The sequence below is a fragment of the Monodon monoceros genome, unplaced genomic scaffold, assembly GCF_005190385.1.
Source record: "Monodon monoceros isolate NGI ecotype Baffin Bay Population unplaced genomic scaffold, NGI_Narwhal_1 Super_Scaffold_15, whole genome shotgun sequence".
NCBI classification, from domain to species: domain Eukaryota; kingdom Metazoa; phylum Chordata; class Mammalia; order Artiodactyla; family Monodontidae; genus Monodon; species Monodon monoceros.
In genome coordinates, this window is record NW_021703771.1 from 72,706,263 (window position 1) to 72,844,099 (window position 137,837).

General features: G+C 41.2%; 2 protein-coding genes and 1 pseudogene across 7 annotated transcripts in view; 1 reads left to right on the forward strand and 2 right to left on the reverse strand.

Moving 5' to 3' along the window:
* The first annotated feature begins 320 nt into the window (after positions 1 to 320).
* Positions 321 to 84,989, forward strand: TAB2 (TGF-beta activated kinase 1 (MAP3K7) binding protein 2). Of its 3 annotated transcripts, none has more exons than XM_029223648.1 (7): positions 321 to 637; positions 46,265 to 46,455; positions 54,026 to 55,526; positions 71,569 to 71,729; positions 71,943 to 72,036; positions 73,292 to 73,372; positions 82,938 to 84,989. In XM_029223648.1, exons 2-7 carry the CDS (start codon positions 46,354 to 46,356, stop codon positions 83,078 to 83,080), a joined length of 2,082 nt encoding a protein of 693 aa, XP_029079481.1. In that variant the 5' UTR covers positions 321 to 637; positions 46,265 to 46,353; the 3' UTR covers positions 83,081 to 84,989. The 3 variants fall into 3 exon arrangements, with proteins under 3 accessions (XP_029079481.1, XP_029079482.1, XP_029079480.1); XM_029223647.1 differs by lacking the exon at positions 321 to 637 and adding an exon at positions 23,177 to 25,145; XM_029223649.1 differs by lacking the exons at positions 321 to 637; positions 71,943 to 72,036; positions 73,292 to 73,372 and adding an exon at positions 23,175 to 25,145.
* On the reverse strand, positions 41,235 to 42,065 carry LOC114895916 (annotated as a pseudogene).
* Positions 84,990 to 122,248: 37,259 nt separating the features above from the next.
* ZC3H12D (zinc finger CCCH-type containing 12D) overlaps positions 122,249 to 137,837 on the reverse strand; it is a 45,479-nt gene continuing 29,890 nt past the window's right edge. For all 4 annotated transcript variants that reach the window (XM_029223926.1, XM_029223925.1, XM_029223921.1 and 1 more), the window contains 4 exons: positions 134,124 to 134,263; positions 129,145 to 129,379; positions 126,062 to 126,168; positions 122,249 to 124,872 (listed from right to left, as the gene is read on the reverse strand). In XM_029223926.1, the coding sequence (XP_029079759.1) occupies positions 124,172 to 124,872; positions 126,062 to 126,168; positions 129,145 to 129,379; positions 134,124 to 134,263 (1,183 nt within the window). In that variant the 3' untranslated portion in view covers positions 122,249 to 124,171. The remainder of the gene's footprint in view (positions 124,873 to 126,061; positions 126,169 to 129,144; positions 129,380 to 134,123; positions 134,264 to 137,837) is intronic.

Below are 137,837 nucleotides of genomic sequence, written 5' to 3' on the forward strand. Positions count from 1 at the left end.
AAAGAGCATCTTCCGCGCCGCCGCCGCCGCCGCCGCCGCCGCCGCCGGCCGCTCCCCCGCCGCCCGACTGGGGGAGGCCTAGTCACAGCCGCCGCCTCAGCAGCGCCCACAGATCTCGCGGTGTTTGCCGGCGGCCGCGCCGCCATATTGTGTGACAGTATTTTGATTTGCACTGGACTGGCGGAGCCGCGGCGAGAGCGAGCGAGAGCTGGGGGGGTGGGGGGAGGGCAAGCAAGCGCGAGGGGGGTGGGGGCCGAAGGAGGTAGGGAGGCCGAGCGAGCTGGAGCCGAGGAGCGGGGAGAGGCGACGCCACCCAGCCATCGTTTTTGATCTGCAGCAGCCGCCGGCGAGGCGTCCCAGCCCGACCCCCTCCCCTCCCCCTCAGCCACGAGCAGCGGCGGCGGCGGCAGCCGGAGGGAGTTGGCGGCGGCGGCGGCCGATCGGAGGGGCTGAGCGGGGAGGGAGGGAGAGCTGAGGTGTCCCCCCTGCCGGGTGGAATCGGAGGCGGCGGCGGCGCTGGCGGCGGCTGTGGTGGTGGAGGCGGCGGCGGCGACGGTGGAGACGGCTGCCGTAGTGGGAGAGGCGGCGGCGGCGGCGGCGGCCGAGGAGGAGGAGGGGGAAGCGGCGGCGGCGAAGGGTAAGCGGACAGCGCTGCCGGGCCTCGGCGGGATCCCCAATCCCGGCTCTCCCCTCAGCTCCCCGCACCCCCCCTTCATCTGGAAGGGACTCTGCCGACTCGCGAGGCCCTTGCGGGGCGTCCGCTTCTTCCTCTCGCTCTTCCTCCCTCCGCCTCCTTCCTTCCCCAGTGGCGAGGCAGAGAGGGAGGCCCCCCAAGTCCTCCAGACCGGGCGGGGGTGGGGAGCATCGGGCCCGGCCTGGGCTCCCGGGAAGAAGTGTGTAGGGGGAGGGGGAGATTCATTGGAGTCGGGCGCCGGGGAGAGCCTCGGGTGGGGGAGGGTGCCGGGGGCGGGGAGGGCCCCTGCCTGCACGGGTGCCCCCGGCCCGCCCCTTTGGCATGTGTGAGATATGGGGGGGCTGGGCGGGGGGGGACGGAGATCTCCTCTGGGGGAGCCGTGGCCCGAGGAGGGATGACTTAGGGGCGAGGGTGTTGCGGGGAGAGATCGAGGGAGTTACGTGGAGGTCGAGGGGAGAGCGTCTTTCCTTTTCCGATGTGGGTTTTCTGCAGCCTTCTGGAAGTGGGGAGCCAGCCCCGGCTGTGAGTGTGTAGCCCTTAGATTTCAGAGTATAGTTCTAGCTTTCTGTCCTGTCAACCTCAAACCCTAAGATTGGGGTTGGGGCCGGGAGGCTGAAAGGGTCTGGGTATCGCTGAACAGGTGACAGGTGTATCTTCCCGTTGCTGATGCTGTAAGGCTGCTCGGGCTGGGTAGTATAGCAGAGTGGCGGAGCCCATGTGGCTTCGTATCTATGCGTTTGGCCATGTTTCATTCCATATATAGTATATTTGCGATGTTCGGTTTCCATTCTTCAAGTCAGCTTAATTGTCGTGGAGGAATTCTTCAAATGTTTCTGATAAGCTGGGTTTCCAGGAGAGTGGAGGGCATTTGCAGCTTCACGGGGGTTTCGCAGGAGTTCATGCGTTTCGGGGTCCCCAGTGCGAGGCTGTTTTGAGTGCCTCTCTTCATTGGAAAGTTCTTGAACACTAAGGTCGTATTTGAGGCAACAGTGAGGCAGTATACTTTTGCATCCATTTTGTCTGTTTTAGGTAAGTTTGTAAAGTGTCGAACTTTAGGGTCAGGTTGATTCGCATTTTATAAAAGGAATTCGTTTGTGCTTTAGCTCACTCTTAAAGAGTACGTTGCTCATTATGCAATTTCAGATTTGGCCGGGAATTTTGGTGGGCATGGAATACAATTTTGCTTTCAGTTTTTACACTACTGCTGCTTACCACACTCTTCATACAGTAGCAGAGTATTGACACCTTTTTAAAAGTATCTTTGAATTCCTTGGAACAATGAAGTCGTGATTGGTTTTAAACCCTGACAGTTTGAAACTTTAGATTTTGAAACCACTGCATTTTCTAATAAAGACAGACACGCTCTTCATCTTACTGTAAGCTTTGGCTGAGCACTTAAATTAGAAACAATGGGAAGAATTGTCAGATAAATGAGTTACAAATTAAAATAGGGCCAAGTTTAAAAAGGATTCAATAGCTTTGAAAAAACGTGTCTGGAAGGAATATATTGAATGATGGCACTATCAGTGTGTTAACAGGAAATAGAACAAAAATTCCAGTGATTCAGAACTTCTGTTGGGTTTTTTTTCCCCTTAAATCTAATCAGTTTCTAATAGAGGGTGCTTAAGATTTAAATCTTTAAAGGATCAACTGAAAGTTGAATGCGTTAATTAGATGAGTAAGTCGTCCACTGAATATACTCCGTTATTTCATTTTTCTCTTGGGCACGTGGAATACCTTTTCTGAGTTCAAAAGTATTCTCAGGGGACACTGATGAAATGCAAGTGGTTCAGCCCTCTTTAGTGAACTGTCGCATAGTAGAACCTGTGCCTCTGTAACTTGTTAAGAAGTGGGTAAATGATCAGTCTCATCTGATCCAAATTTCCTGAAAAATAAGTTTTAACTTAATCTGATTTGATTGAAATAACACCTATATTTGGTCCTCTCTTTACTGGAAAGAAGCGCTTGCCTTCAGCTAGTGATATTGTTTAAAACTTGCATACAGTTATTGCATCTAATGAAATCAGGAGGTTTTTAAACTCTGCAAAGTGGGCACAACTACTCAGATCCCCAGTTACGTTATTATTGAGAATTGCTTGTTTAGTATTAGTAACACATTATACTTGGGTAAGTGTCATAACATGATTAGTCTTGTGTCTTGACAGAAATAAAAATTTATTCTACTTCTGTAGTTTTCTCTGTAAGGAAAATTCTTTTCTCAAAATACTGTTGAGGATGAAATCTACATATGTATCTATGAACATATGGCATTTTGCAAAATGGGTGTGATGGGCACCACTTACATGAAACTTTGTGAGTTTTGTGCCAAAAAAGTCCCATGAGGAATGTGTGAATTTTCTGAAACAGCATTTATTTTAGTTGTATAAATTCATCAAGACTAAAAGTGTATTTTTTAATGGTTATCAATGTATTTAAAAGGCACTGTTTACCTTGCTATAGATGTTTTGAAAAAAAGTTCCTGATAATCTTTACAACATACAAAGTTTGTAAGTTAAACTGTAATTCAGAAAAGCTTCAATTTCATTATATCTCTACTTGGCCATGCTCCTGTGACCCAAGAGAGAACGGTAGTAGCACTTTTCCGTTGTTTCACTTATGTCATCTTTATTTGGTCCATCTAAGATTGGGACTCTATAAAATAGAAGGATTATGAGGAAATAACAGAGGCAAATGTGAAAATGGGGCAAAACAGTAATAAGGAGGAGAAGCTAGGGAATAAGATGCTAGTAGAGGATTAGATGAACAGTTTTAGGCAACTAGGAAAATGGAAATGTGGGTAGTGGTGGGTGCCAAGCACAGGAAGGTGATCATGCTGAACGATTCTAAGGAGGTTTCGGCTGAATCTTTCGGTAGACTCTCACAGTCTATATGTCATTTTATTTTAAGTCCTCTGTATTAAGATGGTAAGGATTTTGAGACTTGGAAATTGTATGAAATCTAAACGTATGCATGTTCATATTTATTTGCCTCTGGCTCATATTTCCAAAATACTTATAATATTTTAACATTTCATTTTTTTATGATTCTGACCCTAAAAATCAAGGACACTTACTTAATCAGAAAGCTAAAATCCCTGAGTAAGTACTCAGGGGTGGCCAGTACTGTACTTTGTTTGTTTGTTTGTTTGTTTTTGCGGTACGCGGGCCTCTCACTGTTGTGGCCTCTCCCGTTGCGGAGCACAGGCTCCGGACGCGCAGGCTCAGCGGCCATGGCTCACGGGCCCAGCCACTCCACGGCATGTGGGATCTTCCCGGACCGGGGCACGAACCCGCGTCCCCTGCATCGGCAGGCGGACTCAACCACTGCGCCACCAGGGAAGCCCAGTACTGTACTTTTTACATTCCCTTTAGTTAACTGCTAAACTCGCCTGTGATCTTGATAAGAGTCAGAGATTAAGAATGGCTGTCTTTTTCATTTTCTAAGTATTCCATCCCTCAAAACACAATGTTTGGTACTAAGTAGTATTTACTACTAGCCTTCTAGTGTTAAACTTATGCATTTTACTTAGACTTTTCACTTTGATTTTTATTGACTCATTTTACAAAGTATGCTTAGTTTCTAATTTCTTAATCCTCAGAAGGAATGGGCTACTGTTAAAAACACAGTAAGATGCGTCAGCTGAGAAGTTGATGTTTTAGAAGGAGATCCAAGTCAGAATTGCCACAAAGCAAAATTGTGAATATTAATATCAGTAAAAGATCTCTGTGAAAATTGATTAAAGTTTTGCCACTTAAAAGTGCTTTGTTCAAAATATGATTCATGTAGACCCCCGTATCTCCTGACAGTGCTTTATAAATGAGGCTTTGCTGAATGTATCTTTTTGATTTGCCTCAACATTTTTAATGTAAAACTTGAGCAAGAAATTCTGTTGGATTTCTGATAATCTGTTTCAGTTCAAAATTTGGTATCAAGGGAGTGGTAAATTTCTTTAGACCTTTAGTATCTTAACATTAACCTTTTTAGTGTTTCCTGCATAGTAAAAGAGAAACTAATATTTATTGAATACCTACTAAGTGCCAAGGTTTCTATCGTTTCACAGATATTTATTGAGCACAGGGCTCTTTGAGATATTGGAGATGGCAGCAGTGGATAACACAGACAAAATTTCTGTCCTCATATAGTTTACATTTTAGTAGTGGAAGATATAATAAATGAGTAAAATCAAGCGTGTCTGGGAGAAAAAAGTACTGTGGAGAAAAGTAAAACAGAACAGGAGGTTGGGGAACAGACATTGCATATTTGCTCTTTTAAAAACTGCATAGTGGATATTATCTTTGATTTCAAAAACAAAAACTTCCATACATAAATTTTTTCCTTTAAGAATATACTTCAAAACTAACACAACATTGTAAATCAACTATACTCCAATAAGAAACTTTTTTTAGAAATATACTTCATAACTTGGGAACAACATTATGTTTGTACTTCAGAGTTTTAGTTAATAGCGATTTCCTATTGTTAGTGCTTCAGAAAGCTGCTTTGTGGCTCAGTAGAAAATTTGGAGTCTGCTATCCTGGTTTGAATCCTGGTTTGCCACTTACTAGCTTTGTGATTTGGGGCCAACTACAATTTCTCAGCCTCTCTGAGCTTGTTTTCTTCTCTGTAAAATGAATAGAATATCTATAGGGTTGTTGTGATGCCAAATTATACATTTTGTGTAAATTATCTGATATATAGAAGGGGCTCAATAAACTGCAACTTTTTTGTCTGTTGCTTATCTGGAGTTCTGTTATAAAACAAAATAGCTGATGTTGGTAATCTTTCCAAGAAGCTTTCATAGCACTGTGGGGGACATTGTTTAATACACAGTTTATTTGAACAACTAAAGCACTCTTCTCTGATAGAATAAGGTTAATTAAAACTCACCTGTAATTTATGGTCACTAATACTTTCTGGAGCGTTTGCACATGTTATCTAGTCAATATGCTGTGAGGAGTAAACCTAGTCTTTATGATGAGGAAAAGTTGTGACATATCTTGATGAGTTGGATTTCAGCATTTTGACAAGTAGATAAAAATATCGTATAAGATCCCAGTTCATGGAAGTACTTGTGAAACATTTAGTACAGTTTATATATTCAATAAATGTTCGCTTTGTCATTAGTTATTATACCTTTATTGTGTGAAAAGGGGTAATTCAGAGAATTCACAAAGTATTAAGGAAAACTTTTATGAAGAGGAAGTAATGCAAATTGTGCATAAGTTTTTTGAAGAAAGAGTGGAATAGTCAAATTGCAATATTTGTTTTTCATTTTTAGCCTGGGAAATCACTAAACTGTCTCAAGGACAAACCGTGTCTTATTTTCCCTTCAGTCTTGACTTCACCATATCTTCAGTGCCTGGCCTGTACTTAAGGAGCTCAAGGATTACTGCGCGTTCAGTGCTGAATGGCTCTTAGTGATAGTTTTCCTGTGTATCACAACTCTTTTTGGTAGTAAGCACCTTCTGATTTTGAAAAGTGTTTGCACTGGACTTAAGTCTTTGAATCTCTAGTTTTAAGCACAGACTCAGATATCACACAAAATCTTCTGAATGCTATTTTTTTGAATCTAGCCAAAAGTTTGAAAAAACATCCTAGAAGTTAAAAGGAAGAAAAGAAAGAAATTATTTGCAGCTAAATTAGTATTTATTAACCTATTCCTATGAAGTTGTTGACATTAAAGTGAAAAAGTGAATAGAAATTTTTAAAAGCAGATTAGAAAAAATAATTCATGTATAATTATGTGCTCTTAACCATCCTTTAAAAGACAAGTTTGTCTTACCTCTTTAAGGCAATTTCAGTGAAACTGTACATTTATACTGACATTATGGATTAAATGGCTCAGTCACTTTCTTACATTGCTGTGATGTGGGGAATATTGGTGTTTTCACGGAAAAGGGAAAACGTCCCACCCCACCCTACCCTACTTTAACAGTAACCATTTTTCAGATGTTTGAATCTTAGTACCAGTAAGCTTTTTCCTGTTCTGTAGCAAGTTATTCTCTGCCTAATGAATAATAATTTTAACTTTCCTAAAACTGAAGACTTCCCTTAAGTTCTAAGATCTTTAGTCATTTATGCAAAATATTTCTTGGCTTTTAAAAAAATTCCCCTTGAAGATGTATAGAAACAAATTGCTTCATTTTTAAACTTGGTATGACACAATACTGTTTTAGAAATGAGATAAAAATATCTACAATTGGATATTTTTATACTCTTGTGGGTTTTTGTTTGTTTGTTTGTTTGTTTTGAACTGTAATAACCTACCACTGGAAAGGGATACTACTACAGGGTGTCAGCTTGAGTGGCTTCAGAAAGAAAGTCAGTCTGATTTATCCACAAACAGGTACAACATAGACCAGGGCATTTTAAGAATTTGTAGTATTTTAATTGCCTTGTTAAAGAAAGTGGCATTCTTGTTTCACCTAAGAAGAAAAACAAAAAACAGTCCTGGTACAAGCCTCAGAAGCCAAATAATAAAGTAGAGGTTGGAATGGTCCTGCAGAGAGAGACAGAGGAGAGAAGCAAGAGTAAAGAAGTGTTGAATTTAAAAGATTTTGGTGGAAATGTATGAATGCTGATTGTTTTTAATAAAATTATTCAAAAGAATTACTCTGTTAAAGAAAATTCGTGGTCTCTGCAACCAGCCCCTGCCCAAGCTTGCCAAAATAGTAAGTCAAAAGCAATGCCACATTCCGAGGTATAGTATAGAGATTAGTGCTACCATCAAAAACTTCAGAGTTTCTGGGGGTTGATTCTGACCATTTAACTTGTCTGTTTGGCTAGTGCAGAAGACAGGTTCTGGGAGAATAACAGATGACAGTGAATTATTGAGGGGAAAAAAGTGCACAAAAAGTAAATTTTCAGTTAGTAAATTCTTTTTATTCTTTGGTTTATTAACTATACTTTCATCTGAATTATTAAATAATACTCTTCTTTTGAGTTTTAATGTTTAAAGTTTTCCTCTAACATTTATATTAAGGAAAACTTATTTTGACCCATAATATCTTAATGTTAACCTTTTTAGTGTTAGCAAAATGGAGCACATCACAAGTTTGCTTCCTGTCGGTTTGCCAGTCAGGCAGGCCAGATACTGCTTGTTTCATTAGTATAGAGCCAATGGCAGTTCAGGGGAATGATTTTTCATTCCCGATCAATGGGAGGAAATACTTGCCAATACAAATGAAAACTTGAAATCTGCAATTTGACCTTGCTGAACACAGTTCTCACACCAGGCAAGTTTTGTTTATCAGAGAAATCAACAAAAACAATCATTCTGATATGAACTGGGAAAATAGGAGTAGAAGGGAGTTTACCTAGTTTTAATTCTCTCAGCTGCTGAAGAAAATACTACTTTTGAGTTTTAATTGGTCTCTGTTAACTTGTCAACTTGTCAACCTCCACCCTTTTAACTAAACATCTTAATTTTATCGTGTTGGGAATCTGTGACGTATGATAAGAAAAGACCTGGTCTTTAAAGTCAGATGAGCCCAAGTTCAATTGTGAGTTCTATTACTAACTATAGCTTTGTGGTCTTAGGCTAATCACTCAAACTCTTTGACTCTAGGACTTGTCTTTAGAAAAATACATAGGTATAATAATACCTACCTTGCATGGTAGTTTTAACTACATTATCTGTATTTCTTATGTTAGCTAGCTCTGTATTTATGTTACCTAGCACAGTACTTACCTGAATTTAGTAGACATCAATAAGTAGTAGTCAAAATGTCTGATATATCCTATGCTTTTTGAGGCAGATTTTCTTCCCTGTAACTTTCTTATATCAATATTAGCTTCTATTTAGCGAAGCTCAGTTTCAAAAAGTATTAATCTTTCAAACAGAACAAGGTGAATTATTTTTTCAAAGTAGACATATAGCTCAAATAATGGGAGGTAATCTTACATTTGGAATTTAGCTTTGTTAGGTTTTTCTTTCAGAATACCTGTTCAATTCATTTTCCCCAACAAGTAGAATAAAAGGGAAATAACTTCTATACTGTTTAATTTACTGCACCTCTTCAGACCAAGGGTGAAATAAACAAAACATCACCATTATTTTTTTAATTACAAAATAAACATGCAAATTATTAATTCTTTGTATTTTTCTTATCTGTTCCTGTGAAAAAGCCCACATTTTTAATTTGAAATTAGTTCACAACCCATGATTTAGGCTTTTTTATGAAAAGCATTAGAAAATTGGCATGGATCAGATTTTGAAAACACTGAAAATATATGAGCTTAAATATAATACTATAAAACATATACCACTTTATCTGTATAAGGTGACCTTTGTAATTTTTTTGTTTTAAATTGCTAGTTAATATTTTTTCAATTATTTTAATAGTATTCTGTGTCCATATTTCACATTCAAAAAAGATACAGTGCTGAATTTCCTGATGTTCATTACTGGGTTAACTGTGATTTTTTGCTTTGAGTTTTCCTAAAAGTTTTTTTATCTTAATTCATTGAGTGAACTGGTGATTGTTGTCGAATATTTTGCTGTACTAATTAGTATTAATTGCTATTTGTATAAGTAATATTTTAACCTACTAATAATACAGTTTGTATTATACAGTGATGCTTATACAAACATTTTCTGTTCATCAGCTTTTATTGGTGCTAAGTTATCACTAGAAAATAGTAACAGAGAAGATAGCAATATAGGCAAGAAAGTTTGCTTTTTAAAAGGGCTTCAGAACAGAGTGTTTCTTCCATTTTAACTCATTGAGCACAGATTGTGGTATAATTGCTTGGTTAATTTTTAAAAGACTGTTAGTGACCTGACAAACATGGGCGTCTACTCTTTGGAACTCAAGCAGATGCATGTAGGCATCACAGTTAAGTAGTTACTAGAACTGAAGAGAAAAAGTACTCAAGATATCTAAGGGACCATTGACAAACAAAAGTTGGTGAAAATACAGGTACTGTGTGTTTGCATTGAGAGTAACTTGCTGTTTACCTTGTGACTAGCATATACCTGAACTATACTTAACTAAGTACTGTTTGCTACTTTATGATGATTTTCTAAGGAAATGGAAAAATAAACATGTGGAAGTGGGGTTTCAAAAAATAAAAAATTTCCATTTCCACAAAGCCAATTCTGCTTTTTTACATATGAAAATGTATTGACATGTATTGGTTGGGCTTGACTTTTCTTTTTCTCTTTTGAGATTTTTCTAGCTGAGGTGGTGCTTGGGCCTGAGTGAGACATCCTCATTCTCTTCATGAGATTTTCCCCTCATGAACAACGGCATGAATTTACAGGATGACTGTTCAGAGCCGTTGCTGTAGCTCTGTGAATGGAACAAGAAGTACTCTTTTGAGGAAGGTAACTGGTTCATGGGAAAAGTGAACTGGTGATCTTAGCCAAACCAAGCTACGGAATCAGTACTTCAATTTCTATAGGGTATCACATGACCAAAAGAATAGAAAGAAACTCCATAGAGTTTGTTTCATATGGCTTCTATGATATACCTGTGCAAAATAGCTAACCCAAAAAATCTTGCCTGACTCATTCTTTCACCATGCCTCATCTCTACCTTCTTTATTGGTCAACCTAATTCACCTATCCAGTAGTTTTGAATTAGTTTTGAGTCCTGCTGTGTGCCAGGTATTTTGCTAGGTGATGGGATTGGAAAGATGACTAACATATTGTTCTTGCCCTCAAGGGACAGGTATACAAGCTATCAATAGTGTACTAACACTAGCAAATGCAGTGACAAGGTTAGACATAAAACACTTTCGGAATCTACAGGAGGGAGTGTCTGACTCAGTGAGGGAAGGAGGGATATATGAGGGAATTCTTCATAGGAAGGGTGACACAATCTGTTTGTGTCAGATAGGCAAGGAAGAGGAGGACAAGTTGGGAGAAGAGAGGCCATTGCAGTCAGAGAGAACAACATGCATAAAGGATGGAGGTAGCAAAGTCCACACCTATTCAATACTGTGAATAGTTCTACAGTGCATTAGGTACCAGTGGTGGGTTAATTGGAAGTGAGGTGGAAGATGAGAAGAAAGAGCATGAAAATACTTGTCTGCTCTGTAAAGTAGATTTGACTTCATCTCATAAATGATGGAATGTTTAAATTAACATTCTAGAAAGATTTCTCTGGCTGCAGTGTAGGGAATATTTAGAAAAGAGTGGGGGGGGGGGCAGGAGGTAGCCTTATAACCGTTTATTTGAGAATTGATAAAGACGTGCGTTAAGGCTGTAATTAGGGAGAAGAGCAGGTGATGAATTTGAGAAGAGAATACTGAGTGTGAAGTAAGTAAGTAATCACAAGTGCCCTGGCTTGAGTACCTGAGTGCATAGTATAATGCCTGCCATTCATCAACACAAGAGCATACCAGGGGCAGTAACAGGTGAGGAAGATGTTTGAGTTCTGTTTGTTGGTTTTAAGGTTCCTAGAGAGAGAGAAAGAGGAAGAAGACATCATTTTATTTGGGAGGCAACACGGAAGTCTTCTCTGATTAGATGACATTTGAGCAGGTGCCTGAGTGAAGTAATAAAGGGAAAGAGCTTTCTAAATAGAGAGGCAGAAGCATGCTTGCCATGTTCCAACAGCAAGAAGACCAGTGCAGTTGGAGTTAAGAGAGTGGGAGAAGAGTGGATGAGATCCTCTCATCTACTGATGTGCTTTCCATGTAGCTCTTTAGATCGTAGAAAGGATTTTAGTATTCAGGATGAGATTAGAAGCCACGGAAGGATTTTAAGACGTGAGCTATTTTCCTTTTTTTCCCCCTTTCACTCTTCAAGAATTGCTATAAAAATGGAATCATGTGTTGTGTTATATATTTTGAGATTGGCTTTTTTTCACTCAGCGTTATGCGCTTGAGATACATCCAAGTTGTTTCGTGTATCAGTAGTTCATTGCATTTTAATGCTAAGAAGTATACCATTGTATGGATGTACCACAATTGTTCAGCCATCGATTGAAGGAATTTTGTGTTTCCAGTTTGGGGCTCCAAAACTAAAGCTGCTGTGAACAGTTTTCCACAGGTTTTTATGTGAAAATACTTTTTCATCTCTCTAGGATAAATCCCCAGGAATACAGTGGCTGGGTTGTATGATAAATGTATGTTTAACTCTGTAAGAAACTGCCACTTTTCCAGAGTGGCTGAACTATTTTACATTCCCATCAGCAGTATATGAGAGATCTAATTTCTCTGCATCCTTGTCAGCATTTGGTATTGTCAGTATATTTTTTATTTTAGCCATTCTAATAGGTATGTAGTGACATCTCTTTGTGGCTTTAGTTTGCATTTCCCTAATAGCTAATGATGTTGAACGTATTTTCATGTGCTTGTTTGCTGTCTGTGTATCCTCTGTGGTGAAGTGTCTGTTCAAGTCTTTTGCTTATGTTCTGATGGGATTGTTTGTTTTCTTGTTGTTGAGTTTAGTGAGTTCTTTATATATTCTGGACACAAGCCCTTTGTCAAGTATGTGATTTGCAAATATCTTCTCCTGATCTGTGGCTTATCTTTTCATCCTCTTAATAGGGGCTTTTGCGGAGAAAAAAAAAATTTATGAAGTCTAATTTATCTTTTTTTCTTTTATGAATTGTGCCTTTTGTTGTCAAGTCTAATAAGAGCTCTTTGCTTAACCTTAGGTTTCCAAAGGTATTCTCCTATTTTCTTCTAAAAGTTTTCTAAAAAGCTTTACATCTTGCATATGTAGATCTATGATCCAGTTTTACATAACCTTCACATAAAGGTGTGAAGTTTAGATTGAAGTTCACTTTTTGTCTGTGGATTGTTCGGCTGTTCCAACACCACTTGTTAAAAAAAATTATCCTTCCTCCATTGAATTGCTTTTGCACCTTTGTCAAAAGTCAGATGGCTGTGCTTGTGAGCGTCTGTTTCTAGATTCTCTATTCTGATCCACTGATCTTAGTGTTTATCTCTGTACTACTACCACACTGTCTTGATAACTGTAGCTGTATGGTAAGTCTTAAAACCAGGTAGTAAAATTTCCCTAACTTAATTCTTCTTTTTCAGAATTGTTTTAACTATTGCATTTCCTTTCCATGGAAAATTTAGAATCTATAAAAAAATCATGCTGGGATTTTGGTAGGAATTGCATTAAACCCTTAGATCAATTTGGGGAAAATTGACATTTTTATTTTGTTAAGTCTTTCAAGCCATAAACACAGTTTATCTCTCCTTACAGTTAGGTTGCCTGATTTCTTTCATCTGCATTTTGTAGCTTCCAACACACAAATTCTATACATGTTTTGCTAGGTTTATAACTAGATACATTTTTTTTTTTTTGGAGCAGTTGTAAATGATACTGTGTTTTAAATTTTGGTTTCCAGTTGTTTATTGCTAGTTTATAGCAATATGGTTGATTTCTGTGAGTTCACCCTTTATCCTGAGACATTGCTAAACTAATAAATTCTAGTAGTTTTTTTGTGGAGACTGTGGGTTTTCTAATGTGTCTATGAATAGAGACAGTTTTATTTCTTCCTTTCCAATCTGGATGCCTTTTATTTCCTCTTCTTGCCTTACTGCTCTGGTTGGTACTTCCAATACTGTGTTTAGTAGGCGTGGTGACATCAGACAAGCTAGTCTTATTCGTGATCTTAAGGGAAAGCATGAAGTCTGTCACCATTAAGTACATGTTAGCTGTAGGTTTTTTGTAGGTGCCTGTCTCTTCCTAGTTTAAGAATCACTTGATATGACCATACGGTTTTTCTTCTTTAAACTGTTAACTGAAGGTAACTTTCCTTGTTAAAGATTCACTGTGGCAGCTCTTTGTGGAATAAACTATAAGAGCAGGGCAAAGACGTCAACAGGGAAGCCATATTGGAAATTACTGCAGTTATCCAAATGAGAGCTGATGGTGGCTTAGACCAGAGTAACAACAGGAAAGAATGTGAAGAGATCAGATTTTGGATATATTACAAACCCTGGGTGGGCAGAAATTGCTGATGAATTGGATCTGAGGCATAAAAGAGAAGTCAAGGATGACTCCAAGATTTTTGGCCTAAGCAGTTGGAAGTATGGAGTCGTTGTTGGCTGAGTTGGGGAAGACAGTGAAGTAACAAGTTTGGGCTGGGCAATCAAGAGATTTTGGTTTTTTTTTTTTTTGGATGTGTTAACTTTGAAAGGCCTACTAGACACTTGACTGGACCTATCAAGTAGGTAATTTGATATGCAAATGGAATTCAAGCAAGAAATTCAGGCTAGAAATAGAAATTAGAGAGTCATCAGTTGAGTTGATATTTGAGAAATTATAGTGATAGTTATTAAAAATTATACCTGTAACCTTTTTCTTTTTACTGTGCCATTGTTTAAGGCTTATTAGCAAAAAGCAAGACTCTCCTAGCATGTGAAGAACTTTGTGAAAATTTTGATTGGTTCTGTTTATCAACACTGTTGTTTATCTCACATTGAGTGCACCAGAAATTATGTGGTTGGGAGACAAATTTGGGGGATATATATTTATTGTAATGTGTATTTAATCATGCTTATTTGATAAGTAGATGGCTATAATAGTAGTATAGACACATGTGCTTTACTAATTTTCAGAGCTTTGTCCTAAATCTTTGTAAATGAAGTAGCTTTATGCATATTGTGAAAAGGGTTTGACACTATTATTAAGTGACTGAAAGGCTTTCTGTGGCAACATTTCTTTTGTAGATAAAACAGATAGCCAAAGAGACAGGTCAAAAACAAAAATTTAAAATAGGAATGCAAAATAGCTAGCAAGGAGAGACTTAGATTTCTGACTTAGAGCCAGAATTAAATTGGTAAAGGGAAAGGGTAAGCCTCAGTTTACAGACTTGGTAAAAAGATCTTCTGAATTCCATTCAGGTATGTTTTCTTCATATTAAGGTATTCTGGAAAATACTTTCTTAAGTGGCATGATATTTTCTGTTGTAACTGATTAATGCTTTTTCTTATTTATAATTTAAATATCTCAGGACTTTTTTTCCCCTATCACAGGATTTACCATATTTTATTATAATATTCTGTTTATTTTTCAGTTTCTCCCACTAAATAAGTTTTTACAGCATCAGTACAATGCCTTGACATTTAAGCTCTATGTAAATATTTGTGAATGAATGAGTGAACACATATACTACTAAAGTTTAAAACTAGATTTGCTTGCTTTTAAAAGTAAGTGAGTTTTTGAGATTCCAGAGTATAGGTTATGGTCAAATGTCTTTTCTGGGGCTCCCTTGGTGGCGCAGTGGTTGAGAGTTTGCCTGCCGATGCAGGGGACACGGGTTCGTGCCCCGGTCCGGGAAGATCCCACATGCCGCAGAGTGGCTGGGCCAGTGAGCCGTGGCCGCTGAGCCTGCGTGTCCGGGGCCTGTGCTCCGCAATGGGAGAGGCCACAACAGTGAGAGGCCCACGTACCGCAAAGAAAAAAAAAAGTCTTTTCTGAATAGTACCCTGATGCTTTCAAACAAATATTACACTCCTGAAGAATGCACCCAAACATAGCAACATTACTAACCCAAGGTCAGTGAAGCACACATTTTGCCATTTGTTATTTGTTCTTTTTTCCTAGTGGTAGTGGATTTATGCGAAATCATCTAAAGTTGGCCCAGACTTCTTGTACGGAATGGAGCACACATGGCAAATAGTAGGCTGGGCTTAGAGTTTAGATCATAGTAGTATCTCATAGGAAATTTCCTATACACATTTTAAAAGAAAGTAACTTTCATCTGCCTTTAGGAGGACTAGGTCCTCCCTATTTCCAGGTAGATGGTAGGGGAATAAGCCTCTTTTCTCTTCAGTTAAAAACATTTTTATTTACCTTTCCTCTTTGAGCTTTACAAGACAAAAATACCCTGAGCCATTACTGTTCCAATTCAGATTTAAGCCCCAAGAGAAGAGTTATTTTTGAAAGCCATAGTATTTTATTTCCAGATCCCTAGTGTGTTTGTATGTGTATGTTTACGTACGTGTATGTATGTATATAGCTGTATATACATGTATATATTGTGCTAGTCAATGACATATTAATGAAATTAATAGGAAAAATGGCTTTCCTCTGGTATTGTTGACACCAACATAGTAAGAATGTAAATTGTTTGGTGCTCTGTTTTAGGCATTGTGGGGAATAAGGCTGGGGCCAGAGGGGGGCGGGGCGCTATATAAAATAATCCTTATTTTCTCTGGGAGAGAACAATGTGTAGTCAGCTGAGTCTGATACAGAGGTACCTACTTCTCATGATTATTGAGAGCATTAAATGAGTGAATGCATTATAAATCATTTGGCCCAGTGCTTAGCACATACATAAATGCTTAATAAATGTTAACTATTCATTGTTACAAAATTATTATAAAAATAATAAACTTTATTGTTATTCCTTTTTTCATTTGGCTTTCTTGATCCCATTCTTTCCTGCATTTTATCTAACTTTTCTGACTCCTTTGTTGTAAGTTCTTGGTCTTTAAGTCTCCTCTCTTCCTGCCCAACCTCTTTTCCATTATTGCCTTGGTCAATGTCATCACCTTCTACCAAAACTCAGTACAGTCTAATTCTACAAAATCTTTTACCTCTCTTGGGGAGGAAAGTGACATGATCCAGCTATGTTTAGGAGCTAGAAAGCTTGTTACCACTGTGAACTATAGCTTAGAACGGCCTAAGAGTGGAATGAGCCATCAGATAAGAGATTATTGTGTTACTTTCATTATCCAGGTAAAAGATACCTGAACCAGGAGGTTGTGGGACTAGAAAAGGGGATTAATGCAAGAAACATTTGTGGGAGTAATCAGTAGAACTTTGCCAGTGATTGTATATGGTGAGGAAAAGAATTGAAGACCCTGAGATTTCTAACTACAGAATCAGTGCTCTATTATTAGTAATTAACATATAGCTATATTATTGCGTGGGAGGCAGTGGGTTGAGTTTTGGATAAGATGAATTAAGGTTACTAGCATGGCACTGTCAGACTATTTATTTGTTCCAGTCCCACCCACTTATCCTTCCCCCTCACTCACTCACTCACTCAGTCTCTGAATTCCATTGCTATTAGTCTAAGAACTTTCCTTTAAGAAAAGTAATTTCTATTTGGTCATAAACAGCACTAGAGATTGAAATGTGTGGAGAGCAGTTCCTTGTTTCCTACCCGCATTCACATTATCCTCCTCTTTTGGGCTCTTCCCTCCGATGAAAAAGATTACTTAGAATAATATTTACCACCATGACTGCTATCACCCACCCAACTTCTGTGATATTGGTATTTAAGTTTTTATATTTCTATATAAAGTAAATGAGGCAACTTGGCAGAGCTCTTTGAAGAAGAATAAAACTTCATGAAGTGTTTGTGATTAAAATATTAATCAGTGAGTAGAGTAATACCTCATTCATCTAGTATCATTAGGCAATAAATATTCTACAGACAATTGAAACTTATCCCCAAATCTATTTCTTTATAGATTTTATGTATAGAGATTTTAATGTTATATTTATATACTATGTAGATTATATATATTTTTTAATAGCTCCAAATCTTTTTCTTTATAATGTTTTATATGATTTACTGCCTTCTGAGAACATTTCTCCACCCCAACTTTACCTATTCTGAAAGACAGAAACAGCTTTTTGTTCCAGAGCCTCATAATGAGAATCAGGAACCCCAGGTTCTAGTCCAAGGCCTAACAGTAAATTCTTGTGTGAGTTTTTGTTTTTCATTGTTTTGGGTTTTTTGTTTTTTGTTTTTTTACCATTGAATCAGTGGAATCTGGAATTGTGCCTGGCATGTAGTAGATGCTTAGCAAATATTTTTTGAATGAATCATTGTTTTATACCTACTTTAGCACTCCGTTCCTGATTTATTACTTGGAATTCATTACTGCCAGGTAAATAAGTTTCTGAGTTTTTAATATAATATGACTATCTAAGTTCTGATTGAGGTGAATTATTAATACTAAGCTTAATTTATGAGTCTGTTCTTGCTGCTTAGTGGAATTTTCAGTCCTCTTGATGTATTTTCTGGTACTTAAACTTCCCAAAGAAATTGTCTTCTGATACTTGGTTTATTGAGAATAGTTTCTTTATTGAATACATTCGATGTGCCTATATTATATGTGCAGTGTCCTGTATACAAGCATGTCACCCATGTCCTCAGGGATCTTACACCTTGGATGAAGAGACACGGAAGTGGAACTCGAAGAAAATAATTACATGTTGGGTCATGAAGCATTGACTCACAGGTACATTAGGAGTTCTAGGAATAGAGAGATCCATGTGAGCTGAAGAAGTAGAAAAAGAATTCGAAAAGGAGATGCAACATGAATTGCTTTTCAAGAGATAGTTAAGATTTTGATAAGCATCCAGGTGGAGAAATGATATCCTAAGCTAGAGCAGTAACATAGTCAGGAATGAAAGCAGGGTTGAACATGTTCAGACAAAACCTGACTGAAGTTCTCTGACTGTGGGGACTAGTGGGAAATAAAAGTAGGTGGATTTAATAGAGTTTAATTCTAGACTCCATAACCCTGAAGAGCATCTGAGGAGAGAATTTAAAGGAGTCCCTGAAAAAAAAAATCTGTATATTTTTACCAACGAATAACCTGTAACTGAAATTTAATATTTCCTTCCATTATGATTTTAAACAGTAAAGCACAGTAGTATTAGCAGTACCTGTGACTTTATTACTAATAGAAAAAAAGCACAGATATTTTCATATTACTTTACTGTTGTGGCTGTCTCTGAGTACAGTTTATGTAGATTACTACTTCAAAATTATAGTTGTTATTAGACCCCTGCTGGATTTTATTGTGTTGAGTGTTAATAAAGAAGCAAATATATCATAAATATGGGTTCTAAAGAACACTTGATTACTGTGCTTTTCAGTATAATTGATTTTCTTTGTGATCATTTATTTTACTCATTAAAAATCATTCTTTTTAAAAAATAATTAGCTATATTTCAGTAAAACTGGCCTTTACTGAAAAGCCGGGGTTGGCCAGGGGGGTGTCCATGATACCAGTCCTAGTGGAACCAAACTGGAGAAGGCCTTGAAAACCACACTGAGGAATTTTAGTTGAAGTGATAAATAGGGGAGTGGCCTAGTATATTTTTCATTTGTTTGTGTTGTTTTAATTACAGAATAAATATGTCAATTTAGAAATTTTTAAAACTTCATTAAGTTTGAAAAAAAAGAGAACCTCTTCTTAGCTTACAGTTATAGATAAGGTAACAAAAATTCATCTATAATCCCACAATCACCATCTTTACCCCCTTATTATGTATCTGTTCCAGTTTATTAAGTTCTTGTGCAAAGCAGTGAAGTATTTTAAGTGGTTATATAGGAGCCTTTCTTAATCTGCTTGATGGGTCAGATGGGAAGAACTTAATGGCAGGGAGGTAAACTATGGGTCTGGTCGTTTAGAAATTGGATGATTGGGATAGTGTGGTAGCAGTAGTTGTGGAGTAGAATTGGCAATTGTGGTGTTTGGAAAGAAGAACCTATAGGACTCGGTGGTAAATATGGAGGCTGAAATGCATGGAGTGGTGTAAGGGGAAGTATCAAAAAGAAAGTTAAAAATAGGGTGCCTAAATTAGGATTCTTGGAACAATATTGTACAGGTCCATGATAACTTTTCTGAAACCCTGGGGCCAGCTATGTTTTGGAATTCATAATTTTTTGAATTTTAGAAAGGTAACGTGTATATATTGTATACTATGTAACATGCCCAGCAAGGTTTGAGGCATCACCCAGTAGTTAAACACTAGTATCTCTGCAGTGAAAAATGGAAATGTTTACAGTAAGTGGCTAAATAAAGCCTGTAAGTAGCTTCATGTCAGTTCAAAGCAGATTTTTGCCACTACCAGATGAGTTTTGACATGAAGCTTCATAAAAAATCTTTTCAGAACTTTTTAGATTTCAGAACTGTGGAAGTGATTGTGAACTGTACTGACTGTAATATCCAGTGAGGAGAGTCTCAGGAGTTGTGTTTTGAGGAATGTTAGTTATTAAATGGATGAAATTTGAAGCAGTTGAGAAAGGTAAAGGAAGGCAAGAGAAAAGTTAAGGTAATTCCAGTTTTCAGGCTAACAAGAAAATTGCTATTTCTGATAAAAATGGGAAGTTCAAGAGGGGAAGCTAGTTTGGGGAAGAGTTTAAGTTTAAACTTAAGCACAATTAAGAGGAAAAAAAATCTTCCTGCTTCAAATGAGATTCCCTTTTATTTCTCATGCATTCTGTATCATGGGTAAATGAGCTTAAAAGTTTAGAAGTGTTGGAGTAGAAAATTTCCTTTTAAAATGAGCTGTTAATTTTCAGAGCCTATAGACTCTGATGTTGAGATATTAAAGTACTTCTAGCTTGGGAGTTGTTGGAAAGGTATTCCTAGATAACAAAGGGTTGTGGCCCTGCTCACTAGAACAAAACTTGGGCAGTAGACCAAAAGGAGAAGAGTGAGGTACTGGTCCTCTAACAGGATGCTTGTCTGTATGGCTGAATCATTAATACGGCCATATTTAAATCATATGAATATATTCAGAAGTAGTAATTGGTGGAGAAGCAGTGGTAGCTGACACGTTTTCAGTACTTAATACATGTACCAGGCACTGTTCTAAGTGGTGTTCAGAAAACAGTCTAGTGGTATCTGTTCCTGCCTTGTAGACTAGGTCATGATTATCAACCTAGGTAGGAAGCATTAGGCTAGGTAGTGGTGTGATTTTGATTCCCAGTTCACTCTAAAAATCTGGAAGATAGATAATTAATGCACGAATATATAGAATTGAGTAGGTTTTAACTTTATTGCCATTCCATGATTTTTTTTAAAAAATTACTTTGATAAATGGACTCATACATTAGTATTGTCATATTAGAAATATGGACAAGTATCTTTAACAAAAATGAAACAGGGGCCAGTAATTTCTCTTGAAATTTTAGTTGCTTTCTATTTACTGTATATGTATATATTTGTTTTATGATTCATAAGTTTAAAAAGGCAAATTTTGCTTAAACTTTTATTCAAATTCTGCTACTGACTTGTGTGAGTTGAACTTTACATTTTTCTTCTGTTAAATAAAGATGTTGGACTTAATAATCTCTAAGATCCTTTCAACATCAAATTCTATGATTCTGAATGCTTACGTTTCATCAAGTAGAACAGGAAGCTTAAACTACAATTTAAAGGAGCTTCTCCCTAGATGATGCTGTAACTGTAGATGAGATGCCAGAGCAAGAAGTGAGAGAATAAATGTCATAGTTTTTACTTATACATCCTTTTGACAAACATTAAGAAGTACCAAAATAAGGAACCTAGGACGCTAGAAGAATATGCAATATTGACCAGAAAAGTTTTAAAGAAGAGAATGATCAGTAAGTATTCAAGTTAGTAATTAATCAATCAAGTTAATAAAATATAGAGGAGGGAACCCTGGACCTGGAGTTAGAAAGCCACAAATACATCTCTGGCCCTAACTCTGCTGCTTATTGGAGTTTTGATAATCAGTAAATTGATGTATTTTTCTGAACCTTGCAAATGAGAGTAATAATTACCTAGCCTTACTGGGTGGTTTTTCATGAGCATCAAATGATATGGTGAATTAAAAGTGCCTAGTAAAACTTAAAATATTCTATGGGAACTTCCCTGGTGGCACAGTGGTTAAGAATCTGTCTGCCAGTGCACAGGACACGGGTTCAATCCCTGGTCCGGGAAGATCCCACATGCCATAGAGCAGCTAAACCCGTGCGCCACAACTACTGAGCCTGCGCTCTAGAGCCCGCGAGCCACAACTACTGAGCCCGTGTGCCACAGCTCCTGAAGCCCGTGCGCCTAGAGCCCGTGCTCCACAACAAGAGAAACCACTGCAATGGGAAGCCCACGCACCGCAACGAAGAGTAGCCGCAGCTCACCGCAGCTAGAGAAAGCTGGCGTGCAGCAGTGAAGACCCAACGCAGCCATAAATGAATAAATTTTTAAAGAATAAAATATTCTATGAATCTCCTTTAAAAAAACAAAATTTAACAGTACATTTGAAGATCGAATTGGATTTATTAAAAATATATGAAACAAGCCGCAAAGTTTTTGCAAAATGGTGGGTAAGGCTCCTGAAGAGGTTATTGGATTTGGTGATTTGAATAAAACTTATCAAGGGATAAAACTTGAAGGCAGATTAAAACAAATTTGAGACCATAGCATAACTACTCAGTAGAGAAGTTTGGCAAGGCACCCATGGTGAGAGAGAGATGTCCTAGCATAGCTTGTTTATTCTTTGCATTGCTATTGCAGTTTTTTGTATGCATGGTTGTGCTCCTTACTAGATTAGGAATAGAGGGCAGGAACTGCAGTTCATTCTCAGTTCCTTGAATAGAGTAGCAGTTTTAATAAACAGCTTTGTGAATAAATACTTGCTGAACAAGACTTAACTGATAAGGAAAGTTTTTGTGGTATAAATGTGTCCATGGATGTATGTTTAAGATGGTTAAGACTTAAACAGGTTGGTAGGTTGAAGTGAGAGATTGAAAAGAAAGGGTGTTGTGGAAATGTGAAAGAAAGGGATAGGATCTGGAGCCACAAATGAAAATGCTGGTCTTAGCTGATATGAGACTCTTTCCTGCAAAAAGCACTAGATAATTAGCTGTGTATATCAGAATATAGAGAAGAAAAGTTAAGCTTCCTGGTTCTTTTTATAAAGCCACGTAACGTAAAATATGAACATAAAAGATTGCACATCAGTCTCACAAAAGTTGGTGCAAAAAATGCTTAATAAAACTGTCAAATGGAATCTAGCATTACATTAACAGAATAATACTATAACTGAGTAATATTCACTCTAGGAATGTAATGATAAATCAAATTAAGTCATATTAGTAGGTCACGAGGGCTATGAATATCTTGATGGATATCAAAAAAAAGAAATCAACATTTATTTCTAATAAGAATGCTTAGTGAAACAAGAACGAATGAACATAGCCAAGATTTTATATATCTCAGACCGGAAGCCAGCATTTTGTTACTAGAAATGGTAAAATACTAGAATTCCTATTTTAGTATTTAGTGAAATACTAAATTCCTTTTTAAAAGTCATGAATCAAAAAAGGTCTGGCCAGCATTACTGTTACATAATAACATTGTCTTGGGAATGCTGGCCAATATAATTAGACCAAAAAACAAAATAGAAGGTGTAATTATTGAAAGGGAGGAGGCACATTTATTTGTAGATGACATTTTATATCTGGAAAATCCAAAAGAATCAACTGAAACATTATTTGAGTAATGAAATTTCAATATGATAGTAGTTATAAAGTAAAAACAAAAATTAATGGTTTGTCTATAAAAGTGTTTTTCTTGATGTCTTTAAACTGAAAGTCTATCCATATGGGTTAATGAATAGGAATCCTCATTTTTAAATACTTTTTTTTTTTTTTGCCTTCTGGCAAAATTTAGTTTAATCTTATCATCTCTAAGTAAATTGCAATCTCCTTTGAGTAAGACTCTTTCTTTCCATGTTAACTTTAAAAAACTATTTGAAATAAAGTTGTAGCAGTGAATACATTTCGAGTAACTTTAAGGAAATTTTTTTTTTCTTTTTCTTTTTAAAATTCCTTGTGGCCTGCGATAATGCTCTATTACTTGGTAATGCCAGGGAAGGTGTAATCTGATCTTTGAACCATATTTGGTAAATAATAATTTTGTGTGGAACCCACTGTTCTATCAGTAAGAGGAAAATTATTGCTCAAATGTAAGGCTTTTCTTTGCCCTTAAAGCATTTCCTGACTTAAAGACCTAGTTAGATCATATATTGATTCCTTTTGTTTTTTAAAAGGCACTGTATCCCAGATCTATAACCTTTTAACCTGTTGACAAACATATTTTTTCCTTTACTTGGAGGAGGAAGAATTACATGTCTACTTACTTGTTTACCACTAATTCTCTTTATATCCTAAATGTAAATTGTTATATTTTTATTTATCATCAATTCTCAGAACTGAGCCTTCTTACGTTTGCTTTGTTCTGAAATCAGTGTTGATGAATCAGTTATATCTCTTAGGATGTGACACAGTTGAGTTATTTAAACCTAAAGCTTGTTACACAGCTGTTGCTTTAGCATTTATTAAAATGAAAGCTTAAGTATACTCATATGTTTAGAACAAAAAAATAACGTTCCATTATGCAGAAAAATGTATTGAATACCTACTGTGTGCCAGGTCATTAGGTGCTAATTCTCATGACAATCCAGTGAGGTGGGGGATGGTATCCCATTTAATAGACCGGAAACTTCTGCAGAGTTTTAGTTTATACTGGAACCAGATTTGAACCTAGATCTTTCTCCACCTGAATATTTTCACCTGCAACATGCCATCACAGAAGGTGGAAAATTGACATTTTTCTTAAAAACTACTTTCATTTTATTTTGCTTTGTTGTGTTTCTAGTTACTAGAAATGCAGGGAGTTAAGTTCTTTGAATCCTTGTCTTCACTACTTTTTTGTCCTGTTACAGTTCTCACAATCTGCCATCATTTGACAGCAGCAGAGGGTTCAGTTTATTTTGACTGCTGTGGGATTGATTCGTTTCTTAGAGAGAGACTCCTAAGGGTATCAGCTCACCAAACATAAGGACATCATTTCCAGGCCCTAGTAATCTAATTAGTACAACAGTCTAACATTTTTAATAGCCTACCATTTCTGTAACCTTTGTAGTTGCAAGTTTTGCGTGTGTGTGTTTTTTTAAATAATGTGGACCTAACCAAAAAAAAAAAAAAAATCATTGAATCTGTTTTGGTAATGGAAAAAAGAATTTCCAGTGTGGTTAAGAACCACATCTTATGAGCTGTTCTTTGCCTCCCTCTTTAAGAATTACAAAGTATTTTTAAAAATTGGAACTTGAAATTCAGTTCATTGCTTGGATATATATAAAGCATTTCTTAAGAAACCTCTGACGATTGTAGGAAATTAGGGGAACAATTAGAAGATGATTGGAAATAAGATAGCAAAAGAGAAAACTGACCTGAAAATGAGGACTTTACAATTCCAGTTTTACCAATGAAAGTGAGTTTATTGTTGTTTTTCTCGTTCTTTTATACTCTGTGGTCCCATATTGGACAGTCTATTGCTAAAAGCCAATAGAGATTTCATAAAGGCTACTGTTTTAGTTTCTAGAATTAGGAGTTCAGAGTGGAGTTGTGTAGATTAAGACAATGACTGAACTAATGCAAATAGCATCTTCTGGTAACTTGTAATTTAAGAGATTCTTTTCCACTTAAGAATATTTCATGTGAGAGACATTGGGGACTACCTCACTGCTATTAGATCTCAATGTTATCTGGTCACGTTTCTTGTTCTGCCTACCTCTAGTTTACTCTAGTTTCTCTTCTGCTTTCAAGGCTCCAGACCCAGTTCCTGGACCTGCCCTGGAAAAGAAGTATCCAGTAGAGATGAGCTCACTGCAGTTACTTAATTAAAAATTTGTAAGCTGCAAAAATGGCAATGGGCCAATCAAGAACAGCTACCATTTGAATTTTTCTATTTCCAGGTATGCTAAAGTCCATGGTACCAGCCAAGCTTAGCCATGTAACTGCCTTACTATGAAATCTATAATAACCAACACTTTACTTTGAAAACTTGTGGTCATCTTGCTTTAAAGTTTGGTAACATCCCTAACACCTAGATAACATGCAGCTAGTATTGACTTTAATGTACCTTTGCCTGAATATTTCTAATTTAACTTGTTTGCTAGTAGTAGCAAACTAATGCAAAAACCATTTAAGAAAAATAAATTTGACATGCTGTTGAGTTAAGCCCTGTAAATCTCCAAAAAGTACTCTGGTCTTCATTGAAAAGTAAACAGTAACAACAAAACTGTCTTCCTTTAAGAGGTTCACATATGGTACAAGTAGTTTAGAGAATTAAATGAAACCAGTTCTCTGTCCTGAGATCCTCAACTGTTCTGCCCTACGAATGCCTTCACATAAAGAGTTAATATGGCTTTTAAAAATTGGAAGAAGATTCCTGGATAGAATCAAGTAACGTATTATGTAATACTTTCGCCTGAAGAATTTAATTATATTTTAAATGTAAGTATATAACTAGTATTTGCTATGTTTTTACTTGATTGCTCAAAAGAAACCAAAGTCATTAGTAGTTGGAATGTCGTGAAATTTAACAACAAAACTAGAAACTAAGGTCTCTTGCTACCTTAGATTTTAACCGAGAAAAAACCACTTATGGTTAGAGGGCTGAGGTCACTTAGCTTTTAAGGACATTTACTGCTTTTACCAATTTGTATAGATTTAGAAATAATTAATGCATAAAAGGTGACTTTATTTACTAAATGGGTAGATGACCTTACACATCCTTTGATTTTAAAGTTCAATTCAGTTAGGTCAGAGATTACCCAAAATTGAACAGAGGAATTTTATATCCCAGTTGTGATTTTAAAAGATGATTCCAATATTCTAGCTTATGCTTTGTATTCCTTCCTCCAGTGTTAATGCGTAATGAATTTAATGTCAGCCAGTCTTGTCAGCATTAGGTCACTGATTATGTGCCACTTCATTTGTTTGGTATGGAAATAATTATATCTCACTGAGTGTTGAATTAGGACTGGAAAGAGTTACTACCAGAGTTACTATAGGGTCATTACCACTGGTAGGTGAATTGAAGGGGAAATTAGAGAGAATTGCTTCAGAATTTCAAGTTGTACTGGTTATCACTGGGGCTATGAGTAATGGTGAAAGTTTTCTACATTATTAAATGCAAATTATGTATAAAACACTGTGGTAGGCACAGTAGGGATGTAAAAATAAATAAAACTTGCTTTCAGTCAGTTTACAAACAAGTGATACAAAAAAAGTATCATAATAGAGGTGCAAGCAATGTACTTGAGAGTGCCAGAGAGAATCAACTTTGTAGAGAAGGTAATATTTCTACAGAACCTTGAAGAGTAGATAGAACTGTTTAGCGAGAGTGACAAGAGTACTCCTAAGTTATGGAAGTCAGAGTATATAATATATTCTGAAAATTGTGAGCACTCCAATGTGCCTACAGAATAGTAGGGTACAGAAGGAATATGATGGGTGATGGAGCTGCGTCACACATGCTTTCAAATGTCTGATGAAGGAGTTTGGATTTAGTTCAGTAGGTAATGAGAATCCATTGCAGGTTTCTTAGCATTGGCACACTTAAGTCAGTGAGGCTTTTGAAAAGCTGACTGCAGTACAGTAATTGATAAGGTTAGAGATTAGGCAGTAGGAACACCTATAAAGGACAACACTTATTGTTATGTGATTGGGCATTATGTGTGAAGAGTTTTACCTGCAGTTTCTCATTTAATCCTTACAGGAATATTGTAAGAAGTAATTGAAATAATACAGGTTAACAGCGTTCATCACAGAGCCCAACCTGTAGTGAGTGCTAAACCAGAGTGATTATGCTGTAGGTTCAGAGGCGAGTGCTCTTGTCCACCTTTATGTATGGACGTTTAAATCTCGTCTGTCAAGACTCCTGATGATTGAGCGTTGTTGCAGTTGCTAACTGTATCGGTAACAGTTTCAGCATTGATAACATAGGCTTTGAGTTATTTGAAAGTACATTGAGTTGTCTCAGTTCAGGTACTTGCAAATAATTCTTTCTATTCTGCTCTTACTCTCCTACCCACATATCAGAATACAAGTAGCGTTATGGGGAAATATGTAGGAAATAACTTTATAGGGAAAATATTCTGCTTTAAGCTCAATTGTTTATGCTTAATTATACAAGTAATACATGAATATATATCCTTATAAAAAATTCAGACATAACAGAGATGACTAAATCTCCTTGGTCCATCTTCCATCCATGTGTCCCTTTACCCAGCCGGCTCTCATTAGTGTGTATCCTTTCAGAGCATTTCCTGTGCGTTCATATAAAAATAATCTGTTTAAAAGTTTTTTTGTATCCTTTTTTTTTTTAACACAAAGGGTATCATTATACATGGGTTTTGCATCTTTTTTCATTCAGTAATGTCTTATAGGTCTTTGCATATAATTACTTGGATATCTTACTCCACTTAAAAAAAAAGTTGTATGATGTTCTTTAGCATTGCTATACAGTAATTTATTTATTCATTCCTCGATGGTCATTCAGGTTGTTCTTTTAGTAATATACACTCCAGTGACATCCTTATATGCTCCTCTTTAAACACATGTGTTTGTCCATAGGTTAGATACTTTATATTGTTATAGATAGAGCTCTGGTACTTAATGATCAGCAACAAATTTCATTTACAACTGATTGCGCTAGCACTGGGTAGTGACACCACAGTTGAGAACTGCTGGCCTAGAATACTGCTCTGCTACTGACTTAGTTGGAACTGTAGATATATCTCTTAATACGTCTTTCCATGATTCTCTTCAGTTAAAAAGAAAAAAAAATGGTTTACCCGTTGTCTTCTCTGCTTCACATGTGGGGAGGATGAAGTAAGATAGATAACAAATATATGCTATAAGAAGTCCAATATAAATCTGAATTCTACTAATTTATAATCTCAGAAGCAGGGACCATATTTTATTCACCTTTGCATGTTTAGCACACATTACCAGGCTTATAGTGGGCAGTGTTTGTGGAATGGATCCCAGATATCAAGGTGAACCAAAAAGTAGATCATATTTATCAGAAAGTTCCAGGACACTATAATTTTCTTAGATCTTTTACATTATCTAGAATCTGTACATTTTTCACTGAAAACTTTCCACCTTTTTAGCCGTATCTCACTTACCCTTCTACACTACAGCTATAATTCTTCAAATTTATTCTTTCGTGGTCTTTCCCGCAACACAAACAGTAGTCAGTGATATCCTGCAAGACTTTTATGATTCATCTGTAATGGCTAAGTTCAAGCACTACATTCTTTGTGAAGTTTCTCCTGCCTCTCCTTAATTCCTAAGTTTTAGGCACTTCCTCCTGATCTCCACTGCAGCTTATACACTGCTAAATGGCACAGAGTGAGTGTTGCTGAATGAATGCATGCCCACCTCTGGGACTTGGTGGAATGTCACAGAACCAGGCAGGGCTTGGAACTTCAGAGATAAATTATCTGAATCTGGAAAGTGAGAGGCATGTTGTTCTTGCTGACTTGTGGGATTCAGCACATATGGTGCAGAGGAAAGCAATTAAGATCATCTATGATATGCCTGTGCCTACCCTACTTCTTCAGCCTCTTCCTTTATCACACTTTTTTGCTGTTAGTCTCACTCCCTGCACTTCAACATTAACCAGCTTCTTGTGGTTTTCCAAACTTGCCATGCATTTAAAGTCTTTTCCCAGACAACTACTTATGTTTGAAATATTCTTTCCCTCTTGCCTGACAATCTAGCGAACACATTTTTATCTTCCAAGACGCAGCTTAGGTGTTGCCTTCTTTATTTTATTTTTTTTAATTATAATCTTGTGATCGTTTTGTTTTTCATGTCATCATTCTTTTTTTTGAATTTTATTTATTTTTTTATATAGCAGGTTCTTATTAGTTATCCATTTTATACATATAAGTGTATATATGTCAATCCCAATCTCCCAATTCATCCCACCACCACCATCCTCCCCACTACTTTCCCCCCTTGGTGTCCATACATTTGTTCTCTACATCTGTGTCTCTATTTCTGCCCTGCAAACCAGTTCATCTGTACCATATTTCTAGGTTCCACATATATGCATTAGTATGCGATTTTTTTTTCTCTTTCTGACTTACTTCACTCTGTATGACAGTCTCTAGGTCCATCCACGTCTCTACAAATGACCCAAAATAAAATATTACTTTTATGGCTGAGTAATATTCCATTGTATATATGCACCACATCTCCTTTATCCAGTTGTCAATGGGCATTTAGGTTGCTTCCATGTCCTGGCTATTGTAAATAGTGCTGCAGTGGACATAAGGGTGCAAGTGTCCTTCTGAATTATGGTTTTCTCTAGATATATGCCCAGTAGTGGGATTGCTGGGTCATATGGTAGTTCTGTTTTTAGTTTTTTAAGGAACCTCCATAGTGTTCTCCATAGTGGCTGTATCAATTTACATTCCCACCAACAGTGCAAGAGGGTTCCCTTTTCTCCACACCCTCTCCAGCATTTGTTGTTTCTAGATTTTCTGATGATGCCCATTCTAAGTGGTATGAGGTGATACCTCATTGTAGTTTTGATTTGCATTTCCCTAATAATTAGTGATGTTGAGCACCTTTTCATGTGCTTCTTGGCCGTCTGTATGTCTTCTTTGGAGAAATGTCTATTTAGGTCTTCTACCCATTTTTTGATTGGGTTGTTTTTTTTTTTTTAATATTAAGCTGCATGAGCCCTTTATATATTTTGGAGATTAACCCTTTGTCTGTTGATTCGTTTGCAAATATTTTCTCGCATTCTGAGGGTTGTCAGTTCGTCTTGTTTATGGTTTCCTTGGCTGTGCAAAAGCTTTTAAGTATCAATAGGTCCCATTTGTTTATTTTCGTTTTTATTTCCATTACTCTATGAGGTGGATCAAAAAAGATCTTGCTGTGATTTATGTCAAAGAGCCTTCTTCCTATGTTTTCCTCTAAGAGTTTTATAGTGTCCAGTCTTACATTTAGGTCTCTAATCCATTTTGAGTTTATTTTTGTGTATGGTGTTAGGGAGTGTTCTAATTTCGTTCTTTTACATGTAGCTGTCCAGTTTTCCCGGCACCACTTATTGAAGAGACTCTTTTCTCCATTGTATATCCTTGCCTCCTTTGTCATAGATTAGTTGACCAGAGGTGTGTGGGTTTATATCTGGGCTTTCTATCCTGCTCCATTGATCTGTGTTTCTGTTTTTGTGCCACTACCATATTGTCTTAATTACTGTAGCTTTGTAGTATAGTCTGAAGTCAGGGAGTCAGATTCCTCCAGCTCCATTTTTTTCCCTCAAGACTGCTTTGGCTGTTCGAGGTCTTTTGTGTCTCCATACAAATTTTAAGATTTTTTGTTCTAGTTCCGTAAAAAATGCCATTGGTAATTTGATAGGGATTGCATTGAATCTGTAGATTGCTTTAGGTAGTATAGTCATTTTCACAATGTTGGTTCTTCCAGTGCATGAACATGGTATATCTTTCCATCTGTTTGTATCATCTTTAATTTCTTTCAGCAGTCTTATAGTTTTCTTTTGTCTTTTGTCTCCTTAGGTAGGTTTATTCCTAGGTATTTTATTCTTTTTGTTGCAATAGTAAATGGGAGTGTTTCCTTAATTTCTCTTTAGGATTTTTCATCATTTGTATATAGGAATGCAAGAGACTTCTGTGCATTAATTTTGTATCCTGCAACTTTACCAAGACGTGATCTATCCTGGAGAATGTTCCTTGTGCACTTGAGAAGAAAGTGTAATCTGCTGGTTTTGGATGGAATGTCCTATAAATGTCAGTTAAATCTAGCTAGTCTATTGTGTCATCGAAATCTTGTGTTTCCTTATTAATTTTCTGTTTGGATGATCTGTCCATTGGTGTAAATGAGGTGTTAAAAGTCCCCCACTATTATTGTGTTACCGTTGATTTCCTTTTTCATAGCTCTTAGCAGTTGCCTTATGTATTGAGGTGCTCCTATGTTGGGTGCATATATATTTATAATTGTTATATCTTCTTTTTGGATTGATCCCTTGATCATTATGTATTGTCCTTTCTTGTCTCTTGTAACATTCTTTATTTTAAAGTCTATTTATCTGATACGAGTATTGCTACTCCAGCTTTCTTTTGATTTCCATTTGCATGGAATATCTTTTTCCATCCCCTCACTTTCAGTCTGTATATGTCCCTAGGTCTGAAGTGGTTCTCTTGTAGACAGCATATATATGGGTCTTGTTTTTGTATCCATTCAGCAAGCCTGTGTCTTTTGGTTGGAGCATTTAATCCATTCATGTTTAAGGTAATTATCGATATCTGTGTTCCTATTACCATTTTCTTAATTGTTAAGGGTTTGTTTTTGTAGGTCCTTTACTTCTCTTGTGTTTCCCACTTAGAGAAGTTCCTTTAGCATTTGTTGTAGAGCTGGTTTGGTGGCGCTGAATTCTCTTAGCTTTTGCTTGTCTGAAAAGCTTTTGATTTCTCCGTTGAATCTGAATGAGATCCTTGCTGAGTAGAGTAATCTTGGTTGTAGGTTCTTCCCTTTCATCACTTTAAATATATGATGCCACTCCCTTCTGGCTTGTGGAGTTTCTGCTGAGGAATCAGCTGTTAACTTTATGGGAGTTCCCTTGTATGTTATTTGTCATTTTTCCCTTGTTGCTTTCAATAATTTTTCTTTGTCTTTAATTTTTGTCAATTTGATTGCTACGTGTCTCGGTGTGTTTCTCCTTGGGTTTATCCTGCCTGGGACTCTCTGTGCTTCCTGGACTTGGGTGGCTATTTCCTTTCCCATGTTAGGGATGTTTTCAACTATAATCTCTTCAAATATTTTCTCAGGTCCTTTCTCTCTCTCTTCTCCTTCTGGGACCCCGATAATGTGAATGTTTTTGTGTTTAATGTTGTCCCAGAGGTCTCTTTGGCTGTCTTCATTTCTTTTCATTCTTTTTTCTTTATTCTGTTCCATGGCAGTGAATTCCACCATTCTGTCTTCCAGGTCACTTATCCGTTCTTCTGCCTCAGTTATTCTGCTATTGATTCCTTCTAGTGTATTTTCCATTTCAGTTATTGTATTGTTCATCTCTGTTTGTTTGTTCTTTAATTCTTCTAGGTCTTTGTTAAACATTTCTTGCATCTTCTCCATCTTTGCCTCCATTCTTTTTCCGAGGTCCTGGATCATCTTCACTATCATTATTCTGAATTCTTTTTCCGGAAGGTTGCCTATCTCCACTTCATTTAGTTGTCTTTCTGGGGTTTTATCTTGTTCCTTCATCTGGTACATAGCCCTCTGCCTTTTCATCTTGTCCATCTTTCTGTGAATGTGGTTTTTGTTCCACAGGCTGCAGGATTGTAGTTCTTGCTTCCGCTGTCTCGGTGTTGCCTTCTTTAATTAATCGTTTCCATAAACCCTCCACTTCCCTCAGAATTGATGGGTCCCTTCTTTGTTTCCCATGTATACTGCAGCACAACTCAGTTACAATTCAGTTATTATATTTACTTGTTGATGTATTGTCTTCCCCTACTACAATGTAAATTTCTTGAGTGGAGGCAACTGTGCTTTTATTAATTTTAATATTTTCAGCACCCATTATCATATAGAGTGACTAGTAGACACTCAACAAATGTTTATTGAGTAAGCAAAATATGTATACTATGTAGTACATATGCAAATATAATATATAACAATAATATATTAGAAAATGTGTCATTTCATAAATCAAAATATGAAGTAGATGATCACTTTCATATATTTTTGCAGTTCATATTTCTTATTATGGAAGTCTCTAGATTTATGGATAAGCATTGTATAATGAGATTTCTGGTTCTTTATTCAACTATATTATACAATTAAAAATATTGAGTATTCTCTAAGGGTATCTATAATTGTTTGAAGAATTGTGAAATAGATTTATATGTAATAAATCTGCTGAGATAGAAGTTTCTGTACAGTTTTGAGATTATTCTTGACCATCTAATATAAAATTCATTCCCCATAACTATAACAAGATTAATAGCCATCTCTTCAACAGTTTTGTAGTGTTAGATTTGAAAGACTGGCACATAACTTAACAAAAAACAAAATTATTTTAGAGAGTTGATTCAATTTAATATTGTTTCACTGTTTTAACCACTCATTTTAAATACACTATAATTTCTTTTGAAGATTCTGAATACTGTTATAGTAATGAAATCTTTCTTTTAAATGTTTTCCTTTGCACATAGATCCTTATGTACTTTCTCCATTAGCAGGCTTAGCAGTCTCATGATTCACCACAGTTGTCAATTACCAATCAAGTGTATGTATATGATTTTAAAATTACTGATTTAACTTTTTGTTAGTTATTAAAGGTTTTGGAGATCAAGAATAACTGTCCATTTATACTATGTCTAACTCATGAAGTTAACCATCACACTCTCAGTGCCATAACACACACACATACCTAGCATCTGGCCAGCAGTCTACACTGGGGATAAGTCAGTTAAGGGCCATGACAGTAGAAAGAAGATGGGCAAAGTTAGATGAGATGAACAGAAAAAACAGGGGTCAAGGAAGGGGTTGAAACTACACGGAGATGGTGAAACTTCTTATAACTTTCTCTGAATCTTCATCTTAAAATGCCATTCTAGATTAATATTTTAACCAAATTATTATAATTTTCACATGTCACTGAGACTGTTAGTTCATTCCAAATGTTTATGGTTGATGTAAGATGTAAGCTGGTTCTTTCAAGTGCTTTCATTTCTTTTTCTCCTCTTTTTTTCCCTTTTACCCATAAATAGGAGCTTATTATCATATCACATATTTATATCATGTTTTCTTTTAAAGATATTTGCATACAGGATGCATTATCCAAAAATTACATTAAAAGGGGCTCACACAGAAGTAACTTTGTTTCCATCTTAAAGCCCTAATGTATTGAAAGATAATAATGGGGTATGAATTGGAAAATACACACAAGGTAGTTATATAATATGTTTTGATGGATTATAACCATTCTGCCTTAGATTTATTGCACTTTTCTTGATCCTTAGAAAATGGTAGCACTCACCACAAAACCACAATACATAAATTGCCAAGTGTGGCTGACTTGCACATTCCTTTTAGAGGAACTTATAACTGGTAAGCCTTTTAACCATAAGAAACGGTCAACATTCAATGAACTTGAGGCAGTGTATTAAATGAGAAAATTGGGAAATTTTTTTTTAAGAGGAGGTAATGTGGATCATTATGTTACTTCAGGTATTAATATTTACTGTTTTTCTTTAGAAAATAAATTACTGTAGGCTTATAAAGTTGAGAAATACATTTTCTGGTAACATAATCCTTTGTTCCCTTTAAGCTTTTAACTAACACTAAATCTGAACATGATAGGTAACTTAAAGTAAGTAGCATTTAGGTGACTAACTTGGTGTGTTTCTGTTATTTTATTTTTGCAAATATCTATGTAAAATGATTCAGTATTACAGCTGTTTTATGCTAAAGTTTATGCTACAGGTGAATTGTACTTGTCCTGTTTTTAATTGTAGATGATGATAGTATTTGAATTTTAGATTTTTAATTGCCATAGCTATAACTCTTACATTTTAAATCTTAGGAAAATAACTTGATATTATAGAATTTGGGGGGCAGCGAGTTTGCTTTGCCTTAATAAAGATGTAATATCATGCTCCAAGAAATACAGTTCTAAAAATTTGCTGTTGAAGTTAATTTTGAGATTTTTCATATTCAATTAATGGCATTTGTAAATTCTTTTAAAGTTAATCAGATGTGAAGTGCATCAACGATTACCTACTTGGCATTTGATGAGATACTTACATACTACACCAATAATGAAAAAGGTATTTTAAATAGTGTATATAATTAGGAAGGTAATACTTTTTTTTTAAGTTTAATTCTGAAATCTTCATAGAGGCCAAAAAGTTTCAAAACTTGCTTTAACTTTATAAAAGTTATAGCTAACTCACTGCACAGTCTGATCCTGTCAGCCAGTCCACAGAGAGACACAAGTTAAAATTAGTAATAAGAAACTGTTAACATCATATTGACAACCAAATATGTAAGTTGAAACATTCTACCTTCCAATTAGACATCCTGGGGAATTGAGTAACCGTTGTTGAGGTCAGGGGCTTTGCAGTACAAACAGTTCTGTTAAAATTTGACATATGTGTTGCTAAAAAACACCATACTATGGAAAATAATACAGTCAAAAAATAAAAAACAAAACCCTACAAGACTTACGGGAAACATGGAATTGGGGTACAACACTCAAAATGTCATCAGTGAACATTTAAAAGATAGGAACCTTAAAAAACATAGTATAGTTTTACACATGTTAAGTGGCTAAGAAATATGTAAATACTTGTACAATAGTTATACAAATAAATATTGTATTTTGCTTTTAAACCCTCCTGAAGTTTGCCTTGTAAAAGAAGTTTCCACATAGTTGTGGAAGCTTGTTATTGTGAAGTGGTTGAAGAAGCGTTTTCTGAAATCACAAGGGAAGTTGAACACAAGTTGTGGATGGGTGTGACTGATTCCACGAAGATGCAGTGAGCTGAGGTAGCTGGCAGATGGTTGCCGTGTGTTCACATTCACATTCTGTGTATTCACATGAAGCTTGTTTCAGCTGAGTATGGTTTTCTGCATTCACCTAGTGTTTCTGACAGATAAAGTCACAGCAAAATTCATTTAGTGTTAAAATTGTTCCCTAACGTATCAATTGCATTGAAACAAATTTACAGTTTCAAAACAAGTATTACAGCAGCACTGACATAGCCGGGGGTAAGGCAGACACTTTGGTTTGGAGGGATAGCTACCATTTTTTATAGTAGTCTTTAATCTAGATGTATTCTGATCTGTATTTAGAGACTTATTGCAACAGTATTTTTTGAACATCTACTACTTGCCTTACACTTTCTAAGTGTTTAGGGTACAGCAGCAGTGAACAAGGTAGTCTCTCCACTTCGAAACTAACATTACTTGTGTAAAAATTTCTGTTTGTTGTCCAGGGTTAGTTTTAGGAGGTAAAATTGGATAGATGAATGGAAGAGGAAGTCTGGTAAAAGGAGTCTACTGGGCAGCAAGGCTTTTCTCTAACCTCTTAAATATATATACTTTTATAAGACAATTTCCTAGGGTTCTATCCAACTCAAGATTCCATTGTTTATAGAAAAAATTATCGTCTCTGGAAGTCACTATGGAAATCAGAGTTAAATTTTAGGATGGTATATATGGTTAAAGTGGAAAGACCTCCTTCTTGTCCGCAAGCTAAAGGAGAATCCTAATGCAGTTGAGAAGTGAATTTTAGTTTTATATATTTCATCCTATTTCTCTGTGATATTTCAACATGAACTGTATTTTTTCTGTTATAGTAATTAAATTTGTTCCAGCAAAACTCAACCATGTACAAACTGGGCAAAGATAAAATATGTATACCAGTTTACATAATAATACTAAACGGTTAGTGTTAACTCAAGATCTTCTATGATAAAGGCCACTGTACACTTGCAGCCTTCATTGGCCTTTCTCGTCTTCTCTTGTAGATACTCACCACCCCAAACTCCTTCTTCATAATTCCCTTTCCTCCTGTCCCTCCTTCTTTTAGCCAGACAGGTGACTGACTCATTGTCTCCAGAACCTGCCCAGTATTTGGTTGCCTTGCTTCATACTTTAACCTTCTTATTTAAGTACCCATGATTCAAGACCCTCCCACACCCTCCCTCAGCCCAGAGAGCCCTTTAAACACCTATAGCACAGTTTATATCACTTATCTGGCACTTATATGCAACCTAATATTTGGTTTTCAGGTAGCTTTATCTGAGTTACCTAATTAAAACAAATTATTTGTCCCATATACATGGGAAAGGAAGGCCTCAAAGGCTCAGTCAACTCCTTCAATATTCTGCAGCCTTGCTCCTTTGTACTTTGTGGAAATTCATGATATTTAGAATAAATAATTATTACTACTAGTGTTTGTTGTTTTTGCTACAGGCCAGGCAAGTGTAATACCATTAATTTTCACTGTGTTATCACTAATCCTGTAAATTCTTGGAGTTTCCTTCATTTTACAAGGAAGAAATGATAGTGTTAATGGCTACCATTTACATAAGCTATTTTATTTATTTGTTTGCTTGCTCTGTGTTCCTTTTTATTATCTTATGTGTATTACTCAAAATCATGTGAGGTAGCTACTCTGTCATCACCATTTTGTAGGTAAAGAAACTGAGACACAGAGGAGTTTAATGATTTGCCCAAGAAGATACTGCAAGTAAGTGACAGATTAAATTTCATAAATAAATGAGCACAAATTATAGAATCCTAGAATTTATACTTAACCAGCCATTTAATTGTCTCATCTTATTAAATGAAACAATGCCCACTAATGTAGAAATTGAGGGTGAAATATTTAGCAGTGTTATTTCTGTTTTTAACTATTAACATGTTCTTTCGCCAGAAAATTTTAGAAACAGATGGTTAGAGTATTGTTTCTTGAAATTCTACTGCTTAGGAAAGTTCTAAGCTTATCTGAGAGTTACATTTAATTTATTCATTGATTTCTTTTTTTAATAAGACTTTAATAATAAAGGCCAACACTTTGTCAAGTTTAAATTACATAAATCTAAGTAGTTTATATAAGATACATTACCAGTTACTCCTTTTTTATTTATCTTTTTATAAATTAATTAATTAATTTATGGCTGCATTGGGTCTTCGTTGCTGCACGCGGGCTTTCTCTAGTTGTGGTGAGCGGGGGCTACTCTTTGTTGTGGTGCACGGGCTTCTCACTGTGGTGGCTTCTCTCGTTGCAGAGCACAGGCTCTAGGCACACGGGTTTCAGTAGTTGTGGCATGCGGGCTCAGTAGTTGTGGCTCACAGGCTCTAGAGCACAGGCTCAGTAGTTGTGGCGCACAGGCTTAGTTGCTCCGTGGCACGTGGGATCTTTCTGGACCAGGGATCGAACCCATATACCCTGCATTGTCAGATGGATCCTTTTTTTTTTTTTTTTTTTTTTTTGCGGTACGCGGGCCTCTCACTGCCCTGGCCTCTCCCGTTGCGGAGCACAGGCTCCGGACACGCAGGCTCAGCGGCCATGGCTCACGGGCCTAGCTGCTCCGTGGCATGTGGGATCTTCCCGGACCGGGGCACGAACCCATGTCCCCTGCATCGGCAGATGGACTCTCAACCACTGTGCCACCAGGGAAGTCCACTCCTTTTTTCTTAAAAGTTAGATCTCTGGGAATTTTGCTTTCCTCCATCATTTATTTTGTATGGTACCTCCTGGCCAGGAGCAGTCAACTTTAATCTTTTACATATCTGTATAGTCATAGTTTGGGGGTTTTGTTTGTTTTTTAATCTCTTGTCAAGGTTTGTTTAAAAGTAATACATCTCATCTAAATCTATAATTTCAATAGTAGAATAGTAGTGTTTACCCCTATCCCCTCCCCTCTCATTTCTCCCCATTTCTCCTGGGGTTAGAATTGTGAGAGCTTTGCTGTTTTCTTGGACTTGATGGAAAGCCAGCTTTTGGTCACATATGGTTAATATTCTACAGTTTTTTCATTAACAACACACACACTTTTCTTCCCAAAATGCTAGTAGGGGAAGGACCTTGGCAATATAATCCACCCCTCATAATAGATTAAGTGTAGGCTAACAGTATTTACAGGAAAAAGTAATATAAATACTGAATATAGATTTAAGCAAAAAATTGTGAAATAAGTATTGGGCAGATGGACATTGGAGTGAAGAAGCATGGTTATATTATAGGATGGGAACTAAGTTATAAAGCTAACTCTTCATTTTCCACAATAGGAAATCCATAGAAAATGTATAAAATTGAAAAATCAAGAAATAGCCCTATAATCATCTTTGTAGGAATGTGGAGAAACAGCTCAGTGTTGACAGTGGAATATGGAATAGGATAAAAGTGGAGAGGCATGAGACAGGGAAATTGCTGGTTTCTTGGTAAACTTTGTAGTACTGTTTGGCTTTTAAAAAACTATGTACATGTTTTCTTCTTTAAATTTTTATTTAATTTTTCATTATAGGGTATATCCTTAAAATAGTTCCGGAACAAAAAATTAAGATATTTTAAAATCAATTTTTGTATATAATGTTTAGTGTTTGGGCTGGAAGGAATGTTGGCCTTCAGGGAAAAAATTAATAATGACTGTGTGATGTTTTATACATAATATAACCAAGAATATTTTTCTTTGACTGTTCTTAAATTATATGGTAGGATTGTCTCATCTATGCTCAGATTTTAATTAATGCCAGCACCATAGATGCCTCTCAAATGTTTGTCTGCAGCCTAGACCTCCCCTCTGAGCTCCAGGTCCATATATCCCAACTCCCTCTGTGATATCACTGTTTTGAGGTTTTAAAGGTACCCTAGACTCAGTATGTTCAAAACTAAACTTAGAATCTACCCCTTTGTTTCCTTGGACCTTTTCTGTTGTTCCCTAGTTTATAGATGGGACCACCATCTGAGCAAATAAGAAAGCAACCTTTATACCTCCTTCTTTACCCCAGTATCTAATCCATCTCAAAGTTCTATTAAATTTTACTTCCTAAATATCCCTGAAGATTTTCCTTCTGCTCACTGTCCATTGCTATCTCTGCAGTTACAAGCTATTAACTATTTCATGGTTACACTACAGCATTTTTCTAACTGGTCTTCTCATATATTCTTTTGCCCCTTTTCTCTGTACTATAGCCATTCTTCATACATACAGGTTTTCTTGATCATGTCACCTTTCCTGCCTCTGAGCTTAAATCTTTCAGTGGCTTCCCATTACCCTGAAGCTAAAACCTCCAAATTTTAATGGCCCAAAAGGCACTTCACGATGTGGCCCCTACCTTTCTCTTGCTGCTGCTCTTTATAGTTTTTCCTCATGTACTCCCTTCCAGTTTGTTTTTGAATGATGTGAAACGGATGAAAAAGATTACTGTGTCAGCAACAAGGTAGACTGAGATAGCAGGCAGCAGATCTGGTAGCAGGAGGCAGACAGAATATAAAATAGTGGACAAGTTAAAATAGTTACCTAAATTATGAGCTTGTTTTGATGTGCCTTTAATCCAGGAATGTCTGTGACCTGGAGAGCAAGGGTATAGACTCTAATACTTGTATCTCCAACATGGTATCTGCTGCATACTAGGCACTCCTTAAATTCGTGGGTTGTGGATGGTGATGATAGTCGAATTTTAAATATCCAGTTACCTCATAAATGCTCAAATTTTGATCAGACCTATAAGTCCTGTTGCTTTTCTTTATCGTTGTTTTTTAATCTGAAGACTGTGGTCTCTTCTTGTGAGTACCGTTAAACCATTATTTGTGTTATACTCTTACAGTCCTGGAAGAATTCACCATGGTAAACAGTAGTGAAAATGAAGACTTGATAATTATCATAACGTGAAGTCTGAGTGAGCCATTAACTGATACTTAGTACTCTGCACTGTCATAATATTGAGAGGTCAGAAATAAATTGCTTACATACTCTAAGAAAGGAAAGAATATGGCACATTTTGTAAATCTTTCCAGTATATTTACAGTTGGGTTTTGTAGTACTGTGTATACTCTGCTACTGTTTAGAATCCTTAAGAAATTATTCCTCCTAGATCATTTGAGCTGGTGGCAGGTTAGGTGCCAAAATTTTGCACCTACTGTTAGAAGCATACCTATAAAGTATGACTTCTTTATTTTCTCAGAAGAGCAGTCATTTTGCATCTTAACCACAGAAAATATATTTTTGTTTATTATTAGAAATAATTTTCCATATTAAGTTGTAAAGTATTTCTTGGTTTTCCTTTCGCAATTAAATAAATACCTGTTTGTTTCAGTAATGTGTTTAGTTGTAAAACTTATTCACTCACCCACAGAGGCTATATTTAAAAATAGTTATCTTGCCTTGTCCTTAAAGTTTACTTTTGCTGGATGCAGGATGTGGGTTCATTGTTTATTTTCCCTTTCAGCACTTAAATTTTGTCATTTCAGTATCTTCTGGACTCCACTGTTTTTGATAAGAAGTCGGCATTCATTTTAATTGTTGTTTCCCTATATTTCGTTTCTTCGGCTCCTTTCAAGATTTTTTTTTTTCTTTGGTTTTCAGCACTTCGACTGTTAGGCCTCTCTGTGGTTTTCTTTGGCTTTTCCTGTTGAGGGTTTGCTGATCTTCTTGATCAAGATCTTTTTGTTTGTTTGTTGTTTTTAAAACAGGCTCTGGCCAGTTTTATTATAGAAAAATTTTGCATGATTTACTTTTCACAAATCTGTTTTGGCATGCTTCTAATGATATCAGAATCACCTGGATCATTGATAGCCATTGTGCATATTCTTTGGTATTTCCCACACGCTGTGCCCAATTCAACATTATTGCCACTGTAGATGGATACCAGTTTTGGCCAACATGACATAATACTCTGTTTCAGTTTTCCTCTATCTGAGCAGTTGTAGGTGAGGATGACAGGTTTCACTTTGCCTTGTCTTATTTTCAGAGCCTGCATGTACCCCAGCATGTACTTTCCACTTTTCATAAGGAGTTGGAATCTTGAGTTGATCTGGAGTCTAGAGTTGATTGACTTAGGCAACTTTTTTGTCTTCTTTGTGACCACCACCTTCCTGCCTTAGGTGCAGGATGGCGCCCAACCAAGAGCAACCTCCAAGATGGCCGGGGAGCCAGTCAAGATCTTCTGGATGTGTAAATTTATATCATTTACTAACTTGGGGAAATTTTTAGCCACTGTTTCATTAAATACTTTTTTCTACCCCATTCTCCCTCCCCTTTTCTTCTGGATATCCACTTACAGGTATATTATATTAGAGTTATTGATTCTTTCTCACAGGTCCCTGAGGGTCTGTTCATCTCCCTACCTCAACCATTTTTTTTTTCCTCCTCTCTTCAGGTTAGAATGATTTCTATTGCTTTGTCTTCAAGTTCACTGACTCTTTCTTCTGTCACTTCTGATCTGTCGTTAAATCTAGCCGGTGAATTTTTTTATTTCAGACATTTTTCACTTCTTGAATTTGCATTTTTTAATAGTTTCTTTTTTTTTTTGGCTGAGAAATCCAAGTATATTTGCCTTTACATTCTTGAACATAGTTAAAATAGCTGCTATAAAATCCTTATGTGCTAATTCTAGCATCTGGGTCATCTTGGGCTTGGTCTCCCTTAGTTGCCTTTCTCTTGAGAATGGGTCAGTTTTTCCTGTTTCTTATGTGTAATAATTTTAGTTTATAACTTGGACATTATGAATGACACATTGTAGAGACTCTGGAGTCTATTGTGTTCCTCTAGTGGGTATTGATGTTTGGCTGGTGGTTTGCTTCCTTACTTGTTTGTTTCAGTAGGCAGTTAACTTGGCTCAACTCAAACTTCAAACTGAAATGTCAGTTCTGTTATTTTAGCCTTAGCCTGGCTGTTTGGAATCTCTCGCATATGTGTAGCTTGGGGATCAGAGATACATGCAGAATTTATACACAGAATTTGGTGCTTCTCTCCTTTCTGTGATTTACTGGCTAGATTTTCAGCTGTTGTGGTCATGCCACAACATGACCTACCCTTTGGTTAATTAAGTGAGTAAGACTATGGATTTACTTGTTTGGGTTTTAGCTGAGCAAACCAACTGAGGCCTGCTCTCTGGCTAAAAGCCACTTAAAAAATGGAAAATCACCCTGTGCTGTCCACTTCTTCTACGTACTGGCTTCCTTCACCTCCCCACCCCCAGCACCACCACTCCCCCTTTGCTGTTTCTGCCTTCAATCTCTTTATACGTTGTCTAGTTATAGAAGTTGCTCATGAGAGAATTCGTCCAGTAGGAGCTACTTAGGCATTACAGGAAGTGGAATCCCTAAAATACAGTTGTACGTTTGAACAGTTTTCTTGTTAGTGTACTTGATAGTCTTTATTAGAAAGCAAGCGTGATAAGAGTTTTTCAAAGAACTTTAGAAATTTCTGTATATGTTTTAACAATAGAATAAGTTGAAATTTATTTACATGATTCATCTACTTTTAAATAAGAAAGGTTGTCCTGAATTAGACTGAGAATTTATTTATTTGCCTCTCCCTCAAATTATGTATATAAATTTCCAATCTAGGTTATTTGAAATGCATTTTAGAAGCAAAAAATATGAAGAAACCATACAGTAAAACCTTTATTTCATCCAACAAATGTTACATCTTTGACTTAGATCCTGGGGATACAGCAGTGAACTTCAAAGTTCTTAATCCTGTGGAGCTAACGCTTTAGGGATAGGCAGGTGGGTAGGTAAGTATGTCAGATATTGATAAATGCTATGAAGTAAAAGCAAGGTATGAGGATGTGATAGGGAGGGAAGGGAAACAAGTGTGGCATTATTTTAGATAGAGAGATTGGTCAAGGAAGCAGTCTCTGAGGAAGTGACATTTGATCAGAGACGTTAATGAAGTAAGAGAGAAAGCCATGCAAGTATCTGAGTGAAAAGTGTTCCAGGCAGAAGGAGCAAGGAGTCTAAAAGCCCTAAGGGAGGAATGAGATTGGCTTCTCTTTGGAAAGTAACCAGTGTGAGGGAACTTAGTTTGGAACTGAGGGAATAAAGATGGTGGTAGGAGACAAAGCCCCGGGGGTGGTAGTTAGCCAGGGCCCTTGTTTAGGATTTTCCGCTGGGGAAATGATTGTTCTGATTTACTTTTCACAAAGATCACTCTGTTCAATAGAGTGGGAGGTGGGGGTAGAGCAAAGAGTTAAGGCAGGGAGGAGACCAGTTAGGAGACCTTCGCAGTAGTAGTCTAGGTGAACTATGATGGCAGCTTGGACAAGAGCAGTAATAGAGGTGGGGAGAAGTGGTCAGATTCAGAATATTCTTTTGCAGATAACAGCCAACCAAACTTTATAATGGATTAGATATGGCATGTGAGAAGGACCAACTGAATGACTGGTGGTACCATATATGGAGATGAAAGAGACTGGAAAGGGAAAGGTTTGGTTTGGATGGGGGAAAATTGAGAGTTCAATTTTGGACATAGTAAGTTTGAAGTGAATTTTAGATATCCAAAAGGATATGTGAGGCAGGCAGCTGGTTATATTAGTCTGGAACTCAAGGGAGAGAGAGCTCCCTTGCTGTTGGACATACAGATTTGCAAAGCCTCTCTTTAAAGTAGTGTGTTTGGATGAGATTACCTTGAAGAGGAATGTAGGTGTAATTGAAAAGAAACCCTAGATCTGAACTCCATAACTCACCAACATTTAGATGTTCCGAAAGGGAAGAGGATCTGACAAAGAAAACTGAGAAGGAGCTGCTAGTGGGTAGGAGGAAATCCAGAAGAGTATAAATCTCAGAGGCCAAGTGAAGAAATTGTTTAAAGAATGAGGGAGTGGTTGACTAGTTCATAAGCTACAGAGAGGTCTGGTGAGATGAGGACTGAGGAGTGACTGTTAAGTTTGACAACCTGAAGATCCAGGACAGCTTTGATAAGTGTAGTTTCAGTGGAGAAAAACTATGAAAACCTGACTGGGGAGGATTTAAAAGTGATAAGAGGAAGGAAATGAAGACAAAGTATAAACCACCCTTTCAAGGAGTTTAGCCCAAAAGAGGGAATGGGCAGATAAATGAGCTGATAGCTGGAGTGAAGTCAAGGAGGCTTTCTCAAGATGAGCAGTACTGTAGCCTGTTTATCGCCCTTTATTGTTATGTTTAAATATCTTTGCTAATTTCCAGTACTTTTCTTTTCTCTTGCAACCCATTGCTAGAAACACTACATTGAGTGCTAAAAATTGTGTGTGTGTGTCTGTGTGTGTGTGTTTTAGAAATAGATTTGAGAAATGTGTAATGCAGATAACTTGGTTTGGCAGTGCTTTTACCTATGAGATGTAACTAAGCTGAAGTCACACAGACAAAAGAATTAAGGAAAAATTAACCACATGATAATAAAAAGCTTGAGAGTCTTTACCAAACATGATATCTCAATGAGCTTTTATTGTGTTGAGGATTCGGGAGTCCTATCATAACTAAATTTACTCAAAAGTGTTTTAATATCTACTGTTATGCTGAAAACTGCCTACAAAGCACTAGGTGTGTAATAATGGGCAAAAGAGACCTAATTCCTATATTCATAGAGTTTACAGACTTGTATTTAAGCTTATGGAAAAGAGAAATGCTACAGATAAGAAATTTGTTTTAAAGAGATTGTCTTATTGTCAAATTTATACTAAAATGAAATGTATTTTAATTATTATGCAAATGGGATGATTTTAAATATTTTAATATGTTATTTAGGTTTAATATACTTTATACTATTTATATCCCAAAGAGGCTTTCAAGATTAAGCACGGTTTACATTAGGAATATTAGGAATATAAATAAGTTAGGTAATTCTCAACTTGGGCTATATGTTAGAATCACTCGGGGAGCTTTTAAATATCCACATGCTCATGCTGCTCCCAGCCAATTAAATCAGAACCTCTGGGGTTGGGGCCCAAGCATTAGCATTTTTAAAATACTAATTTTATAGAAACAGAGGGAATAAAATGCTGCTAAGCCCCTGAGAATGAATTGATTACACATTTAAAGATTAAGTATATCTGAAAATTAAGGCAAAATATCAAATGTTTTGATTTACAGATCAGTTTTAGACAAAGCAGGCAAAGCTATTTGTAGGACCAAACTTTTTCAGGATCCAAACTTTAAGAATTTTAAGTAGAATAAACAAGATTACTTACCTTAGACTGTCCTCTGATCATTAAGAAAAAAATCAGTAAAGTTACTCAGTTTTCCATTTTAAAAACAACCTTGACAGTTTCTTATTTGAATGCCTTTTAAAGCATACAAATACGTAGGAATTAGAATGCCATTATAAAGCATACAAATACATAGGAATTAGAACATTTTAAAGTTTGCCACCAGTAGTTATAAACTGAAAAGATAGTATAACTATATGGGAAGCATTATAGGACTAAATAATATTTTTATAGTTTATATTAAATGTTAGGTACTAAAGCACATACCCTTTTGTATTGAAATTTTAAATCCACAACAATATTCATTCTATAACAGTTCTCATTAAAGTTTTTTTTCTTTCTTTCACAGAAAATGCTTGGACAGAAGAGATGAGTACTGTTTCCACTAAGGCCTAGAATTGCCTACTGTACAAATAGTCCTGATCAGGCAATATACGAATGGCCCAAGGAAGCCACCAAATTGATTTTCAGGTTTTACATGACCTGCGACAAAAATTCCCTGAAGTACCTGAAGTTGTTGTATCCAGGTGCATGTTACAGGTCAGTGTTCAATGATTTCTGAATTTATTAATACAAACTTGGTATTTTTTTAAACACTGAAAGAAAACTCTTTTATCTTCTTTGGCATTAGTGTACTATGATGGAGAGATGAGCTTTGGTGTCTGATAGTCACGTGGCCTTTAGCAAGTTATTAGGCTCTCTGTACCCCATCTGTCATATGGATAATACCTACCTTGTAAAGTAGATGGGAGGATTAAATGAGATCTCAATATAAAGCATTGATACATGGTCCACACTTACTATGAGCTTGCTTCACTCCCCCCTTTCCCCATTTTGCCAGAACTTTTAAAAATTCCAGGTCTTCATACGAAAGTGAGGAAATCATTAAATAAGAAATCAGGAAACTTGGGATCTAATCCTAAATAGGCACCCTAAACATATTTGACAAGTAATATGCCTTCTTTTGTACTTTAGTTTTCTTATCTGTAAAATGAGGAAATTTGACTAGACAATGCCTGAAGTCCCAATGCTAAAGAAGAAAAATGTTTCTTTTTATATCTCTTAATTTAATCTGTAAGTTTTCCAATTAATACCACTATCTAGTAAATTTTTACATTTTTCTTAGTACGTACAATTTTAGAAATCCATAATTCTAAATAGTTAGTGATAGTGTACCTTCTCATTTGATTAAACTGGACACCTTTCTATCAAGAACTATTTTTCAGCTTGTTAAAATGGAGATATAAAAAAGTGATTTGGTTTCAGACATATTTATTCTTGATGAATGATTTTTAAAGTTTGAAATTATATGAAACTTTAAAGGCTCAATATCAGTACTTGATATCAAGTGACTACATTTTGTTCACACCCTATCATCTTTTATCTGTACATTTAATTGGTCTACCCACCTTTAGTCTAACCCAGCTTTGGTCGCTCCTATCTGTCCTCCTCACTTCTGCTAGAAATGTCTTTTTAAATGCAGGTTTTATCATATATTTACCTGTTTAAAAACCTCATGGTTGTTCCCCATACCCTTCAGAGTAAAGTTTATGTATCTTGACTAGGACATACTAGGTCTGTGATCTAAATCCTGCCTTCTTGTGCAGCATGATCTCTTACCCAGTCCTTCCTCCCTCACACCCTATGCTATAATCATCCTCAACTGATTGGAACTCTCCGAACACGTCTGGCTCTTTCTGTGGTATATTGTTTAAGAGCATATGTTTTGAGTTAATAATACTGTATTGTATATTTGAAATTTGCTAAGAGAACAGATCTTAAGTATGCTTACCGCCAAAAAAGAAAGAAGCCAGGGTGGGAGGGTTGGGGGAGGGATGGAGGAAGGAAGGAGAGAAGAGTTGACTATGTGAAGTGGTGGATGTGTTAATTGTAGTAACCATTGCACAATGTATATGTATATTAAATCATCACATTGTATACCTTTAAAAAACATCATGTACAACCAAAATATATACAATTTTTATTTATCAATCATACCTCAGTTAAAGCTAGGGGGAAATAAATTTAAAAATTTAAATAATAACAAATAGTATATATTTTCCTGATAAAGAGACTTGAGTTCAAGATTTGACAGTTATTAGCAGCAATTGAATTAACCTCTCTGACCCCCATTTTCCTCAGGGGTACAATGGGAATAAAGAAAGTTCACAGAGAGTTAAATGTGATAATGCAGGAAAGCAACTAGTAGGATACCTGATTCATAATGAGCAGTCAATAAATGTTAGCAACCAATACGAATAACAGTAATAATAGTGGAAGGCCCATAATGAATATTTGGTGAATGAATCAATAGTCCATATTTGTTGATATCGGATGTGCAGTGATATGAAAGAGGAAAAAAGGGTAATAAAAATGGAGTCAGAAGCTAAAGAAAGTATGGGAAGAAGCAGAGATAGTGAGGGGAAGGTATCTTCCCCTAGCACTCAGGTACCTCTTCCTAATTTTTCAAATAGCATTTTCTGATAAGACTATACTGAGAATGTTCAGTGAGTCATTGAAAACTACAAAAATATTATAGGTTCTTCAATAAGATTGTATAAGATTTGCTATTGAAAGAACTGTCCAGAACATGGAGGGGGTGGGGAGGGAGGGAGGAGAGAGAAACTCTTACAGTATGATCTTCAGGATATATTAAGTTAAAAAAAAATGTAGAGCAGTATATATAGATGTATGTAAATACATCTATAAATAAATATTCACATGTATGTATATCTGCCCCGTTTGCATAAGGAAATACTGGAAGGCTTAAAAACAAAGTTAATAAAAGATGGTTACCCATGGTGGGCAAGGAGGAACAGGCCAGATGGGAGTGAGACTTCTTAGCGTGTATCTTTTAATATTGTTTTGATCTTTGTAAATGAATTACCTAGTTTTTTAATAAATAAAATAAGTAAACATGTTTTCAACTTTACCGAAAAATAGAAAATAGATGATTTAGAATTTCTTTTGGGCCCCCAGTAGTATCAACTTTCACTGTGTTAATCTGGTTTTACAAAAACAAACCTCCGTATGGCATGCTTCCCAACACCCAACTCTCTTTAAATTGAGTTGCTAATCATTCGAATAATGTCCCTTTTAGCTGATACAACAAAAATGTGACAAGCAAGGAATGGGGAGGGCTCCTCTGGGGATACAACTAAGGTGTAAGTATTCCCAAATTTAGAGTTACTTTTAAACTGTAACGGCAAATAAGCTACCTCTAAATGCAGTATAAACACCTCTTATATGGTGACAGCCTTTCTTTTGAGAGCCACTCTCCCTTTCTCAGTCGGGTAGGCTGTCTTTTCTCTGGAGGGATCCTCCCTATAATATACTGGTTCAGAACTTTTCTAGATGAAAAAAAAAAGTATATAGAATATTGAAAATTAGTAGCTAAAGAATCATGTCACACTACCACTTTGTATACATGTTCTTAGGAGGAGAACAGAAATATCTATCCTCTGTTCTCTTCCTGACTTTGTTTACTGTTCAGCCCCCTCTTTTTGGAACTACTCACATCATTTCCTTGTGCTGTGGATTCTCTAAGATAGCTATGTTATCAGTGGATGTAATTCATATCTTTAAAATTTGGTGATTAAATCATAACTTAGAATAGTGTAAAAATATTGCATAGTTGACACTTTAATTTTTTTAACTGAAATTTTCACTAGTTTTTAATTCTTTTAATATGACAATTAAATCTGTAAGTTTAAAATTGCTATTTCTTGGGCTTCCCTGGTGGCGCAGTGGTTGAGAGTCCACCTGCTGATGCAGGGGACACAGGTTTGTGCCCCAGTCTGGGAAGATCCCACATGCCACAGAGCGTCTGGGCCCATGAGCCATGGCCGCTGAGCCTGCGCGTCTGGAGCCTGTGCTCCGCAACGGGAGAGGCCACAACAGTGAGAGGCCCGCGTACCGCAAAAAAAAAAAAAAAAAAATTGCTATTTCTTTTCAAAGTAATGTGTTGTGTTACTTACCATATCCTTAATTGAAGCCTTCTCAGGTGCCCTCCACCCATAATCCTTATTCATATTTCTATTAAAACACCTACCATTGTACATTATATTTATTTGCATACACATTAATCTCCTCCAGTGGACTGTGAGATCCTTAAGAGCAGCGATTATATTCCTTTCTACATCCTACTGGGATGCTCAGTAAATATCGGTTGAAAGAGTGAATGAATCAGAGTTTGAGAAGGATGATTATAGTGTATACTTTGATATTATCTGTAATGTCTCTGTGTAAGAAGCTTGGAGAAAAATGGAAGATGAACTGAAAATAATGATTCGGACTCTTTTGTGGTTTTGAAAAGAATGCAGATTTGTATATATACAAAAAAGCAGTGATTTTTCAACCTTTTAAAAACTCATCCCATCTCTTTTGATACACTTAAAGGGAGTCCTATGCAGTTTCCCACTAAAAGTAGCCAGGGCTTCTTTGAGAAACAGCTGGTCCCAGGTCTGGGATAAGATGTGTACAAGATGATCTTAGACATCTTGTCATATTAGAAAGCAAGGAAGCTATGAAAGACTAACGGGCTCATGTCATATGTACACAGGAGCCAACTTGGAGTCATTCCCACTAGGCTGAAGATAGGATATAATGACCACAATCAGTTGACACATATCAAAATGTTAAAGATACAGGAGTTTATAATGATACTGAAAATAAGTGTCACCTTTGGAAGTTGCTAGGGCACCAGTTCATTGTTCTAAAAGCCAGTAAAGAGAACTTATTTATCCTGCCTCTTCTGTGCAAAGAGTAAGTAAATAGTTAAAGAGATCAAGTTCTATGAGGAAGAATTGCAGCTAATACATGATAAAGGAATATTATATTTGGAATATCACCAATAGCACCATTTTGCAACCCCTAATGAGATAAAGTTTCTAAACAGTGATTATCATTGGCTGATAAAAATCATTAGCTGGCGCTTCCCTGGTGGTGCAGTAGTTGAGAGTCCGCCTGCCGATGCAGGGGACATGGGTTCGTGCCCCGGTCCGGGAGGATCCCACATGCCACAGAGTGGCTGGGCCTGTGAGCCATGGCCGCTGAGCCTGTGCGTCCGGAGCCTGTGCTCCGCAACGAGAGAGGACACAACAGTGAGAGGCCCGCATACCAGACACACACACACACGCACACAAAAAAAAAATCATTAGCTGGATCAAGCTGTGACAACATCAGAACCTACCAATCAGCCTTAAGATCACAAAAAGACAGGCAGATATATTATTGTGCCTCCTGTGTGATACACTATGAAATAAAGCACATACAGGGTCTTGCTAACAATTTGTACATGAACCTGCACACACCTCTAGTTGTACCTTCTAGTTCACAGTGAAATACAGAAAATATTGATACCACAGGGTGCAATCAGCTAATCCAGATGGGAAATCTGCTGGACAAATGATCATTTTTCAAAAAACAAATGGCTTAGAAAATTTGAGAAAGAGCGGAGGATTAATTATTATTATAAGAAATCTAAGAGGCATATCAACCAAATGAAATATGTGGACCTTGCTTAGATCCCGATTTAAACTAACTAAAAAGATACTTATGAGACAATCAAGGGACTTTAACACTCTTTGGATATTATACGATCTTAAGTGTTGATTATTTTAGGGTATGATAATGGCATTGTGGTTATGTTTTAAGATACATATTGAAGTATTTACAGATGGAAATTAAATAATGTCAGGCTTGATCTAGCTTGATGAAGGGAGCAGCTGGGGCATACACATTGGATGAAGAAAGAGTTGCCATATATTGATATTTTAAAAGATGGATGATGAATATAGGAGAGTTTGTCATATTTACTCTCTATTTTCATACATGTTTAAAATTTTCTAAAATAAAATGTTTAATAAAAAGTACGTTTCCTTTTATCCTATTGTAGCCTTGTAAAATCCCTGTAAGTTCTTTTATGTTTTGCTGATAAGAAACTAATGTCTGTAGAGAGTAAAAAACCTAAGGGCACGTGAGTTATGGCATAGCTGGGACTAGGACATATTAAATAATGAGAGATTATAAAGAATTGAAAGGATTTTTGAGAGCTCAAGAGAATTAGAGAAGAAGACTTTTTAAATGGGAGTATCAGCTTTTAAAAAGGAAGTGTGGGATCGGATTTAGTAGGGAATATACATTTTAATTTGGGAATGTCAGCAAAGGAGATGAGAAGAAGAGGTCTTTGTGAGCTTTGGCTTAGGAGGGAGAAGAATTTCCTAAGAATAGCAATAAACTTAGCTTGAAGCAAAAAGCACCAGTTAGGTTTGGCAAAAGATAAGGTCTAACTATGATAAGGAGTAATCAATTGATAAAGATTGTGATGAATTTTTAAATTTTCTTTGAAAAACTAGTATATATCAATTCAGAGTTATGTGTAGGATAAAAGGATTTTTATAGCATGAGAGATTTGAAGTGTTCGTTTGGGGAAGAAAAAAAGTCAAATGTTGCTCACTAATCTTTTCTTTTGTATTATCTGGTCAAACTGTGGACTACCATTTCTTAACAAGACTTCGAGATGCCTTTTAGTTCCATTTTCTCTAATAAGATTTTATCTCATGTCAAACCATCTGTAGACATTTTAACTTGGCTATATTCATCCTCTTTATGTCTAAAACTGTCCCCTTTCTGTCAGGCTCTTTGTCTTCCAGCTGTCTTTGAATTCTCTTTCTCCCTTATAGCCAAATTGTGTTGACTGTTTATTTGTAGTCTTTCATAATTTGTTTCCACCATCAGTCATTATTTCATATCTTCTAACCGATCTTCTTGCCAAAAAGTTTTCCTTTCCTCTTCATCTTAAGTATCAGTGGAGTTCTTTATCTTCCCCAAACATCCTTTGTGTCTTCACTTCTCTGTTAATGAATGTTCAGTGGCTCTCCCCATTGCCTGTATTAAAGCCCAAACTCTAATATAACTCATTTTTAACAAGCCCCAATTATTTAACCCCAATCTGCTTTCCTAACAATTTGTTCCACAAAATTTCCAATACAAACCTTTAACTCCAGCCAGATCTGCTCCAGTCACCTTGTTTAGAACATACTTTTCCTTACTATCACATTTATGTCTGTCTTTAGGCATGCCATTCCCTTCACCAGGAATGCCTTTTTTCCTATCCAAGTCCTACATACACTGTGAAACCCATGAGATTATACCTCCCTCATTAACACAGTCCTTTCTACGGTAGCCTACGGTATTAACTCTCTGTTGAACTTCAATACCACTTATTATTTGACATATATTCATGTTTTAATAATGTTACCTTTTCATAAATCCATGGTTTGTCTCCCTAATTGAGTTGCAAGCTCTTCTAGGGAAAAGTCTGGTTTTATACATCATTTGAGTCTTCCACAGTCTCAAACAGAATGATGTACATATCGTAGGTGTTCAGTAAATATTTTTATGGATAATTTATAAGTAGTGGTTAGTTTCTTTTGAGAATTCTTTAGAAACAGTCTAATTGTTTGTTTTGTTTTGTTTTTCATTTCTCTGGAGTAGAATTATATGATGCTATCTAAAGGCAAAGATGTGATCTCAGTTACTCTGGAGGCTACCTTGATCTTACATATGTATATGTATGTGGCTTGTTTGTTTTTAACACAAGAGGAAGCACATAAGGAATTGTAATGCCTTTGTTATGAATTTTAGAACTTTTTAATTTAAATACCACAAATAATAGTTTTTAAAAGGTCATTGGTTTAAAAGAATTACATAGCACATGAATATGCAAAATATTAATTATACAATATTATATGCTTAAGTTGAATGCTTATATTTTGTTCAAAATTCAAACTGCATTTTTAATTAAGTTGTAATTTTACTATATTTGCATGAATCCATTTTACTATAAAATAACTCCTAAAACAGAATACTGACTTGGTTCAGTTTTAGCTATTGCTAGTTAGAGAACTTTTCCATTACATTAGTAGTGAGGATTTTTAATTCAACTATTTGCATAAATACTAGTTCTTCTCAAGTAAAAGAGCTCAAATGTATCTGTTATCATTGTATTAACTAATCTCTTGTTAATCGTGTAATATTTAAGTAGTGATGAGAGTATGTGCATTGGCTTCTGGTTGTTAACACAAGCTGTTTTTATTTTGTCTTATAGAATAATAATAACCTGGATGCCTGCTGTGCAGTTCTCTCTCAGGAGAGTACAAGGTATCTTTACGGTGAAGGAGACTTGAATTTTTCGGATGATTCTGGAATTTCTGGTCTACGCAATCACATGACTTCTCTCAACTTGGACTTGCAGTCACAGAATGTTTACCACCATGGAAGAGAAGGAAATAGAATGAATGGAAGTAGGACTCTAACGCACAGCATTAGTGATGGACAACTTCAAGGTGGTCAGTCCAATAATGAACTATTTCAGCAGGAGCCACAGACAGCACCAGCTCAAGTTCCTCAAGGCTTTAATGTTTTTGGAATGTCCAGTACATCTGGTGCTTCAAATTCAGCACCACATCTTGGATTTCACTTAGGCAGCAAAGGAACATCTAACCTTTCTCAACAAACTCCAAGATTTAATCCCATTATGGTAACTTTAGCCCCAAATATCCAGACTGGTCGTAATACTCCTACATCTTTGCACATACATGGTGTACCTCCACCTGTACTTAACAGTCCGCAGGGAAATTCTATCTATATTAGGCCCTACATTACAACTCCTAGTGGTACAACTCGACAGACACAACAGCATTCTGGCTGGGTATCTCAGTTTAATCCCATGAACCCTCAACAAGTTTATCAACCTTCACAACCTGGTCCCTGGACTACATATCCTGCATCTAATCCTCTGCCACATACCTCAGCCCAGCAGCCAAATCAGCAAGGCCACCAGACCTCTCATGTCTACATGCCCATCAGTTCACCTACTACTCCACAACCACCAACAATTCATTCGTCTGGTAGCTCACAGTCTTCTGCCCATAGCCAATATAACATTCAGAATATTTCAACAGGACCTCGGAAAAACCAGATTGAAATCAAACTTGAACCCCCGCAAAGAAGCAGTTCTTCGAAACTGCGTTCTTCTGGACCTCGAACCTCCAGCAGTTCCTCTTCGGTCAACAGCCAGACCTTAAACAGAAATCAGCCCACTGTTTACATAGCTGCCAGTCCCCCAAATACCGATGAGGTGATGTCCCGTAGTCAACCTAAGGTCTATATTTCAGCTAATGCCACCACAGGAGATGAGCAGGTCATGCGGAATCAGCCCACTCTCTTCATATCCACAAACTCTGGAGCATCTGCTGCCTCCAGGAATATGTCCGGGCAAGTGAGCATGGGGCCTGCCTTTATTCATCACCACCCTCCCAAAAGCCGAGCAATAGGCAATAACTCTGCAACTTCTCCTCGAGTGGTGGTCACTCAACCCAATACAAAGTATACTTTCAAAATTACAGTTTCTCCCAATAAACCCCCTGCAGTTTCACCAGGGGTGGTGTCCCCTACCTTTGAACTTACAAATCTGCTGAACCATCCTGATCATTATGTAGAAACAGAGAATATTCAGCACCTCACGGACCCTGCTTTAGCACATGTGGATAGAATAAGTGAAGCACGGAAGTTGAGTATGGGATCTGATGATGCTGCCTACACACAAGGTAATAATAATATTGGCAATGGGATCATTTTCCATTCTGGGCTTAATCGGTGTACATTTGATTTCACTGTAGAAGTGGATATCACTATTATTTTATCTTTTAAATGTTGCCTGAAATAATACTATCTTAAGAACCTCTGAGAGTGTTCATATAAATTTTGAATATCAGTTTTATCTTATAACTTGAAGCTTGAATGGTAGCCTTATCAGATCTTCAGAATAATCAACTCTTGATTTGTCTGTTTTCTTAACGTTTATAAAACTTTCTTTTCAGTAACTCTGTCACCTGTAGTGATGCAGATTTTCCCTTTAAATTTTCTTCAAATAAAAATTCATAAAAACACATTTTAATAAGAGATTAGTGAACTAATATAGTAAATCTGCCTTCTTTGACCAGAAGAATTCTCTGTTCTTCATTTTTCTAATACAACATTACTTGTCTTATTTTATAACAAAGTTTAAATTGCTGTGAATTCTTGAATAACTCAAAGAGAAATTTGAATCCTGTTCCTGGTACTTATTTCTTTCAGTCTCCCTTAAACATCAGTTAGTGCAACCTTTCTCTTTGTTCGGAATTGTGAATGAGAACATTAGTTTTAAATCTGTCTCACTTGATTGTCCTTTTCTGGAACAGACTAGTTAATATTGGTGTAATACTAAATTATATTAATTCAATTAGAGATAATTTCTATCATATCACATTTTGTTTTGTTTTGTTTTGTTTTTGCGGTACGCGGGCCTCTCACTGTTGTGGCCTCTCCCGTTGCGGAGCACGGGCTCCGGACGCGCAGGCTCAGCGGCCATGGCTCACAGGCCCAGCCGCTCCGCGGCACGTGGGATCTTCCTGGACCGGGGCACGAACCCATGTCCCCTGCATCGGCAGGCGGACTCTCAACCGCTGCGCCACCAGGGAAGCCCATATCATATCACATTTTATCTGACCCCTTAAGTTATTTAATCTTCCGTAGGAAACTGTTAAATTCATTCAGATAAAAAAGGAGAGGATGTTTGTCTTGACTATTGACTCAGGTTTTGTAAATTAGCTGGAGTCCTTTAGAGTAAGGATGTATCTCAGTCATCCTTATATCGCCAATGAATTGTTCCAAGTATTATAGATTGGAAAATACTATATCACCCCCATGCAGCATGTAGCCTCCTACTACTATTAGTACCACTTGTCGTTTTTAGAATTTCTAAAAGTAGTGATTTTACTGCTGAGTTTCTTAGAGGAGCCTGATTGTTTTGGTTTATTTTATGTTTTAAACAATTATATTCTAGTGATTCACAACCCAAGCTAGGCTGTGGTGCTTTCAAATTCTGTAATCACCTACGAAGCTTTCAAAACATAAAAATGCCCAGATTCAGTCAACACTTGCTCAATTAGAGCTTCTTAATGGTGAAGCCTGGGTGCACGTATGCATGGGTGCGCATGTGTGTTTTAAAGCTCCATGGGTGATTCTGATTTCACTAGAAATTGTGCTGAGACTTTATTTTCCATATATCTGTGACTAAACTAGAACCATTTTTGTTTAGTTTTGGCAGTAAATTATTTTTAATATAACAGTATTTTTTTTCCACTGATACTTAATTCCTGTTCTTCCCTCAAAGTCCTTTCTTCTCCTCTCCTTCCAACAAAATAGTAGATTTCCTGTGTTTGGATAGTTACTGATTCTTAAATGGAGAGTAATTTTTTTCTTCCAGTTTTATTGATATACAATTGACATATAGCATTGTATAAGCTTAAGGTGTACAACCTAATAATTTGATTTACATATGTACATCATGAAATGATTACCACAGTAGGTTTACTGAACATCCATCATCTCATATAGATACAATATTAAAGAAATAGATTTTTTAAATATGTTTTCCTTCTGACTGAGAACTCTTAGGATTTATTCTCTTTTTTTTAATTTTTTTTTTAATATTTATTTTTTTGGCTGCATAGTGTCTTAGTTGCGGCACGCGAGATCTTTCTTTGTGGCACCTGGGCTCTTTGTTGCGGCGTGCAGGCTTCTCTCTAGTTGTGGCCGGCGGGCTTCAGACCGCACAGGCTTAGTAGTTATAGCAGGTGGGCTCAGTAGTTGTGGTGCGCAGGCTCCAGAGCGCGTGGGCTCTGTAGTTAAGGCACGTGGGCTTAGTGGCCCTACGGCATGTGTGATCCTAGTTCCCCGATCAGGGATCGAACCCACATCCCCTGCATTGTAAGGCGGATTCTTAACCACTGGAACACCAGGGAAGTCCCCCTTAGGATTTGTTCCTAACAGCTTTCATTTACAACGTACAACAGTGTTAATTATCTTTACTGTGTTGTGCATTACATCCCTAGTATTTATTTATCTTATAACTAGAAGTTTGTACCTTTTGACTGCTTTCATCTAATTCCGCCCCCCCCCCACCTCTGATAGCCACAAATCTGATGTCTCTTTGTTTGTTTTTGAAGTATAATTGACCTACAACACTGTATTAGTTCCTGGTACACATCATAGTGACTCAATATTTCTGTACATTTCAAAGTGATCACGATGATTAGTTGTCATCTGTCACCATACAAAAATATTACATAATTATTGACTGTATTCCCCATGCTGTACATTTTATGCTTGTGACTCAGAATTTCATAACCAAAAGTTTATACCTCTTAATCTCCCTCACCTGTGTCTCTCCTCCTCCCACCACCACCCCCAGAGAGTAATTTATTTTATGAAGATAACTTGATAAGGGGAATTTTTGCTTAAAGTAGATGTGAGATATTCGTATACTAACTGGAGTGTGAAAATAAAGTATTGCTTAGATGTGGTAACTCCAACTTCTCTCCCATTCTCTCTTGAGTCTTCTCTAGTCAGGATTTTTCCCACTGCAGTCAGCCACAACTGCTCCTGTCAAGGTCATCAGTGACAGCATCATTACTAAACCCAGTGGTCTTTCAGCCCTTGTCTTCCTTGATCTGTATCAGTAGCGTTTGCCGCTGTCAAGCACCTTCTTCTCTGTGAAACATTTTGTTCATTTGACTTACTATAGGATAATACACTAGGATTCCACCTCTCCTTTTATTCTTTGGTGGTTCTCCCTCATCTCTCTGACCTTTCACTTCTTTGTTCTTCTGCTTCTTTGTTCAAAGAAGTGAGATCAAAGCCTCAGAGTTCAATCCTTGGGCCTTCTCTCTTTTCTGTCCTTACCATTCCCTAGATGATCTCAGCCAGCCTCATAACTTTAAATATTATTCTATGCTAATAGCTCCCAACTTTGTAACTCTAACCTGGACTTATTTCCTGAATTTCAAGCAGTTTAATTAACTGCCTACTTAACATCTCCATTTGAATGTTTACTAGGCATCCCAAGTTTACTCTGTCTGAAACAGCTTCTGACATTGCCCCAGACTTACTCTTCCTATCTCCATTAATGGCAGCTTAATCAGGCCAGAAACTTCAGAAATACCACGGACTCCTTCCTTCTTTCATATTTCACATCTAATTTGACGATAAATCCCGTCAACTCTAACCTTCAAAGTATATCAAGAATTCTTTTTTCTTACCACCCCCGTTTATTGTCACCACTCTGACCTGAGCTACTGTCATCTCTTAGATGAATTATTGCAGTAGCCTACCTGCTTTCACCCTTGCCTACTTATGGTCTTGTTTTAACTCAGCATCCACTGGGATACAGTTTTAAAAACATAAGTCAGATCATATGACTCCTCTGCACATGATCACTACCTATTTCATTCAGCCATCCACTGCCTCCCCCCCATCTCTTTTCCTTTTACTTACCACCTCACTCACTCTGTTCCAGCCCTGCTGGCCTTCATGCTACTATTCTTTAAACATAGAAGGCATACCTTAGGGCCTTTGAACTTGCTATTCCCTCTGTCTGAAATTCTCTTCTCCCTGACTCCACAGTTAACTCCCTCACTCCCTTCAAGTCTTTACTCAGAAGTCTACCTTTTCAATGAGACTATCCCTGATCTCCCTATCTGAATCCACCCCCCAGCATTTCCTGTCTCTCCATCATTGCTTATATTTGCTCAACGGGGAAATGAATAATCTAATATTAAGATATATAACAGCTAATACCTGCTGAAAGCTTATAATGTGCTAGGCATTGTTCTGAAAGCCCATCTATTTCTCACAACCAACTATAAAATAGGCACTAGTAGTATTCCTGTTTTCAGTTTAAAATACTTAGGAACAGATAGGTTAAATACCTAGCCAAAGGACAAGTAGCAGCGTCAGGACTCTCACGTACGCAGTTAACAGAGCCCATGGCACTGTCTTTCCAGATTTTCAAAATAAACCCTCTGGAAAGATGCTTCAGGTTTATCTTGTACCTTCATATAACCCCTGGTGCACCACTGTAGGGGCTGTGTATGCCTCAGTTTGAGAAGCATGGAGCTAGAAGATCACTCAATAAAAATAAATAAAAACAGGCAGCTATCACAAAAGAAATCACAATATAGATAATATATAGATATAATTTGAAATAACTTGAAACAATAAAGTAATAACCTTGGCAGATGTAGGAAGCACCTTTTTATTTTTTCTTTTATTTTTGGCCGCGCTGCGTGGCATGCGGGATCTTAGTTTCCCGACCAGGGATCGAACCCACGCCCCCTGCCGTGGAAGCAGGGTCTTAACCACTGGACCACCAGGGAAGTCCCGGAAGACCTTATAAAGACACCTGAAGGTAAAAAAAGCTTTGCTAATGAATAAGGGCTCTGTTTTGAGAGCTCAAAGCCTACAAAAAAAAAAAACAGGTTTCCCCAGAATGGGCCACTCAAATTATTTCTCTTTACTGAACAACCTCCAGACAGCTATAACAACCATGATCACTTTCTTTAAGCATACCTACCTATGTAAGGAATTTCCTAACATCCGTATGGCTGTGTACCCTTGTGTTATCTGCATGTGCACACAGTACTGGGGTGGGTGCTGTTCTGCAACCTCTTATCTCATTTCCTTCTGTTTAGCGTGGAACTGGTGTTGACCAAGATTTCTGTATCATCCAGTGTCAAAATCTTGACCTAGTGTTTCATCGACTTGGTTCTAGTCAAATCAAAGGACTGTTCTTTCCAGCAAAATGCATCTCTTGCGATGTTAACTTATACATGTGTAGTGCTTTACAGTTTACACAGCACTAAATGAGGTGACCCAATGATACTGATCTTTAAGTAAGGATCTTTTCTGAACTTTAATTTGTGTGGTGTGGGTAATAAAGAGAAAAGAAATATCCCTGCCTCCTGCAGTGAAATTGATCTTTCTAAAGCTCCTGAATCATACTGTTTCAGAGTAGAAGAGCAAGTTAAGCCAGGTACTAGAATCATTGGAAAATATTCTTCTCAAATTGAGGCGAGAACGTGCCTAAATAAATGTGGTTAAACAAAACGCATTATTTTTCATTTATTTATCATTTAACATTTGAAATATAAATATACTACAATAAAAATTTCAAAAATGAGAATTTCTTTTTAAAGATCTATTGTTTCATACGCCCTCTGCTATAGAATGAAAAAAGAGGACAGTTAATGAAATTTCTTTCGGGACCCTGCTCATCTCAGCACCAAGTCTATCACCATCACCCCCTGTAAAGGAAGTAAATTATACTTTAGTCCTTAATCATTCACTGTCTTCTGAGACTTTCTGGTGTCCTCCCCCCATTCATAAAAGTTTGCTTTTTGTAACACTGGAAACTTCTGTAGGTGTGGAGAACAAATGCTCCATTCATTCAAACCAGTTTTCATGGTAGGGGATTGGGGGCAGTGGCCTGTGGTCTGTGTTTTGTTACAGTTGCCAGAGGCTCTTACCAAACTAACATTGCTGCCAAAAATGATTTCATCTTCTCCATTATCGCTACAGAAAGCATCTATGGCATTGATCTAGCTAAAGTAATAAGCATTTTTAATGATACTTTAATACTTTTTTTTCCAGTTATATTTATGGTCCCATTACATTGTCAAACAGCAGCTATGACTTTAACCCTAAAATAGAAATACAAATAAGAAAGTGTATGAGAGGAAATTAGCTTCTTGGACTTTCTCATTCCTTGTCTTTTTTTTTTTTTTTTTCTGTACGCGGGCCTCTCACTGTTGTGGCCTCTCCCGTTGCGGAGCACAGGCTCCGGACGCGCAGGCTCAGCGGCCATGGCTCACGGGCCCAGCCTCTCCGCGGCATGTGGGATCTTCCCGGACCGGGGCACGAACCCGTGTCCCCTGCGTCGGCAGGCGGGCTCTCAACCACTGCGCCACCAGGAAGCCCCTCCTTGTCATTTTTTTCAGCGGTACTTCCCTCCAAATCACTACACCTTTCTATTTAATGAGATTTAATAAAAATGCTAATCATGACAAAACTTGAGGGGGCTAGATATTCTTTTCAAAAGGAACTAGAAATTAATTTAAATTTTAAAATTTGCACTTTGACTCTGATTCACCTGCTGATTGGAAATGCCTTTTTTCGAACATTGACTCACTATGTTGACATTGAGGTCACATTAAATTAACTCAGTAGTTAAGCTTGACTTCAAACCACTTAAAGAATTTTTTTCCTTTCGAATCTGGCCTACTTCTCGTAGGTTCTTCCTGGTCTTAAGACTGCCTACCTTTTTAATTTGGAATAAATCTCAAGGCTGGAAGAGACTTGTTTCATCTAGAACTCTGCAACAAACGTTATCCAGTCCACTTACCCATCCAGCAGTTGGTCCTGCAGGACCCCTGTCAAGTGTAAACCCATTGTGTACTGCGTGCTTTCTGAGGGACAAAGTGCCTCCTAAGGCAGCACATTCCATTTCTGAAGAGTTCTGCCTACTAGCAAGTTATTTCCTATGTTAAACTGAATTTTCTACAAGTATTAATGAAAATAACATATCCATATGGTGAAAGAAATTTAACCCAAAAAAGGGAAGACACGATAAAAATGTCTCCTTTTGACCCCTGACCTGTCCCTTCCCCCAGCCATCCCACTGTTTAATTATCAGAGGTAATCTCCATTAGCAGTTCTTGATCCTCCTTCCCTTTATAATTACTCTCTCTCTCTGTCTCACACACTTTTTTTTAATGGGAATGCAATATATGTATATGGGTATACATAAATACATATATGTGGCATTATATAATATGTACATACTCTACAGTATGTATAACATAAACATACTCTTTGGGGATATATTATATACATTTTTTGTTTAACATCTTAAGATCATTTTATTTTAGCATGTACGAATATTTCATTCTTTTAATTTACTTTAAAAAAGTCTTAGTCATTATTTTAACATTTGTTGAGATAAAGTTCATCAGTCATTTACAGTGTACAAGTCAGTGATTTTTAGTATAGTCATATGTGTGTAACCATCACCACAACCAATATTAGAACATTTTCATCACTTCCAAAAGAAGCTCCGTACCCTTTATCTGTCACCTCCTATCCCATCACCTCCACCCTCAGCCCTAAGTAGTCACTAATCTACCTTCTGTCGCCGTAGACTTACATATTCTGGACATTTCCTATAAGAGGAACTACATAATATGCAGTCTTTTGTGACTAGCTTTTTTCACCTAGCATAATGTTTTAAAAGCTCATCCACCTTGTAACACGTGTTAGGACTTCATTCCTTTTTATGGCCCATTATGCCATTGTATAGATATACTGCATTTTGTTTATTCATTCATCAGTTCATGCACATTTAGGTGGTTTCCAGCTTTTGCCTATTGTGAATAATGCTGCTGTGAACATCTGTGTACAAGTTTTTGTGTGGACATATGTATACACATATGTGTAGGTATACACGTAAGAGTAGAATTGTTGGGTCCTGTGGTAGCTCTGTGTTTAGCCATTTGAGGAATGAACTGTTTTCCACAGTGGCTGCACCATTTTGCATTCCCACCAACAATGTGCGAGGGTTTTGATTTCTCCACATCCTTCACCACAGTTGCTTTTTTCATTGATTCTTGCCATCCTAGTGGCTGTAAAGTGGTATCTTATTGTGGTTTTGATTTACATTTCTCTGATGGCTAATGATGTCAAGGATCATTTCATGTACTCACTGGCCATTTGTATATTTTCTTTGGAGAAATGCCTGTTTATTTCCTTTGCCTATTCTTTAATTGGGTTATTTGTTTTTATTAGTGAGTTGTATGAGTTCTCTGTATATTCTAGATATAAGTCCCTTATATGATTTGCAACTGTTTTCTCCCATTCTGTGAGTTATCCTGTCACTTTGATAGTGTCCCTGAAGCACAAGTTTTTAATTTTGCTGAAGCCCAAGTTATCTTTTTCCTTTCATTATTTATATTTTTGCTGTCATATCTAAGAATCATTTGCCAAATCCAGGGTCATCAGGATTTACCCCTGTGTTTTCTCCTGAGAGTTTTATTGTTTTAGAGCTTAAATTTTGGTCTTTCATCTATTTTGAGTTAATTTCTGTGTAATGGCATTAGGGTCCAGTTTCATTCTTGTGCATGTGGCAGTCCAGATGTCCCGTCACCATTTGGGCTGTTGTGTTGTTGCTGCAAAGTTCTCTCCTGTACCATAGGTGGCCTTTTCTTTTTCTTTTCTATACTGGAGTAGAGTTGATTAACAATGTTGTGTTAGTTTCAGGTGCACAGCGAAGTGACTCAGCTATAGGTATACTTGTATCTACTCTTTTTCAAATTCTTTTCCTGTTTAGGTTGTTACAGAATATTGAACAGAGTTCCCTGTGCTATACAGTAGGTCCTTGTTGGTTCTCTATTTTAAATATAGCAGTCCAGCACCATTTGTTGAAAAGACTCTTCTTTTCCCATTGAATGGTCTTGGGACCTTTGTAGAAAATGAGTTGACTGTAAACACATGGGTTTATTTCTGGACTTTCAGGGTTTTTTTAATTATCTGTATGTCTATCCTTATGCCATTACTACACTGATTATTGTTACTTTGTAGTAAGTTTTGAAATTGGGGCAGGTAAATTCTACTTTGTTCTTTTTTTAGATTGGCTCTTTGAGGTCTCCTGCTATTCCATATATAATTTAGAATCAGCTTGTCACCTTCTACGAAGAAGTCAGCTAGGATTCTATAGGGATTACACCAAAACATTTTTCTAAATATACTTGATTTTTTTAAAAAATGCAAACAGACCAAAAAGGGTTTATGATGGAAAGTTCCCCTCCCCGGAGACAACCAGTAGCTGGTCACAAACAGTTCATTTTGTGTTCTTCTAGAAATTGAAATTGTATATGAAGCATATATATTTATACCTTTTTTTATACAAATGAAGCATAGTATTTTACTCTCCGTCTTTATCAGTGTTTTTGTTTTTATCTCTTTGAGAGTATTCCATGTCAGGCATTGCAGATCTGCTTCTTTTAAAAATGACTGCATAGGGCTTCCCTGGTGGCGCAGTGGTTGAGAGTCCGCCTGCCGATGCAGGGGACACGGGTTCGTGCCCCGGTCCAGGAAGATCCCACATGCCGCAGAGCGGCTGGGCCCGTGAGCCATGGCCGCTGAGCCTGTGCGGCCAGAGCCTGTGCTCCGCCACGGGAGAGGCCACAACAGTGAGGGGCCCGCGTACCGCAAAAAAAAAGAAGACTGCATAGTATTTTGTACCATGATCTCTAATCAGTCCTTTTTTGACAGATCTTAGGGTCTTGTTTTTACAAACTGCTGCAGTAAAAATTTTGTGCATACAAATTTTGCCCACACCCAAGTATGTTGGCAGAAGAGATTCCCAGGAGTGGAAAACTGCTGTGTCAAAGGACATGTGCATTTTTAATCTTGATAGATGTATCATTTAGGCTTGGTTATGCTGCTGTAAGAAACTGTGTCTGTAAACAACAAAGGTTTATTTCTAGTTCACTTGCCAATTAGATTAGCTGGTGGGCTCTTCTACATCATCCTCACTTAGGTACCCAGGTTAAGGGAAGCTCCATCTCTGTGCTTCCGTGATTGTTCAGGCAAGGCAAAGGACATACAGCAAATCAGCTCTGACTCCTTAAGCTTCTGCTCCGACACTTGTTACTCTTTAGAAAAAACAAGTCCACGTAGCCACCCCTAATTCAGAGAGAATGGAGAGGCGCCGTTCTACCACATACCTGGAAAGCAGAGAGGCAGAAATATTTGGTGAAGGACACTGATGACCGCCTCAGTGCATGTTGCCGATTTTAATTTTGAGACTCTCTCTAAAGAGATTCTACCAGTTTATACTCCTATATTTATACATGGGGAACATTTTTAGTAATATTTATAAGAATGTCCTTTTCTTCTTTCTTTCTCCCACCCATCACTATGTAGGTGATTGAAAAAAATACATCTTTGTCTGTCTGATAGGTAAAAATATATTGTTTTGGTGTTTTTAAATTTGCATCTTTGAATATGAGTGAGGTTGAGCATCTTTTCATGTATTAATTTTTAAACCATTTGTATTTCTTATTTTGTGAACTTGCTTGTTTTGTGCCTAGTCTGTTTTTTCTAATATGTTGTTACTTTTAACTTGGTCAATAAATTTTTTTGTTGTTTTATAAATTTTTTTATTTTTGTACATTCAAACTTTTTAATCTTTTTTTCCTCTGGCTTCTGTTTATGTTTAGAAAGCCCTTCTCCACTCCAAGATTTTGAGAGAAAAGAACAGAAATCTTGTGTGTATCTCCTCTTTAGTTATAGTGATACTCCTTGAAATCATATTGAACTGGCCTTATTTCTTTTTCATATGGCATCCCTTCAAAAACTTGAAAATAACTACCATATCCCCTTTTAAAGTATAAACCTTTCTAAGCTATAAACATTCCCAATTCCTATTATGGTTCATCCAGTTGTATTTCTTTGAGGCTCTTTAGGTGTCTGTAGGCCCCAGTTTTCTTTTTCTCTAAAACAAAGCTTTTAGACAGTATCTGTATCATAATGCTGTAAGAGTACATGCAGCATCTTAATTATATGCAAATAAATGACAACAAAGTTGTCTAGCAGGGGTCCCATACTCATCTATTATTAATACTAATATATAAGTAATTTAAATTTCTTAAAAATAATTACAGAGGTTAAGCATTATTTTCATGGTTTTGTTGTAAAATGTTGCCCAGATTACAGGCCCAGTTGCAACACTGTTGGAAGATTTGATTTCAAGCTGTCCTTAAAAGTGGCAAAATAGATTAAAACATCAGCATGCTTTATTTTAAAGAGTAATTGCCGTCTCTGAATCTTGTGACTCAATCACCAAATAAGTGATTGTAATTATACAGTGGTATATAAAACATCTAAATATCCCTGCTGTCCGCAGTTACAGTCCAGAGAAATCTTGATTTATTTTAGAAGGTGACATTGTGCCTTTTGGGGTACAATGACTTAGGCCACATGGTACCACACTTGGGCATTTAAAATTGCCCTGACAGACAAAAATTTTAAAGACAGTAGAAATAAGTGTCTTATGTTTCCAGTGATAAAGTTTATCTCCTTCACTCTCTCTCTTTTTTTTTAAATAAGCCTAAAATCTTTGTATCCATAAATGCCTGGTACGTTTTCCAATGGCAAAGGCATCTTTTTTTTAATATGCCCATCCAATTCTCTTATTTTTTTTTTAACTTCTGGAGAAATTAGATGTCATTTACATTTATAGAATGCCTAAAATTAATAAAGCTAGCGCTGTCTGAAACTTCAGGTGAGTTTTTCTATTTACAAATATAGTTGAGTAATTAATTGTCTCCATTGTTTATTGGAAGCTGGCCAAAGTTCGGTAAAGACTACGTTTTCCGAGATTGCTGTGTGAAATATCTAGTATGCCTATAGAAGCGGTTTTAAGAGCCTTAGTATGTATTTTAAGTAACTAATTGTCAGTTATTTTAACAACCACCAGGGGGCGTTGCATGCCTAAATTACCTTTATTCATTAAAATTTAATTTTGACTGAAAGATTTAAAACGTACTGAGTATTTTTTCTCTACCTGTTATTCCTCCTCCTTTTTTGTCTATTTAAAAGGACAAGGCAGATAGTTAAGTTTGGAAAACAGAAGAAATCGTTGTATGATTGAAATGTTAAATATAACCCTTATTTCCTTAGTAGAACTAGCATATAAAAGAGCCATCTTTCTGCAGTGTCAGCAACCTAAAAAAGTCTTGCCATATTTTAAAATTATTAAAATTTTGCTAAGTAAAGCATATTAGAAGTACACATTCAAGGAGACTTTAAAATAAATGTCCAATTTTTGTTTTAACAGTATTTCCTAGACATTTCTATTTCATTTTACTATCCATTAAAAGTCAAATTATTGTTATTTTACATTTAATAGGTATTTATCAAGTGCCTACAATTTTCAGGGTTAAAAATAGATACAAGATGGTACAAAAATGTTTACCCTCGAGGAGATTGCAGTTTAATTGAGAAATGTACTTTATCATGAAAAATCTAAAATGCTGAATTTTTCCAAGTGAAAAATGAAATGAACTCATCTAACAAAAAAAGATTCCCCTTTAGTGTGAAATGATTTATAAATACAAAGTAATAATATGTAAGCTCTTGACGTAGTTTATTCCCTTTGTTTCCTTCCTTCACACTTCACTCATGGTAGTAATTTACTTAATGCCCTTTGAACTAGTACAAAAAGTAATTTCAGTTCCATTACGATTTAAATAATTTAGGATTCCAGAATAGGGAAAATTAATGTGATTTGGCTGAATAATTAAAATATTATTACAATGCAAATATTACAAATGAAGCTGCAGCATAGTCTTTACCTGTGCCTTATTATGGTTTAACTACTTGTATATAATTGGATATTATTTTAATTTTATCAAGGTATACGTACTTGTGTGTGTGTGTATGTGTATATATATATATATATATATATATATATACACATACACACATATATTCTATGTATAACTACTCTATATAGACCACAGTAATGTATCTAGGTATAGGTCTTTTTTTTTTTAATTGTCCATTTTTCTACATTCATTGGACCTTCAGTTTGAAGGCTAGCGTCTCCCTTCAGACCAGGAAATCTCCTGATTTCCAGTTTCTTATTGCCTCTTTCCAGAACTTATTTTAATCAGCTATATAACGTCCTGGACCAATTTTCTATTTATTTCTCATTGTCATATTCTCAGTATATCCCACCTCCTTGTCCTTCTGTTTTGTAGTTGAGATTTCCTTAAATTTTCTTTCAGTCCATGTATGAAATGTTCATTTCAGCAGTAATGTTTTTAATTTCTAAGAGCTAGTTCTCCGATTCCTTTTTCATAGCAGATTGCTGTTTTATGGATGCTCATTGTCTGAACTCTCTTAATGGTGTTCATTAGAAGTTGAGTTCTCTCATCTCCCTATTCAGTTATATTCACTTAGTCTGGGTTTAGTCTTTCTCTTTATCTAGGTCTTTCACATGTCAGATGTTCCTCAAATGTGTGGTGATCCTTGGCTATTGCTTCATATTTGAGAATGAAGGACTATGAGGGCTAAAAGCCCTGGGTAAGCAAGTGAGACTCGTCACTTGGCAGACTTTGCTTTGTGAGGAATAAGTGAAGAGCCTTCTGCTGCAAGAGAACACTTCACTATCACCACCTAGCATTCTTTGTGTATGGGAACCAGCTTGAGAAATGTGTGTTTGAAGGAGCCTTAAGAATAAGCATACAGCTACCTGCCCTTCCACAGGATGGGGAGAGATCAGCTGTTCCATAAAGAGACATCCAATTAACCCCCTTTTCTGGCCCACTCCTCACTTCTGCCTTCTGTTGTTACCTTCATTCTCCAAAGTCTGGAGCCTCTTTAGGTTTCTGCAGGCAAGTTAGCTGCCTCTTTGCAGTACAGTACTTGTCTGTGAGACTGTAGCTTCCTCCTTCATAAACCTATGCCACTTCATCTACTTTCATTCTCCAGAAACTTGTTGAAATTTCTCGTCCATTTATTGCCTTCTTCCTATTTTTTATCATTGTTGGATTCTATCAGTTTTATTCCTCTGTCATTTTCGTGGGGTTTCAGGAGGCAGAAGATTATGTAAATGCAATGCTCAATCATCTTTAAATGGAAGTCCTCTCTAATATAATTGATTCTTCGTATTTAATTGTTATAACTCCTTACTTTGAGGTTCTCTCCCTGCCCTCGTGGTATGAATTTTGACCACTCAGAGTGTAATATAGTTTGGGTTTCAATTTCTTAGAAAATCTGTTCTTATCCCCTCTCCATATATAATATTAAATAATATAACAAATGTATATCTTATTTTCTAATTCAGCGCACATATGAATTATCACATATCATTAGAACCACTAAGTAAATGTGTTTTAGAAGAGTAGCCCCTGCTCGCAGCAACTAGAGAAAGCCTGTGCGCAGCAATGAAGACCCAGCGCAGCCAAAAATAAAATAAATAAATAAATGTATTTTTTTAAAGTTGTGGTTTTTTTTTTTTTTACATATTTAGGAAAAAACTTTTAGGGAGAAAATCTCCATTACTTTTAAGAAATACTGCTTTTAAGTAATCATTAATTTGAACAAATGTCTAATGCCACTTGAGACATGTTGGTAGGTAGTTAGGGTTTAGAAACGAAGGAAAGTGTATTACGTACTCCTCGTTCTCCTTTGCCTTGCCCTTCATTCCCACTTCGTGCCTCCGTCTTTCTCCTCTTATTATCCCACTCAAAAATTAACAGCCCACTCCTCATCTTTTTTAAGAGAATAAAATAAACCCTAATGCAGAATTCTTATATTTTGGAAATAGAGGGATAAAAGCGTGCAATTCAAATAAAATAAACCAAATTAATAAAAGCCTGACAGAACAAGCTTGGGGTAGGTATGGAGGTACAGAGACATGGTGAGTTTTCTACCAGGAACATGTGTACCTCCAAAAACACTGCCCTGTGTTCTTAGAATATATATTAAAATGGGAGAGAGGGTAGCAAGAATCAGTCATGGTTTTTAAAACTTGAAACATAATGCCCTAATGCTCTTTTCTTCCAATAAGTAAGAAAGAAGAATTACAGAGGAAATACCTGTGGATTATATTAGTGTCAAATTTTTGTTGGGAAAAATTATGTATTGTTTAAAGTTAATTTTAAAGTACTTGAGCCTAACTAGCCTCCCGCACCTCACACCCTAATTCTGATTCTAGAATACACTACCAGATTGAATGGCCTGAATGTATATAGCCTTTTCCTTATTTTTTAGATTCATGGAAATTTGAGTTTGATTGATGATGACTGTTTAGCATTAATCTAATCTGTTTAATCGACTTGACTTTTTCATTTTTAGAGGTTATTTATTGTATTTTCCCAAATCTGCCTGTTTTCTCATGGTAGAATCATCCCAAGCTGCCTTTTAATAGAAGTCTATTCAGGTATCTTCACTACCAGTCCAGTGTCCTAAGAAGTGAAGCTCACATTGTCCAGAGATGGCAGGAACATACACCAATTTTTATGGTTTAATAAGGTTTCCCAAGCAATTCATCATTCATGCGACAAGATTGATTGCTTATTTTCTTTCCTTATGAAGTCTTAGGAAAATATTTTCACAAAATGTAATTGCAATATAAGAAAATGTGTTTGATTTATCTGAATGGTATTGTTTTTAATTTGCAGTTTGAGGAATTTAATGTTAACATTCATATGAATTGAAATCAGTTTTATTTGTTGTATACATCAAAATGGATTTAACCTAACTCATGTTCCCTTCTAAAATATCTATAACATGTCTATATTAGGATACCTTATGTATAGTCCAAACATGTCAGACTTTTTGGAGTAGAGGGGCTTATCCTTTCAAGGGGTCAAATTTGAATTAAATAGTAAGTAGGTTAATTGACTCTACTAGACCTTTTGAGCGGTTATAGGCAAAAATGCTGTCATTGGCCATATTAAAACCTCCCCCCCCAAAAAAAATGAGTGACATTTGTATGCTTAAATGATTAAAATAATTTTCAAGTAAAAAATTTTGAAATTTTAAATGTTTAACTCACAATATTTTGTGTTATTGTTATCTTTGGGGTTCTTGGCAGCTTCTCGTTTGTCACAGAAGTAGTCATTTGTTTTGTTTTCCCAAGGCTGTTTAAAGGTTAATTGACTAACCTGGGTGGGTCCTCATATTTACTAATATGTATTGCAGCTCTTTTGGTACATCAGAAGGCCAGAATGGAACGACTTCAAAGAGAACTTGAGATTCAAAAGAAAAAGCTGGATAAACTAAAATCTGAGGTCAATGAAATGGAAAATAATCTAACTCGAAGGCGTCTGAAAAGATCAAATTCCATATCCCAAATACCTTCAGTAAGTCTCTTTCTCTAACTGTTGTGACTGCTATGCTTGAACATGAGAATAGGCAATCTGTCATAAGTATAAAAGCTTGATCTTGTTTTCTAGAAATGCTCTTAATTCATACTTCTTTCTCTGTCCTTACCTCCCCCTGCAAAATTTCACTCTTTCTTAGCTAATAACACAAGAGTTCAATGTAGATCCTTCTCACATGGAATTATTTTTCAGCTCGAAGAAATGCAGCAATTGAGAAGTTGTAATAGACAACTCCAGATTGACATTGACTGCTTAACCAAAGAAATTGATCTTTTTCAAGCCAGAGGTAAAGTTCAATGCATACTCAGCTGAAATTCATTTTTACCAACTCTTTTCCCATGGCTAAAACCAGACTTATCAATTGTGATCTTACTGTTTCAGATTTGACTTTGGAGCATATAGTGCTACTTGGATTTTTGTTTTCACTCACTCTCCACTCCCCCCCAAAGTTATGTATTTGGTTGAGGAGTAATTTGATACATTGTATAGCCTTCAAATCCCCTTTAGTCATGTGTTAAGGGAAGACAGTGATTAGTATGTCTGGCTGTATTGTCAAAAGTGTTGCTGTTATGTATTAGTATAATCTGGTACAATATTTAATGAGATTAAGATGTACGTACCTCATATACCTTTTTCCCTTTCAAGAATTATGCTTTTAAGAACATAATTTAAAAGGCATCGCCACCCTAATGGTACTTTCTTAATTGCTAAAATAGAGAAGAAAATAAAAATACGGCTTATATATTTTTAGGACAATGATAGTTTATTATACTTGAGCTATTCTTGACAAGCAATAACTGCTTATTGTAAAACAAAAAAATGTTTACAATTCAGTTCGATAGACAACTAAAAGGAATATTTATAACTTAAACCTAATTCTGAAGTTTAGAAATAATAGAAATATATAGAATGGAAAAGACAGGAAAGGGAAGAAGCCAAAAAACAAGCCCTTAATCATACTTCTTAGTATGTGCCAAAATCCATTAAACTGAAAGATGATTTGTTTTATTTTAGTAAGTAAGCTGTTTATCTTGAAACATTCATTGAAAATGCCATAATTTAACTTTGGAGAGAAAAAGGAAGTTAGTGCCAGTCTAGAAACTATAATTCTTGAACTTGTTCCTTTTGTTTAAAATCTGAAGCATTGTATTACATTACTACAAGGTTTTTATACTTACTTGAAGCCAAGCTATTTAATTGCTTAAGACCATGTTAAAATTGTATTTTAAATTGTTAAATTTTAAGTTTTCTTGTCACATAGAACAGGGGTCTAGTTCTAATTCTGTTACTGTCTTACTGGCATTAATTTGACTTCTTCCCCAATTTACCACTTAGACCTCTGTTATGGGTACTATATTATACCTATCTCAGCTGTTTTTGAAACCCTGACACGTAATTTGACATTAGAGGTGCAAAAAGTATTTATTTCTTCTATTTATACTGTGATATTTTTTAGAAAAAAAATATTTGGTTTTTTTTAACAATTTTTTTAATATTTTTGAGCTATAAGCATTGATATACTTACTTTTTATGTATTTCAGGACCACATTTTAATCCCAGCGCTATTCATAACTTTTATGACAATATTGGATTTGTAGGTCCTGTGCCACCAAAACCCAAAGGTTAGTGTGTCCAGTAAGCGTGAGAACTGTTGCATTTTGAAAAGCAAGGTTTTGGAAAACCTTCCACTCTAGAAGTGCTTCAAACTTCGGCATTCTTGGATGGATTCATTCGGAAGATATTTATTTTCACTTACATGCTGGGAATTGGAGGGGTGCAAAAATGTAATGTACTTAGCTCTTGAAAAGTAATATGCATGTCCTAAGGATTCATCATATACTCCCAAAATAGCAAATCTTGGCAAAAAAAAAAAGATCACCAGGTGCGGAAACTTGCATTCTTTGAAATTTTAGAGAAACATTAAGGAAGACACCTTAGGAAAGTTTATTTTTCATGAGTATTCTGTCCTATATAGTTTACGCATAGTTCTCTGTAATCAAAATACTCTGAATTTCAGACGAATGGTTTTTAAAAATAATTACCTATTATCATTTTTACATCACTGATATTCACAGACTGTATAGACACCAAACTAAGAAATGTCGGAACATTTGTGTGCGTTTTTTTACTCCAGGCATTAAAAAACATAAAATGGGAATAAGAAAGAAACAAGTATGTTACTAGTTTTTTAGTTTGTTACAAGAATTTTCATAGTCTCTTTCAGTATCCTTTGCTGTCCACTCGTTTTTGTTCAAGTATAATTTAGTTAGGCCTAGCTTTATCTTCATATTTTTTAATTTAAATGTCTTTAAACATCGTTAGCTGGAACGTAATGAACTCTTATTACAAAGGAGCAAAAGTGAGATTAGAGTATTTGGCATAGTACATGGGGAAGCCAGTGTTCAGACATTGGATGCTATTTGGATGTTAATTGAATATCGGGATAAAGAAAGCAGTGATATAGCCTAGCGTCCTAAAATAAGCAAAGTGGGTATTTTAGCCTCTAAATGAGTTGCCCTAATACACTCTTTTTTACTGTCTTTCAAAAACTAAAATTTTCATATAAAAGGATCCTGTTTTGTTTCAACATAATCCAGTACTTATGTGTTGAGGTTAGGAGGGAGGTGGAATATAGATGATATAAGATTTGTCTTGAGAGTTGTAGAAGCAGGATAAGTGCCTGAGGGTTTATTTCACCGTTCTCCCATGATAAAAAGTTCGAAAAGAAAAAGAAAAACTCCAGTACTTAAAAACCTTTGCACAAAAGATAGAAGCTTGTGTACTGACTACTTTGGGAGAAATAAAGAATCAGTCATTTTTGCCTTAAAGCTAAAATAGGAAGTTACTAGTTTCACTTATAGAGGTTTACTTAGTTCTTGAAATCAGTTCTGCTTCGCAATGCAGGGGTGTTTTTTGTTTGTTTTTTTAACATCTTTATTGGAGTATAATTGCTTTACAGTGGTGTGTTAGTTTCTGCTGTATAACAAAGTGAATCAGCTATATATATATACATACATCCCCATATCTCCTCCCTCTTGTGTCTCCCTCCCACCCTCCCTATCCCACCCCTCTAGGTGGTCACAAAGCACCGAGCTGAGCTCCCTGTGCTATGCAGCTGCTTCCCACTAGCTATCTGTTTTACATTTGGTAGCGTATATATGTCCATGCCACTCTCTCACTTTGCCCCAGCTTACCCTTTCACCTCTCCGTGCCCTCAAGTCCATTCTCTACGTCTGCGCATCTTTATATTCCTGTCCTGCCCCTAGGTTCTTCATAACCATTTTTCTTTTTTTTTTTAGATTCCATATATATGTGTTAGCATACGGTATTTGTTTTTCTCTTTCTGACTTAACTTCATTCTGTATGACAGTCTCTAGGTCCATCCACCTCACAACAAATAACCCAATTTCGTTTCTTTTTATGGCTGAATAATATTCCATTGTATATATGTGCCACATCTTTATCCATTCATCTGTCGATGAACACTTAAGTTGCTTCCATGTCCTGGCTATTGTAAATAGAGCTGCAGTGAACATTGTGGTACGTGACTCTTTTTGAATTACGGTTTTCTCAGGGTATATGCCCAGTAGTGGGATTGCTGGGTTGGGTGGTATGGTAGTTCTATTTTTAGTTTTTTGAGGAACCTCCATACTGTTCCCCATACTGGCTGTATCAATTTACATTCCCACCAACAGTGCAAGAGGGTTTCCTTTTCTCCACACCCTCTCCAGCGTTTATTGTCTGTCGATCTTGTGATGTTGGCCATTCCGACTGGTATGAGGTGATACCTCACTGTAGTTTTGATTTGCATTTCTCTAATGATTAGTGATGTTGAGCGTCCTTTCATGTGTTTGTTGGCAACCTGTATATCTTCTTTGAAGAAATGTCTATTTAGGTCTTCTACCCATTTTTGGATTGGGTTGTTTGTTTTTTTGATATTGAGCTGCATGAGCTGCTTGTATATTTTGGAGATTAATCCTTTGTCAGTTGCTTCATTTGCAAATATTTTCTCGCATTCTGAGGGTTGTCTTTTTGTCTTGTTTATGTTTTCCTTTGCTGTGCAAAAGCTTTTAAGTTTCATTAGGTCCCATTTGTTTATTTTTGGTTTTATTTCCATTTCTCTAGGAGGTGGGTCAAAACAGATCTTGCTGTGGTTTATGTCATGGAGCGTTCTGCCTGTGTTTTCTTCTAAGAGTTTTATAGTGTCTGGCCTTACATTTAGATCTTCAATCCATTTTGAGTTTATTTTTGTGTATGGTGTTCGGGAGTGTTCTAATTTCATTCTTTTACATGTAGCTGTCCAGTTTTCCCAGCACCACTTATTGAAGAGGCTCTCTTTTCTCCATTGTATATCCTTGCCTCCTTTATCAAAGATAAGGTGACCATAGGTGCGTGGGTTTATCTCTGGGCTTTCTATCCTGTTCCATTGATCTATATTTCTGTTTTTGTGCCAGTACCATACTTTCTTGTTTACTGTCGCTCTGTAGTATAGTCTGAAGTCAGGGAGCCTGATTCCTCCAGCTCGGTTTTTCTTTCTCAAGATTGCTTTGGCTATTTGGGGTCTTTTTTGTTTTCATACAAATTGTGAAATTTTTTGTTTTAGTTCTGTGAAAAACGCCATATGTAGTTTGATAGGGATTGCACTGAATCTGTAGACTGCTTTGGGTAGTATAGTCATTTTCACAGTGTTGATTCTTCCAGTCCAAGAACATGGTATAACTCTCCATCTGTTTGTATCATCTTTAGTTTCTTTCTTCAGTGTCTTAGATTTCTGCATACAGATCTTTTGTCTCCTTAGGTAGGTTTATTCCTAGGTATTTTATTCTTTTAATTGCAATGGTAAATGGGAGTGTTTCCTTAATTTCTCTTTCAGATTTTTCATCATTAGTGTACAGAAATGCCAGAGATTTCTGTGTGTTAATTTTGTATCCTGCTACTCTACCAAATTCATTGATTAGCTCTAGTATTTTTCTGATAGCATCTTTAGGATTCTCTATGCATAGTATCATGTCATCTTCAAACAATGACAATTTTACTTCTTCTTTTCCGATTTGGATTCCTTTTATTTCTTTTTCTTCTCTGATTGCTGTGGCTAAAACTTCCAAAACTATGTTGAATAATAGTGGTGAGAGTGGGCAACCTTGTCTTGTTCCTGATCTTAGTGGAAATGGTTTCAGTTTTTCACCATAGAGAATGATGTTGGCTGTGGGTTTGTCATATATGGCCTTTATTGTGTTGAGGTGAGTTCCCTCTCTCCCTACTTTCTGCAGGGTTTTTATCATAAATGGGTGTTGGATTTTGTCGAAAGCATTTTCTGCATCTATTGAGATGATCATATGGTTTTTCTCCTTTAATTTGTTAATATCGTTTATCACATTGATTGATTTGTGTATATTGAAGAATCCTTGCATTCCTGGGATTAACCCCACTTGATCATGGTGTATGATCCTTTTAATGTGCTGTTGGATTCTGTTTGCCAGTATTTTGTTGAGGATTTTTGCATCTATGCTCATCAGTTATACTGGCCTGTAGTTTTCCTATTTTTGTGGCATCTTTGTCTGGTTTTGGTAGCAGGGTGATGGTGGCCTCATGGAATGAGTTTGGGAGTGTTCCTCCCTCTGCTATATTTTGGAAGTGTTTGAGAAGGATAGGTGTTAGCTCTTCTCTAAATGTTTGATAGAATTCGCCTGTGAAGCCATCTGGTCCTGGGCTTTTGTTGGAAGATTTTTAATCATAGTCTCAATTTCAGTGCCTGTGATTGGTCTGTTTATATTTTCTGTTTCTTCCTGGTTCAGTCTTGGAAGGTTTTGCTTTCCTAAGAATTTGTCCATTTCTTCCAGGTTGTCCATTTTATTGGCATATAGTTGCTTGTAGTAATCTCTCATGCTCCTTTGTGTTTCTGCATTGTCAGTTATTACTTCTCCGTTTTCATTTCTAATTCTATTGATTTGAGTCTTCTCCTTTTTTTTCTTGATGAGTCTGGCTAATGGCTTATCAATTTTGTTTATCTTCTTAAAGAACCAGCTTTTAGTTTTATTGATCTTTGCTGTCGTTTCCTTCATTTCTTTTTCATTTATTTCTGATCTGATCTTTATGATTTCTTTCGTTCTACTAACTTTGGGGGGTTTTTGTTCTTTCTCTCATTGCTTTAGGTGTAAGTTTAGGTTCTTTATTTGAGATGTTTCTTGTTTCTGGAAGTAGCATTGCATTGCGATAAACTTCCCTCTGAGAACTGCTTTTGCTGCATCCCATAGGTTTTGGGTCATCATGTTTTCATTGTCATTTGTTCCTAGGTATTTTTTGGTTTCTTCTTTGATTTCTTCAGTGATCTCTTGGTTATTTAGTAGTGTATTGTTTAGCCTCCATGTGTTTGAATTTTTTACAGATTTTTTCCTGTAATTGATATCTAGTCTCATAGTGTTGAGGTCGGAAAAGATACTTGATACGATTTCAATTTTCTTAAATTCACCAAGGCTTGATTTGTGACCCAAGATATGATCTATCCTGGAGAATATTCCATGAGCACTTGCGAAGAAAGTGTAATCTGCTGTTTTTGGATGGAATGTCCTACAAATATCAATTAAGTCCATCTTGTTTAATGTATCATTTAAAGCTTGTGTTTCCTTGTTTATTTTCATTTTGGATCATCTGTCCATCGGTGAAAGTGAGGTGTTAAAGTCCCCGACTATGATTGTGTTACTGTCAATTTCCCCTTTTGTGGCTGTTAGCATTTGCCTTATATATTAAGGTGCTCCTATGTTGGGTGCGTGAATATTTACAATTGTTATATCTTCTTCTTGGATTGATCCCTTGATCATTATGTAGTCTCCGTCTTTGTCTTTTGTAATAGTCTTTATTTTAAAGTCTATTTTGTCTGATATGAGAATTGCTACTCCAGCTTTCTTTTGATTTCCATTTGCATGGAATATCTTTTTCCATCCCCTAATTTTCAGTCTGTATGTGTCCTTAGGTCTGAAATGGGTCTCTTGTAGACAGCATATATATGGGTCTTGTTTTTGTATCCATTCAGCCAGTCTGTGTCTTTTGGTTGGAGCATTTAATCCATTTACATTTAAGGTAGTTATCGATATGTATGTTCCTATTACCATTTTCTTAATTCTTCTGCGTTTGTTATTGTAAGTCTTTTCCTTCTCTTGTGTTTCCTGCCTAGAGAAGTTCCTTTAGCATTTGTTGTAGAGCTGGTTTGGTGGTGCTGAATTCTCTTAGCTTTTGCTTTATCTCTAAAGGTTTTAATTTCTCTGTGGAATCTGGGTGAGATCCTTGCTGGGTAGAGTAATCTTGGTTGTAGGTTTTCCCCTTTCATCAGTTTAAATATGTCCTGCCACTCCCTTCTGGCTTGCAGAGTTTCTGCTGAAAGAGCAGCTGTTATCCTTATGGGGATTCCCTTGTATGTTAATTGTTACTTCTCACTGCTGCTTTTAATATTTTTTCTTTGTTTTTAATTTTGATAGTTTGATTAATATGTGTCTTGGCGTGTTTTTCCTTGGATTATCCTGTATGGGACTGTCTGTGCTTCCTGGACTTGATTGACTATTTCCTTACCCATATTAGGGAAGTTTTCAACTATAATCTCTTCAGATATTTTCTCACTCCCTTCCTTTTTCTCTTCTGCTTCTGGGACCCCTATAATTCGAATGTTGGTGTGTTCAGTGTTGCCTCAGAGGTCTCTAAGACTTTCCTCAATTCTTTTCATTCTTTTTTCTTTATTCTGCTCTGAGGTAGTTATTTCCACTATTTTATCTTCCAGGTCACTTATCCGTTCTTCTGCCTCAGTTATTCTGCTATTGATTTCTTCTAGAGAATTTTAAATTTCATTTGTTGTGTTATATGTCATTGTTTGTTTCCTCTTTAGTTCTTCCAAGTCCTTGTTAAACGTTTCTTGTATTTTCTCCATTCTGTTTCCAAGATTTTGGATCACCTTTACTATCATTACTGTGAATTCTTTTTCAGGTAGACTGCCTATTTCCTCTTCATTTGTTTGGTCTGGTGTGTTTTTATGTTGCTCCTTCATCTGCTGTGTGTTTCTCTGTCTTGTCTTGCTTAATTTACTGTGTTTGGAGTCTCCTTTTCACAGGCTGCAGGTTTGTAGTCCCCATGTTTTTGGTGTCTGACCCCAGTGGCTAAGGTTGGTTCAGTGGGTTGTGCAGGCTTCCTGGTGGAGCAGACTGGTGCCTGTGTTCTGGTGGATGAGGCTGGATCTTGCCTTTCTGGTGGGCAGGACCACGTCCAGTTGTGTGTTTTGGGGTGTCTGTGACCTTACTATGATTTTAGGCAGCCTGTCTGCTAATGGGTGGGGTTGTGTTCCTGTCTTGCTAGTGGTTTGGCATAGGGTGCCCAGCACTGTGGTTTGCTGGGTGAAGCACTGAGTGGAGCTGAGTCTTAGTGTCGAGATGGAGGTCTCTGGGAGAGCTTTCGCTGTTTGATATTACGTGGGGCTGGGAGGCCTCTAGTGGTCCAGTGTCCTGAAATTGGCTCTCCCACCTCAGAGGCTCAGGCCTGACATCCGGCCAGAGCACCAAGACCCTGTCAGCACCCGATCTCGCTGCGGAAGACAGGGCTGGGCCTTGAGAGAGACAGAAGACGTGGAAGTGTGTGGGTGGCCTCTGCAGTCAGAAGTCCTGAGTTCCAGTGCTGACTTTCCTGCTAACGGGTCTTTAGCCTCTGTTTCCTTATCTGCTAGTGTTGGAGGGTCTCCTGCAGAGTCGGCGGTGGCTGTGGCTCACTATGGGGACAAGGACACTGGCAGCAGAAGTCCTGGGAAGTTCTCCTTGACGTGAGCCCTCCCAGAGTCTGCCATTAGCTCCACCAAAGAGCCCCATCCCATGACTCTTTTTGAATTATGATTTTCTCAGGGTATATGCCCAGAAGTGGGATTGCTGGGTCATATGGTAGTTCTAGTTTTAGTTTTTTAAGGAACCTCCATACTGTTCTCTGTAGTGGCTGTATCAGTTTACATTTCCACCAACAGACAATGCAGGGTTTTTTATGGGTTTTTGTTTGTTTGTTTGTTTGCTTTTGCGGTATGCGGGCCTCTCACCGTTGTGGCCTCTCCCGTTGCGGAGCACAGGCTCCGGATGCGCAGGCTCAGCGGCCATGGCTCATGGGCCTAGCCGCTCTGCGGCATGTGGGACCTTCCCGGACCGGGGCACGAACCCGTGTCCCCTGCATCGGCAGGCGGACTCTCAACCACTGCGCCACCAGGGAAGCCCAATGCAGGGTTTTTTAACAGCTAAAATGAAGTGTGGCAATCACAAGTCATCCTGTGCCACCTAATTTCCTCTTTTTTCAATTCTGGTGGTTACTTAGTTTCCAAATACCACTCATAAATAAGAGTCATAATTCTAAGTACCAAAACAGATCGTGCAGATGTAAGAAAACCATTGGAGATTTTTCCATTTAAAAAAAAATTTAGGTCCTCTATTGACACCTTAGATATTACTTAAATAATGAAGAAGATTCTGGCACTTAATAATAGATTGAAGTGTTAATATAGATTGAATAGCCTTCCTAAAAAACCTTTGTAGTTAAACAAAAAGGGAAGACAAGGTTTTACTGAAAATGTGCCAGGTAGGAATGTTTTCTAACCTCGGTGAGACCAAAATTCTAGTAAGTAGACCGGATTATCCCCAGATTAAAACAGTTATGCTATAAAATGTTTCCCAGGTATGGAGTGTGAAATAATTGTAGATGGTAAAAAGTCAAACTTTTTTTAACTGTATTTATTTTAATGTGTTTTAGAGGATAGTAATTAGTACTGTCAGACCCTTGATTTTTCAAATATTTTTACTTAGGTAAACCTTAAATAGATATTTGTTTTAAAGTTATTCAATTCAAAGAAAATTACTGTATAAATAGTACTTCCATGCTGCCCATGCATGTGCCAGAAATTGTGGTGATGCCTAAAAAATTCTGACCGATGCTTAAAGTGGGAGTTTTGCAATAAAGTGTTTAACGCCAAACAGTAAAGTGCTGCTAAAGGGGTACAAAGTACCAAACATAACTTAATGATTTTAAATTTGTTATAGAAACTTGATATTTTCATCTACTATATACAATAGTTTGTCTTTTAAAATAGCAGAAAAGGATTTAGTTATCAACTCCATGGAGCAGGTAGAATTTTCAAATTAATATACATTGCCTTAACATAGTTTGGAAACTACAAATTATAAACCTTGACTGGAGAGATCCAACAATGCATGCTCCTTTTACTTGAAACGTCTCCACAATAATTTGTAGGGATACTATTCTGAAATTATAAATGGTACCTCCCTCCCCCCAAAAAGTAGTTTCATAAACGTAATTTCATCTTAGATACAACCATGGAGGCATAGAATTATTCCTTATATTTAAGTTACCTCTGTACATTCAAACATTCTAGAACATTGGCCTCATAAAGCTGCAGTGACTTTATTTTATAGGTAAGAAAGATTAGATGTAGAGGTTACATGATTTATTATCTAAGATCACAGAGCAAAGAAATTAGGAGTTAGTAACAGAGCCAGGAGTAGAACTCCATTCTCACAACTCTTAATCTTTAATCTAATAGTCTTTCCAGTGTTCCATAATAAATATGATTTTAAAATAAAGTGAGAAATAAAGTCTGGTAAAATTTTATACTGATTTACTCCTCCAAGGTCTATTGTCGATATTTAGTTAAATAAATAAGATTTTAGAAATTAGTTCATCTTTATATTTTATTTGTGTTGTTCAGATAGAGAACATTTAACAAAAACTTCCATTCCTGGTAGAAAACAAAAATATAAATACTACTTCAGTGAGAAATGAAACTCAAACTTTAATCAGACATAAATGCACTAGCAGTATTACATTGTGGTTGGACACCTTTTCACCATATTAGGTGACATTATGGTAATCTTGGCTATTAGTTACCATATGAATTGACTTCCCTTTTCTCCTGCTATAAATTGGGGGAAATGATGCTCTTTTCCCCTTTGAGGAGATATTGAGGTGGTTATGTCATGTACATGTTGCTGTTCGCCAGCGGAGAAGTGCCAGCCTGATAGAGACAGGTTGTAAGGATCAAGCATGTGTGTCAGTTTCAGCTAGATGCTTCACTTGTTTAACAAGCTGTTTCATGCTGTGCAGTACAAATAGTGTTTAAAGTTGCCAGTAATTTATGACTTTGCGATTTTTGCTTCCTTACAGATCAAAGGTCCACCATCAAAACACCAAAGACTCAAGACACAGAAGATGATGAGGGGGCTCAGTGGAATTGTACTGCCTGTACTTTTTTGAACCATCCAGCCTTAATCCGTTGTGAACAGTGTGAGATGCCAAGGCATTTCTGAGCCAAGAGGCCCTATATCTTCCCTAAAACCACATCTGAAGTTCAAGAAACTAGTCTGTCATCAGGGGAAAAGTTTCACTGCTACATAGGATTTTGTCAAATTGAAGGTGTGACAAGATGGTGTTGTGCTAATGTTAAATGTCAGCCCACAGAGCTAATAATACCTCAGTCTAATGTCATGGGCAGTTGAAATTCATCACATGAAGGTAATCTGCTGAAAGACTTGGTTGCCCACTGCCTAACCATGTACAGTGTTACCAATAGCCCATTAAGGATAATTCTCAATATATTAATACCTAGGTGTTCCCAGTACCTTTTCCCCTCATGTCACTACTGAATTTTGACAGGAGGAAGGAATAGAACAATGGCTTTTTTTTTTTTAAAGCTTTCGGTGAAACACTACAAACATGAAGAAAAGGAACAAGGTTTAACTATTTAAAAACTGTTTGCTGCCATATAGTGCCAATGGATAGGGGAAGAACTTCACAAATCTGTGGTACTCTTGGCTTTGTCTTTGTCTTCCCTGAAAACGTCTCCACTCTGTGAAGCCAGCATCTAGGGTCTAAAGATGAAAAGAAAAGCAGCATGCATTGTCTGTACAAACATGGAGTGAGATATCCCAAAGCCTTTCCTACTGTACAGATCTCTCGAGTCTGCTTTAAGTGATTTCTTTTCTTCCTTATTATTTTCTTGTATTTCTATATGTATAGTGTAATAGTCTTTTGTTAACTAATTTTCTTTTTTCCTTTTAGTGATTAAGCACGATCATGTCCCTTTTTAAGCCTTACCTGAGAGAAGCAATGCCTTAAAATAAAAAAAGCATTAATGAAATGAAACTATGCACAAAATAACTTTCCTCTACTTATTCTGTACTTTGCCCTCATGAGTGCCGATGTTCTGTGAAGACATACAGATGCTGCACAGTGAATTGCAGAAAATATTACAAGACTTACGTCTATAGGTCACACTATATACTGACTTTAGCAGTGGGTAACACAACACAGTGTTTTATCTTCCACAGGGAAGCTTAAAACAAAAGATATTTTTAACCCACTGACAGCAACAAGGTTAAGCTTGCTTTATCAGCCTCGTGTCCCACAGAACTCTCACAAGAGATTACTATTGGGAAAGTACAGTTTCAAAACCAGCAACAGCAGCAGTACCTACAGCCCTTTTTTCGGAGAGAAGTTTAAATGCTTTACTGTTGGGGCAATCCGTTTCTAAACCTGACTTGGTGGCAGTATCATGTATATTTATAAAACAAGGCTAGTCATATTTAGGACAACTGAAGAAGAGCTGGAAAAAAGAAAAACAAGCAAACTTGAACACTGAAGCAACCTCAAGCATCTCTTTATTTTGATGATATATTTTTATAAGGAAAATAAATATTCAGATGATCAGAAGTGTATATAACTAAATGAAATCAAGAAAAAGAAATAACAGTATGCATTTTAAAAAACAATTATGGAATTATATATCAGTGCTTAGAATGGGGCTAAGGGAAGTGCTGAAACGTAGCAAAAGATAGGAGGTAATGTAGACTGTCACCCACTGTAAATGTTTGCAAATGAATATTTTTAAATAAACAGGATTATTACAGGTGATTCTATATGAATGTCAAAGCCTTAACTTCCAGGCTTTGCATCTTGTATATGGGAAGAACTATGACAATCCTAGTTAATTAGACAAACTCAAAGCCCTTACATTTGATGCGTTTTGTTTTAAAAATAGGCCTTGTTTTTCAGCTTCATCTGCAGTTCTATGTGAAGATTGATAAATCAGTTTTTACTTGTTTTATTAATAAAACGTAATTTGGATATCTTGAGTTGATGGTTTTGTGATTTAGCTGGGTAAAAACTATCTTTGTAACAGATAAGTTATTTATAAAAATTAAAACACTTCTATTCTAACGTGGATTTTGTGACTTGTTTTTAAAGTCTGTGGGACAGGAGCTAATTTATGCCCCAGCAGAACCTTTGATAGTTAATATAAACCAGAGAAAACTCACTCTCTAGAGTCTTCTCATGACATCATGGCATTCCACTGCATTTCTTGGATTATTTGTATCAATTTCCGCAGGCTTCTTTTTAACTAATGAATGAAAGCAATCATGTTTAAGCTAAGGCAGAAAAATGAATATTGCTTTTCTCAGAGTTTATTATAGCTTTTTCTTTTTTTTCTTTTGGGGTTTTTAAATGTGATTTCTTGGGCCATGTAGCCTGAGTAGTCATTGAGTTAACATTTGCTCTCGTATCATGTGTAAGTGCTGAGGATGGTGGTGCTTCTCTTGAAGAGAACCTTTACATTGAGTTTTCAAAAAATTATGACTCAGTTTTTCTGAGCTTGAAAAGAGCAGAGTGGCCCTTGCTGACCTTGTTATGACATAACTTACAGAAAGCTCTGCCTTGCCCTGACTGGTCTTTTAAACCTAGTAGGACATAAATATTCTTTGCCAGGGAATATGAGGTCTGGATATGTTGGTGGTCTGGAGACTACTTTCAGGAATTATTGCACTAAAATAGAATTGCAGGTACTAAGAGCCTCAGATGGAAAGATGGACTTCGTTTCTCATTGCTGATCATCCTTGGGTGCTGACATGCTTTATATTGAAAGGGGAGGTGGGCAGTTAGCGGTTCATGTAAACTGGACTTCTCAGGAAAACTTTTATTTTTAACAAAATGTTGGCCAGTATCTACTATATAACTAGTATGTTATACAAAGATGCATGTTGTATTGAGAATTTTTGTGGAAAAAATATAAAAATTTATTTTTCTTTTAAAAGTTCCATTTTTTTTAATGACAAGCAGGGCCAAACTACAGTGTAATATTAATTGACTTTATATTGGAGTATTGAAATTGTATATAAACTCATATCTATGATAGCTCAAAACTATATTAGCTATTTAACTTATATTTTAATCAAAGCATGTATAAATAGCAAGGTTAACTGACATTTCATCAGTTTCCTCTATCCCGGTTTAATGTTGATGGGAAATTATAGTGAACAATGATAAGTTTAAGTAAATGGTATGAGATATAATCGTCAGTCTGTGAGTAATTGAAGTTGACCGTGTTGCCTTAGAAAATAATATTAAATGGCACCAAACGCCATTCCAGATTTGATATCTGCGTGCCAGGTATTAGCATAGTTTCCTATATAATATTACAAAATGCTTATATTTCTCCGTGACAAGTGAACGTATTTTTTTTTGATTCTAGTTTTTAGAAACTATAACTGTATCCATTTTACTTGAAGATGAAATGACTTAGGGCTGCATTTTAATTTTTATTGTTTCCATCTGAAAATATAATTAGGCAACTGAGAGAAAAGTCTTCCTCTAAAGAAAGTACAATTTTGTAGCTTTATATTTGTTAAATTGGATTTCCCCCCCCCCCCAATATGTAGTAGGCTGTTTGGTGTTTTTTTGTTGTTGTTCTTGTTGTTTTTTAAGGGAGTGTAGTTAGTCATTAAAAATGCTTGGTAATGCATTGTCTTTGCAACTATAAATTTATTCCTGTATTACAATTTCAAAAATAGAATTGCCATGTTACAGTACAATAGTTCATTAATTTACCTAGTTATTTAAGAAGGTTATGAAAGCAGTTGCATTTTTAATACTGTGCCACCTTATTCCCCAGATACACCCCTCAAATCTTAAGAGTCAGGACAGTTGGGATCCAATTCGGGCATCTCCCTAGATTTACTCTGTAACCCTGGGATAGTCCTTTGCTTTTCTTTCCTTGCCTTGTTAAAGGAAGATAATTATATTAACGTTAAACCCTCCTCACAGAGGTGTTGAGGGGCTTAATGTGGAACTATCTGAGCCAACCTCTTTTCTCTCTAGGAACCGGATTATCCTAAAACTGGGTTATGTTTCTGTATGAATGGGTTTTGAGGCATTTTTCTCAACAGTATTAATGAACAGAATGGTAAGTTTACTATTTATTTCTCTGAATTGGTCTAGGGACATCTCAGTCGATCAGAATTTGGTATTTCAGTCACTGTAATTCTTTCCCTCTTTTAAAGTCAAAAGGTTGATTGCTTTGCAAAGGTTACAAAGCTGACCTGGAGATCAAGTGTGTTTATATTTCTCTTGCATGTCCAGCTCTCTAAAGAATGTACGTTTTATGATGGAGAATAGCAAATTATTTCTCTAGGAAAATAAACACTTTCTTCAAAGGACTTAGTCCAGTGTTTGCACATCTGCATATTTGTTTTAAGCCTAAAATTGACCCAAGGTCCACTTCATTCTAGCCTCTCTTTACAGATCCCCTTCTTTTACCTCTTTCTTCCCCCCCCCCCCTTCTGAGGGCAGAAATACATCCTTCCTCTGATCCCAACTGCATTCGGCCGTCCATATCTGCAGGTTCTACATCTTCGGATTTAAGCAACTGCAGATCAAAAATACTCAGGAAGGGACCTCCCTGGTGGTCCAGTGGTTAAGAATCCTCCTTCCAAAGCCACGGTTCGATCCCTGATCTGGGAACTAAGATCCCACATGCCGCAAGGCAACTAAGCCCACCCGCTGCAACTACTGAGCCCAGGCACTCTGGAGCCCGCGTGCCACAACTAGGGAGAAACCCACGCACCGCCATGAGCCCACGCACAGCAACGAAAGATCCCGCATGCCACAAGGAAGATCCTGTGTGCCGCAACTAAGACCCAACGCAGCCAAATAAATAAATAAATGTTGGGGAAAAAATACTCGGGGGGGAAAAAGATTCCAAAAACTTCCAAAAAGCAAAATTTGCATTTGCTGTGCACCAGCAGCTGTTTACATTGTATTAGGTATTCTAAGTAGTCTAGAGGTCATTTAAAGCATAGCAAATACTACACCTTTTTATACGAGGTACTTGAACAGCCTTGGATTTCGAATATCTTGGGGGCTGTCCTGGAACCAATCCCCCGTGAATACCAAAGGACGACTTGCATAGTAGAACCATTACAACTTACCAATCTACCTTCTAATAATGCTTATTGATCCTCATAGCATAGTGAATAAATACTGTGGTATCTTCAACGTGGCAGTGCTTTCCAGAGAGTTTACAAAGAAAAAAGTTGGGCTTCCCTGGTGGTGCAGTGGTTAAGAATCCGCCTGCCAATGCAGGAGACACGGGTTCGAGCCCTGGTCCAGGAAGATCCCACATGCCGCGGAACAACTAACCCCGTGACTGAGCCTGCGCTCTAGAGCCCGCGAGCTACAACTACTGAAGCCTGCGTGCCACAGCTACTGAAGCCTGCGCGCCTAGAGCCCGTGCTCCACAACAAGAGAAGCCACCGCAATGAGAAGCCTGCACACTACAACGAAGAGTAGCCCCTGCTCGTCGCAACCAGAGAAAAGCCCACGTGCAGCAACAAAGACCCAAAAGCAGCCAAAAATAAGTAAGTAAAATTTAAAAAAAAAAGAGGGCTTCCCTGGTGGCGCAGTGGTTGAGAGTCCGCCTGCCGATGCAGGGGATACGGGTACGTGCCCCGGTCCGGGAAGATCCCACATGCCGAGGAGCGGCTGGGCCCGTGAGCCATGGCCGCTGAGCCTGCGCGTCCGGAGCCTGTGCTCCGCAACTGGGGAGGCCACAGCAGTGGGTGGCCCGCGTACGCAAAAAAAGAAAAAAAAAGAAAAAAGCTCCCTCCCACCTGTGAAACCACCCATTAGTTCCTAGAAGGCTCAGTGCCTTTCGCACTGTGATCTAATTGGTTCTGCCTCTGGCTTCTTCCTCTTACCTTGCACCTGCAGCTAGATTAAAGAGAGAACATCATCTCCATGCTCTCTTCAGAAACCTCTACTGTTTCCCCATTGCTGACTGGGCTTAACTTGTACAATTCTGTCGTCTTTTCAGGATGGTTTGTTACTTTGCAACAGAATACTCTTCCAGCTAAATTGGCCTAATCACTTCCCTGAAGAGATCTTGCACGCCCCACATCACCCCAATGTACTTTTGTCCATCCCATTTCCCCTGTCTCTACTTAAGTTTAACCTTTCAAAGGTTAAACTTGGTGCAACCAAAACTTAACCAGGTCAAGGGTCAAGGTTGTGAGAACTTTCCAAACTGCACCTTCTCATGGCACTTGCTATATTTTCTGCCCACTTGTCATTCATTGCTACTTTGACCTCTCCATTTACATCCTGACAGGGCAGGTATTGTTACACACCCGCTTTGTGTCCTCATGCCCTTATGTACAGCAAGAAGTCAATAATTGGTGATGGTGGTAATGATTCTTGACGACCAAGTTAATTTCTAACATTTAATTCCAAGTTAATCGGTACAGCCATTTTGAACTTGATATGTATTTTCTCATAGGACCAATATCATAAGTGATAGGTTCCCAGGCCAGATCACTAATTAACTGGAATGCTTTGCATTTGAAATACTGAAATAAGGTGCAGTACTATTGGGGTAAGTAAATTAACAATGAAATTAAGTGAAAATGTTTCAAATCTCTTATGTGCGTTTCTGGAAGAGGGTGGAGAATTAGAGAGCTTTGTGGATATTCTGGAAAATTCAGAAATTTGACATTTGAAATTGAGTCTCCTGATTCTGTGACATCTGATTTCACTTTAGAGCTTTAATTTTGCCTTTTTCTTCGATAAAGACGTTTGCGTGGCTTGTTCTTAAACATAACAAGGATCAATTTTTTTTTTAATTCACAATTGAAGCAGAGAAGGACATGAGAGAATATTTTTCCTGAGAAAACTGGTCTAGAGAAGAGGAAAGAAAGAAGAAAGTGAAATGTGAAATAACTCCTCCCCTTTCCCAAGAAGGGGGTGGAAAGACAGGCTTCCGACTAAAGGAACAATAGCAGAGAGCAGGGACTAGGTGTATATTTGTGACTCAGGCATGTATAACCAAGACACTGCCTGTGTGTTGGGCACCATGAAACAAGGTTACATTTTAGTACACGAATTGGCTTGAAGTCATAATGACTATCTTTTGGGGTTTTAATAGAATTATTTCACAAACCCTTTCACTGAAGCGCCAGATTCAGTATCCCAGAGCATAATTACATTACTATCAAATGGTAAAAACACACAGCAAAGTTTTTTAAACTTGTCACTGTATTTCTTTATCAACCACAATCTTACTCTTTTCTACTGTTCACAACCATTAACGTACCATAGTTAAAGGCACTGACGGGCTTCCCTGGTGGCACAGTGGTTGAGAGTCCGCCTGCCAGTGCAGGGGACACGTGTTCGTGCCCCGGTCCGGGAAGATCTCACACGCCGCGCAGCGGCTGGGCCCGTGAGCCATGGCTGCTGAGCCTGCGCGTCTGGAGCCTGTGCTCCGCAACGGGAGGGGCCACAACAGTGAGAGTCCCGCATACTGCCAAAAAAAAAAAAAAAAGGCACTGACTTCACATTACATGAAACAAATGGCCTCCACATTCCAAGACAAATGAAACAAAGAATAAGCAGGACTCGCTGAAAACCTTCGGCCAACTGGCATTTTTTTCCTTTGAGCACATGTGCTCTGACATCTATGTTCGCTACGGTGCAGAAATCTTGAGACCTTGAGTCGTATGAAGCTTTCGTTTTTCAGGGCATTTTTACATAGTCATGAGTCCACAAGTAAAAGGATTTTGTTGCTATATTGAGTCATTGGGTTCTATTTTCTCAGGTTTCTACAAGGATACAGAGGAAAAAATGCCCTTCCGTTCTCAAAGAATACAGTTCAGTAACCCTTCAGCTTTCTTCTCTAGACAGAATAACGACCTTCCGTCTTTCCTCATACACTCTGTTTTCCTTTCCTAAGGCCCCAGCTTCCTCTACCACGCTTTATGAATTATAATTGGACATAGAACCTTTGGCATCTTTATTCGTTCAGAAAATGGGCTTAGGGCTTCCCTGGTGGTGCAGTGGTTAAGAATCTGCCTGCCAATGCAGGGGACACGGGTTCGAGCCCTGGTCCAGGAAGATGCCGTGGAGCAACTAAGCCTGTGCACCACAACTACTAAGCCTGCGCCCTACAGCCCGTGAGCCACAACTACTGAGCCCACGTGGCACAACTACTGAAGCCCACGCTCCTAGAGCCCGTGCTCCGCGACAAGAGAAACCACTGCAATGAGAAGCCCATGCACCACAACGAAGAGCAACCCCTGCTTGCTGCAACTAGAGGAAGCCCGCACACAGCGACGAAGACCCAATGCAGCCAAAACTTAATTAATTAATTAATAATTGATTGATTAAAATAAGAAAGAAAATGGGCTTAATGCTTGTTTTCTGGCACTTGTATGTCCTGTGCTTTTTGCTACACGTTTGGGGCATGTGGGAGGTTTCCTCCTGTGGCGTTTGTCACACAGCTCTCTGCCTATGCTCTTCAGGGTGATTTCATGGACTCAGTTGGCCTTAGAATTGTGCTACCCAGTTACTCGGTTTTTGCTTTTGTTACGTTTTGTTTTCTTAATCCATCAGTGCTTTTACTTCATGGCTACTGACTTCATGCTGTTGTGGGTTTTTTGTTTTGTTTTTTGGGGGGTTTTTTTTGGCTGTGCCACGTGCCCCAACCAAGGATTGAACCCAGGCCACTGCAGTGAAAGCACAGAGTCCTAACCACTTGACTGCCAGGGAATTCCCTATGCTGTTTTTATAGAACCTTTTTTTTTCTAATATTTTAGAGTATTTAAACTTTAATTTCTCTTTCAGTGTTAACCATCCATCCAAAATTCATCCTTTTCTACATACTGAACATTTTCTCAGTAGGTTTGTATGTGACTCACCAGGAGACGAGCAAAATGGGGTGGTGATTCTTAGCCTCAGGACCAACCATGACTCAGTCCTGATAACATCTTGGAACATCTCTACTCGGCATGTCCTCAGACTACACAGTTCACCTGAGAGCCCAAGACCACCTTTCCTGGCTTGATAATGAGATGCCCAGGAGATTATCTACCTCATATTCCACTTCCCTGTTTCTCTTTAAAAGGTAATCACGTTGATCTGACAAGGTTTGCTTCCTCAGCAGATGAATTGGGCACTGCGTAATTTTCAAAATATGATTAACACCTGCTTTTTACTACATTAGGCACTGTTCCAAACGCTTTACAAATATTAACTCATGCGATCCTCATAACAACCCAAAGAGGTAGAGGATAGGATATTCCCATTTACAAAAGAAGAAGTGAAGCAGAGAGGTTAAATAACTCTCCCAAGGTCACACAGCTAATAGGACCAAAATTAAAAACCGAGCAGTCTGACTCCAGTCATGCTTTTAACCACTACAGTGAGCTACCTTCAGGCTCTCCTGAGGGGCTTGCAGATGGATTTTTATTGCTATTTATTCCAAGGTAGCTATAGTAAGTGATCAGCTCTCAGTCTCTGAAATCTTCTTTCCAGGTGGAAAGTGCAGGCTTCTTACTCCTGCGAGTGAGGACAGGGTCTCTTGTTTTGTTCACCACTATATACCTGCTCCCCATGTGGGCCTGGCACATTGAGGTGCATAACAAATTTTAAGTTACCTGACAAATTTGGTGACCTAGTATAACTTTATTTTTCTATCAGTCTCCCCCAAATGCTTCTCAATATCACATTCCTCCCATGGGCCAAGCATTGTGTTAGATGACATGGCAGATACAGTCACCGCCTTAGAGCTTACAAAAGGGAAATCAGTACAGTCAATCCTTGTTATTCTTGGAATTCCATAAAATTTGTGAATTTGTCTACTCACTATAGTCATTCATGGACATGCACAGATCGATGAAAATTTTGAGTTTCCTGACACTCAGGCTCAGGTCAGACAGACAAGGTGAGGACCCTGCCTTTTTGTTTCAGCTCTCCGACTATAAACACCTGTCCTTTTTTTTTTGCGGTACGCGGGCCTCCCACTATTGTGGCCTCCCCCGTTGTGGAGCATAGGCTCCGGATGCGCAGGCTCAGCGGCCATGGCTCACGGGCCCAGCCGCTCCGCGGCATGTGGGATCTTCCCGGACCAGGGCACGAACACGTGTCCCCTGCACTGGCAGGCGGACTCTCAACCACTGCACCACCAGGGAAGCCCAACACCTGTTCTTTTTTATGGTCTATTTAGTGCCATAGTTTTTGCATTTTTGTGCTTTTTATTGGTGATTTTGCTGTTTACGATGACCCCCAAGCATAGTGCTGAAGTGCTGTCTAGTGTTCCTGAGTTCAGGAAGCCTAGGATGTGCCTAAGGAGAAGAGACGGTGTGTCAGGTAAGCCTCGTTCAGGTGTGAGTCATGGTGCTGCCAGGGAGGTCAGAGTCAGTGAGTCAAGAGTACCTATGAAACACACATGGAAACAAGGTCATGTATTGCTTGGTTGATGAAAACGTGGTGACCAGAGGCTCATGGGAACATAACCCTGTATTTCCCTAGGAATGGGAGTTTAGTATTCACTAATACAGTGTTTGTGGAGACTTTATAGGACACAACTACCATAAATAACAAGAATCGACTATAATTATAAGGCAAGTGCTGTACAGGGGGTACAAAGTTCAGTGATGGGAGAGATGACTTCTGATGGTTGAGTCAGAGACAACTTATGAAAGGGAGGCCTTTGAAATGGGACTCATGGTAGGCGGGAATCTGACAGAGGTGGGAAGACATTCCAGGTGTGGGAAACAGTGTGAGCCCCAGTGGAGTCTAGAAGCTACAGGGGCTGTGCAGAGATCTGCAGGGGACCTCGCTTGGCTGAAAGGTGAGGACAGGTTGGGAAGAAAAGACAGGAAAGGTAATTTGGACCATTCTGTGGAGGATGATTGAGAGCGTGCTTAATTTAATAAGGCAATAATGAGCCATGGAAGGTTTGGGGGTAACTTGCCCAAGGAAATGAAAACAGAAGTCCACATAGCAAGTTTACCCATTAGAGCCAAAAACTGTAAACAACCCACATGCCCATCAATAGGTGAAGGGATAAACAGATGCGGTCTATATATACACTGGAGCACTACTCAGGATTAAAAAGGGGCAAATACTGATACAACAACATAGACGAGTCTCACATGCATTCTGCTGAGTGAGAGAAGCCAGCCAGAGGAGCACATTCTGTATGATTTCATTATTGTGAAATTACAGAAACAGCAAAGCTAATCTCTAGTGACAGAAAACAGAGCAGTGGGATAGAATTCACTGAAAAGTGCACAAGGGAACCTTCGGGGTGATGGATGTGTTTACATCTTGATTGTGGCAAAGTTACGTGGGTGTATCCATTTGTCAAAACTCATTTAAAAATGGGGATTTTTGTATGAAAATTATACAATTTATGTGAGTGTACTTCATTGTATTAAAACAGTACGTATTAAAGTAATAAATTTATCTTAAAAGAAACTTTAGGGGAGGAAACATCTGTTTTAATACCTTGGGGGGAAAGCTGAAAGTTCTCACAAACACCCATGAGAAAGACAAATAAGGGGAAAAGCAGAAACACAAAACAAGTTGCCAGCTAGGTGCCCTCTCAGTAGTTATCAGCTATAAGGTGACCTTGTCACATCTGAAGTTAAAGACTCACAGACATCATCCTATGTGGGAATTTTAATTATCTATACTGTCACTAGCTTGTATCTTACTTACAACTACATAGTAGTAGAGTATATATGAATTCCTCTGAAAGCTATCACCACTGTCTATCAGATAACTCCTGGTCAGTTTTCTTCTCAAACCATTGACCGAATTAGTGCTAAGCAAGATGAGGTCAACCTGTGCTGAGGAGCCTCGCGTTGTCATCTGTTCCGGGGGGCTCAGCATGAGATCAGTGACGTGAGGACGCCGTGAAAGTGGCCGGGGGAACTCTGCCACATGTGCACCAAGATCAGAGCCGTCCTAGGACTTTGAGCCCTCAGGTCCTTCCAGAGGATCATTCTTTGTGAGGGAGGGAAGAGCTGCCTCGTCCTGGCGGTGCTCACTCCCATGCAGCCACCGCTGGATGTTGCATAAAGGGACACAGCATCAGCATCCCAAGGACGCAGCCTCTGGCCTTCTGGCAGCTTGAATTCTGCAGAACAAACAGATGCTCTTCAGGGAGCGACCCATGTTTAGCTTTCCCCATTCTGACTGCCTTTTTCTTAAACTATTTGTTTAATTCTAGTAATTCTCTTGTATATAAAATTAACATCTCTGGTTACACTCACTATGTAACATTTTATGCTGACAAATCCCGAACTGTCAGGTGCTTCTGCTTTCCAGAGTTAAACCTTGATTTAGAAATTTCATTTCTTTTTCATTCATTCAAAAAATGCAGTCCTACGTGCCAAGCACTCTTCTGGTTCTGGGGACACAGACTCGGCGTTACAGTTACCACTGTGCCCGCCTGTCCCCCGGGATCTCTCACAGCCCTGGACTGCCTCTCACGTGCCTTCTCTGTATGTTGCCCAGTTGCTTTGAGAGTGGTCTTGTCATATTTTGGTTTCAGGTTCTCCCATTAGTAGCATGTGCTCAAATTCAAGAGAATACATTTCTAGTAGTTTTGGGGGTTTGGGGGGTTTTTCTGTTTTGTTTTGTTCTGGCTGAGCCTCAGGGCATGCGGGATCTTAGTTCCCCAAGGAGGGATCGAACCCACGCCCCCTGCAGTGGAAGCAAGGAGTCTTAACCACTGGACACCAGGGAAGTCCCGAGAATACATTTCTAAATGAGAGCAACCATTTCTTTTACTGAAGAACGATTAAACTGTGATACTTTCCTGGCTTCTGCTTCTGTGATATAACGGAGAACCTCACTTGTCAAGACGTGTTGCAAAATGCTCCAAACATTAGCTGTTAGTCTCTTCAGAGCGGGTCTTGGTTGTCATATTGTTGGGGCGGGTGGAGAGGAAAACGGGCAAGTGAACAGCTCTGGGGTCACTGCTCCCGAAAGGCTGGAAAGTGTCGCTCTGACCGTGCACTCGTTTGTCTCTTCATGTGCGGTCTGCCCAGCAGCAGCTGACTTTAAGTTGGATGGATTCCTAAATCTCACATCGTTTTTTGTTCACTCCTCACGTCTTTAAATGTCTTCTTTAATAAGGAAGGGAGAGTGGACGGTATCTCAGAAAGATGATGCCCTTCCCCCCTAACCGCCGTGCTGGGGAGGACACAGCACACGTGTGGCTTCTCCCCTTGGGCTCCCCTTTCTCGCTTTCTGAGCACTTCGTGAGGACGTCTTCCATCAGCTGAGCCCTGTGTGGCACGGCTCCTAACTGCTGAGCAAACAGAATGCAAGTCAAGCAGAAGAAAAGCACGAATACACACAGAGACATAATTACACGGGAACGTTTTTAAGTTTAAAACATTGCTCACTCGGAAAAAACTTTAGAGAGAGGAGTTTAAGCTGTTTTCAGTTTTCCCTTCAGAAATATTTTCTGACAGGGCTGATATTTCCATAGTTCAAAAGAAACCTTTGGAGCAGAGGATTAAAGTTTTGATTAATCCCAAAAGACAGTACAAACGTGGTAGCAGCCTTCAAAAGCACCTATGATGCTGATCATAGGAAACGGATATCAAGCAGAGGAAGCAAAGACTCCACGGAGGGGTCTGGACGCGAGCAGAGCAGCCAGCATCCAGGACCTCGATGCTGTCACTTCCAACTCCATCTCAGAAGGGGCTGTTTGAAAATCCACGTGAAGCCGTCACCTCTACTGCCTGAGAACAAAGTCCTTCCCACAGTGGGCCTTCACCCACCGCCTGTGTTGGCCGGGTTAGGGCATTTATCCTTGAGTAAGTCCCATCCCTACCCCTCTTCACAAATCATTCACGGGAAAAACACAGCAGCCGCCACAACGTGAGCACAAGTTTAGTTCACGGCTCATCAAGAGAAACAGCAACAGAGCCAGGGGAGACAGGAGAGCCCCCAAGAGGGACTTCTACTCCGGCGGCCCCTCAATGCCTGGCTTCACGCTGTTCCCAATCCACACTGATTCCTTCAGCGATCTGGAGCAAATTAAAAAAAATTAAAACAATATGCTGCATTTTCATAGCTGATTTTGTTTTAAAGGCTGCCTTTTGTTCTAAACATTTTTAAACTTCTTTGTAGACCCTTAACCCCTTGAGAAATGTCCCAGCAGTAGAGCTTTTAAATCCAAAAAGCCTCCCTACGGGACTTTCCTGGTGGCGCAGTGGTTACGAATACGCCTGCCAGTGCAGGAGATACGGGTTCGGGCCCTGGTCCAGGAAGATCCCACATGCCGCGGAGCAACTGAGCCCGTGAACCACAACTACTGAGCCTGCACTCTAGAGCCCGTGCTCTGCAACAGGAGAAGCCGCAGCTCGCCGCGACTAGAGAAAAGCCCGCGTGCAACAACGAAGACCCAACGCAGCAAAAAATAAATTAATTAATTTTTTTAAAAGAGTTTTTTTAGGGCTTCCCTGGTGGCGCAGTGGTTGAGAGTCCGCCTGCCGATGCAGGGGACACGGGTTCGTGTCCCGGTCCGGGAAGATCCCACATGCCGCGGAGCGGCTGGGCCCGTGAGCCATGGCCGCTGAGCCTGCGCGTCCGGAGCCTGTGCTCCGCCACGGGAGAGGCCACAACAGTGAGAGGCCCGCGTACCGCAAAAAAAAAAAAGTTTTTTTAAAGAGCCTCTGTGAGTTCACACCCTCCAAGAAGCCGACCCGAGGCGAAGCGAGATTAGAGATGCACAAGAGATGGGGGCGGGGAGGGCGGCAGAGCTCGGCGTGGCCTGAGCCCTGGGAAGCGGGGAGGAAGGACTGGGCACACAGACTCGGGCCGCAGCACAGATCTAAGGAAGTTCCAGCCGGGGCGGTGGGGAGCCCTGAGCAGTGGCGGCCTGTCAGAAGCACCCATGCCTTCAGGTCCTGGTACCCGCTGGGCTCCGTCAGTGGCTGGAAACTGCCTCAGCGCAGATGCGCCGACGGATCCGCCGGGACAGCGGCTGGGGCCTCGGTCTCAGCGGGACGTCTGGGCAGCTCACGTTCACGGCTGTCGCAGTTCAGCCACGCGCCTCACGGACCTACTTTACCTCTTCACGTGGGTCTGGGGAGCAGCGCCCCCACAGTTTCCGTGGGCCTCTTGCTAAGGAGGGAGGCTGGTGGACACACTCCCGCTCCTGTCTCTGCAGTTGATCTGGGGCCACAATGGAGACTCACCCCCTCCCTCTTCCACTACCAGTTCCCAGTTCCCCTCAGCCTTCCCCTCAGCAGGTCTTTGGTGTGTCCCTGGTGTAACCCAAGCCTCCTGGCCTGAGGGCTCGGAGGCCCGGCAACCACAGGCTGCACAGCCCAGGGGCTGCCAGGGTCTACGAAGATCCACGCTGAGGCGGGAAGCAGGAGGTGACCACAGGGGTCACCCGGGCCCCACACACACTCCTCCCGGCCCCCAGGATCGTGATCGTGACCCCTCACGTGCTGGGCACTGGACACAAGGGCGAAGGTGCCACAGCAGTACTCGTAGTTCAGTGGGACTTGCTGTGCACTCTAGCAAGAATGCACCCCCTTCCTGGGCTGGGACCTGCAACCCTGCAGGGCCCAAAGTTGGGGAGGGAGAAGCACACAGTCCCCCAGTGGGTCATCGGTGCTCATGGTAAGCGGAACCACTTGTGTTCCACCACTTGTTTCCTAGCCCCATGGACTCTTACTGGGGACACAGTCCCACAACAGAGATTTCTGACTCCATGCCCGAACTGCTCTCCGAAGGGTGGCACCTCTCCTTTTCCGAACGTTACTGCTAAGCTGGGGCTGCAGCTGGGCTGTTAGCCACTTCAGTGCTCCACGAGGCCAGCGTTCCCGGCCGCTGCAGTGTGCAACATGACCAACAGATCTCATGATCGAGGACACGCTCCTGCACCTCGTTCACTGTGAAGAGCATCCCCTGGCCTCACAGTGTGCTGTGTGGGATTCTGTGCCCATGGGTAAGGCGTTCAGGAGGCCCCCAGATAGTAGTGCTGGCTGAAGCTCTGTGGGCAGGAAAGGCAAACCCACACCAAGAATAGGCATCTACTCTGATGAGGAAGAACTGAGCAGAACAGGGGGGGCCAAGTGTAGCTGACGTGCTCCCAAGAGGTTGGTGGTTGTCCTTTGAGGAAGACTACATATCAGGGGCTCAGCATTGGCCCTCAGGGGCCTGAAGTAGAGGGAGTGGACTTAGAGTCCACGTTAGGTATGTATTAATACGTAGCCTCCTTCATTGTCACCATGGCCGCTCCATTTGCGCACCCATCATGCCAGTTCCAGGGGGTCAATAACAAAGTTTGACCGATGTCAACTGGCTAAGTCATTTTGTCTACTTGGTTGTTCAGTGCCTTTTCCATAGTGATGCTTTCTGATGGACATAATGTATGATAACTTCTCATCTCATGCCCCGCCCTGTATGTCCATCACATGGTCTAACCCCAACCTCCTTGTCTCCCATCTTCCAATCCTTTTTATTTCAAGCCCCTGATCAGACATCCAGGCATTGGCCACTGCCCAGGGTGATGTATAGTCTCACCTTAGGCCGTTTCTCCTTCCACTTAAAGTGGGAGGCCACAGCTCACACTTCCACTCCTTGGGAAGATTTTCCCTCTCCACTGTCTTTCAAGGCACCCCTGAGTGTAGCTGTAATGCAGCCACCATATGTTTGCAGCTTGTACCCACATACTGATGAACCCATCCATTAACCAAGATTGGGTTTTTTCCTCCTGGTCATATAGGACCCCCCTTAAGGCCATAAGTGTGAGCTGGGGAAATGACACTGGTGATGGTGTGGGTTCCGGCTACCTGCTCATGCAGCCCACCTGTGCCATCTGGCCCTGCGTAGGCTTAATTCTGGATGGACCATTTCCACCTTACAATGGACTGATGGTGGGTCCATTCAACTTTATGACTTGATGAGTCATATGAAAGGACCCATAATGGACAGTCCTGCATGGTCACTTGGCACCCCATGATCAAGGCCCAGTAACATACCAGGAACTATTTCCCAAAAGAACTGGATAGCACGGCCTTGTTCCAAATTTCGAGGGTCTGTGCTGTGATCCTCCCGCTCGAGGGGTCTCCATAAGCTCTACCCTGCATCTTCTTTCACCACTGACACCTTCAACACCATGGGGTCTGATGGATACTATGGGGCAAGCAGCCTGGGCCGGCTACAAAACTGTTTCCTGCTCCCAACCCCACGCAAAGCTGACAAACTTTCATGTCACCGGGTATATGGGCTGGAGGTGTGGAATGTGTTGCTACTAGGAGCCAAAGAGGCCCATCAGGTACTGAGTTTTCTTCTCTGAGATGGACAATGCATTTGTCTTTTATTTTGAAGGAGACATCTGGGCATGCCCCTGACCACTGGACCTCTGAAAACATCACTGAAGTGGTTGGTCCCTAAATCTTCACAGGGTTTATCTCCCACCTCTAGTGAGCGTATGTCTTACCAAGGCCTCTGCTTCCTAGTCACCTCTTGCTCTTCTGTGTGATCAGCATATCATCAGTGTGACTGATGGGTCAGTGTGATGTTCCCTGGGCAGTTCAGGCAATCCAGCTCTCTTTGGACTAGATCGTGACAGAAGACAGGAGAGTTAACATAGCCCCGAGGCAAAACTGCAAATGAATTTGTTGTCCATCCAACATGAATGCACTGTTTCTCGTCTTCTTTTCTAATTGGAATAGAAAAGAATGCATTTGTCATAGCCTCCAAATGCCTGGGTATTGTCCTTTCTGTATACAGTCACCTGAGTAACCGGCCACAGGTCCCTCCAGGGAGAGGCTGGGGGATCATCACAGTACGCACTTGCCACGGTGTCACAGGGTCCTTCTTCCTAAGGACGTGGCCACTCATCAGTTAATGGGTTCCAGTCCTGAAAATAGACTCTGGTCCAGAAACTGAGGAAAGGATCATGACTTTATTGGGGTGAGTTCCCTGGGCTTTCCGCTCTTCCAGTCTTGCCTTTCTCTGGCTGTAGATGTTAAGCAGTGCCCCTGCTAGCTCCCCAGCTACTTGACCTCAAGGGTAACCATGCTCTAATGACCATCCCCGTGATTCTTGCTGGTCAAGCCCCCTCTCATCTTGCTGTAAAATCATTGTAGCCTCCAGTTCCTGGTAGCTAAGCATTGCCACCCAGCTTTACTACTTCATGGGGGTGGGAAAGGGATATTAACGAGCCCTGCTCTGTGCCATCCCTTTTACCATCAACCCTGGGCTGCAGCAGAAAGCCACCGCCGAACTTCCTGGTGATGCTGGGTCCCTCTCCCCCATGTGCTCCTGATGGCCCCGTCTGGAAACTCTTTGGGGGTCTTTGGCCTCACATAGGATAAGCTTTCGAGTGTGGCCATTCCCCTCAGTCTCTGTTCCTTCCTTCACCATCTGTTAGGGCAACTCAGGCCTTTTCACCTCACCCAGTGTTGGCTGCCACACTTCAGGCTTCTAACGGCCACCTCAGCAGGAGTCTGCCCCTCCTCTGGAGGCCTTGCCAGGGTGTTAAACCCCACATCTGATAAAGTGCCCCAAATCGATGCACTCCTGCTTATCCAATCTTATATTCTAGCCTCTTTGAGGAGGCCCCTCAAAATCCAATCCCAGACAGACTCCCCTGGCTCCTGCCCACACATGCTTGCTGATTCTCCCAATACCTCTGGAATATAATCATTTTCCTCCCTGATCAGGAACAGTCTATGTCCAACCAAACTATGCTGGAATTGAACCCGAGTTGTCAGCCTGGCGGCCAGGAGAGGAGATGAGGGCAGCTCCTGAGGGGACTCCTGCCACCCTGCAGGACCGTGGCCTCTGCAGTGTCTTTCCAGCACAGGGAAGGGCCATCTTACTGGGGAGGGGCCACTTCCACAAGCTCTGAGGGCTTGGGAGAGGGGGGAGCAGGGGGGTCTGCAGAGCCAACATCCTCAGAGGCATCCATCCAGATGCCCCCATCACATGCTCATGGGTCATGTTTTCCCAGCCAAGGCAAAGACCTTAGCAGCCTGACAGACCTGCCCTGACGGAGGATTTAAACATCTCTGAAGTTCTGAGTCTATCAGGTCCTCAATCCACTCTTCAGCTGTGTCAGTTCTACTGCAGGAGATAAAAGCCTCTTTACCAAGAGGCCTCACGCCCAGGCTTTAACTGCTCATTAAGGGCATAATAATAGTGATACGTATTTATTATCCCTCTGCGGGGCCTTAAGGCATCTTAGCAGTTACCAAAATCTCCACTCCTGTAGACATTGTTTTCCCATCTCACGTTGGAAGGATAATTTCCACCACCAGGACCTTTTTCTTGGAACGCCACTGATGAAATCTTTAGTGACGGGGCTGCCACGGAGTGTCAGGGGCCCACATACCACTCAGCACGGTGCCCTCCTCGCCCTGGGCAGTAAGCCAGCCAGTCCTCAGCCCCATCTCGTTTCCTGGGACCCCTCCCAGCACCACTTGTGTTGCTTCAGCTTCCCACTGAAGTGGATACCAAGATGGGTTAGATGTGTGAGCTGTGCTGGGGAAACACCAGGGTAAAGGAGAAAGGAGCGATGCAGACCTCACCGTGTGTGTGTGTGTGTGTGTGTGTGTGTGAGAGAGAGAGAGAGAGAGAGAGAGAGAGAGTAGGAAGGAGGTTGGAGTGAGGAAGGTGGAGAGCTCAGGCTGCAGGTGACTCTATGGCAGCTGCACCAGGCCAAGGGAGTGCTTGAAGGAATTTGCCCACCAAGGAGCTCAGATCCCTCAGCAAGGGGTCTGAGCGAGCGCTGCCCTGTGCCCCGCCCTGTGTCATTCGCTGGGGCAGCTCGTGGGAAAAGTGGCCTCAGCACAGACGCAGCGGGGGAATCCAGAGAGAAAAGCTGGGTCTGTCCGTCAGCCCAGCCGTCAGCCCGCAGAGAGAGCTCGGAGGGCTGCGTCCCCGCGGCTGTCACAGCAAAAGCCCCTCCCCCCACCGTGGGCGCCCAGGATGACAACTCCCAGGGAAGTCCCCACGGCTCCCGGCTCCCGGACGGGACCTCCTCCCGGCGAGCGGGGAGCAAGGCCATTCCCAAAGGAGCCGGCCGACTGCGGTAAGTCAGAGAAAGACAAGTGCCAGACAATCCCACTTAACGGGTGGAATCTGAAAAAGCCGAACTCAGAAACAGGGTAGAATGTGGTTGCCCAGCCGCGCAGGTGGGAAATGCGGAGATGTCGGTCGAAGGGCACAAACTTCCAGCTAATAAGACGGATACGTTCTGGGGCTCTATGCACAGCATGGTGACCGAAGCTTACAATACTGTGTTATATACCTGAAAGGTGCCAAAGGAGAAGATCCTAAATGTTCTCACCACACACACACACACACACACACACACACACACACACACACACACACAGTAAACAGGTGAGATGATGGGGGTGTTAATTAACCCTATTGTGGTACTCACTTCACAATACACTCAGATCGAATCATCACCTTGTGCACCTTAAACTTACACAATGTTATAGTTATCTCAGTAAACCTGGTCGGGGGGGAAACCTGAGCAGGTCAGCAAAGCCACACTTTTTCAGGCTCTCTTGGTCCAGTATTAATAATGCAGTACCACGCTTTGGGTTTTTTCTCTTAGGAAGGCTCAAGAGCACATGAGATTTAATTACACTCTGAGAAAGGCCTTCATTAGGCGGAAGGGAGTCCGGAGATGTTTAACCACACACAGTAGTGAGGGCCTCAGACAGCTCTGGTGCAAGCGTTCGTCATTGTATGCGTTTTTCTTTCTCTTTTCTTTTTTTTGTTTTTGGCCGTGCCTCATGGCTTGCGGGATCTTAGTTCCCCAACCAGGGATCAAACCCGGGCCCTCGGCAGTGAAAAGTGCAGAGTCCTAATCACTGGACCGCCAGGGAATTCTCTATATGCATTTTTAAATCTCATGACAGCTTGCATCCTTGATATATATAGAAACTGTATCTTATCCTCCCAAGTCTTACCCGTTTTTATCCAACAGGGGCTTGAGGAGATGGGGCAGACGTGGCAGGAGGTGAATGAGGGAAGGGAGAGTGGAAAGATCTAGCACCTGTGCATCCAGCATCTTGTCTTCACGACAATGAGACCACTGGGGTCCCGGGACCCAAGAGGCTGCTGGGAGCACGTTGATCAGGCTCACGGGGCTTCCCTGAAGGGACTCTGAAGCCCTACATTCTTCTGGGCTTGCAGAGTTTCAGGAGTTGGGAGAGGAGGTCGGCCACGAGTGGAGAAAACTGTGCCTCAGATGCCCTGAGGCAGGAGAGAGCCTGGCACATCTGAGGGACTAAGAAAAGTCCAGGCAGCTGGTGTCCAGAGAGATGAAGGGGCATGGCCGGAACGGAGGCCGCAGTGGGTGGTGCAGGTCTGAGGCCACCTTATGAGTCTTCGGCTTTGAGAAGCAGGGGGTTGTTAAACAGAGTGGATGCCTGGTCAGGGCTGCCTTTTCTAGAAGCTTTTGCTCTGGCAGCAAGTGCAGAGAATAGACTGGAGAGGGCAGGAGGCTCCTGTGGGGGCAAAGGTCATGAGCAGGCAACTCACAGACGAGGAAATGCACAAGGGAAGTGACACTAAGCCTCCCTTGTAAACAGGAAAGTGCAAATCAAAACCGCAGTACAATGTGATTCACACCCATCAAGTCAGCAGCAGTGGAGAAGCTGTCAGTACATTTTTGGTGAGAATGTAGGAAAACAAGCCCTCAAACCTTGCAAAAGGACAATTTAGCAGAATCTAATGAGGTTGCAGATGTGTTCTGTCAGCAATTCTACTTGTAGGGAGGTGCCCTGTGGACACCATCTGCATGTGAGAGAAGGTGAGTGTAAGAACATTTATTAAAACATGGTTTGTAATGCAAAAAGGGCGGGGCAGTAACTTAATGTCCACCAATACGGGAACAGATGTGTAAGTTCATACCGTGGAATCTATACAGCAATTAGAATGAACTGGAGCCACACGTGCTAACAGAGCTACATCTCAAAATATAATGTTAAGTGAAAAAACCAAGTTGCAGGCAGAAGGATTATGTGGCATTTGGTATCACTTATATAACACTTTAAATGCATCATACCCTGTATTTGCAGACTTATATGTATGTTGGAAGTATAAAAATAGAAGGGAGGCCACCAGCTGTAGAACACTGGTTACCCCTGGGGAGAGAAGATGGGTGACAGGATTTAGAGTCATAAAGAGAGTTTCAACTATATCTCGTATTCTCATTCTTTTAAAAATGTGATGCATTTAATGGCTAATGTTAGCATTTATTAAGTCTGAGTAGTAGGTTGCATAGTTGTATAACATAACTTTTTTTTTTTTTTATTCATTTATTTTTGGCTGCGTTGGGTCTTTGTTGCTGCACGCCAGCTTTCTCTAGTTGCAGCCAGCATGGGCTTCTCTTGTTGCAGAGCATGGGCTCTAGGCCCATGCTTCAGTAGTTGTGGAGTGCGGGCTCTGTAGCTCCGCAGCATGTGGGATCTTGCCGGACCATGTCTTGAGCCCGTGTCCCCTGCATTGGCAGGCGGATTCTCAACCACTGCGCCACCAGGGAAGTCCCAACATAACATTTTATATGTTGAAAATTCTTTAGGAAAGTTGGGGCGGGGGGAATGATTCAAGTAATCCAGGAGAAAATTCACAGGAACAATCACAGTGGAGATGAAGAGAGGGCAGGTAGGAAGCAGAATGGACTGGCTACGTGATAGTATAATGTGGAGAAGAAAGTGGGTCAAGGATGTCCCCCAGCCTCTGGCAGAGGCAGCCAGGTAGACAGTGGAGAGCACGGAAAGAGGCGGGTGTGCAGGGAGAGCAGATGGCTGAGCAGGGAACACAGATAAAGGGGATTTGGGGGGAGAGTCATGACATCAGATGTGAGTGTGCTGAGTCCCAGGCACCAGTGAGTCATCCAAATAGAGCTGTCAGGGGGCGGTTGAAGCCCAAGGTGTGTTCTAGGCTGGAAAGGCAGCTACGTGTCAGTGACGATCAAGCCCAGAGTAAGATTGCCAACAGAAGGGCTGTCGAGTGAGAAAAGGACAGTCTGACCGGTACACCTGCCCATCACGGTCAGGCAGAGGAGAAGGGGGGGTGGTGGTGGTAATGAAGTGCAGGGTCCCCTGCATTACTGATGACGGGGTAGATCTGCACGCCTTCTTGGAAAGCAGTTGGGCAATAGGCGTCAGAGACCTTAACCCATGTGTTACTTTGCTTGTGCCTCTAGTAATTCTACTTGGTATAAATTCTGGAATGGTGAAAGAGCTTCATGCCAAACATATTTATATGCATAATAGCAAAAGAGAGGAATAAATAATGTGCAATAAATTAAGTAAATTATAGTCTCTCCACTGCAAAAAATATGTAGTTCTAACAGATGATGTTTACAAAGTTTATAATAAGAGGAAGAAATGCTCATGTTACAATATTATAGGAAAGAACCAGGATTTTAAATTATATCTGGAGAATGATCTCAACTGTGCATCTGCAAACAAACAACAGCAACAGAAACTTATATATTAAAAGCGTATGAGAAGGAAATACACCAAAATGTTACGTGGTTGATTTGATTTTTTTTCCTCGTCATTTTTCTGTATCTCCTGTGTCTTCTCTAATGAATATGTATCTCCTTAACAGTGGAATACACATACACATTATTTTCCCAAGAAGAGTTGGTGTTAAGGAGTTGCACTCAACGTGTGGATGTCTGCATTGTCTGGTAAAGTGAGGTGGGGCACAATCCCCCTGCTTATGAGAAGGAACACGAAACAGAAGAACCTGCGGTGGTGGCTGCTCCGCTGTCATGTGACTTTTCACTGCATCATGGTTTGGGTTCAGCTGCCTTTTTATATTTCCCCAGGAAAAGCAATAGTCTTTATCGCATTTCCCGAAGAGCCCATTCAAGGGAATAGAACACAGGAGATAAACCCCGAGCAGCATCACAGATTGGCCAGCACCAGGCACGCAGCTGGACTTTGTGCAGGACAGCAGCCATGAGCCACGTGTGGCTATTTAAATTTATAATTAAATTAAGCAAATTAAGTAAAATTTAAAGTTCACCTCCTCAGTCACACTAGCCACATTTCAAATGCTCAATAGTCACACATGGGTGGTAACTACTCTCTTAGAGCAGAACATTTCCATGACCACAGAAACTTCTACTGGTCCACACTAATGGAGAAAATTAACGGGCTTTTCCCATATGCAAAGACAGCTCAACATCAATAAATTATCAAAGAAATGCACATTAACAGATGAAAGGGGAAAACTGAATCATCTCAGTAGATGCAAACAAAGTATTCAGGGAATTCAAGATTTATTCATACAAAAATAAATACACCAAGAAGAGACTATGGGAAAATGGAAAGAAAAAAGAATTCATTTATAATAATAATAAAGACCACAAGGTATCCAGGAATAATTTCAATAACATATGCACCCACACCTTTGCAGAGAAAATTGCAAATTATTACTAAAGGAAATAAAAGACAACCTAAATAAATCTAGATATATGCCATGTTCCTAAATGGAAAGATTCAGTATTATAAAGATGTCAATTCTCCATGAACTGATCTATACATCTATAAATTCAAAGCAATTCTAATAAAATTTCCAGTAAGGATTTTTGTGGGACTTGACAACCTGATCTGAACATTTATCCAGAACAATTAAGGACCAGAGATAGCTAAGACAGTCCTGAAGAAAAAAGAAAAAATGAGAAAAGAGACTTGCCCTACCATTTATTCATTCATTCATTCAACAAATACTTATTGAACACCTACTATGTGCTATAGCTTTAGATGCTGGGAATATGATAGTTAACAAAAAGGTCACTGATCCCTGCCCTTGTAGAGCTTAGTAACATTCCAAATGTCAAGGCTTGCTCTAAAGCTGTAATGATGGAGATGGTGTGTATGGGCACAGGCGCAGACAAACAGAATAGAGAGCCCAGAAACAGAAACTTGACATGGAATGTGGTTTGATAGAGGAAAAGGACATCCACATGGAGAAAAAAATTCCTCACCACATACAAAAACCAATTATAGGTGGATTAAAGACTTAAAGTGAAATGTAAATTTTTTTTAATTTTAGAAGAAAATGTAGAAAGATATTTTTTGACCTTGGGGTAGGGAAATATTTCTTATAAGATGTGGAAATGTTGATAAATTTGACTACATAAAAATTTACAACTTTTGTCCGACAGAAGTCCCTAGAGTTGAAATAAGCCACAGATTGGGAGAAGGTATTTCCAAAGCATGTAACTGAAAAAGAATAATTATCCAGTACATATAAGAGACTGCTACACATCAATAGGAAAAGACAGTACTTTAGAAGATGAGCAAAGAATATGAATAGGCAATTTACAGAAGAGGAAATGCAAAAAGCCAATAAACACCGAAAGATAGAAGTTAGGAAAATGCAAATTAAAACAACAAAATAACTACACAAATCTGATCGGCAAAGAAAGGAACAAAATTAAAGAAAATAATATGGCCAAAGAAGAAGTCTAAGGCTTCCCTGGTGATGCAGTGGTTAAAACTCTGCCTGCCAATTCAGGGAACATGGGTTCAAGCCCTGGTTCAGGAAGACCCCACATGCCGCGGAGCAACTGAGCCCGTGCACCACAACTACTGAGCCTGCGCTCTAGAGCCCACAAGCCACAACTACTGAGCCCACGCGCTGCAACTACTGAAGCCTGTGCACCTAGATCCCGTGCTCTGCAACAAGAGACGCCACCGCAATGAGAAGCCCATGCACTGCAACGAAGAGCAGCCCCCGCTCACCGCAACTAGAGAAAGCCTGCGTGCAGCAACGAAGACCCAATGCAGCCAAAAAGTATTTAATTAATTTAAAAAAAACAACACATGGTTTCATTAAAAAAAAAAAAAGTCTACACACCACTGGTAAGAGTGTAAATTGATTCAACCACACAAGGCACGATAAAGCAAAAGTTGAGAATTGAAATACACGTGCCCACGGCCTTTGCAATTCCACTCTTCGAGGGAGAAGCTGTCTTGCACGTGAGCACAAAGAGACCTGTGTAAGAATAATCATTGCACAGAAAGTAGTTAGTAGTTGCCTGGCTGGCCTGGGACTGGAAATTAATGGGGCCTTACTGGGATGATAGTGAAATGTTTGAAACCTGGATTGTGGAAATGGTTGCACAACTTGGTAAATTTACTAACAATCATTAAATTGTATACTTAAAGTGGATAAACTATATGGTATGCAAGTTACACTCGAATAAAGTTGTTTTAAAATTGTCATTCCAGCCTTATCTGCAATGAGTAAAAAATTGAAAACAGCCAATAATTTTACAAATTGATTGCTGTAGAGATTCACTTGAATACAATAAAGTGATCCAAGTAAATAAGCCAGAGCTACTTATATCGATATGAATAAACCTCCAAAATGAAAAATAATGGTTGAGGTAGTAAAAGCAACTTGCAAAACAATACACATAGCGCGAATGGTAACATTTACCTAAAAATTGAAAACACCCAGAACGATACTATATAATCTTTATGAGTACAATAAATACAGTGATGGCATAGAAATACACAGGAATGAAAAACACCAAATTCAAGACAGTATTGTCTCTGGAGAGCCAGCAATGGAGCTTCAACTGTATCAGCAATGTTTCATTTCTTTAAAACAAACACTGAAACAAACATGGCAAGATGTTACAGTTCAACTCAAATGTTTCTCATAATAGTCTCCGCAATTTTCTGTATATTCAAACTAGTTTACTATGAATTTAAAAATACAAGGTAAAAATATATTTTATTTGCCTTTCCTGATGTTCGTGATACCCACAGCTCTTACATCTTCCACAAACAAGGAGCTGTAACTGCCAGTGCGCAAGTGTGGTGAGCTTTACCTATATTCTGTAAACACCGTCCACTGTTTACTGGTTGCTGGCCTCAGGCCGGGCACTGCTAGATGGTTAAAGCTGGAGCACTGTCAAGCGCCTGGAGTCCAGGTCAATACAAGTTGTGTGCAACAGGGACACCTAATGGTCAGAGAAGGTACTTACCTGCGCTCTTGGGTCTGAAGGACTGGGTAGCAACAGGCCAACGCTACCAGCTGTATTTGGAGGCCTGTTCTTTCGGCAGCTAAGTAAAACAGAACGAAGGATTTCGGATTGGAGTGGATTACAGCTGGTCAGCTCCCTTCTCAGCCGAAGCAGATGAACATAAACTAATTCGGAGAATTTCGATTCGATTCGGAGAATTCTCGATTCGGAGAAATTCGATTCGGAGAATTTTCCTCTCCTTCCAAGAGCTGAGCCAAGTCGTAAGTCCTGAAGAAGCTTTCTACTGGCATCCCCGACAACACCAAGGCAGCGCCTGGAGCCCTTTGAAAATAATGTCTCAAACCCACATGTGAAGTGAGCTTTGAGGGGAAGAAATGTTTCTGTAGTTGGGTAGGAAAGACTGCATGGGGTAGGGACAGGTACTTTTATCCATTTCAAAGCAAGCTGGTTAGTGATGCTACATAAATGGGAAGTAGTTTTCAAAAATCATGGAGTGTCAGGGCCAGACAAGACCTTGGAGCTCATGTTGCCAACTCCCCACGGACACTGGACGTCTTGAAATGTCTGAGAATGTACACGTGACCAAGAACAGAAGTAACTCAATAACACTAGTATTTCTAGCACTACACCGAGGACCAGTGACGTGTGTGTTCCCCCAGACAATACACTCAGATGCGCCAGCCCGTCTCCTTCCACAGCTACTTATAAATCCTCTAAGTCTGCACAGTAACAGGCCACAGACAAAACTGACTCTGCTTATTTGCTTTGACATTGAAATAATCACCAGCCTGAACCTTTCAAAATTACTAAAAATCAACATCTTCATTGAAGGTCATTAAGTAATTAGTGCAGGGAGAGCGCTAAATTCATCAGTCTAATAAAGGTTCTCCAGAGAGACAGGACCAGTAGGAGAGAGAGAAAGGGAGAGAAAGAGAGAGAGACTTATTATACAGAATCAGCTCCCACGATTATGGAAGTAGACAAGCCCCAAGATCTGCAGGCTGAGTCGGCAAGCTGGAGACACACAAGAGCTGATGCGTTAGTCCCAGTCTGAGTTCACAGGCCTGAGGGGAGTAGCTCCTGTCCAGAGGCCAGTAAGTTTGAAACCCAGGAAGAGCCAATGTTTCAGTCAGAAGGCTGTCCAGCAGGAAGAACTAGGGGGAGGGTCAGCCTTTTCATTCTTTCTAGGCCTTCGCCTGATTAGATTAAACCCACCCTTACTGGGGAGGGCAATCTGCTTTACTCAGCCTCCAATTCAAATATTACTCTCATCCAGAAGCATCCTCACAGACCCACCCAGAATACTGTCTGACCAAACATCTGGGCACCCTGTGGCCCAGTCAAGTTGATACATAAATTAACCATCACAGTCAGTAAGAGTTAATCCCCTGGAGGATGAGGGTAGGAGCTGAGAGAGGCAAGTGCCCACTGCCCCACAGGTGCCCTGGCCAAGGGCCTGATTCCCTATGGCCCAGCTTCTTGTTGTTTTCTGTACCTGGAAAATGGGTTGCCAGGCTTGTATCAAAACCCTCCTCTTGGGCTTCCCTGGTGGCGCAGTGGTTGAGAGTCCGCCTGCCGATGCAGGGGACACGGGTTCGTGCCCCGGTCCGGGAAGATCCCACATGCTGCGGAGCGGCTGGGCCCGTGAGCCATGGCCGCTGAGCCTGCGCGTCTGGAGCCTGTGCTCCGCAACGGGAGAGGCCACAACAGTGAGAGGCCTGCATACTGCAAAAACAAAACAAAACAAAACAAAAACAAATAAACCCTCCTCTTTCCCTTCTCCAGGACACATTCCCGTCATTGTGGATATTGGAGCAGAGGAGGGTGAAAGCCAATTCTTGTAGCATTTCTGGAGTCTTTTTACCTGGAAGTTTGCCTCAGGGGTCATGGATTTGTGAGGAGCTGGGGTGACCAGCTGTCTGGTTTGCCCAGGACTGAAGAGTTTCCTGGGGATGTGGGGCTTTCAGTGCTAAAACTGGAGCAGTCCTGGGCAACCTGGATGACTATCACCCAAGGAGCCCTGCCTTGCCTGAGGGGTTTCAGGTGGCTCCAGGTTCTTTGTCTCCTTTGGTTTAGATACCTTGTCAACCCTGGACCCATAGAAGTGTCCAATGGTCTCGTGGTCAAGCGACTCAGAGAGGGGTCAGCTGCAACTTTGGACCCCAGATGTTTTCTTGGTGGTGCAGTAGTGATGGATGTTTTGTGGCTGCTTCAAGTCACTGCTTGATGTGCAGCCCTTGATACTGTGATGGGGCAAAGCCCTGCCCACAGCCCACAGCCAGGCTCAGGTTCTTGCTAGCGAAGTGCCCACTCCCGGATGGGCCCGGGCTGTGCCTGTCTCAGCTCCCAGACAGGCCGCCACCACTTGCTTATCTGGGAAGCATGGAGCAGTCGGTTCCTTGCAGATGCAACTTTAACAGGAGCCCTGAGATGTTAGAAGCAGAAGGGACCCAGGATCTCTTATAGCCAGATATTTCTATGTGGTCCCTCCCCCACTGAGAGATGCAGGAAGATTCGGGATGTTACTCAGACCAGCTTTCTTTCTTTTCCTTTTCTTTTCACTTTGTAACAGCTTTAATGAGGTATAATACACAGGCCATACAATTCACCCATTTAAAGTATACAACTCAAGGTTTTTATACATTCACAGAGCTGTACAACCAACACCATGATCTAATTTAGAACATTCTTATCATCCTAAAAAGAAAGCCCATACCCTTTAGTTATTATCCCCTTACTTCTCCCAACAGCACCCGTCCCCCAGCCCTGGGCAACCACTAATCTACTTTCCATCTCTATAGAAATATCTTTAGTTACATAACTCTTTCCTGTGTACTGAAAAACATGTAGCTAACATATCAACCCAGGACCTCACAGATACTGCTGCTTGGAAAATGCTAGATAAAAATGGGTAAGTGTACAGACACAAAAATAAACTCCAAATGGATCAAAGACCTAAATGTAAGACCGGATACTATAAAACTCTTACAGGAAAACATAGGCAGAACACTCTTTGACATAAATCGCAGCAATATCTTTTTCAATCCATCTCTCAGAGTAATGAAAATAAAAACAAAAATAATGGGGCTTCCCTGCTGGCTCAGTGGTTAAGAGTCTGCCTGCCAATGCAGGGGACATGGGTTCAAGCCCTGGTCCAGGAAGATCCCATATGCTGCAGAGCAACTAAGCCCGTGAGCCACAACTACTGAGCCTGTGCTCTAGAGCCCGCGAGCCACAACTACTGAACCCATGTACCACAACTACTGAAGTCCGGGCGCCTAGAGTTCATGCTCCACAACAAGAGAAGCCACCGCGATGAGAAGCCCGCTCACCGCAACAAAGAGTAGGCCCCGCTCACCGCAACTAGAGAAAGCCTGAGCAGCAATGAAGACCCAACGCAGCCAAAAATAAATAAATAAACAAACAAACAAAAATAAACCACTGGGACCGAATTAAACTCAAAAGCTTTTGCACAGCAAAGGAAACTGTAAACAAAACGAAAAGACAACCCACAGAATGGGAGAAAATATTTGCAAATGACGTGACTGACAAGGGATTAATCTCCAAAGTTTACAGACAGCTCATGCAGCTCAATATCAAAAAAAGAAAAAAAAATCAAAAAACGGGCAGAAGACCTAAACAAACATTTCTCCAAAGAAGACATACGGATGGCCAAGAAGCACATGAAAATACGCTCAACATCACTAATTATTAGAGAAATGCAAATCAAAGCTGCAATTAGATATCACCGCACACCAGTCAGAATGGCCATCATCAAAAAAATCCACAAACAGTAAATGCTAGAGAGGGTGTGGAGAAACTGGAACCCTCCTCCACTGTTGGTGGGAATGTAAATTGGACCAACCACTGTGAAGAACAGTATGGAAATTCCTTAAAAAAAACAAAAAATGAGCTAACCTATGATCCAGCAATTCCACTCTTGGCATATATCCAGAGAAAAGCATTGTTCGAAAGGATACATGCACCCCAATGTTCATTGCAGCTCTATTTGCAATAGCCAAGACATGGAAGCAACATAAATGTCCATTGACAGAGATATGGATAAAGAAGATGTGGCACATATATACAATGGAATGTTAGCCGTAAAAAGAATGAAATAATACCACTTGCAGCGACATGGATGGACCTGGAGATTATCATACTAAGTGAAGTAAGTCAGAAAGAGAAAGACAAATATCACGTGATATCTCTTATATGCAGAATCTAAAAAAAAAGAGAAAAGAAAAGACCAATACAAAAGAACTTATTTACAAAACAGAAACAGACTCAGACTTAGAGAATGAACTTGCAGTTACCAGGAGGGAAGCGGCAGGGTGTGGAGAGGGTATAGTATAGATTGGGAGGTCTGGATTGACATATCCACACTGCTATATTTAAAATAAAAAGCCTTTCCATGAAAAAGAAAGTATGAGAATAAAAAATAAGAGATTAAAAGAATGGGTAGGCCAATGTAAAATAGACAGCTAGTGGGAAGCAGCTGCATCGTACAGGGAGATCAGCTCGGTGCTTTGTGACCACCTAGAGGGGTGGGATAGGGAGGGTGGGAGGGAGACGCAGAGGGAGGGGATATGGGGCTATATGTGTACATATAGCTGATTCACTTTGTTATACAGCAGAAACTAACACAGCATTGTAAAGCAATTATACTCCAATAAGGATGTTAAAAAAAAAATGGGTAGGTGTAAAATCAAGTAAGGAGAAGTGCCAAGTAAACACTAGTACTGGTACTCTGGTGAACGGACAGAACTGAGAAGCTGGTATTTTCTCGTGCTTTCTCCTTTGCTGCTGTCACTTTCTCCCTTCCCTGCTCCTCCCATTTTCCAGCTGTTCCTGGAGCACTTATTTAAGAAGCTGCCTGTGCCCCACGTTCCTTGTCTTTCCACCAAATCTCCAGGGCATTTCAATGCCGGGCCTGAAATGAGAAGGGCTGCCACCTTCAGGAACTTCTCCCCCCCCCCTCCACTAAGGTGTCCACGAAGGGCCAGAGAAAAAGGCCCTGGACAGCAGAGCAGGGACTGGACGGGGGTCAGGAGAGCGGTCCAGCAGCCCAGCCACAAGGGGACCTACCTGGAGGAGTGGGCCCTGGGAACAGCCAGGACAGGGCCCTGTGCTCCACGGAAGGCCCGGCAGCCCTGCGGTCTCTCCACAGACCAGCCCCCACGTGCCCCTGAGCCTTAGATGGACCCACCTCATTCAATGGGGACACACAGGGCAGGGGCCCCTCCTGCTGGACTCTGTGCGGGACAGAGAGGCGACGGGGTGAGGCTGGGACCCAACTCACAAGACTCACAGTGAAAGCCGCTCCACATCAGACCCTCCAGAATTAGTTCTTTTGGGAACACGTTTCTATGCAGTTTTTGTTTTTCTTCTAAAGAGTTTTACTAAAATGTAATTAACATACTACGAACCGCACATATTTAAAGTGTACAATTGATCTGTACACCCACGTGTATACACCCACGTGTATACACCCACGAAACCATCACTGCAATCAAGATGATGATGTATCCACGGCCCCCAAGTTTCCTCGTGCCCCTGGGTAACCCCTCCCTCCTCCTCCTCCCCACTCCCTTATCTCCAGGTAAAGTTGCATCTCCTTTCTGGCACTAGAAATCAGATTACATTTTCTAGAGTTCTACATAAATGCTATCATACATTATGTACTCTTGTGTGATGAGCTTCTGTCACAGCCTCATTTGAGATTCATTCATGTTGCACATACCAGGAGTTCATTCCTTTCCCCTGCTTAGTGGCATTCCATCACATGGTTATGCTACAAATTGTTTATTCAGTCACCTGGTGATGGGCATTCAGGTTGTTTCCAGTGTTTGTCTATGACAAATAAAAGCTGGTATAAAAATTTATGTGGAAGTCTTCATATGGATATACACTTTCATGGCTCTGGGGTGAATACCTAGGAGTGAAGCGGCTGGATCACATAGCAGGTGAGTGTTTAACTTTTTTAAAAACTGCCAAACTGTTTTCCAAAGTGGTTGTACCATTTTATTGATGGTACATTCCACCAACAGTGACACAGTTCCAGTTCCTCCACTTCCTTGCCAACACTCGACATGGTCTATCTTTTTTATTTTAGTCATTCTAATAGGTGTGTAGCGGTATCCCATTGTGGTTTTAATTTGCATTTTCCTAACGACTAATTATGTTGAGCATATTTTCATGTGCTTATTAGCCATCTATACATCTTCTTTGGTGAAGTGTCTTATTCAGTATCTTTATTGGTCTGTTTGTTTTATTACTGAGTTTCAAGAGTTCTTTATATTGTCTGGACACAAGTTATTTAGCAGGTACATGTTTTGCAAATGTTTCCTCTCAGTCTATGGCTTATCTTTTCATTCTCTTAATAGCATCTTTCGAAGAGCAGTCCAATTTACCAAAATTTTCTTTTATGGATCATGCTTTTGTACCTAAGAAATCTTTGTCTTAAAGGTCAAAAAGATGTCTATGTGTTTTTGTAGACATGAAACTAGAAGTTTTATAGTCTAAGGTTTTACATGTAGGTCTGCGGCCCATTTTGACTTAATTTTTGTATATGGCACGAGTTCAGAAAATGATCTGAGTTTGAGTTTTTGTTTTGATTTGGCTTGTACATGGACATTCAATTGCTCTAACACCATTTGTTTAAAAAACTATCCTTTCTCCACTGAATTGCCTTTGCACCTTTGTCAACAATCAGCTGTCCTAAACAGGGTTTCATTTTGTTTTGTTTTCCATTCTGTTCTCTGGAGCTGTTTGGAGCCTCCCTTAAATCACAGGGGACGGCAGCCCCTGCACCAGGAGCAATTTGGTCTTTGCTACCTGCTGTCCAGCCCTCATCAAGGCGCCCTCCGACCCCAGCTCTCCTCACTCCTTCAGTGAGAACAGCGCACTTTTCCACATGACCGTCCGTCCCCGTGATGAAAGTGGTCACTGACTTAAGCAAACTGCTGCAGCCACACGGTGGACCCCTAAGAAGCTCCCTCCCGCCTTCCCGAAGCTTCTGTCCACTCCTTATGGCCTCCAGGTCCCCAGAGGTCCCAGCAGACAGCCATGCTTTCTCCTTCGCAAAGAAGAGAACTATGGGTCCCTGCCCGGAAGGGTCCTGGGGCCGAAAGCTCCCCTGGGCCTTGAGCGAGCCTCCCAGGAAGGGAGTCCCTGGGAGTTTCCTTCCAGCTCCATCCTGATGGGAAAGCACCACATCTGGTCCACCAGCCGCAATGGCTCCAGCACAGCCCTCACCTACAGCACCCAAGAAGGAGGCCCAGGCCACCGGAGTCCATGGGCACCACAGGCCCTGGCTGTGCACCCAGACTCTGTAATGAGCTGACCCATCAGAATCAATACAAAGTCGTGTGCCTCAGCTCCCAGCGAGGAAAGAGCAGGTGTGGAAGACACGGGGGACGAAGCGGGGCTGCAGGCGGCAGCCATCCGGTGAGATGCACGCTGGGAATCTCCTCGGGGGCTTCTGGAAAGGGGTTAAAAGCCGGAGACTATGAGTGACGTGGTCCAGCGAGTCCAAAGGACAACTGCCTCTCCATATGAGATATGAGGCTGAGCTCCGACCAGGGTGTGAGCCCTGAGGGCAGGGGCCACGTGGTCAGGTCCCGGGGCGGAAACGCTAGGGAACCCTTCTTGGCACTGCAGCTCCTAAACCACTCTTGGTAAACAAGCAAAGGGAAATTTCCCCAGGGCCCCAGGCAGGGACTTGCCAACAAATCAAAGGTCAGCAGAGCCACAAATCAACTGTATTTGCACCAAATAGTTTGTGAAGAGTTATTTGAAAAATGCCTTGGCCAGAAAAATTCCCTGGAGCTGAATCAACTCAAAGAACACAAACAGAGAATGGGAAATGTGCATCTTCCTCCTCTCCCAGGCGATCAGCTGAACAGTGAGAGCTGCCCCCTCTCCCCCGCAATAGCACGATCCCAGATGTAAGTGTTTGTGGCCCAGGGTGCCGAAAGGTCTTCGTGCGACAGCCACTGCAGCCGGCAGACATAGAGCTTGGGCGGGGCCTGCCCAGATCCTTCAACCTTCCAGGGATCCAGGGCCTGCACGAGACGCTCTGGCAGTGGAACCAGCATGAGGCTCTGCTCACCTGGACTGTGATGTCACTGACATCAGCCAGGTGTGACCCGGGCCCTAGCCCATGAGGACCCTCTTTCAGTTAAATATGCACGCATGTATGGAAAGAGATCTGGAAGGATCTACACCTTGGTGTTATCAAATGTCAATTCAAGATGCCTGAATTTTCTGGATCTTTTATAATGAATGTGCACTTTTATTATTTTTTTAAAGGCAGCATTGTTTAGCAAGAAATTGTTTTCTTGTTACCAAAGTTATTAGCTATAGAAGATTTAGAAAACTATAGAGACCAAAAAGAGGAGAGGGCCACCTGTGATCATAATCCCCCCACCCGGATATATTCTCTTGAACTTCTAGTAAATTTCCTTTAGTTCTTTTCTATAAATATGCATTTTTTACACAAAAAAGATAGATCATATGGTACATTCTTTTTATAATCTACTTTTCTACTTCATAATGTATGCTCAACATTTTCTATGTCATCAACATCCTCCTACGGTACCATTTCAGTGGCTTACAGTATTCTATTAAATGGATGTACCATGCTTCATTTAATTCGTTCCTTCCACTGAGGTTTTCAATCAACAGACACATCTCTCTAAGCCACTGCAGGCAAATTGTCATAGTGCTGTTCTACAAATGTGCCTACCATATGCAGACATACAGTAGAATTGCATTTTCCGGCCCCTGGGGAGTTAGGTGTCGTCATATCACTTGTTTTGGCCAATGAAACGAGAGCAGTGATGAGCCTGGGAGGAGCTTTAAGCGTCTGTGCCCATTTGAGAGCGGTCTGTGCACGCACAGCCCCAGCCAACCTACAACGGACACAGAGCACAGTGGGGAAACGAGCCCTGGGGTCTTAGCCATTGGGATTAGGGACCGTTTTGTTTCTGTAACGTAACCTCTCTGGCCTTGACTGCCTGACCTCAGGGCTGATGGAGAGACAAGGTTAAAGACAGAGTCCCAACCCTCCAAGTGTGTGTGGTCTTGTTGGGGACGTCCAGCCTGAATACAAGGAAAGAGTTCAATGATGAGCCGCCAATCACCATTCAGAGCCAGGACGCCGTGGAGCAGATGGGAAACGTCCAGCCCCTGAAAGGACAGCAGGACGCCATCTGAGCAGAAGGTGCTGGGATGGCCGGGCAGGCTTTGTGGAGGAAGCATGAAGGCTGGGGAGGTTTGAGGGCAGGGGTGGGGGGCAGGAGGTCAAGGGCGGTGGGAGAGCAAAGGCGTCGTGATCGAGCACAACACGGCACCCAGAGGACTGCTGAGCAGGTGATTTTGTGTGAAGCAGAGGTTCTGAGCAAATGGGGGCTAAAAACAGTCAGAGAGAGAGAAAAGGGCCTGTTCGGGAGAAATCACTGCTGCAAGGAGAGACGTTCCCATTTTTCCTTTGGAGAAAAAATGCCTCCATAACCTGCCTCATCAAGAATGGCATGGGTGAATCTGAACTTCGGAGGTTTAATAGGGCTTGTAAGTCAAGCATGCCCTTGATTTGAAGACAAGAGTAAGGTGACTTCAGATAGAGTCAAAACTATTGTGGTTTTCAAATCCTATTTGAGTGATCTCTCCCCACAGCTACAGGTGCTGACCACACTTTCCATCTTATCAGTCAGCCAGTGTCAGTCATTCAGTCAGCCTGTCAGTGTCTCTCAGTATCAGTCAATCCACCAATCATTGTCTGTCAGTCAGCCAGTCTGCGTCTGTCAGTCAGTCAGCTAGTCAATAAGTACAGCATTCAGCTGGTTTCTGAGCGCTGTGCCCATTCGCCTCTATCTACCCAGCACCTTTCCTGTTTCTGTCATGGGGATAGGTATGTCATTCCTCCACGAGGACACACAGGTGATGTTTCCCCAGGAATTCAGAACAAAGTAATTCCCCAGCTGGGTCAGGCCCTCAGCCCCTCATTTTCAGCCTGGCTGCCAGCTGCTAGGCTGAGCGGCCGTGATCCCAAGGCTTCCTGAGGGCATCAGCTCAGAAGTGACTGAAAGGGACCCAGGTCACCTGAGACTCTGGGGAGGCGCTTCCTCCCCTGCAGGGGTTTTGGAGGCTTCCCACCTAAGTGCTCATCTGGCCACAGTCCCAGGACTGGCAAGATGAACACAATGATACCTCGGGTGCCGTAGCAGCAGGGCCTCCCAACTTCCTCCCACAGAAAGCTCTGCCATCTGCTGTCTGTGGATGTGACTAAGGGGAAAGTGAATAAATACAGCAGCTCCTTTCTCGGGTGCAGCCAGTGTTGGGGGTGGAGGAGGGTGGGGACGTCCTAAGTCCTGGTGCACAGGGACCTTCCCCAGTGACAGACGCCCTGTGTTCCCCATTTCTTGCTTGTAGAGAAAGCTTTAGTCTCCTAGGCCTTCCCTGAGTTCCAAAGAACAGGCCCAAGCAGTTAATGATTAGAGAAATAAAAAAGCAGAAACAAAGGAAAAGCAGTGAAGCAAAAAAGTAATAATAACCTAAATAATAGTCCAGCCATAAAAGAATCACAAGACTCCGAGTTTCTCCCTGAGGGAGATAAACTTCTGACTCACATTTTTAGTTGTTTTTACAGAAGCCAGGACCCCACCAAGTGAAAACTGCTGACCACAAACACGTAGACCCTAGACTGGTTGGACCAGAAGGTTGATGATTGAGATTACTGAAATATCACACTGTTACCTCACCACTAACCAATCAAAAAACTGTCCATGTACTGTGCAACCCTCAGCCTTGATGTTGCCTTTTAAAACCCTTGCCTGAAAGCCATTGGGGAGTTCAGGTCTTTCGAGCGCCAGCTGCCCATTCTTCTTGCCTGGCTCCATGCAATAAATGCTGTACTTTCCTTCCCCACAGCCCAGTGTCAGTAGATTGGCTTTGCTGTGCATGGGGCATTTGTTTTGTCTGCCTGGACACTGTCCCCGCTTCCTTGAGGGAAACACTCACCATCCCCAACTCCCCACAAACTACCTGGGTTCAGGTATGAGCTGATAATCAGTGTGCACTTAAGACCCAGTGAACCAGTGGTAGAACCTCACAGCAGCTGGTTGGGATGGACATGTGATCCAAGCCAGGCCAATCAGAATTCTTCCCAGGATTTTTCTGAGGCTGCCTCCTGAGTCCTTTAGCCAGAAGGATATGTGCCTGTCTGCCAACAGAATGGCTTTCACAGTGCAGGGAAAATCTTAAGGGAGAGAATGATCGCACATATAGAAGAAAACAGATGAGAGAGTCCTGACAGGGCTCGAGCCCCTAAATTCAGTCAACCTCACAGCTGCCTCCATCCTGGCCTCCCGCCATTTGGTTTGTGAGCCTTGCTTGTAAAAAACCACCTTGCCCGACACAAATGGGCATGCCTGCTGCCCTGTTAGAGCCACCCCTACGTACATCTGGTACTCACTTGGAAGTGGCCAATCCAGTGTGCAGTTTGCCCAATCCCCCCGACTTCCCCTCTTCAGTCTCTTGCATCAGAGGTGGGCACTTAGAAGGGCCCCATGCTCGTTTCAATGCTCAGTTGCCAATGTCTTGAAATTCTTCATCACTTTTGAACAAGGAGCCCTATTTGATTTTACATAGGGCCCCACGAGTTAACTTTGCACAGGGTCCTGGCTCCATGCGTTCCCTCATGGTGGGATTTGCGATTCCACTTCGTTGCTCCAGTTCCCAGGGCCCCCTCCCCCATCACCCACTCCTTAATAACCCTTCCACTCACCCCCTTCCCCTATGCTCTTCTCTCCCACAGGAGGCTTTTTTCCCAGAGGCAGGGAGCCATACCCGTGCCAGCTGGGAGTTGTCTATTTGCTCCCCATCTGAGCTCTCTGTAAAATCCTGAGAGCAGGGATTCACTTGACCTGGAACAATGCCGACAACAGGAGTGGCTTCTCTTGCTTCTAGCCCTCAACCCCCAACATTCTGCAACTGTGTCTCAAACCAGCTTCCAGAGGCCTCTGAGAAAGCTACACCACATAGCAAACAACAGTCCAGCAAGGGGAGCCTCAGATCTGAGTGACGGAGGACTCTGCCTGTGTCCTCGGGTACAGCCTGCTGAACGTCCAGCAAAGGCACGTCCTTGCCTCGGGCTTCACTGCTTCTCCTGGAAAAGGTGAATTCCAGCCCTCTCCCCACCTCCCCCAAGGGGGGAATAACACTGAATAAAGCAGCTATAACCTCAGCCTTCACACCCACAATATTTAACGTGAGAAAACCGCCCTGGGGGGGAAAAGCTGACACAAGGGAAACTGACATACAATTTGACAATGGAGAGTCCAGGTGTGGGTAAAACTGATTTATTTTTGGAGCACAGTAATAGTTATGCAACTAGGAACATTTCATTCACCCCCATCCCATTCATGTTTTGTGTCACAAAGACATACCAAGACTTTGGAAAGAATTCCAAAGGGGATTACATTGAAATGTGCTGTTTCTTCACTTGTTTTTGTGCCTTAATCACAGTGCACCAAATAAAATAGCTTTACAGCTTACTAAAACTCAAACTTGTCCTCAAAGGAAGCAGTTTAAACATTTCTAACTGTAAATCAGCAATGCAACGATTCCAAGTCAGGACACAGACCCAAGAGACAAAAGCAGCTCTAACATAAAGCTTGTCTTGTCAAAAGAAAAAAAAAAACCACACCACCATGAGGGGAATCCAATTTGCCTAGAAAGAGTGGGTCTTCTTCAGGACTGCAGTCCCAAAATATTAAGATACAATTGTGGGTGTCGTCTTTGGGAAAAAAAGAGGTGAGGAAGAGATCTGACCTAAGCCGCACTAAGAATCTGGTTTAAAAAGATGAAAGGGCTCACAGGGGACACAAGGTCTCTGTATCTCCAAAGGAAACATTTACCCCACTGAAGGGGGCAGGAGCAGATTCTCCGGGGGGTGCGCCAGGCTGTGCCAGCCATGCCCATAGGGAGCACGTGCCAGTCTGCAGGAGGCTTGCCTGGGTTGGGAGCTGGTTTTCCACTGGGAGGTACCTCACACTCTCCTCATGAACAAACCAGCCAAGATCTGTGAGCTGGACTCATAACCTTGAGTGAATGGGTGGACGCCACCCAGAGATGCCAGGGCCCCTGAGGACTCAGGGCCCGCGTCCTGGCAGCACTGTCTCATCTCTTGTCCTTTGCAAATGAGTGGGCCCCTTCCCCCCAAAATTCAAAGCAGTAGTTAGCTAGGAGAAACAGCCATGGTTGAAGGTGGCGAGAAACCTCCATGACTGAGGCTCACCCCAGCTCTGACCAACCCCCCAGAGGTTTCTGAGCAAAAGTCCTGACTCACAGGGCTTGGGCTCAGCTGTGAGGGGTAGCTCAGAAGGCTTGGCCAGTATAGGGCCTGGGCTGGAAACTGCCGTGATGGACGGCTGAAAAACAGGGACGCTTAGCCCTGAGTCAAGGGGCGTGTGTGTGTGTGCATGTGTGTGCCGTGTTCCTGCGTGTGTGGTGTGCGTGTGTGAAGGGTGTGAGGGCCCCGGCCAGATGCCCCTGCCACACCCCCACAGACCAGCACAGCCACGTAATCTCAGAGTGACAAGTGGAGCCCACACGTGGAGGCTAGAACTGGGTTCCCCTCAAGAGGTTAGAAACAGCTCATGTGAAAACCTCCTGATGCCAACATCTGCACCAGCCAATTGACTACCTATTTCAAACGTGATTTGATGTGATGAAATTCAAGGCCATTTACCAGTTTTCCACCTTTTGGCCATGGCTGCCAAGGGCATACAGGCACACCCATAGCTAACAAAGGAGAGTTTCCCACTTAGCCTGATTATGTGGGGTGTGTCTCTCTTCCACTCTATTTCGGGTGTCACCCACTAAATTGATCTTGGGACCCACTTGTGGCTCCCAGTTGCAGCTGGACCAAAACAGCCCTGGAGTGTTCTGGACAAACCCTTGGAGCCCTAGTGGGCCTTTGCAGTCTTCAGGCACGAGAAACCACTCCCTCTATGGAAGGCAACCTTATTCTGCAGAACACGGACCTCCAGCAGCAGCCCCTGTGTGGTCAGGGAAGGTCACCAAGTGCCACCGTGGGCACCGCAGAGGGTGAGGAAGCTGGCCTCCTCCAGAGAACGGACCATCTTTAAAGGAAAGGGGGCTCCACAGGGTGGGCCAGCCCAGATGCCGGCTGACCACGGCCACCAGCCCGGTGGGGTCGCAAGGCAAGACTGGGACAGCACATGTGGTGGCCTCGATGAGCTCCTCAGGGCTTCCCCACGGGCGCACCGGACCTCTGGAACCTCTGGATAAGGAGGATGAGCCTGGCGATGTCGGAGAGCTCGGGGAACAGGGCCATGACGCTGTCCACCTGGTGGGGCGGGAAGGTGCTGCAGAGCACGGTGCGTGCCCTGGCACGCGAGTCCACCTCGGGGGCGGCAGCCTGGGGCACGGACCCTGAAGCCCCCCTGAGGGCGTCTTCATCCCAGCGCGACCCCGCCCAGGCCGAGCGGCCCAGGAGCCAGCCGGCCCCTGGAGGAAGGGCCCACGGGTCGGCGGGCTGCCGGCGCGGGGGGCGCCGGTCACTCTGCGGGGCGCCGGGGCGGTATCCGCCCCGTAGGCCCGGTGGGCTCCGGGGGCTCTGGAGGCCGGGCGGCACTGGCGGGGACGGCGCGGGCCCGGGCGCCACCCTGTCGGGACAGGGCGGCCTGGGCGCGCGGCCGCTGCCGGGGCCCCGAGGGGGCGGGCAGAGGGGCCCCGGGTCGTCGCTGAGGACGAGCCGCGAGAAAACGCCTCCGAGAGTCGCCACGTCGGCCGCCCGCGCGCTCCCCCGCTGCGCCTCCTCGCCGCCCGCGCCCCGCCAGGCCAGCGTTTGCGCGCGGAGCTCATCGGCCACAGCCAGCTGCCCGTGGTGCGGCCTCTCCGGGTGGTAGAACTTGCACTTGATGCCGTAGGTGCATTTCTTGCCTGGAAGGGGCGGGGCAGGGGGAGAGGGCTCCTGGTGAGAGACCTTGGGTGGGGAGGCCCGGTGTGGTCCGGGCAGTGCCCGCCCTGCGCGGCCTTTCTCGTTGGAGATTCCTCCGGGAAGGCCCCGGGGCCTGCTGCAGACTTGTCAGGTTTAGGGCGGGACGAGGTGGGGAGAAGTGCCCTGGGGCGCAGACAGGACGAATGAGGGTGCGGCACCCTACTCCTCGTGGTATTTCCCACTGGACACGGTACCCCAGTGTTACCCGCCCAGCGCAGGGGGACTGTTGTCTGGAAGTTCCCATGACCAGGGACTGAGACCAAATCTCTGGATCCAATGACCTTCATTCAGCCTCCACTTCCCCAGAGACACTGTGGATCCGGCCAACCTAGTGGCGGGGGGTTGGGAGTGGGCGCTCATGACATAGGATTCTGCCTCCAGTGCTGACTCAGTTTACCCTACTGTCCACATCCCTTGTGCTAATCATTGCCCTCCCCTTACAGACTGTTTTAACAGAGGTGATCAAATAATTTATCATCCAAACCAGGGCCCTTCTGAGAGTGGAAGGGAACAGGATGGGCCACCTGAACGTGTGTGTGTGTGTGTGTGTGTGTGTGTGTGTGTGTGTGATCACCTTAATTCTAACAAGAAATGACTCTGAGTATCACTTACGGCATCTTAAACTTCTATAGGCACAAAAAACGAGGCCTGGGGACATTAAATAACTTGCCCAAAGCAAGCTAGTGAAAGAGCTGGCTAGAAAGCTAGCGTCCCTGGAGGGCTCTGGGATAGAATCCTTAATTCTTAATGGATAGCACCAACCAGAGTCCCTAAGGGTAGGTAGGGGTTTAGGTAAGACTGTGGGGCAGGATGTGGGCACAAGGTGCCAGGGGAGGGACTGAGAAAGGAGAGTGTGGGGTGCACACAGCATCCCTGCTCCCTGGATATGACTTTGCTCTGTGTGTGACCCCTGCATCCAGCCCTCACAAACTGCATGCAACAGGGGTCCAGGATGGCAGTTCACCATTACAATAACCCTGTCAGGAAACTGCCATCCAGAGAGGGTAAGTTACCTCCCCCGGGGTCACACAGCTGATTAAGGGCAGAAGCCGGGCTAGAACCCAGGCTGCGGACCACCCAGCCAGAGCTTCTGACCTGAACAGGGCCCACGAGGCGTGGGGCGCTACCCACCATAGGGGCAGTGTTGCCAGGACGGCTCTGGGGGCTTTGGCTTCCTGCTCAGGAAGTTGCTCAGGGTGGGTCCCCGACGGCCCAGGGGATCATCAGGAGGCATGAACCTGGAAGACAAGCACAGGGGAGTGACTGCGAGGCCCACAGAGACCCGCCGCGGGCAGCACCAGGTCTCTTGCCGTCCAGGACTCTTCCTCCCACCCAGGGGTTGTCACAGCGTGTTAGAGCAGCACAGCTCCACACTGACCCGCACAGAGCACAGCACTGACAGATCCCAGGACAGCAGCCCCTGGGCCTTGTCCAAGTTTTTCTCCTGCTGAGTCAGCAATGCCAGAATCACTTAGCAACTCCTGGAAACATGCAGGCTCCGGGCTTCACACCAGACCTGCTTAATCAGAACCTCAAGTTGTTCAGGAATCTGCATTTTAACAACTTCCCAGATCATTTTTATCCACTAAAGTTGAAGCATAATTGCACTAGGTCTCCCCTGGGGCCTAGTCTGAAAGCGACTCTAAGCTGCATTCCAATGTCCTCAACAGAAGGCTGGAGACCTCCGGGGGGCCTGGGGGACTCTCTGGTCCTGGGAGCTCCATTTCTCCTGTGTTGCCCCACAGGTCTGGGCCTCTCAGGTTGGGGATGAAAATTAACAGAGTTCAAAACGCCAGCTGGTGGGTCAGCGAAGAAGCGGATCCGGGTGCAGCCTGCACACAGGTGCTGACAGCCCCAGGGCTCAGCGCAGGCTCCACCCTCCTCTGCAAACCATGGGCGGGGGTCACTTTGTCACTCTCTGACACCACCCTGCCCCCCGCCTGCCCCTTCCCTTCCCTGGCTTTGGTCTGAGGAGGAAGGGAATGCATCCTCGACGCCCGCAGCTCAAAAGGGAAAACAACTTTCCTCAGAAGGGAAACTCCCTCGTTCAGCACAATCCACTTTTCATATGAATACTTTCGTTCCCAGGAGGCACTTCCAGGTCATACAAAGGTTCCACTAGAGAGGGAGTGCATTCTGATCGGGGGCTTGTATTTACGGGCTGGTTTCCCCCTTAATGTCAAGGGTCACGCTGGGGTCCCACCGTGCAGACCACATCCCCCAGGCCGGCCCCGAGCTGGGTGATCCCTGGTCCCGGGTAGCCTCCGTGGCTCAGATCCCAGCTACACAGCCGGCTTCTCAGAGTTGGGCCCTGACCAAGAATCCAGGGAGCCACCCAGTGCAGTTATTAAAAGTTCCCAAAGCCGTCACCTCCTGCTCTTTCCCGGGCCTCACAGCCGGGAGCTGGGCCAGGAGGGCCCTATGGACGTGCCCTGGGCACGGGGCGAGCGTCCTTGCCCACAGGCAGGCGGCAGGCTCTGCCCTCTGGCAGTCGGGGGACCTTCGGGCAGGCCCTGAGCAGAGGCCAGTGTGTCAAGAGGACTTGGCCTGGACCCCAGGCTGTCACCAGGTCAGAGGCGGCCATGATCCATCAGAACTCAGTGAGGATTTTCGGGATCCGATGGTGCCAGCCTTGCCAGATTCCTCCGGGCCTGAGCCAGAGAGAGGGAGCCTCCAGCCTCCTGAATGTGGAAATGACCATGGGGGATACTGCGGAGTAGCTGCTGTGACCATCCGCCCTGGGGCTTAGGAGGGTACCTCTGCCTCCTTGGCTGTGGGCCAAGGGGTAGTGGGGGCAGCAGTATGCCCTGGAGGCACATGTCCTGGCCTGGCCTGAGAATAACCGCTACCACTAGGGGTACATACAGTCCTCTCTGGTCCTCACGACCATCTCAGAGGTAAGTGTGACTGATCCAAGGGCAGATTATTCAAGGTGAAGAACATTCAGCCCAGTGAGGTTAAGAGCTTTCCTCACCACACACAGCCAGTAAGTGGCAGAACCTCAGTTTGAAACCTCATCGGCTGCTTCCAGAGCCCTAGCCCTTCCCACCACACACACAGCCCCGCAGCCCTAGCCCTTCCCACCACACACACAGCCCCGCAGGCTCCAGGTCAGGGGCTGGTCTGCCGTGTGCAGGTGGCCTGATACAGCAGCCACGTGGCCTCTGTCTCCCCATCTTCCCTACCCAAGGGCTGCAGCCATTTATACTCACTCACTCAGTAATCTACAACTAGTCACTGGGTGCCTATGATGCTCCAGGCTGGCTGGAGCTGTGGCACATAAGACACATACAGTCCCTGCCCTCACGGAGTTGGGGAGCTTGTCCCAAACCACATTCCTACAAGCCAGTGAGAGAGCCCAGAATGAGGACCGAGCTACCATGCCTGGAACAGAAATCGGAATGGGAGTGACGTCCCAGCCTGCTGTGCCCTCCCATCTTGTCCCACCCTGTGACCACGCCCACCTTGCCAGGCTCTTCAGCATGCCCCAGGACACCTGCAGTGGACCAGCCATCACACCCTGCCCACCTCAGCCCCGTCTAGGGGCTCACCCAGCACCTGCTAACTGTTCACCCAGCACCTGCTAACTGGTCTGTGCTTTGTGACCCTGACTTCGTCCTCCTTTCGCTGTAGCTGGTTGGTCCGGGGGGAGCTGACCCAGGAGAAACACCCTAGGGGACAGATGAACCAACCAGATTCTCTTGAAAGTGTCAACCAAGACGTATTAAGACAGAGACAGTTCCAAGATCTTTACAGCCCCAAAGAAAAGGTGATGGTGCCCACTCCCATCCGTAATTCAAAACTTTGAAAAAAAACAGACAAAAGCATAAAAGAAGTGAAAGGGAGTGCAACAAAGTTCAGATTCACCCCATGATGACAGTTCCAGTGCTCTTATTTGAAATGTTAAATTCTTCAAAAATAAAAACAAAAGAAAGGTCCCCCCAAGGCCATGCGTCAGGCACCTGGGCGCTGGCTCAGCTGGATGTGGGCGTGGGAACAGAAAGGTCACAGGACAGTTGGGACAAGACAGCCCCGTGGGGGAAATCTGGTCACGAAAGAGAGGAGGCAGAGAGGGCCAACAGAGAGATGTGCGGCGGGGAAGGGGCGCGGGCGGCCCGGGGCAGGGGGGCTCTGAGCCCGTGACTAAGCCCCGCGGGGGGCCCCGTCACCGCCCCGCCCCCTACCCGCCCCGGGACCCCACGGGCCACACGCACCGGTCGTTGACGAAGGAGAACATGAGCAGCCTCTGCTCGATGAACCACTTCCACTCGGGGTTCTCGCTCTGCAGGTCGCGGTAGTTGTCGTTGGAGACGATGACCCCGTCCTGCTCGTAGGCCACCTTCACGATGTAGCGGTCGTCGTAGCAGACCACGCGCTTGCCGCTCACCTTGCGGGACGGCGTGTACACCAGCACCGCCTGCCTCTCCAGCTCCTCCAGCACGTGCTGCTCTGGGGGCCGCAGGGCGGGGACCGCATGAAGCGCTTTCTCCGAGGGACTCTCCACCCCCAGAGCCGTCCTAAACTCCGGAGCAGCTCCGGCAGCTCAGGGCTCCTCTCTGATCAGCTCGCCCCTCCCGCCCGTCCCCGCCTCCGTCCTCCTACTCCCCCTTCCCCTAGACCCCTCCCCCCTCCCCCTCTCCCCTATGGCCCAGCCTAGCAGGCGAAGAGCAGGGAGGTCTCGAGAGGAATTTGCCAGCAGCCTGAGGTCAAGTGGGCTCTTGGCTTCTGTCCTGCCTGCGTCATGACGGGAGCCCTGAGGATGGTGCCCAGCCAGGGAGACGCACTTTGGAAGGAAGAGTGAAGCCACAGCTCTTGTCGTTGTGATGGTTACCTGCCCCGTGCCCCTCCCACGGTAGACACAGAGGCCTTCTTCTGGAGAAAGACATCCCTATTTTAACTAGAATCCCGGCACTTAGGAATTACCAGGAGCCCTGCATCCACCTGGAAGAGTGCTGCCGGGGCCCTTAGCGGAGAACCACTGCCCCCCCTCCCATGACACAGGAGTCTGCTGGGACACCTTCAGGACGGAGCAGCCCACAACTGACAGCTCTGAGGGACACAAGAATGTCACGCAGAGAGGCCGGGATTAGGAATCTGCAGCCTACCTTCCGCTCTTAGCGCCAGCTCTCGGGTTTTTCACCCCTCTCTGAACATCAGGTTTTGCACTTATAAGATGAGGAAGATGACTCCTGCACCTGCCTCACAGCATCTGTGGGACGACTGGACCAGCGCATGTGGGGAGAGCCCCCAAGAAGCCAGGGAGGAGGGAGTGTGTCCCGGGAGCTGCAGACGTTACAAGGTCTCTTAGCAGGAGCTAAAATCTGCATCTCTGGACGGCCTACTCTTTGATCTTAGTTTTGCCTTCGGAGACAAAAGAAATCCCTTCCACACGAAACAGTTACTCCGCATGTGGAAGATTATTAGCATATTCGTCCTCGTCCCCCATGTCTCAGTCCTTTCCTATATGACATGGTTCCCAGACTTTTCAAAAGTGCATAATGCATGTATGGTACAAAGAATAATTTTTTTTCAAAGCCGTGTGTGTGGTGATCTTTTTTTTTTTTTTTTTGCGGTACGCGGGCCTCTCACTGTTGTGGCCTCTCCCGTTGCAGAGCACAGGCTCCGGACGCGCAGGCTCAGCGGCCATGACTCACCGACCCAGCTGCTCCGCGGCACGTGGGATCCTCCCGGACCGGGGCACGAACCCGCGGCCCCTGCATCGGCAGGCGGACTCTCAACCACTGCACCACCAGGGAAGCCCTGATCATTTTGTAATGTATAAAAATATCGAATTGAGACAGGAGGGAAGGCGGAAGGACACAACTATTGAAAGAATGACACAACCATTAAGAAGAACGGGATGCGACAAAAACTGGTTAGAACCTACTAGGTGCAACATGGCAGAACATTAGACTTCCCTAGACCTTGAGCCTCATTATACCCTTATTGTAATTCATTGACTAAATGACACTATGACAGGCACCATGACAGTTTCAAGGCTAGCCATAAAAGGCCAAAAAGTAGGGGTGCCCCAATTCCTAGAAACCCCTGCCCCTTCTCCAAGACAGTTAGAATATTCCTCCCACTCGTTAGCCCCGCCCATAAAAACTAACCACTCCATATCGCAGGGCCGGCTCTCACCCTCTGAGATGGCCCACACTCTGTCTATGGAGTGTGTAGCTCTCTAAATAAACCTGCTTTCACTTTACTATGGTTCACTCTAGAATTCTTTCCTGCCCAAAGCCAAGGACCCTCACTTGGTCGTCTGTCCCAAGGACTCACTCAAGACCTCAGACATGACTATCCTCTTGTGTCCCATTTTTCCTGCAACAGAATCACTACGTTGTACATCCGAAATTAATACAATACTGTAAGTCAATTATACTTCAATTTAAAACTACAATTCATTAGTTAAATGCCATGTGTGCGGTACTCCCTTTGAGAAATAGAACATGGCCCGTGCTTTGAAGTCCCCATTGCCCCTCGAAGTTTGCATCTCCCTCCACTCCCTTTAAGATAACCCAATTTTGAGAACTTTGTGTTTATAATTCCCTTGCTTTTATTTTTTTAAATGCGTATATATGTACCCTTCAAAAGGACAATTTCCAATGTGATTATGAGCCTCCAGACTTTACACAAATGGAATCACCTTGCACATACTCTTGGGTGACTTCTTTCCTCATTGAACATTGTGTGCATGAGGTTTGGCCATGTCATGACTGTCAGTTTTGCACAGAAGTCTCCTGGTACAGAAGGACAAGGGTACATCTAGGGTCTGTCTTAAGGAGTGATATTGCTGAGTTGTAGGGAAAGGCACTTTACAAGGTAACGCTGCATTGTTTTCCAAAGTAGTTATATCAAGTTACTACCCAACACAGCGTCTAAGGCAACCTTGCCAGCACTTGGCATTTGCAGGTTTTTTTAATTTTTCCCAGTCTGGTGGGTGTAACGTGGCCTCTTGCTGTGGTTTTATTTTGCATTTCTCTGGTCACTAATACAACTGAGCATCTCTTCATATGTTTATTGACCATTTGTGTTTTCTCTTCTGTCAAAGGCCTATTCGTGCCTTAGCACATTTTTCTATATATTTGTCCTTTGTCTTGGTCTTATTAATTTGGATAAGTTCCCTATAGATTCCAACAGGAATCCTTCATCAGGGATATGTGATATATGGCCTCTCCCAGGTTGAGGCTTGTCTTTTCGTTTTCTTGTTTTTGTGGTATTCGCTAATGAACGGAAGCTTTTATTGTAATGTAGGCAAATTTATGACTCTTTCCGCTGTCTCTCTGCATTTGTTGTGGCTTGTTTAAAAATTCTTCCCTACCCCAGAGTGAATTCCCTACTCTTTATCCATTATGTATCGCACAATATATATTGCACAACATTGCACAGCTGTTGAAAGCCACCATTCTCCATGTTCAGACCATAAAGAATAATCTGGGACAACTGGTCCATGATGAACACAAGTGTTCATCCCCCCTCCTTCTCATAATCCCATTGAAAGAGAAGGGAAGCAGTACAGAAGGGGTAGGGAATCCATAAGCACATTAAAAATGGGCTTGGGGACAGCAGCAAACCCAGGATTTTGACAAATTTTAGGAAGACAGAAAGCAGGTAGGATCAGAGACTTCCCTGGCGGTCCAGTGGTTAAGACTCCATGCTTCCAATGCAGGGGGTTTGGGTTTGATCCCTGGTCAGTGAACTAAGATCCCACATGCCACGCGGCAAAAAAAAAAAAAAGAAAGAAAGCAAGCAAGCAGGTAGGATCATATTGATCCTACAGTACAAAGGGAACCACAGCCCAGATGTGCATGGAGGCTGAAGAGGAGGTAGAGCCCCTTCCCTGCAAAGTCCCAGCGCTCTCCAGCAGGAGTGGCGAGTCAGCAGAAGTCGGATTATTAACTGAAAGGCTACCATGGGGCAGCTGCATCCACCCTTTCTGGTCCCTATCACTGTATGGAAAGTGAAGATATAACTAGGAAGGAGGAGGTTCCCATGTGGCCTTTGACCTCCTAAAGTAAAACCATCATCCTCGTGGCACTGGAATGTGTGGTGGGCAGAGGCATCCAGCTGCCTGCCTGCTCTGCGCAGGGTGTGCTGAAGTGAGCTCTCCTGCTCAGCACATTCAATGGTCAGTCCTACCTTTTAGGGAAAGATCCAAATACCAGGAGAGGAAGCCCATGGCAACTGCACAGGTACGTATTTAACCAATCTGGTTCTTTTTTCACAAGTAAACACTGACAAGCAAAGGATCACCAGACTTTTGAGAAGAAGACTTAACAGCACAAAGAGAGAGAAAGAGAGAGATGAACAAACAGAACTGACCCCAGAAAAAATAAATATGATTCATGGAACTTCAGAGAACTTTTTTAAAGTCTGTATTAGTATAGAAATAGTCAAGAAGATACCGTATCTGTAAAACAAGAATAGCGTTTTACTTAAAAAACAGAATCCGAAAGAGAAGAAGAAGCAACTGGTAACCACTGACAGAACTGAAAACAAAACCAGCAACTTTTGGTTAAAAGGCTGGAAGAAGAAGTCAATGAAACCTGCCAGCATCACGAAGAGGTCGGCCCCAACATTGCGGACTTGGCTGACATGATACCAGCAGTGGCTCAGCATGTGACTTCTTATAAGAAAGTCAAACAAACAAAAAACCCTGTTTATTTAAACCACCTGTTCTATTATTTGTAGCTGAAAATATTCCTAGCTGATATAAGAATTAAAAATAAAGAATTCCCTGGGTCTCGTTTTCCTTTGTTGTTTTTTTTTTAAATGAAGAGATTGAACTAGATATTCAGTTAATAAATATCACTGGACCAAACGGATGCCTCTTTCAGTTCCTGTATCCTACTAGGGGTGGGATGCAGACCCAATCTTTCTGCAGAGTGTTAAAAGTTATAAGATTCTATTATTTTTGGAACTTAATCTTTCACACTAAAAGAGTAAATACTTTGTTCATTTATCTATCAACAACTATTTATTGGGCGCCTGCTATATGCCAGCTGTTACGCTAGGTGACAGGGCTCCGGCAGGGCACACTCATGGTCAGTGCTTTCATGGAGCTTATAGTCCAGTGAGGAAGACAGACATCATCAAACAAGCGGTAAGCAGATAACTGACTGTGATTTTCAGGAGTACTGTGGAGGAAAGGTGTATAGTCCCTCTTGAGAATGTACCTGCTCCAGCATACCTCTAATCGGGGTATCAGATCTTGGTGGTTCTTTCCTCCAGGAGGGGACAAAAACTTTGATGTAGGTGTGTCCTCTGTCCCTGAACCAGTCCACAGCCAGCTGGATTCCCCGGCAAGAGAAGGCTTCTTTATTTCCATGACTACAATGAGAAAACAAAGACATCTGCAGAGAAACAGGAAGGGTTCCTCAAGAGTGACTTTTCCTGGGAATAGCCTGGATCATAGTCTCATAATCAAAGGGAATCAGGCAAATCTGCATTTTAAAAATAGGTCATTCTTTGCACAAAATATATCCCTTAATTGGAACCAATTAGTTTGTGATAATATGTAGAAGGTCTCCGGCTCCAAGGGGAGTGCATTCCAAGGATTAATAGACAAGATCCTCTTATTAACTGAAGCTAATATGGATCAAGAGAGGGTTGTCAGGGCTTCCCTGGTGGCGCAGTGGTTGAGAGTCCGCCTGCCGATGCAGGGGACACGGGTTCATGCCCTGGTCCGGGAAGATCCCACATGCCGCGGAGCGGCTGGGCCCGTGAGCCATGGCCGCTGAGCCTGCGCGTCCAGAGCCTGTGCTCCGCAACGGGAGAGGCCACAACAGTGAGAGGCCCGCGTACCGCAAAAAAAAAAAAAAACAAAAAAAAAAAGAGAGAGAGGGTTGTCAATGTGATATTGGTCTTCCCAAGTCCAAGTTAGGATGCCAATGTGCCCCACAAATTCCACTGTAATCACCCATCAGTGGAGGCAGGAAGGAGAGAGTAGTGTGACTGGAGGCTCAAGACCAGGCAGGGGGACGTCCCTGGTGGTCCAGTGGCTAAGACTCCGTGCTCCCAATGCAGGGGGCCCAGGTTCGATCCCTAGTCAGGGAACTGGATCCCACATGCTGCAACTAAAGATCCCGCATATTGCAACGAAGATCTCACGTGCCGCAACTAAGAGCCAGAGCAGCCAAATACATAAATAGAATAAATTAAAAAAGAAAAAAAGAAAAAGACCAGGCAGGGTCTTAGGAGCTAGAAGATCTATCTACTCCTAAGAACCATGAGAAGCTGTAGAAAGATTTTAGGATTTTAAGACCGGGGGGTATATGTGATGTGATGAGATGTGATCTGATGTATGTTTCAAAGAGTTCAACCTGGCAGCACAGAGGACAGTAAGTTGGAAGGATCCAGAGTAGGGGGGACACCAGTTAAGAAGCAGTTGTAGTCATCAAAGCAAAACCTGATGGTGACCTGGACCCAGCTGGTGGTGGTGAAGAGTAGGTGAACCTGAGGGATAGTTAGAAGGTAGTATCTCCAGAATGTGGTGATTGACTGGGTACAGGGGTGATAGGGAAAAAGGCACTGAGGAGACTTCTGACTTGTATAAGGGGATGGAGGACTCCCTGAGACAGACTTTGTTTGGGAGGAAGACAGGATTTAGAGAAAACGATCCTGAGTTTGGTCGTGGACACATGGCAAGTTGGGAGGAGCCTTGGTGACCTCTAAGTGGAAATATTAAATAAACAGCTAGGGTTCAGAAGAGAGGTCTGGGTGATAAAACATGTGAGTCATCTGTTTAAACACCAGTTGGAGCCACCGCGTGGAGAGAATTGCCTGGACAGAGAGTGAGCATCCAGGGGCTGGACCTGAAGGAGCCCTGGAACCGAGCAGCTGATTGCAGGTAGAGCAGGACAACCAACGAAAGAAACAAAGGCATCTCTCAGAAAAAAAGCGGGGGGGCTTCCCTGGTGGCGCAGTGGTTGAGAGTCCGCCTGCCGATGCAGGGGACGCGGGTTCGTGCCCTGGTCCGGGAGGGGATCCCACATGTCGCGGAGCATCTGGGCCCGTAAGCCATGGCCGCTGAGCCTGCGCGTCCGGAGCCTGTGCTCCGCCACAGGAGAGGCCACAACAGTGAGAGGCCCGCGTACCGCAAGAAAAAAAAAAAGGAAGAGAAGGGGGTAAAGCAGAAGAGGCTGCACCGTGGAAGCCTCGGGAGGAAGGCAGCCAAATGCTGCTCTGAGGGGCCAGTGAAGCCTGAAAACACCCCTCAGACTTCATGAGTGGAGGTCAGCAGCATTTTGCTGGAGAGGGAGACAGGTACATAGATTTGAGATACTGAGAATGCAGACTCAGTGGGACTCGGCCGTGGTCTGGCCTCAAGACTAGCTCACCCCCTGCTCACAACTTCCACCCAGCCGCCGGCACTCCCTCAGCCCTTTGTCCTGACCATGCATCTCCCTTCACTCCCATCACAGGGCCTTTGCACCAACTATTTCCACTCCTCTCAGCCCAGCCCATTCCTCCTTCGGCTTCATCGTCACTTCCTCAGGAAAAGCATCCCCTCACCTCTAAATTCCGTCAGATTCCCCTGTTAGGAGTACTCACAGCACCATCCTTGTCCTTCCTGGCACTTATCACAGTTGGACATGCACACTCCCCCACGGGATGAATTGGGCCTCCCCCTTTCTAGAGCATAGGTTCTTGTTGCTACCCGTCGTTCCCAGCACCTAGCATGGTGGTGCCTCATAATTGGTAAGGGCTCAATAAAAACATGCTGAAGAAATGAATGACTGAGAAGAAACAGGTCTTATGAGCAGCCAGAAGAGAAGCAGCCCAGGCACAGGGAAGGGTTGGCTGGAAGGACCCTGGTGCAGGAAAGGCTTGCGTGTCTAGGGACTTAAAAGAGGACAGTGCGGCTGCAACCCGTGGAGCAGGCGAAGGGGAGGTGGGAGGGGCAGGGCTGGGTGCTTAGAGAGCCAAGGGTCCCCATGGCCCTCGCATCCTCTCCACGTCCAGGCAAGGCCAACACATCAGATCTTCACATTTGTGCTTTCTCTTGTGCGTGGCTTCTTCCACTACTTTCTCAGAGAGGATTAGGATAGGTCCAGGTTTATAAAGTAAAAAAGGGAGTCTTAGAAATGCTAATCAGGGGCTTCCCTGGTGGCGCAGTGGTTGAGACTCTGCCTGCCAATGCAGGGGACATGGGTTCGAGCCCTGGTCTGGGAGAATTCCACATGCCGCGGAGCAACTGGGCCCACGAGCCACAACTACTGAGCCTGTGCGTCTGGAGCCTGTGCTCCGCAACAAGAGAGGCTGCGACAGTGAGAGGCCCGTGCACGGCGATGAAGAGTGGCCCCCGCTTGCCACAACTAGAGAAAGCCCTCGCACAGAAACGAAGACCAACACAGCCATAAATAAATAAATAAAATTTTTTTAAAAAAGAAAACATCATGAAGTCTTAGTATATGACACCATATGGTAAGAAGTCATTAATTCTTTAAAAAAAAAAAAAGAAATGTTAATCAATGGTGTTAGAAGTTGGGCTTTGTGGAGATTCAAGAGAACTCTAGATTCCTGTAGCTCCAGTGACGTATCAGGAACCAGGCCTCACCCCCCTAGATCTGTAGGGTCTTCCAGCTTAGAGAAAATAGCCCTTTGGCCGTTGTCGCTGAGCTGTGAGGCTTATGCAAACAGTAAGGAGAAAATATCAACAGGGGGACTTCCCTGGTGGCACAGTGGTTAAGAATCCGCCTGCCAGGACAGGAATAAAGGCGCAGTTGTAGAGAATGGACTTGAGGACTTGGGGAGGGGGAATGGTAAGCTGGGACGAAGCGAGAGAGTGGCATGGACATATATACACTACCAAATGTAAAACAGATAGCTAGTGGGAAGCAGCCGCATAGCACAGGGAGATCAGCTCGGTGCTTTGTGACCACCTAGAGGGGTGGGATAGTGT

What these genes read in the sequence shown, in the direction of transcription:
- TAB2 (XM_029223648.1), top strand. Translation starts at nt 46,354, where the DNA reads ATGGCCCAAGGAAGCCACCAAATTGATTTTCAGGTTTTACATGACCTG. An exon ending in CCATATCCCAAATACCTTCA is followed by an intron (nt 71,730 to 71,942) that starts GTAAGTCTCTTT and finishes ATTATTTTTCAG; the next exon opens with CTCGAAGAAATGCAGCAATT. An exon ending in TGTGCCACCAAAACCCAAAG is followed by an intron (nt 73,373 to 82,937) that starts GTTAGTGTGTCC and finishes GCTTCCTTACAG; the next exon opens with ATCAAAGGTCCACCATCAAA.